At 39.8% G+C, this 144,179-nt stretch overlaps 3 protein-coding genes across 3 annotated transcripts; 2 read left to right on the top strand and 1 right to left on the bottom strand.

Annotated features, from left to right (window-relative positions):
- The first annotated feature begins 19,528 nt into the window (after positions 1 to 19,528).
- On the top strand, positions 19,529 to 20,694 carry NEUROD1 (neuronal differentiation 1). The gene has a single exon (XM_082001201.1). The coding sequence runs from the start codon at positions 19,535 to 19,537 to the stop codon at positions 20,618 to 20,620; it is 1,086 nt and encodes a 361-aa protein (XP_081857327.1). The 5' UTR covers positions 19,529 to 19,534; the 3' UTR covers positions 20,621 to 20,694.
- A 9,207-nt stretch (positions 20,695 to 29,901) lies between these two features.
- Positions 29,902 to 87,981, top strand: CERKL (CERK like autophagy regulator; the record flags this gene model as incomplete). Its single annotated transcript, XM_082001278.1, has 13 exons — positions 29,902 to 30,211; positions 55,243 to 55,485; positions 63,209 to 63,340; positions 69,354 to 69,417; positions 73,938 to 74,080; positions 80,260 to 80,334; positions 81,752 to 81,929; positions 82,241 to 82,309; positions 82,650 to 82,678; positions 82,763 to 82,871; positions 85,639 to 85,735; positions 86,949 to 87,124; positions 87,900 to 87,981. 13 exons carry the CDS (start codon positions 29,902 to 29,904, stop codon positions 87,979 to 87,981), a joined length of 1,707 nt encoding a protein of 568 aa, XP_081857404.1.
- A 3,894-nt stretch (positions 87,982 to 91,875) lies between these two features.
- On the bottom strand, positions 91,876 to 128,275 carry ITGA4 (integrin subunit alpha 4; the record flags this gene model as incomplete). The annotated part of the gene is made up of 28 exons (XM_082001816.1): positions 91,876 to 91,968; positions 92,805 to 92,924; positions 93,138 to 93,236; positions 93,746 to 93,865; positions 94,875 to 94,994; positions 95,271 to 95,378; positions 95,973 to 96,063; positions 96,633 to 96,719; positions 97,052 to 97,131; positions 97,574 to 97,672; positions 98,410 to 98,560; positions 101,300 to 101,376; positions 102,687 to 102,836; positions 106,003 to 106,157; positions 107,765 to 107,919; positions 108,283 to 108,328; positions 109,671 to 109,761; positions 110,125 to 110,219; positions 113,044 to 113,155; positions 114,173 to 114,310; positions 114,403 to 114,462; positions 114,795 to 114,880; positions 118,337 to 118,466; positions 119,131 to 119,198; positions 120,516 to 120,645; positions 120,742 to 120,848; positions 127,864 to 127,985; positions 128,091 to 128,275. 28 exons carry the CDS (start codon positions 128,273 to 128,275, stop codon positions 91,876 to 91,878), a joined length of 3,075 nt encoding a protein of 1,024 aa, XP_081857942.1.
- Between the last annotated feature and the right edge of the window lie 15,904 nt (positions 128,276 to 144,179).

Below are 144,179 nucleotides of genomic sequence, written 5' to 3'. Positions count from 1 at the left end.
AAGCAATAAGAGTGAAGCCTTGAGGACCAGGACATTTTAAAAAGGCATTTATATGTATTTATATGCAGTAATTTATGAAAACTAATTCTGTCACTGGTATGCATCAAGGTGGTTGAGCACCGTTTATATGAACCATAGGGCTAAGCCAGAAATTACATGAAAAAAATCTTATAACTTTAAAAAAAATAAGAATAACAGCACCAACAACAAGGAAAAAAGACTTGTGGGATATAAAGTCTCCTATATACAGTCTGTATATTAGATCATCTGTCCTGGAAGAAGGTTTAGTTCTTCACTGTTGGTTTCTGCTTTATGAATTAGCTGGGTACTAACACCAGTTTCCTTGTAATCCTGCAGAAAGGCTTGCACCATAATAATACTAAAATTATTTCTCTACATATATAATCTTACAGCAAGGTTCGATCTGAAGGCCCTTCTCAGACTCCCTCTTGTTGTTCATCTTTCTTTAAACCTCAGCGCATACGCTTTATACTCAGTAATTACTAAGTGGCAGTTTAAGGCAAGTCTTTCTTCATTTGTGATGAAACATACCTTTTGTCATGAAGATCTCATTCAAAAGGGAAGGAATCACTTTGCTTTTGCTATCTAAAACATTTCTTCTAATAAAATTCCATTTTTAATACAGTTTTCACCTTCTCAAATCTAAAACCATGCAATCTTTTTTCACAAATATTTTTAATTACGAATTCGGTGATATGAGTAGTAATGTGTACAAAAGAAGATAAACACACAATCTGCCTGCATCCAAACCCAGGTGGAGGTGCAAGCTCTCTCCAGAGCATCCCTGACCAAGACAGGCACCCTGTCAGAGTGTACCAGTACCAGGAAGATGCAGAAGCACCTCGGCCATCTCAGGGCTCCAGCTGAGCAAGATCCTGGCAACATCTGCTTTTATTGTCTGCTGAATTTTGGGATAAGATAGGCATGCAGGGGGTACGTAGCGTACAAAGAACTATCGCTCATTTTTCTTCATGAGATTTGTGGCGTCAGCTTCCTTGGCAAGGTCCAGCTTGCATTCAGCCCAGGGAGACGAAAACCACCCTGAAAACAGGGAATGTCTGAATCAAATCTTCTCACAAGACTAAATGGCACACTCGTGAAAAGAACAGAGAAACGCTTATACACCTGCCCTTAGCAGGTATATATCTCTCTGTGAATAAAAGTAGAAAGTACATTTCTAAAAAAACACCTTTTCCTGACAAAAGGACTGGAAATAGTTCTGGAAACAGGTTCTTGGAGAACGGTGGCAATATCCTCCTGGAGTTTCCCATGCCATGGTAGGTGAGTTTCAGCAGGAGGAACAGGATACACAAGTGCATCTGTGAATATGCATCTGTAAATTAATGACTTACAAGTTACTAGGCATATTGTAGACTGAAATAAGAGAGTTCAAGCGATGTCTGGCATTGACTTTAAAGCTGATTTAAAATAAACTGGAGCACAACTCTGAAGAAGAGCTCAGCAAAACCTTTTCAATACGTCAGACAGGATAGGTTTTACTCTCTCACTTCCCAGAAGAGGCAGGGTTGCTCTCTAATTTCCAGGGAAAATCACATGTAATACAATCCTCTGGTAAAAAGGACAGACCTCAGGGTGCAAAGGAAAACAAACTTTATTCCACAGGCAAAGGTTAAACAAAAGTTCTTCTATGAGAAAACGTATCCAATCTTCAGATATTAACAGAAAGAGGGAATTACAGCTACAATAAAAATAAACCAAGAAAAAACAAACAAACAAACAAATAAACATGTTTTTCTTCTGGAAAAGAGTAATATTCTGTTCAAATAATGAAGGGAACTTCCAGCCTTTTTTTCCCCCCCCTTTTTTTTTTTTTTTTTAAAAAGAGCTTAAGTAAGTGGTATATGCTCTAATTTCTCCCATTCACAATCTGATGATGGGCATCTCTGTTTTTTCCTGCCGGCGCATAATTCCCTCCATCTGTCCCAACTCCAAAGTCCACACATATAAAATCAGCCTCTGCAAAGCAGCAGGATGTGACAAGCAGCTCACTTTTATCTACCAAGACCAATGGAATATGAAGCTTCCATGTTAAAAAGCATTAAAACATGTGTCCAAAACCAAAATTGATCCTACCATATGTTTTGAGGCTTTCACCACACAATACCACCAAGTAAGAACACATTTTCCTGCCTAGGAAGGCAGTTTTTCCACATCAGCTTAGTGCCTCTGTTGTTTTGGCAGAAGCACATTCATTGTGCTGCTTCACCTTAGTGTGTGTTCACTGCATTTTGTCAGCTGGAGCGCTGGTTTTCGGAGCCTGTAACCTGACCACTTCCCAGGAAGCCCGTAATAGCAGACATGCTCTAGCTCATGCTTATCATGTGTGAACCGCAACTTCTCTGGGTCTTTAATACTAATTAACCAACCAAATGATAAACCAGATTTAAAGGGAAACCTTTGGGGAGGAAAGAACAGATTTGATTTAATTACAATGACACATCTTGATTATTTTTTGTATTAATACTAAGAATCCGCACTTAAACAAGTAATCTTTGTCCTAATTATTAAGATCATTTGTCCCTACAGGTTATTTCCTGCCTGAAACTGAGGCTGCTGCTGTGCGAAGGTGGAGGGCTGAGCCAGCGGCAGTGGGAACAGCGAGACAGTTCTCAGCCCCGCATCGCCCGCCGCCCGCGCAGGAATGCGCCTCCTTCGCAGCGGGGGAACCTCGCTGCTGATCACCCCAGCATCACCTCCAATGCCTGCTTTAGTGCCATGAGCACCTGTAAGGGCTCTTGGGGGGAAAGCCAGCAGGCATGCCAAGTCTCTGGGGTGTCGGGAGGAAAACCTGGAGGCTCTCAGAGCGCAGCTCCTCTTGTCTCCTATGGTTCCTCCAGCACCTGTGAACTTACAGATGAGCCCCACGGAAAGGCTGGGACAAGCAAGGATCTCTCTTCCACTACCCACTGGCAGACACGACAATTTCTTGCCTGTCAGACTGGAACACCAAAACCCTGTGTGCCTCATCTCTCATCTTTGCTTAGGCAAAGATCCCATGTGGGAGATGCGTATCAAAAAACATACTGAAAAAACAGTAGTACTTGCAGCAGCGGTAGTAGTTGTAATATCCTAGTTATTATTATTAACTTAAGTGCTGCTGAAAGATGGCTCATGGTTCCTCAGGAATGTGAATAATGTTCTCGGGGGCTTCGACGGCCCGAGCAGTATCTGCAAATGAAGGAGAGGAACAAACCAGCCACAGCAGAGAAACAGCCCAGAAAAATATGAACCTATTAACTGCAGCACCACCAAGTGTCAGCATTGAAAATACCACATGCAGGGAAAATGGCGAATTTCTACGGGAACTATAAGAACATTTTTGGCATCTAAATGAAAACATTTTGATTTTAAAAGATTTTCAAAAGCTGTGTCAATGCCTGGAACCTGTAAGCCTTCTTCCAAGTGTCAAGATACATTGTGTTGTGTCAGGGTAATATTAGCACTTTCAGTAAAGAAAATATATATCCAATTAATAAGGAAATACTTTAATTAGGAATTTAGATTTAAAACTTCTCAACATTTTGAATGGGTTCGTATTTGTTAACTACGTATGTATGCACAAGCACGCATACAACCACCCAGCAGCTGTCGTACGCCCCGACGTTTGCAAGAGTCACAGCTTTCAGCACAGGTGGGAACTTGCTTCACATGGCAGGGACTGGTGCAGCACTTGGCAACCACCGACAGGTGCTATTTAAGAGCAAATCTTTCTCCTTTCTAAGTGTGTTATATTATTGTAGGTGCGTCAGGGCCTTGTAGACATAGCTCCTTTCTGTATCAGAGGAGGCCATTGCACTTGGGTCTTGACAGTCACATCCTCTGGCCATGTGCCGACGTCTGGGTGTCCTCAGGGACTGACACGATGGGGTATTGTCCTCGGGTCCTGACAGTGGCTCCAATGGAGCTGGGTACATGCTTTTGCCTTGTCAACAACTGTCAGGGACTACATACCTATGACAACACCACCTTTTTTTTCAGGTAAGAACAGTGATTGATGGCTTTTTTGATTTCCAAGCAATGTGAGATTCTCAGTCCTGTACTGTCAACATTTATCTACAGGTGCCTTTACATGCTACACAAGACAAGCCGAAGAAGTGTCCTTCTGCTCCTCAGCACTGGCTTTGCTGGTTGATCTGAGATCAAAATCTTCAGCAGGAATGGAGAGACATGGCACTTCCAGGTAAAACAAAGAAACCCTCATAACCCGTGGTTTTCCATGGTACATTTTGACAGTAAAACACTAGCTATTTTTTCATGATTTTCACATCCTAATTTGTCTTGTCTGGCTGCAGCCGCACTCCGCTGTTCATGCCAGTGCCAATAGCTGTGCTCACCCCTGCTGAGCATCGAGCATCTCTTCCCTGGCAGAGCTGGGAGAAGGGGGAGCACCACATTACCATGGCTTCCTGGCCTGTTCGGCTTGGGGCTGCTGCTGGCTGCCTCACCCCTGCAGCAGGCTGCCAGAGGCACAGCCTTGGCCTTCTGGTTAATCGTGTCACCTTCGGAAATGGGACGTAGACTCCCAAGTCACTTGTGCAAGTCTACCATAGCTCATGTGTGAAAGCAGAGCTCACAGCTGTGGAAGGGAGAGCACTGAGGACAAAGCTCCATCTCAGAGTACTATGGCTGGGTGAGATGAGCTGGAGATGACCGTACTCCACACTTTTCTTGGGGCCTGCACCCCGTGGACGTCCACAGGAGCGTGGATATCACCAGCACCTGCTGATCTGTGTGTGTTTTCTGGATGTGGATTCCACTTCCTGCTCTTCAGACAGGTTCAGGCATGGATGTGTCAGCTGGCTTCATGAGTGCCTAAGGCGGGAGGAGGAGTTCTTTCTCTCTCTTTACTTCTGATATGCCTGATCATAATCATCCTGATCACGATTTGCTTAAAATGCAACCACATACACACTCCCTCCTCTGAGTAATCCCAGTTCTCCTGGTGATTTGCACAAACAACAATCCCGTGGCAAACCTCTATAATCACATCACTTGTCCTGCTGAAAGCCCTCGGTGAGGAATGGGCAGCATGTAGCACCCGCGACCGAATGCTACGTCATAGCAAGCCGTTCAATGGCCAATGGCTACTGAAATGTTCGTGTAGACCAAGCACCACCTGCTGCCCAAAAAATTAAGCTCTTTAAATCCATAACTAACAACTTGAAGCTAACTATATCAGACTTCATCTAATAACCTGCTGAAACTCTGAAGTAACCTGCAAATAACCTACTTCTGCAAATTTCCAAACCCTAACACTAGCCCTGACTAAACCCCAGAAATTATTGGCTGCTATGAAGTGTAAGTCAGTCACATCCATCAGTACGAGCCCCGTGCAGGCTTTGAAATGTGAAGCACTGCTTTCTACTCTGTAAGCAAACACGAGCTCTTGAACAGGTAAATTAAAGCATTGCTTAAGCTACCCCAGGATTAAGAATATCACATTACATTCACCTCACTTCAGCTTGGTATTTACTTGTATGGCTACCAGAAAAGAAACCTTGGCCCTAACTTTCAGGAAATCTACCCAAAACTTCAGGGTGAAACCTTCACTTTGTACCAGCTCTTACTCATCTCTGAGGAGACCTTGCAAGAACACAATGTGAACCTGATCCTGCAATCCTTGTTCTTCATGCTCTCCTATAGCCTTCACAAAAACATAGCAACACTATTCCTACCCCAAAATTAAGAATAAGTCATTCAGATTCATAAAACTAGTCCTCAGATAATCTCACGGGTCTTTGCTGAACACAGGAGGAACGATACCTCTGTAAGCCTTACTTTCGCCACAGGAAACTCCTTCTGGCATCTGATTTTCCTAAACTTGACCTGAACTGCCCTGTTGCCTAGGTAGTTTGAAGAAGACCATTACATTTCTTCAGACCTACCTTCTCTTTACCTCAGGCACCCTTACCACATATAACAGGAAAGATGCTTACAAATTATCTTTTCCAAACCCTAAATTGAACTGTAACTGTTAGCGTACAAGAGCTTAAACGCTTATGGCTCCTTCAAGTGTAACAAGGTGTTCATATATGACTGTACCAATCTTGTGGCTTTGCAAAATCCAGCAGAAAACCTGCTTCTGCATCACTTATTTTCCCAGACCCTAAACTTAACCTTAACCTCAACTCCTCCTCCAGATTTATGAAACCTCACATTTTACAAATAAAGCATTTCTCAGGGTGAGTTTGCTGCTTATCTCTGAGAAACTCACTAAACACAGGAGGAGAACATGCCCCTGCCCCCAAACTTTACCTTCCAAACTTGCTTTGTGCTCAGCTTTCCGGGTTTACAACCGTCCCAACCCCAGATATTCGAATTGTCTATATCATCTTCTTCAGGCGCGACACGGGGTGCTGCGCTGCGAGATCCCCCCAAGCAGAGGGAAACCATCTTTGGCATTTCTAAACCGCCAGCGCTGCCTCGGGGGTCTCGGGGTTCGGGGTTTCCCCGCTGCCCAGGAGATGGAGCTGCGCCCCCGGCCGTGCCGCCAGCTCCGGCTCCCAGAGGCGCGGTACCGACGGCCGTGAGCCCAAATGTAACTACGTCGTGCTTCCCTAAATCCTCATGCGACTCCTTTGTGTTGGCTTATTACTTTTAAGTCATGGCGGTGCAGGAAGCGCTACGGGCTGAGAGTCGTACATCTACAACGTGCCCGTGTCGCTACCGTTTCAGCCAGCAGCAGAGCTGAGCTCCGACCAGAAGTAGAGCAGCAGCAGGTGAATAATACTGAAAATACCATTTTCAGTTGACAGTGATCTGAACAAGAAAAAGCAATTTAGCAAGGGAAACGGAAATACAGTTCTCGCGTGATGATAGCAAAGCAGCAAAATACGATACTCAAATGTGAGGAAAACAGCCCAAATTCATCCAAAAAGATATTGAGATTGATTTTTTTGAGAGGCACACTGTATGAAATACAAGATGTTAAAGTTGTTTACTAAGCTAAACATTCAGATGCAACACTATAACTAAACATTAAAATCACACCCCCAAAAAATCTTTAAAAATCACTTGAAAGATTAAAGCTAAATTTTAAAAAGTATAAAAGTATTTCACTGAGGCATATGTGAATTAATGTCATTTAAATAAAACCAGAAGAAAACTGGAAGATGATTTCCTGGAGCACAGAGAAAACCCCAAACAAGAATAGGTAACGTGTAACAAATGAATAACAGATGGACCAACTGGAGGACTGTGCTTTGTGTAATTAACGTTAGCACTCACTGGTAACGGTTAATGGTCCTGTACCATCACACATCCCAAAACAAAGCCTGAGCAGAGATGCATCAAAAGACGTGAAGTGACCCCTGAGGCTTAAGTGCCATTTGGATCATGCTGAAGACATTTTCATCAGTCTTCATGAGAAGTCACAGCTACTGGAGGGAAAGAGGTATATGAACAAGTTTCCATCTCGTAATCTCTACATTTTCTGTAATAGTTACCCTTTTTCACCAAAATATCATATATTGTTAATGTCTTCTTGTCTGCCTGTAACTGCTACTGACTCTGAAGGATTTACAGCCCTTCAGCTGTCATTCAGTAGTAAGAACCTATCTGAAATCGCTGCTTTATGTTTTAAGAGGGGAATCTGCTTCTACTAAAATGCAGCATGAGGCCAAAAAAATCTTTACTATTTACCAGGTATGACTTTAAAAGGTGAAAAAGTTCATGTAACTAGAAAATAATTTCTATTTTCCACTAAAATTTTTAGAATGTGTTTCCATGTGATGTTGCAGATTTGCCTTTTATCAGTCAGAAGTACAGCTGTATTCAAAGTTACTCGATTGTCCAGTCAGAAAACAGCAATTATAAGTAATAATTCTCAGAAAAACCCTTTTTTGCTCATAAGTTCTTGTATTTGAAAGCTCAACAGTGTTGTATTTTGATAAGAGGACTTATTGAGAAAATGGCAACAGGTTTGTAAGTAATAGGCAAACTAAAAAAAGGATGGTATTCACTAGGTATGATGGTTGGTTGACTTTTAGCCTCTTCACTGTCATGCTTGAGAATAAAATGGGGAGAAAAAAAAAAGACAAGTCTTTCCTAAAAACAAATGTTATCCAGGAGAGGTACCTTTTGAATTCTTTTATATTCACAAACTCAAAGCCAGTTCGTGAATCTGAGTTTTCCTCTTTCCAGGGCCTTATCTGCAGGACAGGTTCTCCTGATGCCATCTTCTGGTAGGCTCGATCGCCAGGAAGACTGTGGCACTGAAGCTGATGTGGGGGTGAGAAGATGAAATGTCAACATAGATATTTATTTATGGCAAATTATAAAACAAAATGACACAATCTAATGGCAGATATTTTTTATGCCTATGATTTGTATAATCTGTACCACTCGTTGTCTTTCAATACATACACATATACATATACAAATTTCCTTATAAACAAATAAATGGAACACATGGAGCATTGCTATTTCACATCGAGAATATGTGAGAAAGATTTTCATTCAAACAAATGTTAATGTGAAAACAGATTTTTAAGGGGAGTTAACTTGCTTATTTTCACCGCCTAATAAATATTTGCTCTATTTAGTGCACGATAAAAGGACATACCCATCTTCTCTGCCAGAGAAAACAGGCAATTTTTGCAAAGGAGAAGAGAAGAGAGCCTTTATCATCACTTCATTTGCTGCCATCTTCAAGGACAGGCGTGCTGAGATGAACTGAGGATGGAGGTGGAGAGAAAGAGAAACTTGTGCTCTTTTTTTTTGCAGAATTACTGCAACTCCAGAGCAGAGCCGAGCATCCGCAAGCAGAATCCTGCTCCCCTGTATGGCTAGCATAGTCCCGGATGACAAACACAGGAGACCGTTCAGGAGACGCCGACGCTACTGCCGTGAGTCTCGACAGCCCCTGCAGACGGCAGAGCACAGTGGTACCTCTCTGCACATTTCAACTGTGCCAGGCAACTGGCAGCTGGTATAAATCGGAGACATTCTTCATCTTCCCTAATTTATTTGGAAAGCTGACTGGGGTTGCAGTAGTTAAATGAGCACAGAAACGGCTTTAAGTTACCTTGTTTCATGGCCTCCCCCACTCCTCCCACTCATCTGCACGGCACTGCTCTCCTCGCCGGTCATCGCTCCATCCCAGCAGTAATATGCCTAAGTGAACTTCTGTACAGGTGCTCCGTTGCTTTTGATTGCCTGTATGAAGCAAAACATTTGATCAAGTCTATTTTTTCACTTCACTTCATATTCTAATAGCTGTATTTCATTGAAGGCTGCTTTTCAATCTGCTGTAAACAATCTCACATCATGGTCAAGAATATTATCTCCAGTTTGCATCTTAATGCAAACAAATGAAGATGTGTTCTCTTGTAGTTAACTAGAAACAAAACAAAAAAAAAGCCTTGCTGAAGTTGATTGTGTTTAACATAAGGTTTACTTAACAATTCCAGGCACTTAAAGAAAAGACGTTTTCTTCCGTTTATAGAAAATACTAAATTTTGTACTCAAATAAATTTTAGCATTCAGGTTGTTAGAAACAAGACTTTGATGGCTTGATCACTGTATATTGATCAAGTTGGCTGCACCTTGGAAGGAGGCGTGAGCTGCAGAGATGCAAGAAGTCCTGTGTCCCTAGTGATGGATCCTGAACACCACCTTCTCCTAACTCTTGCACGTTTCTTCCCAAATACCGCTTAGTGACTCCTTTTACAGAACCCTCTCCAACCTGGTGTGAACGACCATCAATATCTTGCAGGATATTTTCTTCCCCATGGAGCTTGTTACTTGGGTTTCTGACTAAAACAATGCTATTGCCCAGACGAATGAAAGCTATCACCTCTTCAGACTGAAAACGTAGATCTAAGCAGCCTCCTGCTGTCTGTTCTTCAGACTGAACTAGCACAGGTGACACATGAGGGTGGACATGGAGCGAGAAGGGTACACATTGCAGATGGACAGTGCAGCGGGTAGGATGACACGGGCTTAAGCCATCTAGGGAGACTTAAGCCTCGCTGAAGACATTTCAGGGATCAGTTGTTCAAAGATCTAAACTAGGATTGGCAGAAATTCCCTTCTGCCACTGGCCAATTCCTACAAAGCTAAAAATGAGAAGGACAGAATAGCGTGAACAGAGTAACGCAATGCTCCCATACTGGACCAGATCAAAGCCTGCTAAGCATGTTTTCAGCAGGTCCATCCTGGATGCTTTAGCAAGGAGGAGAAAATGGTGCAGTTCCACCAGACACGACCGCTCAGTGCAGTGCCTCATTGCAGCAGAAAGAGCAAGGGTCTCCTCCCACTGCCTTTTCCCCTCTCCCCCCGTCTTTATTCCGCTCCTGTCTGCGCATTCCTGCCCCTTACCCTGCACTTGTGAAGGTGCTTGTCAGGTCTTCCGTGAGCCAACGTAACCTGTTCAGTGACGAGGAGTTTTCTACACTGAGTCTCACAGGCACCAGATCTGGTTCAGGAGACGGAGCAGACTACACTGAGCAGAGCAAAGGGAAGCGGGCGACAGAAAAGGAGGCAGAGGGAAGGAGCCCTCCTGCCTTGGGCAGCAGCAAGCTCTTAGGTTTATCTGACTGCACGTGGAAAAGCAGCAAAACCAAAGTGTTTATCTATTTCAAAAACTCGGTGAGATAATGCCCTGCTGCTAGCTCCGCAGACCTGTGAGCCTGGAGATGTGTAAGTAACCCCGCTACTTCTGCTGAGATCCCTGACATGCGTGACGTTAAGCGTGCACCTACGTTGTCGCATTCGCGCCCATTTTCTCAGAACAAAGCCCTTACTCAAAGGGGGGGAACACAACAGTGCTGCCCACCAACAGCAGCTGCCGCTGCTTCCAGCTCACAGCTCTGACGCGCCCTTGCTCACGTCAGCTATTGAATGAGCTGCCCCAAACTTTCAACAGACAATTTGAAATCAAGGCGATCTGAGAAACTTACAGCTACTTGTGGATATGTAGCAGAAGAAATGGGCTATAAATTACTTATGAACTGCATTATATGCCTGACACTGACTGAAACTGCCAAAGGTCTCTAATTATATCTGTGTTTTATCCTTTTCAAACATAATTTATTATTGTGAACCTTGAGCCTATAGCTTAAAAAAAGAGCTGACAGTTGCTTTTGAATTCTGTAGGGATTTTTTTTTTTTAATGAGGTTTCTCCCTCTAAATCAAAATCAACATGGACAACTTTAAGCTTTAAATTTATTTCAGAAGGAATATGTAGTCCTATTTACTGATAGCTTCACAGAGCGCCGTCTATCTAGAGGTGACATGGATAGAGAAGAACTACGGATGATAGTTTGAAATAGATTTTTAAAAATACATCTTAACAGTATGCTCTGTATTTCTGCTTCCACCAACACTTCCAGTCAAATTTAAAAGATTCTAGGTCTCGTTTTCCATTGCCCTGCTGTTGGTTTTGAGGCTTTCTGTGTTGTCAAAAAGATTCTGCCAAATACCACAGGATGAAGTGCCAGGATAAATGTACAGAAATGCAAAAATCATAAATTTATTCTCCACTGCTTCAAACTTCACATTGCCAAACACAGCTCTGCAAGCCTCCTGAAGAGCGATCAGGTGAGGATCCTCCACCCCCATCGGGAGGGTGGGTTTAACACCTACTTTCAACAGTGACTCTGCTCTGCAAAACAGTGGAGAGGAGGGTTATTTACGTGTTCTTGTACAAGTGACCATAAACAAGTGGATGCTCTATCAGACTGACAATAGGCTACTGACAAAGGGCCAGATGCTCTTATCCTCTTACAAGGGTGAAGAGGGACAAAATGAGTAAATATTTATATTATCATAGTGGCATGTAACTGGAGCTCAGTTGTGGAGGAAATAGTGATTTACCAGCATGTTCCTCCTCTCTTGGGAATCCACATAATGCAAGCAAAGATTCAGCAGTGAGAAAAATAAATTAACAGAAGGACTAAGCCAGACAAGAGAGCTACAGGTTTTCAGGACGTACTTTTCTCTGGGCTCGGAAGATGACTAGCAGAGAGCAATGCTTTCCTGAGCAAGAGTCACCACAGATGAATACGAAAGGTCTGTCTGGGCACATGAAAGAGGTGTATGTGGTCATGGCACATATGCTTCAGCCCCAGCACCTCAGAAATCTTCTCTCCTAGAGCCTTGGGCTAAAGCTCTGTGTTCAGGACCTCTCCCTGCAAGATGACTCCAGCCAGAACATCCTTAGCCATTGTGACACTGCTTGTGCCATAACTCCAGTAGGCCAGCCTTCCTCCCAAGAGTACCTGACAGGCTACAGTGTGTACGTCATTCCTCCGCTACTGTTTTTTTCCCGCTTGTCCACCCTCCTCCCACAATTACTTAAAGTCAATGTCCATCAGTTCTCCTACACTGAGCACCTGAATAAGGCTTGCAAGCCTCGGGTGCTTGGACCCCTGCGTCTTCCCTGCTGAAAGATCACAGTTAATTTTGCACAAGAACTTACAATAAAATGTTTTGAATTTTAGTCATCAGTTTTATCCTAATGGACACTTGCCTTTGAGAGTCCTTGGAATGTCATTACAGGCTATTTATTTCTACCTTGGTCTCAGTCCTAGTGTGTTAACATGTCCATAACCCATTTAAGTGAATGTTAAGATTGCCCTCAGTCAACCGGGGCAATCAAACCACACTCTCTGCAGCAAAAAGAGTAGAACAAAGATGCATCTTGGATGGCAGGATGCCATCTCTTCAGTGCATCTCTGGAGCGAAAGAAGGCAAAGTGTGTTACCTGGTGCTCGTCCTGTCCTTTGTGGATAAGAGGTTGAGACATCACCTTGAGACACAAAGAAAGAGTACATCATGTGTCAGCGGAGTGTTGGGGAAAGCACACTCACAGCTGGGATGGCTAAGATCCCAGCAGCATCTCTGAAAAGCAGTCACATGTGAGGACACAGGCTCTTGGGCATTTCCTACACTATTGTGAAATACCAGTGGCAGTCATGGGGGTAAACTAGGACTAGGTAAACAGGAACGGCAAGGGAAGGCAAACACTCGAAATGTGGTTCTGTATATAATGAAGAATATCCCTAGATACACTTCAAATGCTTAGCAAGAGTTTCAGCTGACTAGTTTTGTTCTACAGCTGCAGAGGTTACACAGTACCGTGATGGGAAAAGGATTCTCCATTGTGCCCAGCTCACTGTGGAGCACCTAAAGCACAAACCCAGGTGTGAACTCACTCCGAGAGGTAAAAACAAAGCCGCATTATGTAATAAGATTTAATGATTATTTGAATCTCTTTTTCCATCCCTATGGATCATTGATTTAACCTTCCTTGTTTAGTTCTTGGGATATTGATAAATCAACTAACCATCTTCTGAAATTAATCAGGATCATTTTTTGTATAACCCCATGAGACTGTTTTGACTTTTGCTTTCTCTTTTCAAGAAAGGAACACTAACAGAACCAGTATCTTTGCTAGGAACTGCAAAATGTTTCCAAAATGTTCAGATCAGATGGCCACAGGGAACGAACACGTAAACTATTATGTGCATAGCCTGGGATTCAACCATTATTTTCTCTCAGAGGAAAACAGAAGCAGACCTTTTAAAGCCACCACTAAGGAGATTTCTATTTAGAGAATATGCAATAACTCATATTGAGACAAGATTTTAATCTCAGCAAAGCTTTGGATAATCTGCTGGCACCTGTGTTTGCTGCTCTTCCACCCCATCGCACTGCTTAGACTAAGGGCCAAAGGGCAGCTCCTGCAAGTTTGTTTGTGGCAGCAGCCCTGCTTCTGTGAGCGCGCGTCTTGGCAGGAGCGAGGCAAGGGGTTTTTGGGATCTGCTCCCAAAACTGTCACCTATGAGGAAATGACACCAGTGTCGTCATTTTTTGTATTCCTTTGGAGCCTCTTACTCTTTTTTCCAAGTACTGCACTAGTCGACATTATTTGTTGTGGCATATATTGTACCAATATATTGTGCTGGCTTGCTTGAAGAAAAGGTGTAAGTATAGACAACACTGCCCGAGGGAAACAGAAAGCAGGGTATTATCTGGGGTGATTTTTGGAAGAATTGAGAGAGGTTTTTCAGGTGTAGATCTAAGCTACTGGACACATCAGCCTGTGTGCTGGGATGTTTTCAGTACTAAGTAGGTAGCGTTACGGATCCTGTGGAGTCTCGTAGGTGCTGAGGCCTCCGGACCTGAGATACGGTTTCCAGTTAACAAGTGTCATGCCTGTAAGAATTCAGTCTCTGCAGCTCAAGGGAGGAGAAAGAAATGTTAAAAAAAAAAAAAGAGTTTATGCATGATAACTTGGGCATGCAGTGAATGGTGCTGTAAAAGGAGATCACGTGGCTGGGCATAGGAAAGAGGAGGAAAAAAAGTTTACATCTGATGTATCTTACACAGGTTTCATCCCCTTAAAAATAAGCATTATTAATCTGAAAGGGTTAAAAATAACATCAGATTTCTCTCCTCCTTTGATTCTGTGATTCATGCTTCCCATTTTAAAGTCTACACCCTGTGAAGAGGAGTGCATTATCAAGGAAAGGAAAGAGGCTTGCCAGGGACAGAAGGTAATTTCCCGTAGCAGGTGCGTACAGCAGGTGGTACGCAGTGTACCTGCAACGAAGAGGTAGATTTAGGCTAAGATTTTATTTAATATGGAAAACTTATTGCATCCTGAGCCACTACTGGGGATGTGCCAAAAATTGTGTCTGCAGCATGATTTATTACGTGAAAATACCACCGAACTAATCAGTGGAGTTACTAATTAATACAAATCTGCATTTTTGCATAAGCAATTAGTGCAAAGAGAGTGCAATGAAAGAGGAAGTTTGACTCATTTAATCTCAGTGTCTATTCAAGCGGAAAGACCCACTAGGGCAAGGCGCTAGGATCTACATTTGGATTTTTTTTTCCCTTTTGATTAGTTAAAGGAACTAAAAGGTCAAATTATCAATATTTAATTCAAATGGAAATGCATTTGTTCAAGAGGAAAGAAAACACTTTATTTAAACAAGGTGGGACTCTGGGGGTAAATGCCTGGATCAAAAATAATTAGATTTTGCAGTTATAACAGCATCTAAATCCCGTCTGATAAGAATCCTTTTTCCTAATAACAGAGGTGGTTTGACACCGATAGCAAAGACTGCTGATGTTATTTAAACTCTAGCTCAGGCAGTAGCTGGCCTACCAATACAATTTAGGCATTTGCTTTAATGGTACATACTTCTCTGGTTTGTTTGTTTGTGTTTTTTTTAATCAATTTGAATTATATTTTAAATCTATTGTGATTTCATAATTGTGTGCGCTTGACTAAAAAAGAGTCATTTAAAAAACTGGTAATTAAACCTTGGTGGTGATGTGTTTTCCATTAACTAAATAGAAGTTTACATTTATAGAATTAAAACAACAACAGCATGTATCTAACAGGGAAAGGCTCAATAAAATTAATACACCGAGTCCTAGGGGAAAAAAAGAGCGGGAAAGGCACCTTAATCATTCGTACCGATCTGGAGCCCAGCTGTGCGAGGACGCTGGAGAGGGCTTGTGCGGTACAGACGCTCCCCGGCACCGGCCCGGGACCGGAGCGGTGCTTCCCGGCACTGCCGTCCCCGCTGGCGGCTGCCGGGCCGCCCCCTCCCCAGCCCGGCCCCGGCCCCGGCCCCGGCCCCGCGGTGCGGTGGAGGGGACGCTGCCCCTTCCCTCTTATTTTGTTGTTGTCGTTGCTATTTGGGCTGACCCTCGGGCTTTGTGCGGGGCCTCGCCGGAGAGGGTGGGAGCGGGGAGCGCGGCGGCGAAGGGAGAGCGCCCGGGCAGTAAATCACTCCCTAAATCGTAAGTGCGGCTCCCTCTCTCCAATAGCTTTGAGCCATTTGGGGAGGCATCCTTTCCCCCCGCTCTCGCAGGTGCAATATGAATCAATTATCTTAATTAAGATAATGCCGCAAACCCAAGAGATTTCCTCGGGAGCGGATTTCGCGCTCCGGACAACTGTCAGGCGCTTCCACAGCGCTGCCCTCCCCCGCCCCACCACACCACCACCACCCACCCCCGCTCCTGGAGGGGCCGGGAGCCGCAGGCGCGGCGGGGGCGGCCGGGCCGGGCCCGGCTTTGTGAGGACGCGTGCCGTTCGCGTGCCGCGCCGCGGGGGGGAAACGGGGGGGAGGCTAGAGAGAAGGGGGACTGGGCGGAGAGGAGAGAAAAAGCAAGGAAAAAGCAAGAGAAAAAGAAAAAGAAAGGATTCGGGCGGAAAAATAAGCAGAAGCCGAATTAGAAGCCAGATGGAGAAGGAGGAGTCTGTAGGTCAGGGAGGAAAAAAGACATGCTTGGAGAGAGAAAGTCAAGCGGCGGGGGAAGAGGAGAGGCGGGGAAGGTGGGAAACCGGAGCCGCGGAGCCAGGGGACAGCCCGAGCCGGGAGGGCAGAGTCGGCTGCCTGGGGGGCGGCCGGGGCAGCGGTGCCGGGGCAGCGGTGCCGGGGCAGCGAGAGGAGCGGGAAGGAAGAAGCCGGCGCGGCAGAGCCCCCGCCGCGCTTCGCCCGCCCGTGGCCCCGACGGGCTGCACCGGGGAGTGCCTCGAAGCTGCCGGCCTGGCTCCTCCACGGCCACGCGTGTCCCTGCGCCCAGCGCCGCCTGGGGCGGAACCAGCCCCACTCGGCGGGCTTTAAGCCCCGCTGTCCGACTGCCTGCCTGCCTGCCTACCGACCGGTTGCTGACTTTGCCCCCCGGGGAAGCTGACTGTGATGAACGCAGCGCTCCCCGGGGCCCGGCTCGCTGCCGGTGCCCTCCTCCTCGTGCTGATTTTGCCCGGTGTTTCCCCCAGCGCCCCGCTCTCCCGGGTGTATTCCCAGCCAAGCTCCGTCCAAACGCGGGTGACATTTTCCAGCAGCCAAGACAGGGCTGGCCCGGCCCCGTCCCTCCCCCGCGCCCTCAAAACCTGTGCAAACCTCACCGCGTCCGAACCGCCACCGCTCCAGCCGCGCGACAGCCCCGGCAGCGCCCCGTGAACGGGGTCGCGCTCCCGAGGGGGCGGCCGGCCCGGCGGGACGCCCGGCTCAGCCGCCCGGGACACGGGCATCCTCCGGTGCCCTGCCTCGGGGGCACCCATCGCCACGGGCAGGGGCTGCCGTTATGTGGGTAGGCACCGGCGCTGCCCTCCCGGCCCTGCCCCAGGGAACGGGCCGCAGCCGCCGGTGACCCGAGCGCGTCCCGCTCCCAGCCGGGCTCGTCCGAACCGGCGGCACACGGAGAACCGGCCAGCTTGGAAGTAACAAAACGCAGCCGGTTGCTCTTCGTATTCGATTACCGAGAAGGTAAACATCCCCGGGAGCCCGCTCCCGTCGCCCCCAGGGCTCTGTAGCTCACGAACGGGAGAGAAACATTTTAAAAATAACCTGACCTGGAAAAGTATCTTTCGAATCGGTCTCCGCAGGGCGGAATTACTGGTCTCGCATTTAAAGCCGCATGAGGCGAAAATAAATTATTCTTTTTTTTTTTTCTCCTTTTATTGATTAAATCTGCGGATAACGCGTGGCGGTAGCAAAGCTCCCCGTGTTGCCGCGCAAGGGGGATATCTCCCTCCTTAAAGCGCATCTCTAAAATTCGGCGGTGTTCGCAAACTCCGCCGAGGTGTTTAAAGGCGTTAAAGCCACCGCTCAGCACCTTTCCTTCAAACTCCCCGGTAACCGGCGGCATTTCCATCAAAAAACCCGGAGAAAGCGAAACAGCCTTTGCTCCAGACGGCAGGACAGACCGAGGGGCAAAACAACCCCGGGACGCCGTTTCCCCCAGCACCGGAGAAAGCCACGGCGCGGGAGCGGGAAGGACGGGGAGGCTCCGGGGGTCAGAGGCGCCCGTTAAGGAGCTGCTGGGGGGGGGGGTGGCGGGGACCCACGGAGGCCGCACCCCGCAACAATGGGAACAATGCGACCCCCCACCCGGCGGCGGCCGGGCGGGCGCGGTGCGGAGCTACCTCTCTGCTCCGCACCGCGCCCGCCCCGCCGCCGCCGGAGAGGGGGGAGTGGGGGCCGCCCGGTGACAGATGGCAGCGCCCGGCGGGCCACAAAGGGCGTGGCGGCTCAACGGGCGGGCGCGCGGCCGCATACAAATAAGGTGTTGTCACGTGGGAGGGGGGGGGACGTGGGCGGCCATATGGCGCGTGCCGCCGGGCGGGGCGGGGCGCGGCGCTGGGCGCAGGCGCGTTGGGCGGTGGCGATCGTCGCCGTTACCCGGGTCCCGGTGCCGGCCCCCCTCCCCCCCCGCCGCTCATCCTCGGTCCCGCTATATAACGGGAGAGCCCGGCGCTGCGCAACCTCGGGAAAAAAAAAAGCCAACGCACCCGGCGCCCTCGCAAGGAGCGCTGCGCCGGGGTTATGAGACCGTCACTGCGCAGGAGAGGCTGAGCAACGGAGGTAACGGGAAACCGGGTTTCTCCCCCACGGGAAAGGGGTTGGCGGCGGCTACCGGGGTGGGAGAGGAGCCTGAGAAGTTGGGGCGGGCGGGACCTGCCTCTGCCGGAGCAGCTTCGGTTTATGTTGTCGCTCGCGGTCGTGGGAACCGGCGGTCGTTGCTGCCGGTGCGTGCAGGCAGCTGTGTGTGCGCACACCTGTATCCATCCCTACACGCACACACGTATATGCTTCTGTATACGTAAACATATGTAAATGTATATGTGCTTCCGTGAGCACACACGTATGTATGTAAATGTATATGTGCGTCCATAGGAACACATAAATCTGTGTATGTGCGCCCATCTCTACACACACATACTGTATATGTGTATGTGCTTCCACCTATACACCTCCTAACTTCCAGCTCCCTCTCCGGCGCGGCAGGCGGCCGCCGCCGTCCCCCCGCCGGCCGCGCCCCGGCGGGCGGGCGGTATTGTTCGTCCCCGATGCGACCGGGGGACGGTCGTGGCCCCCCACAAAAGGCCCCGGCCGGCGGCGGAAGGGCTGACGAAGACGGAAAGCCGGGTCCGGTCCCGCACCTGTTACCGCAGCCCCGCCGCTCGCCATCCCACCGTGGGTACCCAGTGGCACCCCCGGGGGCGGAGGCGGGACCGAGGAGCCTCACTGGGAGAGGCTGAGCAGCGTCGGTCCTGCGGGAGCCGGTGCCCGGCGCCCGTCGGGGCGGTGCGGGAGCGCCGCGCAAAGCGGCGGCGGGGACAGGTGTCACAGGCGGCCATCCGTCCCTGTGGGTGTCCTGTGTGTGTCCCCGCCTTTCCCCCTCCCCGATTCGGCAAATGTGGTGTTTGTTGGTTTGAGGTTTTTTTTTATTTAAAAAAACCGCTTGGTCGGCTGGCGTCGTGCCGCCTGGGCTGCCTCCCGCACACGTAATCTGCTTATCTTCCCCGGTACTCTCGGTGAGTTACATAACGGCATCTGAACATATGTCAACTTAATTATAAGGCAGGGCCGCGAGACAATTAAAAGTTTGCGCTGACACCCTGGTGGAGCCGGGGCCCCCCGCCCCTCTCCCCCCCTGGAGAGGGGCGGGGGGCGCGGGGCCGCGGCCGCCACGCTGGGCACTGACACGGCTCTCTTCTGTCTCCAGAGGCTCACCATGACCAAGTCGTACAGCGAGAGCGGGCTGGTGGGCGAGCCCCAGCCCCAGGGCCCCCCGAGCTGGGTGGACGAGTGCCTCAGCTCCCAGGACGAGGAGCACGAGGTGGACAAGAAGGAGGAGGACCTGGAGGGTCTGCACGCCGAGGCCGAGGAGGACTCGCTGCGGAACGGCGAGGAGGAGGACGAGGAGGACGACTTGGACGAAGAGGAGGAAGAAGAAGAGGAGGAGGAGGACGATGACCAGAAGCCCAAGAGGCGGGGTCCCAAGAAGAAGAAGATGACCAAGGCGCGCATGGAGCGGTTCAAGCTGCGGCGCATGAAGGCCAACGCCCGGGAGCGCAACCGCATGCACGGGCTGAACGCGGCCCTGGACAACCTGCGGAAGGTGGTGCCCTGCTACTCCAAGACGCAGAAGCTCTCCAAGATCGAGACCCTGCGCCTGGCCAAGAACTACATCTGGGCGCTCTCCGAGATCCTACGCTCGGGCAAGAGCCCCGACCTGGTCTCCTTCGTGCAGACCCTCTGCAAGGGCCTCTCGCAGCCCACCACCAACCTGGTGGCCGGCTGCCTGCAGCTCAACCCGCGGACTTTCCTCCCCGAGCAGAGCCAGGAGGTGCCGCCCCACGTGGCGGCGGCGGCGGGCGCCCCCTTCCCGGCCCACCCCTACCCCTACCAGTCGCCCGGCCTGCCCAGCCCGCCCTACGGCACCATGGACAGCTCCCACCTCTTCCACCTCAAGCCGCCGCACGCCTACGGCGCCGCGCTCGAGCCCTTCTTCGAGAGCGGCCTGGCGGAGGGCGCCAGCCCCGCCTTCGACGGGCCGCTCAGCCCGCCCCTCAGCGTCAACGGCAACTTCTCCTTCAAGCACGAGCCGTCCGCCGACTTCGACAAGAGCTACGCCTTCACCATGCACTACCCCGCCGCCGCCGCCGCCGCGCTGGCCGCCGCGCCCGCCCACGCCGCCATCTTCCCGGCCGCCGCCTCCCGCTGCGAGATCCCGGTGGACGGCCTGGCGCCCTACGAGGGCCACCCCCACCACGAGCGGGTCCTCAGCGCCCAGCTCAACGCCATCTTCCACGACTGAGCCTCCCCCGCCCCGCGGGAGGGAGAGCCGAGCCCGGCCCAGCCGCCCGCCGGCGCCCACCACCTTGTGTACGCGGGGGCAGGCCGGCGGGTCCCGTCGCCGCCTTCGGGGCCGCCGCGTCCCCGCTCACCCTGCTCACGTCTTGCTTCCGCTCCGCGGAGCGACGCTGTAAATTTGGGGTAGGGGCACTGGGATCGCGTCAATTCACCTGATCGGGATAACAAAATCACAAGCAATAATTAGGATCTATGCAATTTTTAAACTAGCGATGGGCCAATTACAAAATATATATGAAATCTCTATTTTTCAACCAACGTTTTACTACTTGTTACCTTTCCCATGCTGAATTATTTTGTTGTGATTTTGTACAGAATTTTTAATGACTTTTTATAACGTGAATTTCCTATTTTAAACCATGCAGCTTCATCAATTTTTATACATATTGGAAAGGTAGAATTATATCTAATTTATACAAAATAATTTAACTAATTTAAACCAGCAGAAAAGTGCTTAGAGAAGTTATGTTGCCTTAGCACTCCTTTCCTTTCAAATAGTTGAAGAAGAAAAAAAAGAAATGCACGATCCGGGCAATTTCTTTCCCATGAAAGTCTGCTTTGTTTTGTTGTGGTTTTTTTTCTTTTCTCTTCTTTTTCCTTTCCCCCTTACAACAAGAACCAGATCCCTTAGGTCTTGAGAAGATAGAAGAACGAGAGACTTATTTTCTATTAAAACATATCAATTCAACACATTACTTGCACAAACTTGTATATAAAGATTATAAGCAAATGCCAACACCCTTTTTAAATCGAAAGCTGCTTGACTATCACATACAATTTGCACTGTTTCTTTCTAGTCTTTGAACCCCTCGGCATTCCGCGGTTGGTTTTTTTTTAAGAGAACTTGAAGATGTTAATGTTTCCAGGCGCTATAAATGCATGATTTTATACATATTTACACAATCCGTGGTTGTCATATGCTCATCTTATAAATCGGAATCTAAAACCAATCAGGTTGTTAAAGTCGGGCTATATACCTATTGTAGTCGATTAGTACGGTAGCTTGAAACAAATTCAAACCATTTAATCCGTAATTAGAACAATAGCTATTGCATGTACAATGCAGTCCAGAATAAGTGCTGTTTGAAATGTAACGCTGGTTCAACTGGAATCAATCTGTACTGTAATTTTGTTTGTAATCCTGTATATTATGGTGTAATGCACACTGGGATTTTAGAAAAACATCCATCCTTTGGCAACGACATAGTGTTGAACATTTGGTCGAATGTTGCATTTCTCCTTAAATGTGATTATTATTTTTTTTTTCTTAGTGTAAGTAATTCCTATGGGATTATTGTTTTATTCGGATAGCTCATGAAAGGTGCGACACTTACTATTTGTAGAATAAAATTGGACTAAAAAAAGGACACGGATTCTTTATTTACCTTGAGGGGTTCCGGGAAAAGGGGGTGTACGTGCGTTTGGTTACAGGGAAACTGGCCATTTGCAATGCTGATTTGCTGAATTGGGGAGAGGGGGCCAGGAACGCGGTTCGCCCGGGGCTGCGGCTGCCGGTGCGGGCTGCGCCCGCCCACGGGCAGGAGGCTCAGCCCAGCGCAGCGGCTGCCGCCCACCCGCGGCTCTCCCCTCTCGGGACACGGAGGGAGCGCCGGGGGATGCCCCAGCCCGCCGGGACCGGTGCACCGGCAAAACGCCGCTCCTTCCCCCCGCCGCCAGCCAGCCCCGGACCCAGCGCTGTGGATTCGCCATCCCCCGCTCCTCCCGGGCGCGAAACCTGCGTTTCACCCCTCGTTCGGGGGCTTAAAGCCAGCCGCGGCCGCGACCCGCGGGAGAGCCCTGCCCCTAATGACCGGCAACGACCGGCAACAGGTCTTTGCCTCCGAGCCTCAGGCGCAGGGTCAAGGCGCGCTCCGAACGACCTTACACGAAGCCTGCCAGACAGCAGAGGCATTTCATAAATACGTCACGTAAGTCCGGCAGAACGCGGGCAGGCTCCCCTATGGAGGGGAGCTTTTTTTTTTTTTTTGAGGAGACATCAGGCTAGTGACGTCTCTTTTGCAAGGGGTTTATAGCTACAGCCACCCAACGCGCGAGCGTTGCCAGCCCACGCGGGTACCGCAGCAGCCTTACGGCCGGTCCTTCGTGCTAAAAACACGCCGGGAATTAACTGCGACGCCGGCGGATGCGTCTGGCAGCATCCCCCCGCGTTTTGCCCGAGGTCCGCGCCCCCAAATTGTTGCTGAAAAGGAAAGAAAACAAAACGCAACTTTTCAAGCACCCGATTAACCTTCCCCGGGCAGTGGCAACGCAGCTAACTACACCCTCGGTAACCCGGGGGGGGGGGAAACGAATGACAATTTTTCAGATAAAATTGAAAAAAGCTGACCCAGGCTCGCTCGCCTTTCGGTGATGCGCTTTCTTCTTAAACATAAGGATTCTTCTAGTCAGTCAAGGGGCAACTCACATGCCACCATCTTTTATTCAAAGGCAGGCACAGATGTTCCTTCTGCAGGGGAGGTTTTAATTTATGAAAATGATATTGTTTATGCATGAATGCACTCTGCATAACACACAGTACTTCCATCTGATGAGAGAAATACCACAGAACCAGTGCCAGTGTCAGGAACATATTCTGCAAATTTAGTCGCTTAAATGTTTAATGAATATTTGGAAGGCATTTCCAAACCACAAGGAACCTTTTCAATTACCTTCTCTTTTTCCACAGTTAATAACAAAATTCAACTCCTCTAGCCAATGCAATGTACTTGAAAGATCTACCTAGGCTATCTGTTTGCGACTGCAATACTTTACAGAAAATGTTATGAGCAACCTAATAAGGAAAATTAGGCATTTTGGTTACTAGAGGCTCCATTTTATAAATCACTTGAGTTTTGTTATTTCAATTAGGTTTATTCCCCCCCCCCTTATAAAAGGTTAGACTTTTTTCTCCCCCTTTGCTGCTGAAGCCTCCATATTTATTTTTTCTTACTGTTAATATCAAGCCCAATCTTGAAATCTCTGCTCATGACTCCCCCAGGAAGGTCTATCAAGGTCTCTTTCAAAGGAAAGAATTACTCACACTGTTCCTCTCCTATGAACATATCGCTAATTAACTAAGGCTGTAGCAGGATTATCTCACTTCCACATGCAGAGGAAACTCTAGGGTTGAGTCATACCCACACACAGACTGGGTCATCCAGCAGAAGACTAGGACTCTATTTTTATGGCTTGTGGGGACCAGTGGTCTTTGCCTTCTTTATGCCATGCTTCGGACAGCAGAAATTGTTCTGCCGCCAGTGCATGCTCGAGAAGACCCTGGTGAAATCTCTGCAGGAACAGTGCAGAAGTAACAGTCACGACTTGCAGCTTTTCCCTTCTTGGTTTTCTGAAGCACCAGAAGAGGGTCGGGAGGTTGCACACTCATCACTGCCTGTGATACAGCTGAGAACCCAGCTATGACAGAGGGGTCTGAAATGGTGGAATTCCAGGTCGCACCCACAAGATGTCCAAGAGGCTGAAAACTCAGGTTTTACCCAGCCCAGGTGGAAAAAAAAAGAACCTGAACATCAGACTTTGGCCCAGTGCCTTTCAGGAGGACTCCCCAAGTGCAGGGAAGTAGATTCAAGGAGAACCAAGATTCCTGAATTCACCAGAAGACAGCAGAATGTTGCTTTCTCCAGAAGCTACTGTTACAGAATTTTAATAACCTAATATTAAAAAGCAACATACAATTCCAGAGAATTAATTTCAGGGAATTAATAGAAATAATTCTAAACTAGGTCTTGAGAGCAAGTAAAACAAACTTTTTCTATCATCTCTTAACAGTAAAAATTCTTGCAGTAATTTCCATATTGTAACTGATCAACACTGGATCCACCATGACCTTAACAACTACTTTTGATGTATTAAAAACGCAATGAAACTCCCTTTTTTTAAAAAAACACAGTAATTCTGTACAAAGAACCATTTTGTCAGATACTTTTAGAAGTTAATTCCACTCTTGTTTACATATGTAGTATCTAAAGATAAAAAACCAAACAAAACCCACTCAGTTCTCTCTCACTCCTGTTGAGGAAGGGCTCAGAGAAATGAAAGCTTGGAGTTCTGCCTGGTGCTGTATCAGGGAAAATACGCAGAAATTGGTCTTTGTTTTTATTGACCAAGGTGGGTTGTATGTAGCTTGTACAAACCCCATGTAACAAAAAGCCTTGAAAACCATAGTACATGAATAAGTGTTGAAACAAGGAGCTGAAGATCTACAAATAGACTGTTCTTTAAATATGTACATAAGTGTTTTTTAAATAATTCATATATGTATTTAACAAACTGTCAGAAGCTATGCAATACAGAATTAAAACTGACAATGCTCTCAAAGCATTCTCTTAAGTATTTAAGTTGCCTACAGGGTGTATAAAACATAAAATGAGAGGCCTGGCTTTCAGTTTCCTATCTTGTAGTAGTTTGCAGCATAGAGTTAACTGCATTTTGTATGAAATAAAATAGAAGCAACTAAGACTTACACTATTTCCCAATATTTTGGTGAACAAATAATTGAAAACAAGATCCAGAGAAAAAACTTTACTACCTTGAAAAGATAGCATATCAACCTTAATGCAAAGAAAAAATAAAGTGTCTTCTGGTCAACACATTCTCATTTTATATTCCTTCCCATTATCACATTTTCCTCTATTTTGAATAGGATCAGTTTCGGCTCCTAGTGCTCATAGGAATGATTTCAACTTCAGACTCCATTCTTGCTGCTTCCTATTCCTGCATAATAATTTCACTCGTTCTTGTTCTCTTCTTTGCAGAAATTTGTCCATCTCCACAACTTCAGATTTTTGCCTTAACTGCTCTTCTCTTTCTTAATGCTTTCCACCTTTTCAGACATATAGAAAGGTGTCTAACGATAGTAATGCTCACTTCTGTAGACTACCGGTGCCATTTTTCTTCAGAATAATTTATGACTTCACTTATTGTGTAAAAAGCTTGGTGTTCTGCTTAGTGTCTCTTCTTCAAAGTCAGGGAAAAACAGCACAACAGAGCAGAACTTATGTTGAGAGCTATAAAAGATGTTTTTCTAGAGTAGCAATGTAAGAAGGGAACATACTTAGGAGAGCTAATATTTGGGAATGAGCAGCTGAAGTATAACTGACTACACACTAAACCTTCATTGTATAAACAGACACTGTAGCCAGAAAAACATACAAGCCAAGGGTATGCTGCCAATTTCAAAACTCAGAGTTCTCCAGAAGCAAATCTCTATTAGCCACTGAAGCAAGCCAGCTACCAGAAGCGTCCAGTTGAATCCTCCAGGCTGGACATAAGGTAATTTTCCCCACAGCATCTCCTCATCTCTTCTTAATTCCTGTTCCTTACCTTCAGCATCACACTATTCATGAATTAAAAACTGGCCTTCCTATTTCTTGCATATTTACCTCATTGCATTTTTCTCCCCATTTTTCTTGAGGGGATAGGATTTATTTTCCAATAGCATGCTTTCCCTGCTTGCTCTCCTTCAGTAAGCACTAGCTGTACTTCCCTCACTTGCCATTTCTGCCAGAGGTTGCACTACCTCTTCTCTTTCTTCACTTTGCAGGGTTCTTCCGGAAGAAACTTCTGAGATTCCCACTACTTCTTAGCATCTAGACAGCAAGAGATCATTTCCTTCAACCAGAGAGAAACAGTTATTTAAGGAGATGCTAGCTCATCTCCTTATTTCCTACTACCACCTGTCCAGGCCCAGAGGATGCTCCCATCTCCTAGTTCAGCCACATGTGCTCAAGGCCAGCACGCTGGCATGGAGCAACATCTCCTCCAGGTTCAGACTGCTGAGAACAAGCTCTAAGAAGCCACGAGGGGGATCAGGGGCTCTCCCCTCCCTGATTCAGTAGCTGTGTTTAAGAAGAGGTTCTCCCCTGTGGTAGCTGCCTTCATGATATTGCAGCCATGCTTGTGCCCAGCCATTTCCAGACCCTGACCCACAGGCTTAACATCCTTGATTGACCTTGGACCTGCCTTAACAGTATAGACTTCCCTTGTAGCTGCTGGGCTAGCACTGACACTAGTCACCAAACCTGACCCAACACTGCTGCCTCTGCTTTTCAATTGATGCTGGACCTCATTGCAATGGGTTTATCTAGACTCAACTAAACTTGGCTACAAGCATCTCTACTCTCCTTGGTCAGACATATGGAACAGCCCTCCCACCCCCAACTTGTAGCCACTCTCAGCTGCACTTCCTTTATAGAGAAGCCTACCTTACTGCTCCTTGGTACTCTTCCTCTTGTGCTTCTGGCTGCTAGAGCCTTGAGGCCTCTACCGAGCCTTAAAAACCCTCACCAGCCCCACCTGCAACCCGCCTCCAACCTTGCCCAACGGCCTGGAGCTCTATTTAAGCTCAGCCTGGGACTATCTGGCTATCCTTTAGAGGGACTGTAGGGTGTTGGTATCTAGTTTAGTTACAGCCCTAATCTGGCTATGGGTCATGCTGATTCAGATCTGCAAATTTACGGCCTAGCCTGAGCCTTGCCTCATCACTGTGAACTTGCCTCATGATTTGGATTCTTGGGAGGTCCTAACACCCTCCCCTGGGCTTCCTTGCTCAGGTACCACCAGGTAGGTCCTGGCCAGAAAGGCCCCTGCCTTAGTAGCCCTGGGGTCCCCCTCTTGTCTCCCTGGTGCTTAGAGAACAGCTGCCTCTTGCTGTGCCCTGACAATGGCTTTGCTTTCCTTCTGGTGTGCCTCCCTGTCCCCTTTTTGCCACTTCTAATTTACTTATTAAAAAAAAACCCCACAAAAAATGTTAAGACTATTTCTAATGCAGCTCTACTGGCTCTTTAAGTAAAATGGAGTAATAGAGTAACCTGGGATTCAGACTATAAAATAGAGCACAAAACTGTTCTCTAGACTCAGTTCTAGCAATTTTCTTTATTCCTAGTATGCTGTAAGAATGCACACTTCCCATACTTATTGTTAGAAAAAGAGAATAGCTATGTCTTGCAGAGAACTGCTGATGAACTATAACAGTCTCCCACTGATGGTACTCAAAATAATATTTTATGGTTCTAAGACAGTTATCAGCTTGTCCTTTCTTGTACCTTCTGAGAAATTATCTGGTGACAATATATACATGGATGGGATAAGCTAATAAATGGTCCTAGAAACAAATACAAATGACTGCAGGGGATTATAAAGGGCATACAGCCTCAAAATTGACTCAACTATATCCAGTTTCATGTTGTGCTTTATTTTCTGGTTAATGATTTATCTTTCCTTTTGAATGACATCAATGCAAACACATTAAAGATCACTGATGCCAAATAACAGACACAAGTTTAATTGGTTCATCTACTGTTGTACCAGAATGATAAATTGGTAAGGCAGGCTTGTTTGTTTGGCTCACAGTTTTTCCTGCCTTGTCACTCAGCTATCTTTAGGCAAAAAAAGGTATTTTGCACAAAACTTCCTTAGTTTACATAATTTCAATTGTTTACACTTTATCTGATTACTCTGCAGTCAAGACACTTGTATCCCAACAAAGATCATCTAAGGGACAAAAAATATTGACACAATTAAAGTCACAATAAGACTACTGACACTAACAGCTTTAAGCAAGCAGAAACTTTACATGGTCATGCTATGATTCAGGAAGGTAAATTGGTGAGGGCTACATTTTGGTGAAAGCTGTATCAATGGCTCGATGGAAACTGAAAAGCACTTACAGGCTGCATATTTTACAAATACCCAGAGCATGCTTTAAACTTGGCAAAGTTGGAAATAAGTATCAAAAAGCTGTACCATAGCAACTTTTAAAATGTCTTAAAACTGTCTTCTCATGTATGTAATTAGCAGCTTGGTACAAGTCTTTATGGAAATATTAAGGAAGGCAGCTTAATAGTAATGAAGTCATGTATCATCTCAGGGACTCTTGGATGGTTTCATTGCAGATAATCAGACTTCCTTACCTGTAACAGCATTTCTCCTCTAGAGAGACAAACATCACAGGAAGAGCATTGAGTATTTTCATGTGCCATTTGAACTGTAATTTGTATCAAACTGCAAAAGGGAATGATTTTAACTTACTGCTTTATTTCTTAGAGTGGTGTTGTATGTTTGTCTCATCACAAGTACTAAAGATAAAATTACTAAACTGCTCACCTAAAAAGGTCCTTTTCATGCGCTGGTAAGCCACCATGACATTATACAACTCAGAACTAAAAAAAAAAAACCAAACCTTGCTGTTTTCCTTCGAGTTAAGCGCTTGCAGGCTCAGGTGCACCTTATAAAGTGGAGTTGCTACTGGAGCTCTAATGTGATTGCCATCAGTGACCCTTACAGCACCTGTGAGCAAAGCTGCCATACCTCCGAAGGGTAAAATCAATCTCTTACAGCGTGGGAGCAAAGAAGTGTGCTTCCCTCCTCTGCGTTTAAGCGTCGAGGGTGAGGGATGACCGTGCAACCTTCTGCATGTATTTTCTGCCTTGGCCCTCTTGAGACGGAGCCTAATGTGGTACGCACCCATGTCGGATCCTGAGCCGCTGCGTCCCTCGGTTGCGTTGTGTGGGGTACGTGTAATTGTGATGCCTCCACCGAGGTTTAGGATCATACTCTGTTCTGCAGCATGAACATCAACGTGGTATTTATCTTAGGGCTCGCCCGTAGGAACAACCGGTGAAAGACTTGAGCAGTTTCATACAAAAGGGCTACTACAACTTTGTGTCATAATTTTCTAAAGGTAAATAACTGTAGTATTACTAATGGTAACAGAACAGCAGAAGACAGAGTGGACTCTGACAAAGCAAATGAATTTCTGTAGCTAGAGAATCCCTTCGTTGTTCTCCTGGGGGAAGTAAGAGTAACGTGGGGGGACGAACCCGCCAGAAGCCGGAGTGCCTTTTCGGGCGTTCTCGCTGTCACCCGAAGCCGCGCGGTACCTAATTCGGGGCGGCGGGTCTGTTCCGCTACCCAAGGCAGGCCGGGCAGCAGGGGACGCCTCAGCGGGCGGCCCTGCTTCAGGTGGCCCAGCGGAGTCCCCCTCAGCGGTGGGACAACCGTCTCTCGCAGGAGGGGCTCAGCGCGGCCCGGACCCGCTCCTCTCCCACGCCTCCCGGCGAAGGGACGTGGCTCCCGGCCCGGGACAGGCACCCGCCTTGCCAGCCCCGGAGCCGCCGCGGCCCCGCCCGCGGGGCGGGGCGAGCGCTGCCTTGGCAGCAGCCGGGACGCCGCGAGCGGCCGGTCGCGCGGGGCGGCGGTGCCGCCGCCATGCTGGGCTCCGCGGCCGCCTTCCTCCGCCCGCAGCGGCGGGCCTGGCCCGAGCGCGCGGCCGGCGGCCGCTCCCCGCGGGAGCGGCGCGCGCAGGCGGTGGCCGTTGGCGCCGCGCGCGCTCGCTCCTCAGCGGCGGCGCCTGAGGAGCGGCGGTGGCGGGTGGCCCCGCTGGCGGCGGCCCCGCCGGCCGACGAGGGAGAGGAGCCGCTCCTCAGGGGCATCTTCGAGATCAGCAAGAGGAGTTGCGACGTGGTGCTGAGCGCCCGGCGGCTCCGCTGGAGCCCCATCCTGCCCGAGAGCCCCACAGGTGGGACGGGGTGGGGGGTGACCGCCGGGCGCGAGGGCCGGGGCCGGGCCTAGGCCGCCTCCGGGAGCGGGCGGTGGCACCGCGGAGCCATCGGGGGCGAGGCGGCCCTACCGCGGCGCTGCGAGAGAAAGGCGAGCTGCGGCTGGGGCCTGTCCGGGCAGGGCGGTGGAGAGTCGCCTTAAAACGGGATTACAGTAAACTAGTTAAAGCTAGCGGTGCCAGGCATGTCTGTTCCCTTCGAGGTTATGCTTAAAAAAACCCCACAAAGTAGCTCATAATGCAATGAGCGTCATATATCTGAACCAACTCTTCTTGGCAAAAGCCTTTACTTCTTGGTGGGTGATACGAAAAGGACGAAATGTAAGAGGTGGTGCTTTTATGGCTTCCTAGCCCCAGGCAGAACAGTAAGAGGATTTAATTTTGTTTCTGCTGCGTCAGCTTACTTTCTTTGGCAGGTACATAAACTAGAGTGCATATAGACGGGTATGGTTTTGTGATGGGGCTCCTGTGGCAGGTTGTCCTTGCTCCATGCTTTTCCGATAAAGCAACACGCTGTGAGAAAGTGCTGTTATAACGATTTGATTAAGTGAAACAAATGATACACAAAAGTTTTGGAAGAAATGGAATGCTCCTTAAGCTTATACAAATGGTCTTTTTTTCCTCCTAGAAACTGTGAAGATGTAAACTGACTTTCAAAACTACATACGCGCTCTTAAAATGTGCTCCTTTACTGTAGTGACCTCCCAGTGCTTATGTGAAGGAGAAATCAAAATTGTGTTCAGCAATGCAGAGTTTTCAGACAGCACAGTTGCCTTCTGGTATGGCACAGTTAGCTCATCCAGGCCTAAAATACCAGGTTTATTTTAGTATTATTTTGGACAGAACTTAAGACTTCATATGGGTAGGATCCAACAACCATAAACTCAGCATACAGAGGAACAAAGTTTTTTTCACATACCAGTTTTTCTATGTTATCATAATCTGTTCCTCTTCAACGTAGTCTGTATGCTGCAGAGGTTTGAGAGTGGTGTGGAAGCCTGCAATTCCACTGCTGCAGAGAAACACTCAGATGCTCACAGCTAAAGTTGTTGTGCTTCATTTTATGTAACCATGTTGGGATACTAGAGCTACTCAAATCAAACTAATAGGGTGCCCATGCACAGCTGTTGACTCTTATGCTCCAAATGGTGTAACCATGTTAATGCTCAGATTTCTGCTTTTCAGCAGGACCGTTGAGTTCTGATGGTGGCTGCACTAATGTGTATGTGGTTCATCCTCTTGTGGAGCCAGTCTGGGTGCCTTAGTAATTCTGTTATGCAAGCCTGTAGCCTCTCTTACTTCCTTTTGGTATTAACTACAGGTCTCTGTGTATGTGATCTGAAATGTGATTTATTAATTATTTAGTTCTGTGTGCAGTGCTCTAATTTGATTACGACTTTATGTTCTGGCTACTTTAATGTAGCTTGAATTGTCATATATCAGGAACTAGGGTCCATGATTATCTTTTAATTGTCACCAGTGAAGAATTTTAAGGTACAGAGAGGAAGAATGAATTTTGGTATGTATTGCTCCGTGCTTCCAGGGATGGGAATATATTCTGGTTTTTTTTTGTTTTTGTTTTGTTTTTTTTTCTTTAGGAAAAATGCACTCCCCCAAGTTGCTACTGTGCATAAGATCTTTTCATCCCTAGATTATTCATACATATATTGGGAGCCTTTCTGTGTTCATTCCTGCAAAGTAATAAAGTACGCAGCGCTTAAAGTCAGGCATATTGCAGATGGCAGAACTTCAGGCATCTTATGGAAAGCAGCACTGACAAGTTGGGCTTTTACTGCACATGTATTAAATATATGCTGATACTTCTTTGTCTCTGACAATCTGGTTTTGTACTATGTAGTATTGAGCTGCTGAATATTTAGGTTTCTGAGAAGCTCTTCTTTACTAGCTTCAGTGGAAAAGGCAGTGGTGTCTTCCAGCTGCTGAGTTTTTCCTGAAGTCTGTGGTAGGCTCTGAGTTTTTACTATGGGATTTCCAAATTCTTAAATGTCAAGTACTGACATTGAAGATAAGGGGATTTTCAGTTCCTCTGTTGGTATAGGTGCCACCACTATGTCATCTGTGTCTGTTCCCAGGCTCTCTTTGAGAATTAAATAATTTTAAAAGGAAAACTGTTTGCTTGTTTCTGAGACCCTTCTATCCTTCTGGCCACGTTGTGATGGAAAAACAACGGTCTACCTGAGCAGCCTTCAGAAGAGTATTTGTGACTCCTTCCTTTGGGCCAGCGTGGCTCTACGGCTGCCTGCCTATGTCTGCAGATGAGCTGAGTAGGGGCTGACAATTTCACTGTGTAGGGCTTGTTGCCCTCACCAGGATGAATCCAATGAAAGTCTTGTCTGTTTCTCCTTCCACCTTGGATACAGTAGCTCTGGGCAGTTTTACCTCTGCAGTTGCAGAGGTCAAATATGGATCTGGGAGCTTGAATGTGTTTTCTCTCCTGTATTCTTGGATCCCAGTAGCAATTACGTGGGTTGTTGCAAGTGTGGGACTTGTACTGGTGCTGTACAGGTTAGAAAGGAAGGAGCTGTCTGTGTTACAGTCTCATTCAGTGTAACAGAAGTACAGCAGTGCAGTGCTCGGGCCGAGCTGTCCGTAGGCACAGGAGGTGGTCAATGGCTGTCTGGACAAGTCTATTCCACTGGGATTTGGCTTAAGCATACTTTCTCCAACCAAAAGCTTCATAACGTAGTTTGCTGTAGGCTTTAAAAGGTCAGGTCTGATCTTTGCACGTTGCCAGCGATGCTAAATGAAATGTGTCCTACTCAGATTTGTATGTAGTAATTCTTCCTCTTCTCCTAAAAGACTTTTCTTCTATGGCAGTGACTGCAGTCTGTCAAGTCAGAGAACTGCCAGGTGGTTGCTTTCTCCTCTTGCCTCCCATTCCTCAGTAGTTCCCCAAAAGTATTCCTATCTTGCTGAAGTTTGTCATATGTCATCCACAGTTTTGCAATTCCCATCATATGTTCTTACATGTGGTAGCTCGTGCAGCCTTGGCTTCTTCAGCTTCTAAATAGAACTCAAAGTTCCCAAGCAGGTGACATCTGCTGTGCCTGGGCCTGATGATGTCATGTACACGTATGCGTAGTTCTGCCCCACTGCACTGTTTCTGCAGAGCTTTTGGCAGCATGATTATCAGGCAGGCTTCCTTCTTTACTCTCACTTTGATTTCTGCAGCTTCTGTCTGCTAGACGTTTTTGGCTACCAGTGCTCACTGAGGATTTTTGATGGCTTCCTTTGTTGTTCCTTTGCTAGACCTCGTAGTAAGCTCCCCAGCAGCCTCTTCTCCCCTCTCAAATAAGTGTGACCTATCATGAATTTTGTTTGTTCTCCAGTATGACAAAGCTTTGGGCAGAAGTGAGGCCTGGGCAGGTGACTGGATGTGGAGCCCGAGGGAGCAAAGGTGTCAAGCGGGAATGTCAGCAGTGCGAGGCATGGCTCAGCTGCCCCCTCTGAAATGCTGCAGTTACAGCCTATGTGTGCAGCTCGGCTGAGCCTCTTCTCACCGGAGCCAGATACCCTCTGGCCCATAGCTGGTTGCTTGCTTTTAACAATGCAGTGGGCGTTGTAATGAGAAGTAGAGCTCACAGTCAGTAGTTACTAGATTTTTTTTCTCTAGCTTCTTCCTATGTGGCTTTCCTATGCCATAAATACAATCACTGAAATTAAGAAAAAACAAAAAACCCCTTCTCTCTCTGTATTAGTAATGCATCCCCAAACTGTAGAGCCTCTCATTTTGAATGCTGCTTCAAAACCATAGCAGAGAACGCTATCTTAAATACAGATTTGAATATTACATGTGATTTTTAGACTTCCCAGAAGATAGTAAGAATGACTGAATGATGGAAAAAAATAATTAATTACATTTAAGAACAAATGCTCAGAGTGAAAAATCTTTTGGTGTGGCTAAAGTTTAAGAGTGAAATGTAGGGGATTAGCAGCAGTGGATGTGGGAATCATTTGTATTTTAGAACAGTTTCAGTACAAATAGTGTCAATTCAGTCGTCTTTATGCTGTTCTTCCAATATGGCTTGTTTTTTGGTGTTGCATGGGAGCTTTAATCCTGCTATTTCTTTAAAGCCTTCAGCATCTTTTAAAAAATTGCCACAGAATTTCCCGATTTACAACAAGTGCAGTTTTTCAGCAGATTTCTGTCAGATCGGAAATGGAACAAGACTGGCGCTCACTCAGTGTTTTACTGGTGTGTGAAATCCATAAGCTTTTGATCATTATGAAGAACTTTGTAAGTGCAGTTTCTTGTGTGGTAGTGTACTTGACTGGAGGGTACATGAAGTTGTTCTCTCAGACCGACAGCGTGTAGGCTGGACTGAATATTTGGGTAATAATAATAATTTGGATAAAACTTGTTTTTTTAAGTATAAGTAATTGAACATAATATTCTAAATTAATTGACCAATAAGAAAGTAAGATCTCTGGAGTAACCCAGAGATTAATGTATTATTGAATATATATTTTCATAATGAAGTACAAAAGGTCAATATGTTGTTTAAGTATATTATTCTTAAATATAGTATACCATAGTTCTTGTTGACATTCTTCTAAAATGTAGATTTATAAATTTTCTATACAAGTGCAGCAATAAGGAAAAAAATCACTGATGTATTGCAACAGTGAAAGAGTTAGCAATAAAGGACTTAAAATTAATTCCGAGTGCATAGTGGCCTGCTGCCAAGGCTATTTAGGAACAGATGTGGCTGAAATAGATACCAATAGTCTGTTTGGGATCTCTAAAGTAAGACATCTGTCAGTCTATCGGTCAGTCAGGAATAATGGAAATGGGAACTGGCTGTTACAAAATAGGAATTACTGAAGTTCCACATTAGTGAAATTCAAAGCTTTTGATTCTACTTCTGACGTGTAGAGAGCATAATTTCTCTTAAGTGGCTTATCTATTGTCCAAATAGGAAAACTACTTTTTAAGGAAGAAACATAAAAATAAATAATATGAAGTATAACTAAGAGTGAGATGTATGTGTATCACATTAATATATGGCTTTAAGATGTAAATTGGTGGAAGAAAGCATGCAGTTTTAAACAATCACATGACATCTGAACTTGTAAGACACTCTTAAATCTTTTTCAAGGAAGTCAATAAAATCAGTGACTTTTAAATAAATGCTGCATGAAATGGAGGAATTTTTTAATTTACAACTTTGTGAAAAATCAGAAATATTTAAGGAAATATGGCATACTAATTAAAGGTCTCTTAAAATTTGTTCTTTATTTCAGGTGACTTCTAGGCATAATGTCTTGATTCGCTGTCTGTCTTTTATCCTTTATTAGCAGATCAGTTCATGGCTATGTGTTTGTGAAACAATTTACGTTGTTTCATGCGTTCTGGTGTTTTTCTTGTATTTCACATGTTTATGCACCTCTCTGCTTATGTTGAAAGGGATTAACATACCCCAAGCGTCTAATAGTGGCTTTTGGATGTACTTTTCCACCTCCAAAGAGAGAGACCAGTTATTTAAAGCTTTGTTCCAGAAAATAAATTTCTGTGTTAGGTCTTGCAAATTGTATTTGTGTGTGTTTGGGTTCACAATCAGGTTAAGCTGCGCATGTATTAGTGAGCTGGATTGTAATGCTACGTGAGTTTGAAGTAACAGGATTTATTTAGCTTTCACACAAAGTAGTAACTCTTCTTCATGGCCTTTTTAATGCAGAACTATTTCTATTAGTGATATTGTGGTTCGTATTATCTTCAAGCTCTTGTGAGCCATAAAATGGCAAGTTTTAGACTTGCCTAAAAGTGATGGGGTTTGTTTTTGTGTTTGTTTTTTTTGTTTTTTCTTAATTTCTCCTGTTGCACTATGTAATAAGTATGCCTTGCCATATTCTATTACAGATTAGGTGATGCTCTGCTTTATTCAACTCCTCTGCCTGCCCAGCGAGCAAGGGACAGTAGCTGGCTGGGTGCTTGGCATATTATGCATCATCAGGCAGTTGGCACACCAGTAGCAAGACAGATGTAGCTGGTACCTAAAACGGGGTCATCTCCTATGGTAAATCCATATAGGCTTGCCTCCATGTTGTAACTGTTCATGGTACTAAATGGATTAGAATTAAGAATATAATGTTCTTTCGCATTTTCTTATTTTGTATCTTGACAAAATACATGCTCAGATTAAAACATTTCTATCTTTAGCTATGTAAAAACAGTTACAATATATAAACAAAAATAAAGAAGGAAAGTCTGTCCTCTGCTCTTTTTGGAGTCAAAATAAGCAAAACTTAGATAAACACTTTTCCTATCTTATTTGTTAACTATGTATATTACAAGAGCAGCAGGTAAATAATAGGTGGTGTTGCAACTGTGGAAAAACCAAACAAGTAGGTATTGGATAGGAGGAGCCCTTTTTTGTTTGCTGTTTCATTTAAGTATATCTTGCTATATTATGCACTGCCTTTATAAGGGAGTTTTTACTTCAATACATGTAATACTCTAAAAATACGCTTATCCTTCTTAAACAATTTATGAAAAAGCCTAAATGGCTGCAAATCTGAAAACATAACTCTGAAGAATTGAATAGCCTTTGTGTACCTTAACATTTGTGGGTTGTGGAACTAGTGTTTTCATTTCAAGGAAATCAGTCGTCCTGGTTTTTCTGACTTATGTTGTAAGCGTATGTGCAGATAAAAAAACATAATGTGCTGAGTATCTGATACATGTATTACCATATTGCCATAAGGAACTGCTATTATGTTAGACACCAACTGATTTTGTGATAGTGTTGGATTTCTCTCACATATGCTTATGTTTTTGTACAGATGATCCTTTAGGAACATCTGCTAGTTTTGTGGTGGTATCTGCTGTTTCCTTTCAAAATTTGACCTTTTGTCATTTACTGCTGGGACTCCTATAGAATTGCATTATACTAAGATCCTTTTCTAAATTGATTCTTGTCTTATAGACATTAACTGTCAATTTTTTGAGTTAATTGTGTTTCACCATTCTCTGAGGTACTACAAAGTTGGGTGCAACTGTAAAGTTAATAAATTAACCTTTTAAAATACCATTTAATGACAATTTTTTTCTTAACTGCTAACTTGAAATAAGTGACTAGAACTTCCTCCTTGCAACTGTTTAGGTGGTCTCAAAAATACTTGTGTCTGCAGACTAAGTGTAAGGATGGTATTTCTCGAACTATTTCACTGGGGAAGAAGTTTTGGAACTCTCTTCTTGCAGTTTAGGAACCCTTCCCTCTTTAGTTGAAGTGCCGCTAATGTCCTTTGGACAGTGATACCAGTTTATGATCACATCTTCAAGTGTAGCTAAGTGAAAATGCAAGCACAACTGAAATTCAGTGCATGTGGCACTGCAGCTGGCAGGGAAGTCGTGACCCTGTAAATGCAACCAAAAATGGGTTCTTAGTGTTTTGGAAACTCCTCATGGATTAATTACGAAGACGTATCATAACATCTACATGTGAAAGAGAGATTATCTGGGTAACTGGATTTTATCTAGTTACCATGAAGACTTGATGATACTGGTATTTCCTGTTTCTATGCTTTGTCTGAGCATAGAAATCCCTTTTGTAGGACTTCAGATTTTACTGTCAAACTGTTTTGCTGTGATCCTCTGCAGGAAAAAACGGTGTTGATTTTTTTGTAATTTGGAAAAGTGGCTAATTATTTGTTTCCAACATATGATATATGTTTGTATAGAGATAGTAGTTACTTTCACATAATGCTGTTCATGGTTTTAAAGGTTAAATGTGTATTTAAGCATGCATTCCAGTATTTCTTTAGCTTCATTTATTGATATGTGTTGTCATCTAGTTACACCTTTTTAACTCTAAACTGTATTCATTCCAAAGGTGATTTTGACGTTGAAAGTAATTGACTTTTCATATTTTTCAGTGAAAGTGCTGCTAAAGGAAAAAAAAAATCATTAACTCTGTTAAAATGCATTTGTGGCTTTCTTGGTTGACCTTAAGTTTCCTTATGAACATGTATTTTGTTATTATCAAAGTATGCAGATTAAAAATGCACTATTGAATGAGAACATCTTGCTCCCTGTAAGGTCTCAAGGTAACTGTTTTCCTGTTGTGTTTCCTCATGGAGTCATATCCCCCCCGTAAGTTCAGTGGAGCGACAAGAAATGTCCTACAAACCTGGAAGTTTTGTGATACTAGAATTACCGATATTATCAGCTCTCATCTGGAGAAGAACCAACAAGCTGTGCTTCACACAGCGTCCAAATCCCCATTATTTGGGTACAGTTATCAGGAGTGGCTTGTTTATGGTGTAGAATAGTATTAGCTTAGCTTATCTTTTGGGAATGAGTTTGGTGCTTGGGGATGAGCACATTTGTTTGAAGCCTTGAGCTGTATTTGTATCTCTATCATGCTCATAAATGAGGGTTTAAAAATGCTTATGTGGAGATTGAGAGGGTGCTTCTGATTTTATTCCTTCTCTAAATTTTCCTAATTTGTTTCTTTTCAAGACTGAAGAATATCCTCAGTTTATTTTTTGATGGGTGGGTATTTGATTAAAAGAATTTTTTTTATGTTTTGCATTTGTCATCCTAGCTCAATATTGTAAAATACTTCAGAATAGTGTCTATTGTAAATGCCAAATATTGAATATTATTTTACGAATGTTAGAGATTAAAGAAAACAAAGACAAAGCACAGAACTCATGTCGCGCTCTTTATGTATATCTATGAATGACAACATAGCTCTTGGCAACTTTGAGATTGATGCTATAAATATATAAGCCCTTAAGCTGCAAAACCAAGAAAATATGTCAAGCCACACTTAATTTGGAGGTTTTGTAGTACGATTGTAAGCCAGGGCATGTAGAATGATTGTAAGCCACAATGCATGATTTTTGTAAAATTAGAGCTCAAAAACCAGAGCAGATCACAAATTATTCAGATGATCCCAGGATAACTTGTATAATAATTAAAAATTATTTTCCAGGTCCACCATTTGCTTTATGTTACAAGGAACAATTAGTTTTCCTTAATAGTAGTATGGAAGCTGCTGTTTTCTCGCATGGTCTGTCAGTGGTAACAAATACATATGTTTGTTTTTAAAAAAAAAAAAAAAAAGCTAAAAGGTGTTTAAAAAAAAAAATTGTAGGCCTGAAGTTTCATGTGAGCTTTGATGTATGATAGCCTTTCTGTAAGGGATTTGATGAAAGAAAATTTTACTTCTTATGCTTAAGATCTGGTGCAACTTCCTTTCTCCCTGGCTGCTTATTGAGTTGTAGACTTAGGAATATATTAAACCTCTGACAAAAAAATGTACAGTAGCTTGGTTTACCTTACAGTTCTCTAATATAGCATGTGGTGGTTTCTTGCCTCTGTGTTGCAATTTTAAACAAATGGTCAGTTCATGAACAAAATTCAGTGCTGAACTCTGAATTTCCTGGCTTTTGTCTGTTTGGGCTGTGTAAGATGGTAGTTACTTAGATGCTTTTCAGTATGGAGTAGTTGCTGTAGTTGTTGGTTTATTTGAACTGGGGCAATCTATCTCTTCTGTCAGTCCATACACGCAAGTGCATATAGGAAAGTATGCTTTGCGAAGCTCAGAAAATGCAAAGCAACAGATGTTATGTACTGCACAATGATATGTATCCTGGAAACAGATCTTTACACAGTGCAGACAGTCTTGGAAAAATAAAATTTGACATACAAATGATCAAGTTATGGGTAACAGCAATAAATACTTACAATCGAATATAATGCTGTTTTGTAGATACTGTTTTGAGTTTGAGTAGTTAAATGCTCATCGTTCTATTAAAACCCCCTGTTTGACAGATGTTTAAAAATCATCTATGTATTTATATTTTCTGTATTATTTTAGTACAGTATAGTAGAAATAGAATAAGTATTCTTACTTAAAAATAATGTTGTAGGAAAATGGCTTTTTAAAAAAAGCCTATGTTATTCTAACTTCGGTCAAGATTCTTGTAAATAAATTGCTAAATGTAAATAGGAAAAATTTCAAGATAACTTGCTGGCTTTCTGTGTGAAAACAGCACATCTTTGCATGGCTGATCTGTTGACTGTTCTGAAGATGGTTCAAAATGAGATTGCTCCCGTTCAGGTCTTCTCCCTGGTGCGCTGTTTGTCACTGTTGGATGGGTTTGGACTTCCCAAAGGCCTGCTTTGTCACATCTACATAGTGTAACTAGGGGTGAGGCAATTAGTTAGGGATCAAAATTATCATAACACCAGTGAATAATACACTAACAGTTAGATGGCTATAGATGGTGGTAACTCATGTTGACGTCAAACTTTGAAGAGATTTGTAGTTTCATTTAGTCAATTCTGCAATTGACACATTCCAGGGTAAACCTAAATATATTGATGTTACAATAATTGGGAGAAGATTGTATATAGATGTCTGTTTTAAACTTGGTATTATTTTTATTAAAGGAAGAAGAATGCTTCTGAATATTTCATGTGAAATGTAATGATTGTTGGTCACCTGACTGCAACACACTCATTAAACAAGGCGGTGATTAAACTAAGAATACCCTCCAGATCCTTTTCTGTTCCATAGAACTTTTGTGGTGGAGGAGTAGTAATAACTAAGGTTACTTTGGAAAACAATGCTTAGGAGAAAAGAGTACCTGATAAGTGTTTGTAGTTTTGATTGGTTTTGTTTTTTACTGTGGTACAAACAAAAATGAACTAAAAAGGCCTTTTTTATTCTTTTTTTTTTTTTCAGTTACATTTGTTTAGTTATTTAAAATATGATGGAAATGAGCAGGTGGTGTTTTTGAAATTTTGTCCCTAGGTCTCACTTGTTTTATGGAAACAATTTGTGGAATGTACACACAGAAATGTAGTACTGAACTTACAGTGTAATTTATACATATATGCTTGTTTTTCTTGCTTAAAGCAGCTACTGCGTTTTACATTTGCAAGTTTAGCAATATTAGTTTGTATGCAGGAGCAGACTATAAAATGAACTTAGAGTAAAAAGAAAGCTGTTCTTAAATATGTTTCTCTCTGTTTTATGTTTCTAGTGTTTGTTTTCTTTGTTTAATTCATGGAGTGAAGGCTGCCTGAAAAGTTCATAGTGCCTTTGGTGTATTAACAATGACGTCTGGAAGAAATATGCAAGAGAAAAAATGGCATGATACTGGTTTTGTGTGGCAAGGTTTTGGTAGCGGGGAGGCTACAGGGGTGCTACAGGGGTGGCTTCTGTGAGAAGCTGCTAGAAGCTTCCCTAATGTCTGGTAGAGCCAATGCCAGGTGGTAGTGCCTCTGTGGTAACATATTTAAGAAGGGTGTGTGTGGAAACTGCGTAACTGCAGCTGGAGAGAGGAGTGAGAATGTGAGGAACAGCTCTGCAGACACCAAGGTCAGTGAAGAAGGAGGGGGAGGAGGTGCTCCAGGCACCAGAGCAGAGATTCCCCTGGAGCCCGTGGTAGAGACCATGGTGAGGCAGCCTGTGTCCCTGTAGCCCATGAAGCTCCACAGTGGAGCAGATATCCACTTGCAGCCTGGGGAGGACTCGACGACGGAGCAAGGGGATGCCCAAAGGAAGCTGTGACCCCATGGGAAGCCCACACTGGAGCAGGCTCCTGGCAGGACCTGTTGCCCCATGGAGAGAGGGGCCCACGCTGGAGCAAGTTTGCTGGCAGGACTTGTGACCCTGCGGGGGACCCACACTGGAGCAGTCTGTTCCTGAAGGATCGCACCCTGTGCAAGGGACCGAGGCTGGAGCAGTTTGTGAAGAACTTTAGCCTGTGCGAAGGACTCACATTGGAAAGGTTCATGGAGGACTGTCTCCTGTGGGAGGGACCCCACACTGGAGCAGGGGAAGAGTGTGAGAAGTCCTCCCCTTGAGGTGGAAGGAGTGGCAGAGACGTGTGATGAACTGACCACAACCCCCATTCCCTGTCACCCTAAGAACTTGGGAGTGAAGTTGAGCCCAGGAAGAAGGGAGGGGTGAGAGGGAAGGTGTTTTAAGATTTACTTTTAGTTCTCATTATCCTACTTTGATTTGATTGGCAATAAATTAAATTAATTTTCCCCAAATTGAGTCTGTTTTGCCCGTGATGGTAATAGCTGAATGATCTCTCAGTGTCCTTACCTCGACCCATGAGCCTTTTGTTATATTTTCTCTCCCCTGTCCAACTGAGGAGGCCAGTGATAGAGGGGCTTTGGTGGACACCTGGTATCCAGCCAGGGTCAACCCATAAATACAGAAGAACAGAAATGCTGAATTTGTTTGGGGACTGTTAAAATAGAAGCAGAAAAGCATTTAGAGATTTTCAGTTATGTTCTACAGCACAACTTCAGAGATGTGTCTGTTTTACAGATTTCATTAGGCAATGGGACAGTGAGTCCAGGAGTTGATATAATTAAGTACAGTGTAATGTATTGATCTCTTATTTGAATGCCATCAGTGTGGGATCAAGACCAGGAGCTGTAGGTAGACCATTCCTAATGTATATGATCTTAGGTTTATTATGTGGAAAATGTCATCTGTCACTTAAACAGTTGTTAGAATTATTATGTGAAGGATCATTAGGGCAGAAATAGAGACTAAAACAGATGTTTGTATGCTCTATAAACCGATGGTTATTTAACCGCATCTTGAATACTGTGTGCAGTTCTGGTGTTCTCAGCAAAGAATTTGTAGGACTGGAGAAGGTTCAGGGGGTGACAATAATTAAAGGTAAGGAATGGCTGCTGGATGATAGTGACAGACTTGGCCAGCACTTTTGGGTCTGAAAGGAAGGCAGTTGAGATGGGGCCTGGAGAGAGTAGATGGCGGTGGCTTTGTGTCTTCGAACATAAGAAATACGGTGCATCTAATAAGGCTAAGAGCAACCAGGCTCCAAACAGAAGGAATAATCACGCAGCAAGTAAGAGAACTGTGAAACTTACTGCCAAAGGATATTGTTAATGCTAAAAGATTCAGCTGGGGATGGAAGGGCTCATTTGGTTGCTGTTAAATGTGCAGAAACCACAGTCAGTTCAGGGTGTCCCAAATGAAAACAGGTGGGGAGTGGAAAAGTATTAGTGGAAAATAGAGTAAATGCTTGCTTTATTCCTTCTCTTCTCTTAGCATCTGCTTATGGCTATGGTTTGACACAGGATACTGGGACAGATGGACTTTTGCTCTGACCTGGTATTGCTGATCTTATGTACCAGAAACCAGTTAAATTATATTTAAATGGTATTTTATGTAAAAGGACACCCATCACTAGTCTGTAACTCCATCTGTATTTGCACTACTAAGCAAGTTTTCTTGGTAAAATTTGCACCTCAGTTTGCCTAGCCTTCCATTTGCAAGGTACTTATTGGTGGATCAATACAGTTTAAAGAATGTGTGTTCTCTGACAAAATATCAAGAGGTTAATTTTATGAAATGTTGTTAAGAATTACAATACAGTAGCAGACTGTACAGGAAACCTGTATTTCTTAACTGTAAGTGCCTTGAAAATATTGATCATACATATGTTTATAATTACTATAGTCTTGGTTTTTTTAAATTTTTATTGTGGAAAAGGGGAGTTAATTCCAAACACAATAGCTAAACTTGTATAGGAGATGAGTCTGAAACCATTACAAACCATTCCAGAAGAGTAATTAGTTTCATCAGCCTTAAGATTAGGAAAAAGTGCAACTTTGATATGCTTAGCTGGTATTTTTCCATAAATCTCTTTCAGATGATTTCTGATGCTCACAGGGTAGAAGACAACCCCCAGTGTAAAACATCCATTAATTCTGTCAACAGCTTAAAGATGTGTGCCAAGGTATCTATAGTAATTAATTCTTGAACACAGGTGATGATAATTTTCTTGCACTGGTTCACTTTAAGGCTAAATCAAGGAATATTGACTGATTTGTAAGGTGTGGCTGCATATATGTAGAAACTCAGATTTGTTCAATCTACTTCTAAATGAGCAAGGTAAGCTTAATATTGTGATAGAGGAAAATTTAGGTAGAATAGTAAAAATAATGCACGTACTGTGCAAGTGCTTGTTGGAGACAGTCTGAAGATGCATCTCTGTTAGTTGCTGTATGGGTGCTTTGAATATGAATCTCTCTCTGATCATGCAACCATATGCAGGATCTTTATGCTGTGCGTAAAATTCTTAGAATCTGTAACTAAGCTATTTACTTCAACCTCATAGTGGTAATCCCTGTACATATGTGTCCATTTGGTGTAATGCTCGCATTTAAAAGTTTGGGGGAGTAGAAATTCGTATGTATTATGAGAGGTTTGGATTGTATCTTTGTCATCTGACATGCGTTTCTCCAACAGTGAAAGCTAATCTGAAGTTGGGTTTTTTGATATGTTGATCAGTAATCTTTCTGTTTAATTTTAGTATTTCTTAGTACTAGGATTAGGAATAGATCTGTAAATGTGGTATGTAGCTACAGTGACTATACTGGAATTAAGAGGAATAGATGGGAGATGTCAAGGAATTTGCTTAAAATAAATAGGAGACTGCTTGTTTGAGGGTATTCGTGCATGAAGGATGAAAAGCATACATCATGAAAAATTTTGGGGTGGGCTTTTTGTTGGTTTTTTTTTTTTTTGACTAGTGGTTCAGTTTTGAAGCAGTTGATATGCCTGTCAGAACATAAGTACGTTTCTGTGTGTAGCTTAGTATACTAATGTAGTTTGATGTAAAAGTGAAAGTTATTTCTATGCTGATATTTAATTTTGAACTTCATGGTACTTAATGCTAAGATTTTGTTCACAAAGAATTTTATGAATTCTGCATGTTCTTTAAAATGCATTAACATATTCTACTTTATGCACTGGCTGTTACACAAACCAAAACTGAGATGGAGATCTTCTGATTTTTGAGAATCTCATTCAAAATTCAAATAATGTGTTTGAAATGACTCATTACCACTTATTCTTATAATACCTGAACTGTACAACAACATAAAATATTAAACCAACTCAAACTAATGGCTTTACCTGATAATTTTTGAGTGTATCTTGATTTCCAAAATAGCATTATATATAATTTTCTTACAGTCTAATCAGATATTCCCTGGAATTAGTTTTTTCTGGAAAACATTTTGTAGAGCTGCTGATACACTTTATCAGTGTCTTACATACATGATTTGAAACTTATATTAGCTTAAAGACATTTATTATTTACAATTTTAGTTTTATTTCAATGTAAGCGTATTGCAGTGTGTATTCAACAGTTCTGCTGCTAAATGAAGTAAGCATGTAGTTAGCTTGCTGTGCAGATACATGGGCACAGGTGGACATCTTGGTAGTATGCACCATGCAGTGAAACACATGGCACTACACAACATGGGGCAAAGAGCATGCAGTTTGAATTAGAAGTCGTTTTATGGATACCTTGTAAATTTGTGCATGTTCATATACAGGCTGTAATTTCTAAAAAGAGTGTACATGTTTTTATATTGAACATTTGCGATGTGCACATCACTCTAATGTAGTTGCCCTTATGTTGTGGAGAGTGGCAGTGTTGTATGAGCCTGTTTATGTCAATATTTTCATAATTTATCTTTATAACTGCTTTTGTCTATATTTATAGTAACATTGGCACCCTGTGTACAGCAGATACAATCAGTGCTGAAAGGAAACTTGCATCCATCTGGAAGCAATAAACTTTTCTAAAAGACTGCACAGTGTTACTTAATCCTGTGATTTCTTACTGTGAGTGAAATGAAGGTTTGGTTCAGTTGTGTCACATCATATTGGTATCAAATCTTCTGTAAGAGCTTTGTCATAGCGTTAAGCTACAAACAAAATTTTACAATTGATGAAAGTCTGAGAATGTAATTTCCTTAGTCAGGGGATTATGCATCACTGCAAATGTAGTCAATTCTATATAATAGCAATGACTGTAATACCGGAAAGCTTCTGGAGTACTACATTTTGTAAGCTTTCTCTTTATATGAAGGGCTATTTGGGTGCAATTGACTAAGCATAGCTTAAATTTTGCATTGTGTTATAAGTAATTTTTCTACTATATGTATCATGTAGTATAAAGTATATTTTTAATATGCTGAAATATTTTACAGTGTTAGGGAAACATGAACAGTTCCCCTAAGAGGAAAGGGAAAAAAACATGTATGTTATAAAGATAATCTAACAAAACTCTGTTGGGTTTTTTTTGCTTTTCTTTTAAGTCTGTTGGAAGTGTGGTGTACATGAACAAAATGGGATTTATTCATACCTGCAGGCAAAGTGGTGTAGCTTACATTCTTCCTATTCCTGTGCAGCAACCGAGCTGAAGAGCATTGGGGCAAGGGAAGGGTTTTATGCTTGTCAGAGGACCCTGGTGATGCTGTTGGCATCTCTTACCCTTGGGCTAGTGTAGAAGGTGCAGATAGAATGATAAAAAGGATGGCTGAGTTTATGAAGAAAGCTCCTAAAAAAAAAAAATAAAAAAGATCAAAGATCAACGAGGATAAAACCAAATATGTAGCTGTCGATCAAGGAGAAGTTCATGGATGAGCTTATCTAGTGGCTGATAGCTATGCTTCAACACCTAAAAGCATGAATTGCTAATAGACATGAATTACCAATAGCTTATGGAAGGAAATTGTCCTGTGTTTAAAATGGCATGTGTCTGTTCTTCTTTCTTGAAGAAAATGTTTGCTTGAAAACCTTTTCCAGAAAAGACCAAAATTCCGATATTTGAGGCATGTTGAGTTCCCTGAAAGTGGGACACTGGTATTTAGCAGTATGGATGGTTTGTAAATCTGTATTTGAGGCTGAAGCAAATCTTGTGCCAGTAAGAACCCAAGTAGAACTAATTATTAACTTGTAGTTAAACAAACTCAGTGATGTCATGGGGCCATAAGAGGCTATTTTGATTCTCCACTTCTCCTTATTTTCTGAAATGACAGAAGTAATTGCCATGATTATGACATAAATTAGTAGTAGGTACAAAACAGTGTGTATGTGTGAGATTTTTTCGAAGGAATGTAAAATGAAGCTCATGTTTCCTCTTTTGGGATTCTTTAGTATCTTTCAGCTCTGCTTGCCCATTGTATTAAATCATGTAAGCCTTTAGATCCCAGTCTTCTTATTTCAGAAATATATCTCGAAATTAATGCCATTATATGATGGTTGTACTGTTGGTCTTTGTAAGACTAGTCATTTAATCTGATGTTTGTGTTTGCAGAGGTTTTACAAAATGCTGGAAATCATTGATGTTTGTTACCCTGCTGTTACTCTGAAGTTGTTACATAACTCCTTTTGCTTATTACATGAAAAGCCCTGAAGTTTCAGGCACTTAATAAAAGGTTTGCTGCTATTTTTCCAATCATATTACAAAATTAGGCACTAAGTGGGCCCTACTCAACATAAAATGTAGAGCTTTCTATAGTAAATTTATTTTCAGTGACCTCTTTCTTGGTGTGGTGTTAATGAGAAAATGTAACTACTAAAAAGCAAAGTCTTTGCTGTATGCATCCTCTCAAATGCTTCAGGTTCAGAATTACTCGCTGTCTGCCTTGCTTCCTTTCAGCTAGCATTGTTGTTCTGTATAGAATTATTCCCAGAGATCTTCTTGTCAAGGGAGATATTTTTAATTTTTTTATCTCCCTCAAATTCTTTGTTGGAGAATGAAGCGGAGACTCTTCTTTAAGGTGAAGCGTCTTGTCTGGAACAGTGTTAGGCCTTGTGCAAAGCTTTAATCACACTTTTCCATGGAGATACTTATTCAAGCAGCTATTTGTCATCTTTTCAAATTACCAGTTTCAGTATGTTTTTCTGACGAAGTTCTGCCATTAGCCTGCAATTAATAAGCAAGGTGCTTCACTGCTCTAAAACAGAGATGGAACAAGACACTAATGAAAGCTAGATGAATAGATGTCTAATGAGCCTCATTACAAGAAGGGCCTTGTCCATGGCCTGCTGGGCATCATGGAGACCCAGGATGCTGGGTGCAAGTGTCACTCCTGAGATCTGGTCATGTTCAGAGGCAAAGTCCCCAGATCTGGCTTTTCTCCAGGGGGGTCAGCTCCAGCAAAGACAACCTCTGAACTGTACTAAATTCTGCGCTTATGGTATGAGATTAATTGAACTGTTCCCATGTTTGCTCTGCTAGTTGCCAGCATCATCTTTCATTTTGGTTCAGCCAGAACTGGGCAGTTTGGCAGTGTTGTTTGTTGTCAGAAGTTTGCCTATTGCCATCTTTTAAAGGTGTAGTGAAACTTAAGCACATTTTAAGTCCCTGAGTATAGTCCAACTCAGGACTTCAAGGACTACACCAAATGTCCCCTGAAGCTGCTCTTCCTGCAGTTGCTGTGATGATATGATGCTGAGCACAGGAGGATGTAGCTGCAACAGCCATCTTTGGTAAGGATGTTCAGAAGAATGAGAGTTAGTTTTTAAAAGATACGGTGGAGGACAGGGATTGGTATCAACTGGTCAAGGGGTCTTAGAGGAAAAAGCAGTTTGAAACATGGAAGGAGACAATAGAGGAGGATGCAAGGTAGGAGGTTGCAGTTTTAGATGTGTTTACCCATGCTATGGATGTAGCAAAATTGTCAAGGAATACCCCGAGCAAAGAATGAAAAAACTTTTCACTTTTTGTAAAATGTATTGAGATGTGCATGACACTGTTAAAGCCAGTTTTATAGTGTTGTATTGATCACATTTAGTCTTCTTTGTTAAAGGTATTATTTTTAAGAATTACTAAACAGAGAAATAAAATAATGTAATTTCTGTTATCTAATGTAAACCTTTATCCCATGGTCTGGGATTTGCATTGGAAACTACTGCATTTTTGTTTTTGTTGTGGGGTTTTTTTGGCTGGGCTTGAGTTGAAAAATTGGAGCCTGAAGTACAGATTTGTTCACGAATATAATTTTTTTAGTCTATCAATTATTCTTCATAATCTTATATTTAGAGATAGCTATTTATGATAGTAGTTTAAAATAAGATGACTTCTCTAAACCGGAATAGTGAATAATGCCTTTTACTTCTATATTAAAATAGTGTGTAACTTCTTATCTAGCAAAACTAACTTAATGTGCCTTTAGACATTTATAAAGTGGAGTTTTTTTCTGATACTTATGATTTTTTTGAATTAACAAGTTGGAAATAGAGTTCTAAAAAATTAAGAGAAACCTCGGTTTTAAGCATCTTCCTCGGTTCTTGCTGAGTCTTGTTGATCTGTGTGTGTGTGTGATCTTTGGGGAGTTAGAAATTTGAAGTGAAAATGCATAGCAGATTGTCTCAAGCCATGTTGACTTCCAGCTCATGAAAGGAGACAGTCCCAGTCCTTCCTTCTTTCCTGCTGTGTATTTTCTTACCATTTTGAAGCATCTCTAGTTTTGTATGTTTTGTGTTGAACTGATTATATTAAACAACTTGTCAGAAGACTCAGCTGGCAAGAAAATAATAATAATAAAAGCGGACAAGCTATGTTACTTTAGGGAGTTGAATTGACTCTGCTTGGTTTTGCCAAGTGCCAGGCATAAGGAAGAGGGCTGGACTGCACAGTTGTGGCAGGTGAGTGAGGGTAGGTGCCTGTACCGAAAGGGGCATTAGCAGCAAGGCATTGTGTTGGCTTGGCGAAACACATCACTTCACCCTTAGATTCTCTAGAGAAGGAGGATGAAAACTGGTTGTATGATGTATCAGATGTTTTCAAGACAAATTTTCTGCCCTGAAGGAATACAGCTGTTGCTGCAAGTGAATAGCTGCCATTAAAAGATGAAGTTAGTAGTTACAGCCTGCTTTTACTCTCCAGCTCTGGAGGAACTGAGATGCATCTCTTCAGTACTTTGTAGTACTTCCGGAACAACTTGCTGTTCTGAGGAGGTCATTACACGCAGTCTGAGAAATGGTTTTCTATGCTAGGGCCTTGGTGGTTTTATGATTCTCTTACAATACAATTTGAAAGGACTAGAGTAATGTAAAGGTAATCTTTAAAGAAAAAACAGCCCCTCCTCAACCTGGCCCTTGCTGTACCTTCTTCTTCTCAGCTTAGTTTGATACTCTTGGCAAGTAGAAGGTGCAATTTTGCTTTATCTTCTTGTGGAAGAGAGTAAGAGGCATAGCATTAAATTTGGCAAAGGTGTTGCATGACCCGTATTTTTGAAATTAAAAAAAACTTGAAAATTCAGGTGTTCTGAAAATAGCTTATCTGACTCATGTTTAGAACCTTTAAATTAATATTAAATAGCATGGTGAGCTATACAGTGATTCTCAGCTGTTCTGGCAAGAATGATCATACTCGCTTCTTTATGTTTCTCATTGCCAGTCCTTCTTAATCAAAGCTGTAGCTGAAAACTCTACAGAGGTTTTATGAATTAGTTGCAAGTTACTTATTGTGCTTTGCAGACCAAAGTAAAGGAAAAATGGACTTAATAGTTAATGAGTTAATAGTTGCTGTTTTATATGTATTAGACATTTATCATATGATAAAATACGATAAAATACGGTATTTTAAATAATCGTAAGCCTAATTTGTAGACATACTGTCAAAACTAATTTAATTTTTAATTCTGTTTATTTTCTTTTTGATTTTATATTAATACAGTTATATTTTATTGTATATCCAGAATGTTTATTTGAAAATAGTGTTCATACAGTTAAGATGATCTGTAATGAGTTCTATAATAACTACTGTTGATCACTGCATTTTCTTTGGTATAGTCTTGATGATTTTTATTTCTAATTATTTCTATTATGTTACAGTGCACTCAGCTATAGCAGTCAGCTATTAATGAAGTAAACTTGAGAGGGTAATGGGACAGAAGGACTAAAATGTGTAAGAGATTTATCTATTAAATGTAGTTAAGTGGGGCTAGGTGTCTTGCCAATGGTCATAAGAAGAATTTATGACCAAGGGAGTATAATACATTTTCCTTCATGTCCAATTCGCATACTTGAAGTATACATCCATGTCTCATGTATTTTTTTCTAGCATTTCCCATGTACTCCAGAAATTTATTATAGAAATTAAGTTCTCAAATACCACTTCTAGACATTGGTCCTTTATTATAGGAAAACAGTCCAATAAATGCTTTGTTGTTGAAGTGTTGGTGTTTATATTTTAACAACACACTTCTCTTTACAAACTGTTCTGTTTTTCAGTAGTACTGCTTTTTTCTTTGTGTATGTTTTCATAATTTTGCTGTAAACATGAGATAATCTATTTGTTTAAAGCCTAGTTTAACACTCTTAACTAATTAAAATTTGGTTCGCTATTTACAGCTATACAGTATTTGAGTGACTTAGTCCCTCACCCTTTGATTTAGCTCAGTCTGGTGTATTTAGACTTAATTTTTTATTAAATAAGAGATTGGACTATCATAAATAGAAAAATGTAGGATAGTCTCATTTATGTAGGATAGTCTCATTGCTTTAAATCAGTGAGAGGATAAATAGGGGCATAAAACTTCCTAGAAATTCATATATCCAGGCAGGCTTTTTTTTCACGCTGTATTTGGAAAAAAAAAAAGTGGACATGTGCAGAAACTGTGAGTACAATTAGCGTCAAGCAGATAAATCCAACTCTAATCCTGTTTACGCTCTACATCAGACAGATGTGCTGAGATTGATTTAGACAAGCCCTTGGCTTATAGTATTTTTTTTTTTTTAGGTGCCATATATTCTTTTTTTGTTAGATCTTTGTTAAATGTTAAGTGCTGTTAGTTTTACTCTTCCTATATGCCTGTAACCTACTTTATACAGGTTCCCTCTCTGCTCTCATGATGACAGGGCAGCCTGGTAGAAGAGATTATCTTTATTCCTTGTAATTAAATTGACTTTTTTTTCAGAAGATACAACAATGGGAAGTGGGTACTGAATTAAATAAATAGCATGATATCTAATAGATGTACACTTAAATCTCTTGCAAGAACAGATGGTACCCAATATCTTTCTAAGTAATGTGAGAGGACAGTTAATGTCCTGAAACAGCTAGCAATATCCAATATGATACTAACAAACCAGTTGGTTTTTGAAGTTTAAAAAAGTGTCTAATCCAATATATACTTTATTTTTAAAGTAAACTTGGTTGTACCACTACTAGAAATATTTTATAAATGTAGCTCATGACTTAAATTTTCTTTATCTGAATTGTTTTATAAAATTTTATGGCATTTGTGATGATCTTATCTTATGTAAAAATAGAAGATGAAAATTACAGAATATGCCTAGGGGCACTTATGCCTTTTCAAGTTCAGTTGAAATCCCTTTTCAACTTTAGTAAAAATTGGCTGTCCTAATCCTACTAGCTAGTACAATATTTCCTCTACAATTTAAAACTTGAGGATGATGCTTTTGTATTATTTAGTATTCCTACGGTTTATATGATTCTCCAAGCTGTATCTGAAAACGTATTCCAGTAGAACAGCTAGAATCAAATACTGTTTCTGAAAAGTGTAGTGCGGCCTAGTAAGAATGTATTATTTTAATTTTCAAAAATTTTGATGTGTATCTGAGCAAGAATTTGACAAATACAGCGTAAGAGAAAGACGTAAAAGCAAATAAAAATCTGGCTGAAATAATAGTGTGAAAAGAAAAGACAAGCCAAGCCTTACCTGGCTTATGACTAAAGGTCATTCTATGAAAGCTAGTAAGGGGAATAAAAAGTATTTTAACAGGCCTTTGTTTTACTTTATTTGTGCAGGACAAGTTGGCTATTGTTTGTAATTTATTTGTGATGCATATGCATAACATTAGCATAGCAGGATTTGTGATATTCTTAGCAAAACTAATGGTTTAATCCAAAATGTTATTTGTTTAAAAATACTTGGAAAGCAAACATTTAGCACATTTGTATTGGTCTGGGGGAATAAATGGTGCAGCTCAGTTGTTGCTGCAGGACAGTTATATTTCATGTGTCTTTATGTTTACCAATTTTCCTAAAATGTTGAGTTTGCATGCTGGAATTTTCAGTGTTCCATATGTCTGACAGTGAGACTTTCTGGAAAAAGATAAGTAGACCCCCTCGAAAATGCTGTTTTTAAAATTAAAACAAGTCTTAAACAAAGGTAATAAACTATGTTGTTCTAGGTAAGTGATTCAGGATATCAGAAGTGTGTGTTTCATGTAAGGCCTACAAAGACTATTTACTCCCAAATATTTTAGAAGAGCAATACAAAGTTTGAAAAAAATCAAGATCTCAGATTTGGTAATGTTAGTATTAAGGTTGCTTGTACAAAGCCCACTCGCTGTTTGACTCTATGCAAAGTCAGAGTTCAAATGGAGGTTTTTTTCCCCTCAGTCCCCTGGTTTCATTCAATGTATCTTATGGAAAATACTTTTACAGCAGTCATTATAGCACTTTAATCTTTATTTTGTTTTCTATTGTTTGGTGAGTTGCCTTCTGTTTACTTGCTGCATCCTTCTGAAAATCTGCACTACAGACAATTTCCCGTGTACTATCTCAGTGCACACAAACGTTTACTTGTCACAATATTCCTGCTAAGTATGGAATTGTTTTAGTTCAGTTTTACACCTTAGTAGCTGACATACGGAGAAATTAAGATGGTAAAATGTAACAAGTTGGAAAAGTGCGTTGGAAACACAGCAAGGTCATGCTTTTATCTCTGCAGTAGGTTATTTGTTATGGAATAGGAAAAATACCAAAATGGGTTGGTTGAGAGTTGCTGGGAGAAGTAATACTGACCTGAGTTTTAGCTGCATTAGCATGGCTGAGTTGCAATCCTCCAGGATTTCTGGATAGAAGGACGATCACTGCATAGTCTGGTTCAAGGAATGATGTCGAAAAAGCCAGCATCAAACTGTTTCAAGAATTGACACAGACCTCTTTTTCCTGCTCAGAAAAACAATGACTTTCTGAAGCCCTCAGCTTCATGTGGTGTAATGAAATAGGTGATACTTGATTTTGCAGTCTCACACCTGCAGTAGTGTCCATCTTCTTCATGAAGACAGGTAAAATAGACTTTTGCAGCTTCTCCCTGGCACTTCAGTACAGCATGCAGCAAACATTCATCAAACAGAGTCTGGAATGGCTTTTGCTATTGAGAAACCACTGTTGCAAGATTTGGAAAAGGTTTCTGGTTTCAAGCTTTTCTTCCCTTGGGCTGCAAAGGGACCTGTATTGGTCTAGTGTATTGGATCTGCTGTAATTACAAAGCAAGCAGGGAAACTTTTATGTTCATGTCCAGAGTATCTGACACCTATAGCGTCATTTAGCGGTGACATTTTTCCTTCAGACTGTCTATTTGACTTTGGTTTTGAGGAATCGGGTGTTTTACAGCTCAAGAGAGCAGAAAAAGGAGAAGCCTGTACCACAGTGGTTAAGTTGATATATCTCCAAAAGGCTGTTGGAACTAGAGTCACTGAAGTGATAGTGTCTGCAGCCACAGGGTCCTTGCATATAATAGCCCCGAGGTAAGAAAACCTTCACTTGGTGTTCCAGCCTAACACAAATCTCCCCTGGGGTGAGGGTCTTGAACTGTCACAAGAACTTTTGAAACTGTTTCTTTTTTACTTGTCTTTTAAGTAAATCCATAACTTGAAAATGAAAGATAAGATGGGCGACATACTTTTGGTTTATTTTTCTATTTTTGCTTAACTATTTCTGGATATGTCGCTAGTCTAAACCCCAAAGGCAGCAGTTATATCAAATGAAAAAGTAACTTTGGCCTTTAGTCAGTTTGGGTCATAGCACACTTTCTGGTTTGTGAGAGCTATGATTTAGGAGAATACAGTGAAGAATTTGTTTTTTGAGTGCAAACACACAGAGAAATTGTCACTGTTCTTGGAGCCTGCAATTTTTTTTTTTTTTTTTTTAAATATCAGAAAAGGGATTAAATAGCCTCTTTGAAATCCTGCTATTTGTATAGCTGGATACCTAACCTAAATAACAGGAAGTTGGTAAAATAGAAGACCAGTGATTGAGGCAAATGATATGCAATAAATTTCAGTATATGCATGGGCAGATGCAACAAGTGGCGCTAGAGATAAAGCCATTACAATATTTCTTTAGATATTGCTCCTAATCATGTTGATAACACTTCTTTTTTTTTTTTTCTTCCCCCCCTACAGGTGATTCCAGTATGGTTTTACAGGCTCAAGAAGAGATTATTGACATGAAAGATGTCTTTTCAGTAAAACTGAAACGTCGTCGTTTTGTAGGACAGAAAAATGGTGGTACTTTGTTGGGTATCACAATTTTTAAATGCTTGAATAAAGAAGAAAATAAACTAACAGACTGTGCTATCCATTTAAATAACTTAAGCGAAGATCATTGTCGTTCATGGTTTAGACATCTGAAGGAAATTTTGAATGGTAAGCACTTAATTTGGGCTGATGTCATTATTATTTCAGACTTGTTTCGACTGGCAGTACATAAGTGAGTGAAACATAGAAAAACATTTTGCCTGTGGAAATTAAGGCACAAAGATATGAATATTATTGTTGGAAAATTTTGTTTACTACTAAAGTTTTACGTGGTGAAGTGTAAAATTTAGGAAAGTGACAGTATTGACTAATGCATCTGTAAAAATTAAATTGATGCTACTTTTTGCAAGTGTTTTAGACGCTACTGAAAATAAGTAGCTTACTGTATTCTGACTGAAGATTTTTCTGGGAAATCTGTTTCTTAAAGAAATAAAATATATTACTGATATTTTTATTTAGAATTGCAGCAGATCTGATGGTACTACAGTTGTTGCAATCCTGGGAACTCTTCAGGGATTTCCCAGTGACTGTTTAGGAGCTCCCACTTGAGACCTGCAGATTCCTTAAGAGACTGATGGGAGAGGCTTTCCTCTCTTCACAAATTCACAGGTGGAAGTGCTTTTAAGGTTCTTTAGGACTCTTAGTGTATAATTTGATACAAAATGTATTGACACTAGCTAGTGATGAGAGGCAATTCTTTATTTTAAAAATATCTTTCTGTGTTTGCCTGGGCTAATGCCAGTTTCAGGGCGCTTTGTTTAACCCATGATAGGTGAATTTTTTTTAATGGAATCTATCAAATTTAAGAAAAAAATATTCACCATTTAGGGAAAAAAATTTCAACAAACCAAAGCCTTTCACTGTCGTTAAATACCATCAGTATTGGAAAGACACAGAATATAGCACACTTGTGATTTAGAAAAACAACAAAAAAAAAAGCCCACAAACCAAACTCTCTGAATTAGCTCCAAAATGTGTGTCTGTTTACAGACTGTAGGAAGTGAGTTTGTTTATTACAGAAGAGAGACAATCCATCCTGTAATAGACTATTAAAACTCCAGCTGAATTGTTAATACTGAGCCAGATTACAGAATTCAAATCTTACATGTCTGTAGTGTTTTTAACAACACTTTCCATAGTGATTTATAGTGTACTTCTAGTAAAGTGATTCTGTCAAAAACAGATATTAGAGAAAGTAAAATAACATGAGTTATTCATGGTGCATTCTTATATTGTTTGCTTACAACATGCTTTGGATTTTCCAAATAAAAATGTGTATTAAAAAGTGCCTTCCCTTGCCCTTTTCTGAAAGACTTTATCACAAAATATCTAAATCTGCAGAAGTGCCAAGATTCTTGCAGATCTCCAGCTACCCATAAAGGCAAGGACATTTGCATAAGGAGCAAATGTCTTGTTTTGTTCCCAGATTACCCTCCATCCATCAGGAGCAGTGATACCATATGTTCACAGAAAAAAAGCTGCAGTGTCACTTGCTCAGGTTGCCTTGACTTTGAGGTGCAGTCTCTGTTTTATGGCTTTGTAATTGGAAGCCACCTACCTGAAAAAAGCATTCTGTGCAATGTTGCTGTTTCTAGTTCTTCCTTCATCTTCAGTCTTTCTCCAGAAGCTCAAACCTAGTGTGGATCTCTAATCAGTACATTTTTCTCCTTTCCTTTTACTTCAGGAATAATCAGGACTTGGAGGGGAAAAAATAACCAAACACAACCCCCAAAATATAATTTACTAATGTGTATACTGTTTTAAGTCTGTAATTACAATAAAAGTAGTTTTCACACTGTTACATTTTGAAGTCTGAGTAGATATTCAAACTGCCTTTCTATCCAGAAAATCAGAAAAAAAGCAGCAGCATTTCTGCACTCAGTGTGGCAGGGACACATTATCAGTAATTCAAACAGTAATGGTATAATTCAGAAAACAGTCTTCTGATTTAAAATGTACCAGACTTTGGTAGAAAGTCCCCAGTGGGATTCAAGGCTGGACTAAACGTATAAAATGCGGGTAAGTTCTGTTGATTCCTCTCAAAGAGCACATTGATAAACGTCTGCTTGAAACAGTGATGAATTTTCATAGTTTTTGCCACAGGTTGTTTTCGTAATAGTGCCGGTGACATCTTTGTTAATGAACTCAAATTGGCTCCTTTTTGGTTTCCTTATGAACTGCAGGATAACATTAAAATTTCATCCTTCTAAAATAGTAAAAATTTAAGTGCATGTCTTTTTTCTAATCTATCTTGATCACAAAGTAGATTTTCATTAACTGCTGCATTATTTACTTGAAGATTATTTTTTTTATTCCTTCTAGGCTGGAGCAAATTAAAAGCAGGTGATTTACCAAAGCAGAGTGTATAAATGTTTGGGTATGGCTGTCAGTAAACAGCCAAATATTCACTTGTCAAAATGGCTAAATATTACTAAAAGGTGTGTCTCCTCTGAAAATAAATGCAGTTTTTATTTCTTTACCATACTCTTTGACGGGTTTTTGGATTTTTATGCATTTACATTAATTAAGGAACAACAATAGCAGGTTTACCAGTGTTGATACAAGCTAGAGTTTTATTTGGAGATTTGTTCTAGTGAATATTTAATTTTTTTTTCTAAAATACCATGTACACAGTTTCCCTTTTACTGTGCATTTTATGTCTGACACAAATGTTTCTTGCATGGCTTTTTCCTGTTCATTTTTACTGTCTTCATAGCGAGTATCCTCTCTTGCTTTGAATTTGTGTTCAGGCTACTTCAATTTAAAGTCTAAGCAAGCTATAATTTTTTATGAAGCCTGTCATCATATAAGTGAGCACACAGATATAATATAGTTGTTTAGAATTTAATTACAGTGGCTCCTATTTTTGTCTGTGTGAGACGGGTAACAAAACACATGTACTACCATCTTCCCACTTTTAAATAAGTTCTTATTTTCTGCATAATGTTGCTGCTCTTCAGATGCATGCCAGCTAGGTATGAAGAGTTTGCTCAATGGTATGATCTTCAGGAAAACTGTGATCTTCTGTATATTGCGTATTTGTTAAACTGATGTAAAATAACCACTGCCACCTTAAGGCATGCACCTATGGAGCCTTGGTTCTGGGCTGGCTCTTGGGAAGCCCCAAATGGCAGCTTAGACAAATTCTAGTATGCTGTTGGTTTCACATCAGACCTGTTGTACACCTGACTCTCGGCGATTTCCATTTATACATTGCATCTTTTTATATTGGACTTACGGGCATGTACAGTGGACATACTGTGTCAGTGGAATTCACTGTTTAATTTAAAATTGTCTGTCCATGCAAATGCCCAATGTTTCTTAAAGGGTTAAGACAGGCCAAGAAATGACAGAAAATGCATGATTATCAATGTTTATCTATTTTTTTGGGGTTTTTTTTAGCGGGATAAGACTTACTAACAGTTGTTTTGAAAAAGTTTTACTTAAAAACTCTGTAAACTAACAGAAGGCAGCAAATATGGTTAAGAATAAATTATGAAGTAGCAAAAAAATGCATGAAATGCATTTTATTTTTATCTGCTGTTCTGTAGTATCTCTCACACTGGGATTTGATATGAATGTCTGAAACTTCATGCATGAAGTTTTAATTAAACCATTAATGTTAAACATTAACTTTGGTTAGTTAATATTAACAGTGGTGTCTCCATAGCTACATTAAGAAATCTGTCTCATGTTATTAGTTTTCCTCATGTATAATATTCTTACTGTTGTATAAAGTATTTATAAATGTATGCAATAATGACATGATTCCAGGCTCTTAACTTCTGTAACATAAACCTATTTTCATAAAGCTAAGAACTGAAAGCAGCACAGATGTATGTCTGAGCATAGCGTCTCTGCTGCCCTATGAGCCTTTGTTTTCTGAACACCCTGATTGACCCACCACCCTTCATGGTTCACTGATTCACTTGATAGATCAAGTTTAAACTAGTGCATATTAGCACATTTGTTAGTACGAGAGGAACAGTTGGCCTTCCTGCTTTAGGCTGCTGGTTCATTTCAAATGGAGCAGCCACAGAAAACAATAACAGAATACCAGTTAGGAGAGCACCAAAAGGTTGACAGACTGAAATCAGTTGCAGACTGCAGTAAATGAGATTGATTGATTCATATAGATGTTTTTTAAAGAAAATTAAAAGACTATTATTATTTTAAAAATTTTCTAAAGAAGTTGCACTATATAATTGTGTGATAGTTTCATCTTTGACTGTTATTGGATATCCAATAGATATTCTTTCATTAAACTCAGTTTTTTGATGGATTATAACATGTCAAGTGCATGCTGGGAATGAGAAATAATAATTTTTGTCATGATCATCCATTCATGTCAGTTGGCAATTATTTGGCACAAACGAAACCACAGCAGTAGTGTACAGTATCTCTGCTCACATGCCTTGTTTGTGATACCTATTTCTATAAATAAAACAGTTTACCTTTCTAAAAAAGTAAATTGATATTCAAGTAGTCATAAAGAGAATAACACTTTTATCCCGTGAATTCGTTTGGTTCTTGAAAAATCTCACTAGGATTTATGTATTAACTCTGATCTACTTTTCAATGATAGCCTAATATATATAATCATAAATAGAGTTCCTGTTTGAGAATAATTTAATTAATGGATTTTTTGTTAAAAAAAAAGGTACAAAAATTCAATTAACTTTCCTTATATATCTAAGAACTTTTTTCCCCACCAATTGAAAAGTCTGTATTCCTTTGCTTGCTTATGTTTTGTTTTAAAACTTTTTATTGCCACCTGGGACTAAACTGGTTTTGAGTTTTATGTATAAAAATTTAAGTGAGATATTGATGTTTGCTTCTTTCCCTACAGCTTTCTCCTAATGGTGGTTTAACAGTAACAGAAAAAATGCATTGTAACTTACACTGTCTGGGTAACAGAATTTATGACACTTCATCACCTTTTTCTACTTCTACAAACTCTGTACTCTCCTTCTTTTTCCTCCTGCTTTGTGTATTATAAGTGTGTGTGTACATGTATGTTATGTTTAAAGATATACTTTACTTACAAATTAAAGACACTGTAGTCAGTTTTTACAGTTTTCTGGCTCTGGGTATTGGTGGGGGCTGAGTATTTAGGGCTAGCTGATCACAGGTAGGAGTTCCTGTAGAGAAGATAAGCATGACAGCACATTAATGAATGTGGCTAAATCTATATTAAATCAGGAGTCCTTATTCTTATAGTTTTGCATTTAATTTTTATTGGTACTTCCGGCAAAATAACAAGCCACAGAAACTATTTTTTTGGTCTTAATATTTTTATAACTTCTAGAAGACTGCAGTAATTCCCTAGCAGATTTCCAGTAATTGTCTTGAATATGATTAGATACTATGCTACACTACATACCTGCAGTGCTTGTTTCTGTTGCCAGAGAACCAAGAATAATTTAGGTTGGAATGGACCTCTGGAGATTATCTATTCCATCATCCTACTTGGAGCAGGTGAACTTCTAAACAAGATCAAGCTGCTAAGAGCCATGTCCAGATAAGTTTTTAAAATCTCTAAGAAAGGACATTCCACAGCCTCTCTGAGCAATGTGATCCATAGCTTAATCACCCTCATTGTGAAGAGTGTTTTCCTTATTTCAGATTGGAATATAACCTGCTGCAACTTGTGTCCATTTTCTTTTTGTCCTTGCACCTGCAAGAAGTCTGTCTTGGTAGTCTTTGTTAGTCCCACTGTAGATAGTAAGGACAGCATTTAGGTAGATAGTCTGGTCTCAAGGCTATGCAAAGCCTGCTACCTCTGCCTCTTCTATGTGGCTTATTCCAGGCCCCTTGCTGAAGTCACAGTTCTCTGTCGGGCTCACTCGATCAGTCTTGTGCTGGGGACCTAAAAGTGGGTGAATCTCAAGTTTTTGAGATTCAGGCTCAAACCACTTTGAATACAAGGGCATAACCACATCCTTTGAACTGCTGGATGTCGTCTTGTTAATGCCACCCAGTAAGCAGTTGGCCTTCATGGCATCAATGGCACACCGTTTACTCACGTTCAACTCCTTGTCCATCAGGCGCTTCAGCGTGCTCTCTAAAGAGGTGCTGTGTAGTTGGTAATCCCCAGCCTGCACTGTTAGGGTTTTGCCGGGCCAGGTGCTGGCCTTCCTGTTTGTCTTCATTGAACATCTTGCGGCTTTTGTTAAGACTTTTCTTGTAGCTATCAAGGTCCTTGTGAATGGCAGCCCTGCCCTCCAGCACATCCGCTGTCCTCACCAAGTTCCCTATTTTCTTTTTATCTCCTTCAAAAAGGAGATAATTTTTAATATAGGTACTAAGGCTTATTACTGAAGGCATTCAGGATTCATCAGGCATTAAGGATTCATCAAGATTAATTTGCCGTGCAATGACATGGCACTGTGTGGAACATTTTGTCATAAATATAATTAGAAATCTTGTTTTTTTTATTTATGCTTTCAGGTTATAGTAGCAAACTGATCCACTAATTTCTTTCAGTATCTTTAAGAAATCTTCTAAGATTTACTAACACAAGCTGGATGAAGTGCTATTTTCATTTCCAGATTCTTTGATGTGTTAAAGTGAAAAAATAATCTGTGAGACTTTTATAATTGTTGTGTTTTGATCTTAAGGAATAGTTTCCCCTTTGATGCTGAAATAGTGGTTAGCTATAATTTCTCTGAGGAATTGTTTCTGTTCAGTTTTTGAGGTAGACTAAGTGGGGAACAGCTTCAGGACTCCGAAGGTACACATGGCTGTAAAAATTGAAGTAATATTCTACATAGGGCAGGAAATGTGTTTTCACTCTTAGTTCCTTTTGGATTTGTGGCCTACTACTAATTTTTTTCTTGAATGCTGAAAGCAGCATACTTGCCAGATCTCCTTTCATTTGATTAAGAAAGTGATAGCCTAACCTGATACTAAAAGAAAATTTAGAATTTATAAATGAGTTGATTGAATGCAAAATTTTTCAAATCCTATAGTTTAAATAACTATCAAAGATACAGCAGTATTGCATGCCACCACTTGCTTTTGGTAGCAAACTAACCTCACTGAATCATGGCAATTGTAGGAATTCTAGAAAAGAGAACTTGAAAAGTTATCTTATTGTTTTTGTAGGAATTATTTACTATTCAACAAAAAAGCATATTCCAAATAATAGAATTACTTCACAGGGTCAATGTGCAAGACATGGCAGTGTTTGCATAGCAGTATTTCTCAGTATTGTTTGCTCAGAGTTCATTACTTCGAAGACCTAAATGTAACTTTAAAAAAAAATAAAATGGACAATAATTCTTAGATTTCTGAGTGGTATTACCAGGTGTTCTATTTCTTTGTATTTCTTCTGACCTCCTTTGAGATGAGGGAATTTCCTTTGCACTGTTTGATTTGCAATCTCAGAAAACAGAAGTATTGGACTGTGTATCAGTTTTGTTGGGTATTATTGTCGTATGCCTACTGGGAGTGTTTCATATTAAATTCCAAAAAGGACATGTTTTGGTAGTTTTTTTTGTTGCCCTACCTTGTAAATTCTCCCCATTCACCCTGCTCCTGTATCAGGGTTTAACTAGGGTATGAAATACACTTTTTTTTTTCCTTGCTCCTACATAGTTTTGGTTAGTATATGGTTAATTTCTACTGTTTATTAGCTGTACACACAAAAGTAATTAGTACTGTGGTTTTAAGATAAGTAGCACATATCAAAGAAGAAACTGACCTTTGTAGACTCTTAATTTACTTATCCTGTTAAAGTACTGTAATGGTTCTAATATTAAAAATTCATTTAAGCTGCAGAAGTAGCTGGGCTATGTGTAATCTAACATGCTTTGTGCTTTCTTTATAGGTTTTCAGGGTAGACCAAAATCCTTAAAAGTGTTTGTTAATCCAAGCAGCCACAAAAGAGAAGCCACTCATGTTTATTATGAAAAAGTTGCACCTCTTTTTAAACTTGCTGACATCAAAACTGATGTCACAGGTAAGTTGCTTCAAAAGCATTGTTTAATCCTTTGTGAAACTAGTACTTAAGCATGCAAGACAATTTGAATTTACTGCTAATCCTTGCTGGTATTGCCTGCAAGTAGTGCATTTGGATCTGTAGGTAATACAATCGAATATATCTTTATTTCATCAAAAAATATTTTGGTAATTCTGTTATGATTTGATAGTTTCCCCCCATAGCTATCAATAGTAGTAATGTATTTTTCATGATTTTAAAGCAAGCATTGTATAAAAAGAAACAAGCATTTAATATCTGACAGTCTTGTATATGTGTACTAAGAGTTGTTCCTGCATTATGACAAACTCATGTCCTTAAATGTTACTTCTCTTCTGAGAACACCTATTGCCCTGACATCATGAGAGGCGTATCCGAAGGACACATTATTTCTGGATTCTGACTCAGTTTCAGGGATGACATGGAAGCCTAAGTGATTAAGTTCTGTGATGGCAATGGCAGTTCTCACAAGGCACAACTCTGTGTCTAGAGAACGTGAAGGTACAATTTTAATGTTATAGTGATGCTGCCTTCTGCTCAACAGTGGGTTCCCAATAGCAGATTTGGATTTAAGGCTCTAAATTCTGCCGGAGTTCTGCTTTATGTCATAAATTTGCCCTTTGGCTGTTTCATTTGATTGACTTTTTATAAGAAAGTGAACAGGGGAAAGATAATTTTTCTTAAAGCAGTAAAACATTAATGATCTGATCATTACTTCTGCCCCCTTCTGTGAAGAGACTGAAACTTATGCTGCATCAAATTTGGTCCCCAAAACCACCCAGGTTTACAGAGAAATGATACTAGTATTTCCTGTTCCAAATAGTTTTATATCCATAGTATTAAAATTCCCTTTAATATACTGCTGGTTTTTGGTTACACATTTCATATCCATGTGAAGCGTAAACTCTGGTGCAAGACATGTTAACACCAAAAAGTTTTTTTCCTATGTCTGTTGAAATTGCTTTGCAAAATAATCAGCTCCATCTTAAACAAATTATAAGACAGAGGGCTCCTCCTACAGTTGTCCCTTAAACTTCTTGTGAAGTCATGACCAGTTCAGGTTGCAGGCCACAAGTCGTTCTGAGCAAATCTGAATTAGGCATGAGGATATAATAGTATATGAGATTTATCTTGCTAATTTTATTACCTACATATTTTTAAATTATTTAGCCCCAAATTTAAGTAAAATCCATTTAAAACTGAAGATGCATGAGAATTTGTGAAAAAATTAATTTTGTGTTACAATTATGTAGTGGTAATTTCTTAACTTCCTTTTATTGACAAGGAAATGCCAGCAGCTTTATGTAAGTTCTGATTCTCACAGACATATTTTTTGCCCGCAAGGCATGGATGATAGTGTAAACAGATTAATAATGCTGTCTCCTTAGATATTGAACATAGCCTTGTTTGGTGACAATTTTTTAAAAATAGGATTTTTTGTCATGCAAACTAGAGATGACTGACTGTCATATTGTTAAATTACTTTTTACTTTATTTTAAGCAACTATTTAAGGAAAATTACTTTTTCTCCTTGTTACTGGTTAGTCCTTCTTTCATCTTTACTGTGAACTTAACCTTGTTTGTTAAACTCTGTTAAAGGCATCATTATCATTAACCTCTATATGATTAAATTTTTAGATATGCAATGTCATCTGGAATCCTAACATTGAACTAATAAGCCAATAGTTTTATAGATTAATTCATAGAATTTAATATAATTTATGATTATAAGCGCTAGTAGTTTAAAAAAGATTTTTCCTAATTGAATAAAACCTAAATTTTTTTTATTTTAAATTTTGAAAAGAAAATTCTGTTTTTAATCAGATAAATGTTTAATGGCTTATCCTTAAAATAAGGTTATTTTGTCAATGCCCAAATACAGTTGTGCTTATTAGCTGCCTAACACTCCTCCTACAGGCAAAATGAGAAAACTACATCACAGTTTTAAATGCTCGTACAGAAATAAATAATTAAGAACGCTGCATTAAAAAAAAGGTGGGGGGAGCATGCTGAGTGAAAGTCCTGTCCACTGGTACCGTCTTCTAGTAAAACTAAGTGTACAAGTTCAAGTACATTGAACAGAATTTTTCCTCCCATAATTGTTTTGGATTTTGTGAAGTTGGAGTGTGCATCTTGCTGTTACTGCTTTTATGAAATATGACCAGTGTTTCTTTACATAGTGGTGTACAAAGGTCTATTAGGTACTAAATGTTGAAGGCTTTTGTACAGTTTTTACACTGAAGATAGTTTACTTTTAGTCTTTTCACATACACGTATTTAAAGCTTAAAATTCATTGTACACTAAAATCTTAAAGCAAATTTGAATCGCTGAAGTGACTGCCAGTGCATACACAATACAGGTGTATGCAGGTTACTAAAAAAAAAATCAAACCACCCAGCACTTTGACAGCAGAGTGCTGAAAGACAGAGCTGTTCTCATCCAATTTTATGTTCTGGTAGTTGGCTGTTGCTGTTGTTTTGTGGGTTTGGTTCCTACACGATCAAGCTTGCCAGAGCTTATTTTTCTTTGTAACTTCTGTTGGAATAAACGTTTTTTTAAAAAGAGGTTTGTAGTAGAGGTATTCTCTTCTTCTTAAGCATATACAGCAGTCAAAAGGCATGTATGTACGCATGTGAGTTCTGAAGTAGCATTTACTTTCATCAATTATCTTTAAATTTAGTAGGGTTTTCTTTTATAGCCAAATTACTTTGCACACTACAGATGTATTAATTTTAGCTAAAGTAACCACAGGTCTTAAAGGGTGGATTATGTTTTCTTGGGTTTTTTGGGTTATTTTTGTTGCATGGAAGTAAACAGATCTCTGAAGTGCTCAGTGTGGTAGAAAGTGGGAATTAACAAATTTAAACTGAAACAGTACCTTAACTGGTCTTTATACAGTCTTTTAACAGTTTGTCAATCTTGAGTGCTGCAACTGGGATATGGCTGTTAGGAGAACAGTGACTCTTCTAAAAATCCAGTTCAACAAAAGCTCGCTCCATATTTAGGATACCTAGAAGCACTTGCAAATAGTGATAACTGGAGGTAGTACTTCAGAAATATATTAGAATCTTGCAAAATCTTACACATACTGAGGAAAAATAGAGTTAATCCCACTAGACTCCTAGCTTGTCTCTCTTCTTTTCCTAGTTTTGACCCTTCTGTTTGTGCACAATTACAAGCTGGATGTTAGGCAAAAAGAATAGGTGTGTCCTGTCCCCCCATTTTTAGGGAGAATCACAAAGGAAAAGAGACTGAGAATTGGACAAATAGCATTGGTTTAAACTTACGGTACAGCAAATAACACTGGAGGGAAAATAATATTAATGTTAACACCAGTTAATCTGTTGTTATTGTTAGCAGTTTTAATCCTATTGACATGTCTGTGACATGAGTGCCAGTATTTGTGTGTGTCATATGGAAGTGTCCCATGTTTTGAAGGGTTGAACTAATTATATGTTGCTTTTTCTGATTGTAGGGACTGAATCCTTAGTTTCTTGTTGGCTAAGTGAGATAGGCTGTTACAATGTTTTGGAGTATGTGTGACTGTTCACATTAGCTACGCTGTCAGAGCCCTTCCTTCAGAATGCTGTTACTTGGAACTTAATGCTTACTGAAATTTAGAACTTGGGAATAAAATATCTTTGAAAAAGGATAACTTCCTCAATTATGAATTACAAATGGTTGAAAAAAGCATTAAGTAATATTTTTGTGATAATATTTTTGTGAAATACGTAATCGGAATCCTTCTCAAACTGTGAAAGAAGCTCTTTCTTCCTCTTAGTGAAATTTGTGTTGTGGGTTTTTTTTGTTTTGTTGTTTGGTATTTTTTGGTTTGGTTCCCCCCACCCCCTCTTGGAACAGGACCAAATTTTCAAACATCTATCTCTCTTCCAGGTATCAGAATGACTTTAATGTGTCCATCTGGATGTTGTCAAGCCTGCAGGAAACCTTTTTAGACGTGGTCTTTTTATGTCTGTGTTGAATTTTTTCAAGGTTTTTCTAGTTGGGTGGTTTTCTATATGTTGCTATCAAGTTTCTACTGGAAACTTCATTTTTTTCTTTACCTTTTTGTAAAAATGGTTCAAATTAGATGCTGTGTACTTCTGTCATTCTCTTAGCCAATTTTAAATCTCTTGGAATCATGCCAAATGTTAAGCTTTACAGTAGTCCTTGTATGTAATTTCCAAACTTAAGCTATTAAATGCGAAGAGAATGGAGTCCCAATCAATCTGCCTAACACCAGTTGTTTTTGCTCCCTTTATTGATTTCTCTGTAGACATGATTCCTCTTTTATTTTCATGTCCTTGTTCTTTGAGTTAATTAATTTTGTAATAATAATACACATAAGTTACATATGTAATATTAAGAAACCACTGAGTTTTCTTTTACAAAATAAATTCTTATTTACCATACCATTTTACTTAGACTGTACTCATAACTTTCTAAATATCATCATGTTCATTTGAAAAGGCATGTAAGCTGGTAACAACCAGTATGTTTTCATGGGAAGAGCTTCCTTCACAGTAAGGTAATGGTAAGATATTTGAACCTTTCTGCATTTTTGGATGATGCAGTTTTATTGGTCAATCTTTTCACAATCTACAGACAATGATAAAAGAATAGTTCTCATCGGTAAAAGCAAAACTGGGTACAGTAGCTTAAATATTGTGCTTTGATCTTCCAGAAGAGGTCCTGCATGAAAGTAAATTCTGTAAATAATTCCTGAAAGCTGTTTTAGTGATAGGTATTTCTACAGCAAAATGATAATTCTCTGCCTTTGATATCATCAAAATAAGTCTAGTTTTTAAGTAAGAATTTCCCAAGCACCAAGCACTAGATCTTTGCTAATACTGGTTGGGAGATTTTGAAGTTATATACTGATATGCAGTTGTTTAGTGTGAAGTGTAGAAATTTTATCACTTTTATTTTGATCTTGTTTTCTTTAAAAAAACCCCAAAAACCCACCACTTATACACTCACTATATATGCACACATTCTTGTGTGTATGTGTATAATACAGGGAGAGAGAGAGGTGTTTTCAATTCTTGTAATCAGTATTTGAATAGTTATTTAGAATTTAGAAATACTGTTATAACAGGTACAGATACGGAATGATTGTTTTAGACACCAAGACTAATAATTTTAACAGTGTTTAGAAACACTGGAGAAAAGCCTTGAACTATGCTAGCACCAGGGACAGACAAGCATGAAAGATTAATGTAATTTTGCATATAATGATGCACATTCTTACACAAAAAATCCATCTGCAAGTGTCATGTCAGTCAGCAAAAATCTTTGATGGGTGGCTGCAGCTGGGCTGTCTCTTCTGGCAAAGCGGCCTAGAAAATGCTAAATGTAGTTATGATGCTTTGTGCCATCTGTAGTATGCCAGTTTATCCTGTCTACAGTGGCATTTACAGTACTATATAGGGTATCCGCAAACACAGAGACATCAATGTAGAGTGACAGATTCATTTCCTCCAGAGGCTATGAACTCTGGTGTGTACTTGTGCCACCTTCCTCTGTGTGTTATAGTCTGTTGTCACTGGTATTTGGCTTGATTTCATACTTCTGTGTTTAACTCCTCATATTTTTGATTTAGCAATTTGCATATCCTAACACAAAGGCAATTAAATTTGATTGATACTGAAATTATTCTGTCTTAACTGAGGATATGCTTACATTTTCCTGAAGTTTACCAACTGTGTCAATGCTAAAACTTGTGTTTTAATGCAACAAACATAATCTCTAATTCTCTGAATTTAAATGCACTAAATAGCCATGTGTCTGATGGCAGCTGAGTTTTAATGTATCTTTCCTTTTACCTAGTGTAACCGTAAAACATATCTTCTCATACTTTTAATGCATTTAATGATTTAAAAAAAAAACACCCTGAACTGAATTACTGTGTGTTCCTTATGTTAGAAGGGCAAAAATTAAAGAAACCCTTTTAAATGATCTAATCTGATAATTTAATAATGTTGTTTTCTGCAGTAACTGAATATGAAGGTCATGCTCTCTCAGTACTCAAGGAGTGTGAACTCCAGGCATTTGATGGGTAAGTTGGTTAGTGATAATGAATGTTAGTAAACCTCACCACATTAGTTTTTATTTGTATTCCATCCAAAAGTTTGCTAGTAGGTATTTCATCACTCTGTTTCACATATATATGAAGTCTGAGAAAATCAGTTTTCATTACATCCATTGTTTTTAATTTCTTACCATAAATTATGGTAAATAAACATAAACCTTTCTTAAATATGCTTCAGCAAAGCTTCAGTCTCTGTATTTGCAAGAATGGTGCAAGTGCCTTGTATTTCACTCCATCCATTCAAATGGTTCTGAAGGAGAACATTTTAACTAAAAGTTACTTGAATGTTTTTTCCATTAAAAAAAAATAATCCATAAGTCAAGAATGAAAATGCTCGTTCAATCGTTTTTAAAGACCGTGCTATATGGATTAATCCTGCAGTCTTTGGTATTCTTACATTAATCGTTCAATAATAAGGTTGAATAATGTATCGGCCTTTCAGTACTTAAAGGGGGCTTACAAGAAAAATGGGGACAAAGTTTTTAGCAGGGCCTGTTGCGATAGGGCAAGGGAGGTAATGGTTTTAAACTAAAAGAGGCTAGATCTAGACTAGATACAAGGAAGAAATTTTTGACAGTGAAGGTGGTGGAACACTGGCACAGGTTGCCCAGAGAGGTGGTAGATGCCCCATCCCTGGAAACATTCAAGGTCAGGTTGGACGGGGCTCTAAGCAACCTGATCTACTTGAAGCTGTCCCTGCTCACTGCAGTTGGATTGGACTAGCTGGCCTTTGAAGGCCCCTTCCAACCCAAACTATTTTATGATTCTGTTCCATGATAGGAGTAGTTTTGTGTGCTGTGGAAGTCTTACAGCATTCTTGCAACTCTTATTGGAATACACAGTGAGCCATACAAGGAGGCTTAAATAGTGTTTTATAGTCTAATCAATTTCTATTACTTCTAGAAACTCACAGAATTAGGTAAGAAAATGTATCTGAAAATGTATGTATGTACTCCAGATCCTGAGGATAATTTCTTTCCAATTAGGACATGTCTTTCGGGATGCTAGCTGGGGAACCAGTTTGTCCGGGCAAGCATATATGAAGACAGAGAAGAAAAAGCCTGGGTTGTATCTTCTTGCACAAATCCCTTCTACTCTGAGTTGTAGTTGAGTTGATTTATCTTTGATCTTCAGGTAGAGTCACTGGAGTACTTCTCCTGTAAGATTTCTCTCCAGTAGCCAGAACTAAGGGGAAATAGGAACAGAAGAAGCTGGAAGAAAACAACCCTTCAGTCAATGTGATGCTAGGATTTCTGAGGTGAAAAGATGCCTGTCCTTGCTAAGTTAGCTGTTTAAGTGTTGGGTATTTTTCTCATGTGGAAATTAAGTAGCTTTTATTATCAGAGTTTATGAGCAAAAATGAGATTTCTGTAGTGTTTGAAAAATGAGTTTTATAACTGCTCAAATAGCCTGGCTTCCATCTATGTACTCAGACAATAAAGCAAAATACAGAAAAATATCCTATATTCAATAGCTAACTTGGGATGTTTTCTACAGGGGACTGATAGGCTGAGGTCAGAATTTGTATTATGATATTTTGAAAAAGAAAGCTACAAAATATCACTAACCTCTCTCCTCTCCGTTATCTTTAGAGTTCTTCTTAAGAGCAGGAAGAGAATATTTGAAATTGGGATTTTCTTTTTCAAGTTGTTCAAAGGCTTATGGTGTATTTTGATTATGTTCCTGTGGAGTCCTTTGTGACTTCCCCACTGCTGTCTAGGCTAAGAAGTTTTGCCACAGATGTAGAAATCTTATAGGCCTCCAAAACCACCTCAGTCTTTCCCAAATAAAATTTTAATGACAGTTTTGGTTTATTGAAAATAAAACCAGAAAATATATGGTATCTGGTTTGAATTGAAAATTAAATCTGCAACAATAACAGTTGTCTTAGTGATGAAAAATTACGCTTTTAGCAATTCTAGCAGCTACCTGATGTAATGTCTTTTCACAATTTCCATCAAGTTTTGAGAAGTTTTACTTGTCTCTTGAGCAGCATTGCCTGTGACTTGGCAGGCTTCAGTTCTTTCCTGTTTTGCCCTGGCTTCCTGTCCAGTTTTGTTCAAGTCAGATACTATATCTGCCACTTAGTTACTTGTTTAGAAAATGAAATGGCACTTCTGTACCTCCTTTTAGATGTGGAAGGCACTGTATGTGCTGGTAAGAGGTAAGATAGTTTTTGTGCTGTTTCTACATGGCAGAGTTCAGGTAGTCCTGGTCTGCCTTGCTCAAGCTCAGAAGTGACTGGCGGTGAGTTTGGCGTGGACTGAAGGCTCTGCCTGCATGCATTGGTCTGCTGCTCTCACTCAGCTCGTGCTTTTCAAGTGTTGACTATTTCAGGTGGCCTGAAAGCTAATTCAAATAAAAATGTATGAAGGGCGAGACACAACAGTCTTTTATTCATTACAGTAGGTAAGCAGTATAGCAACATAAAATTTCTGATCTTGAATTTCTCTCTAAGAGATTTATGGTTCCTTACATGTTAAACAGCATGTGAAGCATATTGAAGCTTATGATTTGCAGTAGTAAATTGGAGTTCGTATCTCAGCACTTTCTGTAAGCAATATTGCTATGTTTTAATTCTTTGTCAAAGCTGTTTGTTTCTATGTATAATTTCTTTTCTCTGATTTCTCCAGTTCCCACTCTGTTTTGCAAGATCATAGGCATATGTCATGTATCTCATATACTCCACCTTTTTTTTTTTGCTTACCGGCACTGGAAACTTAGGTACTTTGCCAACTTGGCAGTGTGTTGGTTTTTTTCCCTGCCTTGCAGCCAAGCCTTGGTGACAAATAGAGAAAGCGCATTTGTGATGCTGCTACCTCAGCTGCATTTTCTTGTTTGTACACTGGCAGAAATACACAATATACATGCATGTATTTCTTCTCTAATTAGGAGCCTAAGGTATCATGGATATTGTTTAGAGTAGCCCAGGTTAGTCAGACTTTAGTGAATATTTGATAAGAAACTTGTCTCTGATGGTTAGGCAGATGTTTCTTCCTCTAGGAAGCCTCCTTCAAGGTCTTAGTCAGATCTGTTTGCTCAAGACTTTCTACTCCTTAGGCATAGCAGGTTCTCGCTGATTAGCTTTGGAATCCCTGGTCCCTGGCGGTATCTCTATTTCCAGCCAAAACAGCAACTCTTGATGATTAATGCAAAATTAATAAAAAATAAAGTTAGCAACATTTTTATTTTATTCCTTGGACTCTTCATCTGTTTCCAGTAACAACAAACACAGCCCTTCAAATCATAAGAAAATATATCTGTTTTCAAATGTTTTAATAGCCAGAAGACAATCCACATAAGTCTTTCCAGGTCTACAGTTTATCACACTGTGAAGATTAACTGGTTTTGCTGCTGTGGCAGAAACTTTTAAGACTAGGAATAAACCAATCTAAACCAAAACTGAGACAAAAGACAGGAGATGACTTCTGACTCCAAGCAGGAAGAAAATGTGCTCCAAATTTTTGCTATATACTTCTTTTTTCTTTAGATGTGGGCAGTGTTTAGCTAGATAAAGGAAACATTCCTAAAAATTTTGCAATTAAAAAATAGCTAGAAAATGATAACAGGAGCTGAGGAAAAGTGTTAAAGGAGCTGAAATAATTTAATTTAAACAATAACATAATGAGTATTTTCTTATAAAGAGCTTACCATTTTTATCTGGTTGAATTATTGGACATAGTTTCACAACTGGGTTCATATAGATATGGGAAAAAAAGGTATTTTAAGTCAGTGCCTCCTAAAGTAAGTCTAGCATTTATATTGTAAATGCTTGGAGTGTACTATTACTATTTTTATTGTTAAAATGTGTTTGCCTTAAAAACATTTACCTTTCAAACGTTACTAATTTGGAGAATCATTTTAATAGTTACTTAAATAAACAAAAACAGAAAAAGAAAAAAAAAAAGACATTTGCTGTAACAGAGCTTGTACAGACAAATGCATTCCTCTGTTTAGCCACAGCAGGTGGGAGTTTAATTACATGCTCCAGAAGCAGTGATTAAGTACCTTCATGCAAAGGATTCCTGGCACTAGGGTTTCATACCTTGCTAAATCTCTAAACTGCCTGCACAATGTGTGGAATTAGCCGTTTTCAAGTATTTTTAATTTTATTGCAATATTTGGTGAGTTGTTATTACAAGGGCAATTAAAAGACATTGGAGTGCTTGTGTGGACCAGCATTGAAAGATTTAAAGAACTTTTCCACTGAGGCACTTGAGTGTGTGCTTAACTCTTCCATCTGATCGGTTCACATGCATAATGTGTGATAAGGCAATACTCTGTAACTTGTTAAATACATTTACTCCTACTCAGGTAGAAGAAAGCAGAAGTAAGGATGTTTTTATCTTTTAGTTAACATTCACTGAAAGAATTTTTTTTATTATTTGAAATATTATGCAGATGGCGTGTGATAGCTGCCTTCCACTTGTTGGCTCAGCTATGCAAGAGTTTAATTTTAACCGTTCAGCATTTTTGTTTTGTAATAGGGTAGTTTGTGTTGGTGGAGACGGATCTGTCAGTGAAGTTGCTCATGGTCTACTACTTAAAGCCCAGATAGATGCTGGAAAAGACACAGATTATATACCAACACCTGTCAGAGCACCGGTTCCTCTTGGAGTAATACCAGCAGGTGAGGTACTGTTACATTTTGTCAATCATCTGTTTTAAGTCCCTCTGGCATGTTTTACAGTTTTGGCTACTAAAGGCAGTTCTTCGTGCTAAAGCTTCAGTTACTTAGGGGAGCTATTGAATAAATGTCCTAAATTAGTGATTTAGATTGATTACAAATGACTAGATTTTAAATCATTATGGTAATTTATAGTAATGGCACAGATGAGCTCTTTGCCTAAAGGAAGAAGCTCAGGAAGAAGAAAGCTAAAATTATTTCCAGTTGATCCATGCAAAGATCAAGTTTTACTCTTATTTGCTGCCAGAAATGATGCCAATGTAAAACTTTGTTTTCTAGAATTTCCATAAGCCATGCTGTTTTGCTTCTCTCTCCAGTTTTCTTGGCAGGATTCTCAGTTTGATTCATGTTTAGAGTCTATTTTTAAATGATGTCCCAGGAGTACATGTTGTGGATTTTATATATATATATATATATATATATATATATATATATATATATATATAAAAAAAAAACTGTGCACACAAACTGCTTTCTCTCTCCTTTACAGAACTGGAAATGTATGCATCTCTCTTGAAAAATCCTCTCGCTTCTTTATTAACTTGTACTTGCATCTTGTGGTGTGGGGTGTGTTGGTAGGTTGGGTTTTTTTTGGGGGGTGGTGGTGTCCTTTCTCCTCCCAGTTTTTGTATTTGCCCTTCTTGGAGTATAGCTTGGGCCAGGCCAGGAGGCTTAGCTAGAATTAGTACAGGCAGGGTTGATTCTGGACTGGTACACGAATCACTTATCTTTAAAAGAGGAGGGGGTATTTCTGCATGGACACTACCCTCTGGTGTGGATGTTGATGTGACTACTTGATGTAATTTCCTGGAGGTTTTTAATTAGTAAGGAAAAAATTCCTGTTGATAGGTGAACAGCAAATTGTTTTCAGTTTTTTACAAAAAAAGGAGCAAGTTGCTTCTGAACTGAGCAAGCAGGTTTTAAGTGCTCTGGCTTGCTTTGCACTTCTAAAAGCAGCATTAAGACAGGGACTAGTTGCTTGTAAAAACGCAAGATTACACTAGCTTTTTACAAGTTAAAAAAAACTTGGAAAAGTATTGGTAAAAGATACAGTAATCTCGAAGACATGAAGCCAATGAATTCTAGTACAGCAGCTGGAATATCGCTTATCAGTTCAGTTGCTGTGAATATCTTGATGGTGTTGAGACGGAATCTCTCCAGCACTTGACTCCATGCTGCTTGACTGTGCTTAGGTCACTGTGCCTCATCATTATTAGTGCTTATTCTCTTCAGTTTAAGACAAATACGTCATGATCAAAAAGGATTTGTAAACCCGAAGGAATACTGTACATCTTGTTACACAGAATGCCGTAGACTTTGTTTAAAAGAGAGTGAGAACAATTTGTAGAATGGTAGTGTGAGAAACTCCTTAATAGGTTCTTAAAAATTGTCTATAGCTTATTTTTTCTCCATATTACTGATAGTCCAAGAAGTAGTCAGTTTAGGAAACAAAAGTATGACACTTGTGTATATGAAGATGATGGAACTCAGTGGTCAATTAATTCTCTTTTTTCACCCTCAGAAATCCATTGTACCAAATTATTAGGATTCTCCAGCTGAGTAAAACCAGAAACTGTGTTACGGGATAGCATTATTTGAGTGGCTTAAAATCTGGTTTTAACCTCTATGATAAGTAGCTAAGAGAGCATTTTGAAGTCTCAGCCAACTTGATGAGAGGGAGCTGCTCTTGAAACAGTTTACCTCCTGAAGAGAAAAGTCCAGAGGGGAGTGTGTTTTTACTCAAATACTCTACTGCGCTGCCTCATTCTGGTCCAAATGAAATGGATGAGATGTGGGGAAGCCTGCAGTTGTACTGCTGGCCATTAGCAAGAGAGTTTGTTGCTATGGGAACTACTGCCGAGGAACTGTACGGAGGGGGAATGGGAGAAAGGGGAGGGGGAATGGGAGAAAGGGGAGGGAGAACTGGAAGGACATTAAAAAAGCTCTCCAGTTGTTACAGAGTAAGAGACAATCTATATCTGATGACTGGGAACCTTTTGGTCCTAAATGGTTCATTTAAATAAATCAATGATTTCCAATTAATTCAGAAAATAAAATATTACTGAGGAACTGTTAATTTCTGTGATATTTCAGGCAAAGAACCAAAATGTTGGTGCAGTTTTCATCAGAATTTTAGCTATGCTTGACTAGGAAGTCATTACATCACATTTATCTGTTTGGATGGGGGAGACATTAACAGCCTTATGAATATTCATGTTGTCTGGTTAATTAAGTTAATTGTACTGCAGAAGTGCTTGCACTTCCAAGGACAATTTTTTTCTCTACAGTTTCTATTTGGTACCTTCATCAGTCATGCTTTACATGACCTGCAGATACTTTGTCCTTACTGTGATGCTTTTGCACGTTTTGTAAGGAGGAGGTTGTAGGAAGTTGGTTGTAATGTCAGGAAAATGGATTAATATTTTGAACAGAATTATATTTTTTGAATAATAAAATCCTCTTTGTTTCTGTTTAAAAAAAATGTTGGTGACAGAGATGCTGTCATGGAGTTGTATGGATAAAACCTTTTTACAGTAAATTGAGTAGTTGGAATGAGATCTGAAAATGTGACTTATTAATCTGTGAGGGGTGCAAGCCCACACATGAGCATCAAAGAAGGCTACTAGTCTCTGAAGTAATACGATAGTGTTCGGGGAAACCATCTTGTTATTGGTAAATAATATTCCGAGCTTACAAAGGGGAGGAGAAGGTTTAGATGACTTGGGAATATGAATAATGGCATTAAAACCACTATTACTGAATCACCACTCACATCAGCAAAGCTTATATTCTAATATTTTTTTGTATGATAACTATTGTTTTGGTTCTGTTTATAAGCTTTTTCTTTTGTGTGGCATCCTGCTTGTATAGGACCTAGGTAATGAGACGCATTATCCAGTCATTACTGGGATCAAAATGCTGTTACGCATGTATTAAAAGTTGGTTTAGAGAAGGAGATGGTACTTGCTACTGCAAAACTGTGCACGTTCTAGATCTTCAACTTGTGGAAGGGTGGATGCGTTACTTATGTTTTTGAACACAGGCAGAACTTGTTTTAGTTTCCCAGGAGTCATGAAAGGGTGGGGTTTTGCCTTGTTGACTTCTGCAAATGTTAATGACCTCCACAGATTTAAGAGAAGGATGGAATTACTTGTGCCTATCCTGTTTAGTAAGAATGAGATTTAACTGTCCTTAAAGTCAGCATGAAGATTGGTATTGACTTCAGCTGTGGTCATTTGTGATCTTGCTGCCATCTGTATTGATAAATTACTTAAATGAGGAATCCCAGTTTTAAGACGTACCAAGCCTGATCTTAAAAGTGTATTCTGCGTTGTGCTGTTTTATTCGCTTGATCTTTAGTGACAAAGAAAAATATTTTTTTCAGAATACCAACTTCCCTGTTGTCAATTTACAGGAAACAAACATCATTTGCATGACTTGTAATGATCTGCTCTTTGTGTGTAGGATTTCCTTTGTTTTGGAGAGGTTCCCATATAAGTTGATAAGAGTTGGTAAAATTTGATTGAAGGAAATATTTGTGTATTTTTGAGCTACTTCTTTAGCTAGCTTCACTGACTAAGCAGAATTAGCTGAATCTAGAGGGTAAATGTCATAAGTAATTCAAACTTGAAATGGTGTGGGGCATATACTTGTATTATTCTGTGAAGAATTGCTTTGTAGGACAAACCTAATTTTTTTGTCTCTGATTTTTTCTTATAGAACTGTATTTTATGTTCACTGAATTGAAAACCAGTATTTTGCGTCGTAAATGATACACAGAGCTACATTTTTGCCCTTTTTTATGTGTATTGTACATAGGAAAGTTCAAATTACTTTCAGTTGAGTTGTTGGATATAGTTATTGGATATAAATGATTGAAATTTGTAATATTCTTAATAAACTGGACTTCCTGTTAGTGTATGTAGAGAGACTTTCTTTTGCGAGAAAAAAGCGGACTTGCATTGAGCTTTTGAAGTTGTCAGTTTATTCTTCTTTCAAAGTACTTCATAATCCCAATTTGCTGGTTTTATTTAAACATTACTTTTTTTACAAAAAGGAGCAAGAAATTAATAGTATAGTCACCTATAAAATTCTGAGAAATATGTGAATGAAATGACTTTTTTTTTTTTAAATTGTTCAAAGAATAAAACTACATAACCAGATTTCTTCCATGTAATGCTGGAGATATAAACTTCAAAGAATGTTTTGTATCTGTTATCTTAATAGATGTACCTCACTTACTTTCTTCACATACTAGGAACCCTAAGAGCTTTACTCAGAGCTTCTCTCTGATGTTATGAAGGCTTCCCATGAGGTTTTGAGTATTCTGAATTAATTTCAGAGACTAAGGTGCTCTAAGAATGTAACAGGTGCTCTGTGAGACACTGAGATACAATTCCCAGTTATTTTACAAGTTCTTCTTTGGAGAAATTCTTGAAAAAAATCGAAGCATATACTCCTGAGTAAGGACAACAAGATGCCTTTAGAGTTTTGTAACTATGTAAATCAGTCTTTCCAAATGTAGTTGTTGTTTTATTTTTTCTACCACTAACGTGACATCAAAGCTTGCAGAATTTTGGGATGAACATAATTTTTCCGTCGGGTACACGATGCTTTTAAGTGCTTATTTAAATATTGAGTACCACTTGTTTGAAATGTGATAGTCTTTTCCTTTCCTCTCTTCTCTCCCTCACTTTTGAAAGACAAGTTTAAATGCTTCCAAAAAACTTAAGGCAGATTTAGCATCCAGAATTGTCTATTGTTGCTGTAACATATTAAATAATTCAAGCAACAAGAAAATGATTTGAAAACCTAACTGAACTCACTCCTTTATGGAATGTTAGGTTCTCAACTGTTCTTTTGTAATTTTTGTTATTTTAATCTGTTATTGAATTATTTGTCCCTTAATCGGTGATATAAAGAAGCTTAATATTCTGCCTGCTTGGTGGCAGGCCCTGGTTCTTTGTTTTTGCAGAAGTGAATCCTATGGCCCTGCTGCTTGGCTAAGAAATGCCAGAGGTGTGATCAATGAGAAGAATCAACTTGGAATTCTGTTAAAAGTATACCCATTTAGAAGAGATGCAACCATTCCTTGTTCAGGATTTTTAAAATAAACTGCTGTTTAAAAGTCAGCTGGTACACAGATACACAATGTCCTATACATTAAAGCAGAAGGGCAAAATTTATGTGTATATCCATGTTTCTTACACAGGTAAAGTGACTTGACATATCAGTCACCACCAAACATGGGTCTCTAGAACCATGCTGTTTTCTTTTACAAACTGATAGCTAGTTTTCCACTCTCTCTTCCAACTCCATGCTCACATTGCTAGTTCTTGACTTTTTTTCTATTTACCAGCTGATTTACTACTCATTCCCTTGTTTCAAAAGAATTAATCTCTTCTATCCAGTGGCTAGTAGTACAACTGGTCTGACAATGTCCAGGCAATGACAAAGAGAAGTTAGATGGGTCAATTTTAATGCACTGAATGCAAGTCAACAATTTGTCAGACGCGTCACATTTTATGTTCTTTGTGGTTTTCAGCCACTAATGCGTTTTCATATATAAAGCTGATGTGCAGTAATTAATTTTATTCACTACTGCTTCTAAGAATCTAAAATGTAGCCTGCAAGAGGCACAGCAGCTTAGACTATATCTAGTAGGATTTTGTCTGGGAAACACACAGTTTTACACTGGCTGGGTATTATATTATTTTTCCAACTTAAAAATATTCCCCAAATATATCTTATTAGATAATCTGCCTTCTAGTACAGTTCCTCAGTACAGCACTTTTAGGGTGATTGTTTAAAAAAAAAAAAGGGGGGGAAAGGGGGGCAATTGTTGTAGAGCTTCCTGCCCTACCACAACCGTTGGTTTTTATGGCACTTTATGAATGAATTTGCAGAGGGGATTTTATAGACCTCTGGAAGTTTTAATGGTTTTAACTTGTAGTATTCAGCATTTCTGCTGTTACCAAGACACAGTAATTTGTGGGGAGGCTTTCTTTTTTTGAAAATGCAGTAAATGTCTCAGTTTCTTAATTCAAAAAATGCTCTATATATTTTTTCTTGCCATTCTGTATCGCTTTTATTTTTACAATAGTTTGTGTTTGCTTTTACAGGTACTACTAATATTTTGGCCCACACTCTCTATGGTATTAAGCATGCAGTGACTGCAGCATTGCACATTGTAATGGGTAAATATTTTTACATATGTTATCAGATTTTAAATAATGAAGCAGCATTTAGAATTTTGCCATAACCAGTGTTTTAGTAAAGGCGTACCATTATGCTATATCACTGTTAACCCAATTGATTTTATCCTGATTTATAGTGTACTGGAAAGGTTATGATTCTTCAAGTATAGTTTAGTAGCAAAGGTTGTGGACCTTATCTTCTGGTAACTAAAATCTGCCACGGAATAATGTCTGGTTTTGGCATTCATGCCCTGCTACTGATGGTCTTTTAATTCAAAAAGTAACCTTTTCCAGACTTGATTGTGTGAATAGCATTAATCTGTGTGTGATGTTATGCAATGATTGGTTGCATAATCACTTGATTATTTTAATTTAATGTACCTGGTGAAGACAATAGGAAAATATACAATATTTCAGCTTGAAGTGGTTAAGATTGGACTTTTTAGGAAAGTGTTGTCATATTTCTCAGAAAGTATCATTCATCTTTTTAGCTCCATGTGCATTTCTGTTAAATACTAGCAATTTCCATAAGAAAGCTTTATTAGTAGAAAAAAGTGTATCAGTTGCCATATGGTCTGCACAATAAATAGGTTTTTGAATGTGATAATGTAGTTATGCTAAAAGGAAAATCCAGGTTGCTAGTGCAAACCTTATTTTCAGGTCTTATGAGATAAGAGTATCAGCATTGCTCAACTAAGTATTTGCTCTCAAAGCAATTTTTCTTTAGGATATTTTCTTTTTTTAATTAAAAAAAAGAGTAATGGGGAAGGTCAATCCTGAATATCTATTTCCTAGGCCTTGCAGTCAGCAGTGGAAGAGCCTTTGCTCTATTTCTTACATAGTAATACAGTAATACACAAGCCTTTACAGGCAAAATCTGTCTCTTTAAAATCGGAGACACGCAATCTAATGGAAAGCACCCAGGTTCTATTACAGAAAAAAATTATATACCCTATCTTGAAGAGAATTAGACATCTAAATTCTATAACTGTAAACATAAATACATTTATAACATATCTTTAAGAGCTCCCATCTCTCTTCCACTACCATGTTCAGTCATTACAAATATTTCATGAAATGGTTGCAAATATTTATGTAGCAATATTACATTTTCTTTGATATTAATTGTTGAAAATTTGAAGAGAATTAGGAGTCAGAGCCTTTGCAGCCTAATGAAGTAGCTGAATTTTTGCCATAATGTCTGAACGTTGTTCTCTGAAATGACTACTTTATATTATAGAGTCTTAATTATATCTAGATTGATTCTGGTTTCCATTAGTAATACTTGACTTCCTAAAGAGAGGAGACTGGAGGTTTTTTCTACAGCTAAATTAGGTGAAAAAGAAATGGTAAGCTATATTCTGTTTGAAATACAGATATTATTTGTAATTTCTGATCTTTATCTTTGAAATTTCAGGACATATTCAACCAGTAGATGTCTGTACTTTCAGTACTCCAAGCAAGCTTTTGCGGTTTGGGTTCTCAGCTATGTTTGGTTTTGGTGCAAGGACTCTAGCTTTGGCTGAAAAGTACCGTTGGATGCCCTCCAACCAGCGGAAGGATTTTGCTTTTATCAAAACACTGGCAGATCTCAAGTATGCCATGAGCTGTTATATTTTTTTCTAGTATTCTGTTATGTATTTCCTAGTTATATTTTTCTAGTATTCTAGTATTATGAGGAAAATGCACTAATTAATGTGGTAAACATATAGACAACAGTAGGTATCTTGACTTCTTAATTGCAGACAGATTTAACTCAGATGTGATGTATATCCCTCTTACAAGTTAAAGAGGAGATAAATTCTGTATATCCAGCATTTCCTTAAAATCATCTTAACTTGGATAAAAGTCTGTCTAGCAGTCAGAATATTGGTTTACATGATAGTAAGTATCACTACTTTTCTAGGCCAGAGGAATGTGAATTATCATTTCTACCTCTACAAATTCCACAGGAAGACTCTCATGAGAATGATGGGTAAGTAAAATTGAGTTAAACAATTCCAAAGCTACAAAAATATGTGTCTTTGAAGATAGATTTGTACAGAGTCTTAATTTTGTTCAAATTTGATCATCAGGTAAAACAATCTTTAAAAAAAGATATTTATTTTGACAACTGCAAACTGAACACTTTGTAAAATGTTCCCTATAGACCATAGAGGATTTGTTACAAAGCAGTCTTCCACTCAGTATTACTGGTTTGTTCAGTTCCATTAATCCATTTTTCCATTGAGACTTACTTTTTTCCTAAAGTAGATGTTATTTCACTGTGCTAAATGACTTTAAATTATTTTACCTACATGTTTCCACTGTTTTAGAAAGAAGAAAGAGAACATTAAAAAAAAGGGTGAGTTTTTGCTTTTGTGATTATTTAAAAGTGAACTGTGGCTGGTTAAACCAGAGTAATATAGATTTGCTCTGTTATATTTAGGTAGCAAGGATCAATGGCACAAAATTCAGGGTCACTTCCTGAATGTGAGCATTATGGCAATCCCTTGTCTGTGTTCAATGGCACCAAGAGGCTTGGCACCTAATACGAGGTCAGTAGGGGTTTAGAGAATTAGTCATGTCTATAAATTCTGACATCTTACCTTAAGACCTTGGCTTTTCCGAGAATATGAGCCTGTGTTTAGGTAGTCTAGACCCTCTGGAATGGGGGAGGGAGCATGTACTGCAGCAGACTTGGTAATCCCAGGAATTGTAATCAGTTTTTGGATCAGGCAAATAAGGTCAAGTAGTCTAACTAGAGTAATGAGTGGATAATTGCTGTGATTAAATTAGTTGGCAAGTCTGACTTAAGTAGTAGTCATCGAGCAGTCATCTGTCATAGGATTTGGCTCTATGTAGAAACTTCATTCTTGGATTTTATTTTATTTTTTTCAAATATAAAGGTGCCCCTCCTCTTCTGTTTTATAGCCAGCAAAAATGAAGTATGAATCTTTCTCCTGTTAAGAACTGAAATTCACACTTTTCTTCTGTCTTTTTTTTTTTTTTATTACACCCCCCCCCCCCAATTTGGGAAAATGTAGCTTCTACATGCTCTCTCAAAAAAGAATGCAGAAAATCGTGTGTCTGTCTGTGTGTATATCTGTAAAAACCCCCACCACTCGGGAACGTTTATGGAATGAGTCTGTTTTGTTTCATTTCATTGTCATTAGGTGAAAACAGATGTGCCTAAGAATCGATCGGATATTTTTCTTCAAAATTACTGTCTGATGTGGTAGAATGTGACTTCTTGGAAACAATGTAGAAACAAATGTTTTTGATGAAACTCTTACTGAGAAGTTTTCTTTGCTACAGGGGTCCTGCTATGTATCATATACCTCAGGACAGTGCCCTGATGCTGTCCCCTCTTACAGCTTACTCTGTTCGGCATTTAGTGTGTTATATACCAGTCTGTAGAAAAATTCTGACAAGAACTGAAGAAATTAGTCTTGCTTTCTCTTTCCATCTGTCCTGGCACCTGTTTCTCAGTGGCAGAGCATTTTGTGACAACTCCATGCAATTATTGCAGGTTTGAATGAGCCTGTTTCTCCCACAGTGTAGTTGCTCAGTGGATCCCCCTACCCTTTCATGTAAGAACACCCTTTTTTTTCCCCCCTCTCTTTTTTAAAAATAATCTTAGGAGGGCAGTCAGGAAGAGTAGACCCTTCAGACAGGTGCTTTGTTTCTCATTGTGAATAGCATCTTGACTTTAAGGCTTTTTAACACAGGAAACCAAACGTTGCACTAATTTTTAGAGACTCAAGACTCATTATGGAAGCATCAGATAAACTGAGCTAGGTTTCTGCACTCTGTCTTACTTTGCGCATGATGTTTTTGCCACGTGAAGCCATTTGAAGTGGAATGATAGCTTTGACTGCTGCCTGTAGCTCTAGTTATACTAGTCTAAATTTGCAGAAACATGTCAAGATACCTTCAGCTGTCTGTGCTGTGTGAGCCATGTGGGACATTTGTTTCTCACAGCATAGGTGGTGTGCTTTGCTGCAGATTGGACTTCCAAGAGAATTAATGAGAATTATTAGCCATCTCTGAAGATAAAAGTCCACAGTGCCAAATGCATTGCCCAGTAGCCTGCTGTGCCCTTTTATTGCAGCAAATATGATGAGACAACTGTTTCAATTTCACCCTTACTGTTTTCCAAATCAGCAAAGTAATGCTATGCCAGCTGGCTTCTTTAATGGTTATGTAAAAATTATCTTCCTAGATTGTGCTGTATCATAGTCTGAGAACATTCCTGATGTAGTTGTTCAGTAGCCAGAGAACTATGAGTGGGGAGAAATCTGTGGTGGTAGGCCTCAAGTAATTTTTTTTTAAACATTCTTAACCTATTTTCAAAGTATACATGCTGAATAAATAAGTATATATATGAATGCATATATATTCAGAAGATATGAAATACATCAGCTCTATATAGAATACAATCTCAGCAGCGATTGTCACGTTCATTGGATACTCTTGTTGAACATTGATTTGTCTCTATAACTTAAATGGGACTTAGGCATGATTGCATTGAGATTCAGGATGTTAGCTTCTGCAACGAGGTACAGTTGCATTAAGGAATCTGCGAATTGATACTAGCTCATTGTCTGACACAAATTCTCAAAGATGCTAAAATATCAGTGGTGGCTGGATACTTAGGACAATTCAGTATCTGCACTGTAGGGTCTCGTCTTCATTAATATGACTGTTTCATCTTGTACGAAATTCCCTCAGTTTTTAACTTTTATGTGCTTTGTGAAATGTGTAAGGAGAACTGTACTGAGAACTGCTAAGAGAGTTTGAACAGTGGCATAGTTGAAGATCAGGACCTTTGCTAGGGCAGCATGAGTGCTAAGGGAGGAGGTGAATGAACCCATCTGCACTGGGTTGTATGACGGGGATGTGCTTGCATGCATCATGGGAATGGCTTCTTGGCAAAGCTCTGCCTCACAACATTTATGGTAATCATTATACTTTGCTGGAGAGAAAAGCAAAAAGATAAATTTGTGATCCCCAATGTTTAAAAACCATCTGTTAAGCAGAAAAGCATTTAAAAAAAATTATATGTTCAATAAATTATGGGTATCGATAAGGGAGCACAATTTTATTATTACAGTGTATGTTATATCGATGCTAAATAACCTCAATTGCATAGTTTATATTGATCTACGGAGTTGGGGGTGGATGGCAAAAGATTTAAAAAAACGTTGGACTATTCTATTAATGTACTTTTTTTTTTTTTTAATCTAGATTATTGAAAAGCATGTTAAACTTCCAAATTAATGAATTGGGGGGGGGGACACACTAAATTGGTTTGCTTTTCAGGTTGAATAATGGAAGCATGGCTCTTATTGTTGTACAAGATACTTCTCGAACAGAGTTTGTAAAACATCTGAAAAGATATGCCAGCATAAAAAATCAGGTACTGTTAATTTCTTTCTGGTGATTATAAAAAGAACAGTTAATCATGAAGGTAGACGTGCTGAAAGAGTTAATGTTAGCATCCTCATAAGGAGACTTAGCTTCTTGTCAGAATACATTAGCCCCCTTTTTATCTGATTTTTTTTTTTTTTTTTAAATCACTAGACTAATACCGATTAGCCTATTTCAGCCCATCTGTTGTGGTTTAAATTGTATTTGTGTTGTACCATAGGTTTATGGGTGTAAAGCCCTTTCACCACAATAAAGGAAATGCATGCTGTGTTTAAATTTTGTGTAGTACACAGATCAAGAATGCAGACTGGGAGGGGGGCATCATGCAACTGTCAGAAATAGTCCATAATTTCAGCAGATCACTGCATATTATGCTGGTAGCATTGGATTATGACCATTGAGTTTTAGCAGGTATGCGTTCCATCTAGTTGTGAATGTTTGCAGAATTGCATTTCAGAATTGTGGCCATTATTCTGTCTTTGAAGCGAAAAATGAAGCATACACACACAGTGCCTTATTGCCATCCTGAATACCCGATGCACGGCCTAAGCACACTGGTTCTCATTCAGATGTTTCGGGATTATGTGAAATCACTTTTACAAGTAGGTTTAGGTTTGAATTTGTCCACAGTCAGAGAGTTTGGGGGCGAGGTGGATGACAATTCCGTGTGACAGCACTAATAGTTGCATTTAGGAAATACTTTATGTTTTCCAGTTATGCTTTTGGAGGAAGGCTTTTCTCTCTCCTTTTGTAGTTAGAAATTAGAAAAGATATGGACCCTCCTTTGAACTTAAGATGACCGTTTACTAGAAGTCTAACCAGCCTCCTTTAGGACAGGATTACTGGTAAGGATGAACAGAGCACAGGAAAAAAAGGCACTTGGCCTTTCACATATCCTGAAAGCATGTGCCATTTTGGCGTGTGCAAAATATACCACCTTACCTGTAGATTGAGCAAGTCCGATATGGGAATGCAAATGGAACACTACCATTTTTTCTGAGGCACTATTTAAGATAAAAATAGCATGTTAATCTATAAATGCTAGCTGGAATATATAATACCTCACGTGGTCAAAGCTTGAGTTAAGTGTTCCCATTTACTTAAGAATAAAAAAAGCAAGCTTTTTAATTTCAAGTAATCCAGTTTGTTGCTAAGCCACCACCTATATCTTTCATCTTAATATATATCTGTGTTTGGTTTAGTTCAATTTTCCCTTTGTTGAGACCTACACAGTTCAAGAAGTAAAAGTACAACCAACACTTAAAAGTGGGCTTGATGCCAAAGAAAATACGTATTTGAATGCTGCTGCTGCAGAAGGAAATTACCCTTGGAATATAGACGGAGACTTAATGGAAGAAGCATCAGAAGTTCATGTTAGGTAAGGCTAAGTATTATGTTCATGGACTGTATACCTGTAACAGATCAGTACTGCGATCTTAAAATGTATTACATCTCTATATAATACAGATGACACCAGAACTGGGTGTTGTAAATGCTCTAAAAATAGTACTGTTGTGCACTGCACGGCCTGGCCCTTTTGCTGTGGTTTGGGCCTCTGCCCTGTTGCCTTGTGCCCATCTTTGGAAAGGTTTGTTATGACCCATATTGTCTTTCCTTTCTGGAAAAGGAGCTTCCAGCTCCACTTACCTTCTTTCTGCCTGTTACTTTACCCTTCTGGATAGATGTGTATAAAGGTCTTTGACTCCTGGGAGGAGCTTCTTTTGGGATAAGGATTCCTGCTTGGAAAGCAGTGTGTGTAAGGTTAATAAAAACACATAGTTCTTCAGTTGTGGGAATCTCAGTGCTGCTTGAGAATAGTCTCCATATCTAGGATCCAAGAAAGAGACTATGAATACATAGGGAAATAGGAGGATTATCAGTGGAATTAAATGGGTGGTGCCTCTTTCTCTGCAATGCACACAGGATTAGTTGAAGGCACACAGCTCACACTAGTCTAAAATAAAAGGCAGATCATGTTATAGGATATATACTTCTAAAGATGACGTTCTAGGAATTGTCAAAATGTAATTCACCCAATTTTATTCCATATAGCAGTTCATACGTATTTGTTCTCGCCGCCACATCCCCAGAAAGTGGCACAGCTATTGTAAGAGTTAATGAAATTGATAAAGTTTGACTTCCTCACTTCACAGGGTGCATCCTCAACTTATTAATCTCTATGGAGTGAACACTGAGGACCTGGAGGCTTCCCAAGCAACCTGCAATTGCATATAGAAGGGACACACTGCAAGTTCTGCAGCAAAGAACCCTTTTCTCACCTCTACACACAGCTTTCCAAGGTCCCTGTCTGTCAGTCGCTGAATTCAGTTTTTGTAACAGAAGCTTAACTGGGGTGTTTGTAGTATTTCTGGGTTTCAGTTCTCATCGTCATACAGTTTTATCAGGTTGTATTGAACTGTAAAGAAAACTGTTAGGCTTAACAAGAAAAAATGAAAACCAATTACATTGGTCTCTTTATAAATTTGGGATTTGAGAAGTATCCATCAAATAGAAGTATCTCATACTGTGTTTATTGCAAAAGCTAGAGTGAGTAAGTTTTAAAGAAAAAAAAAATTCTTCTAAGTCTGCTGCCGCTATCCATGTTGTCAGGTAACTCAGTTCAAATAGAGCTGGTGAGTGGAGGTATGGTACTGCCTCATGCTGGAGGATGGTAGCAAAGTATGATTTATTTTTTTATCAAATACTTCCATTTCTAGTTATCATTTTTAATGTTGCCTTAATGTGTTTGCTTTCAAATTGTTTCTAGTCAAACAGTAATACAAAATAATCTGCTGCTGTCTTATATGGCTTTTCTTTGTTGAAATGTATTTTAAAGACTACTCTTTGTACAAAGTAAGTATTTTAAAATATCTTCCTGAGCCTAGAACAATATTCAGCAGTTTTTGTTGTTGCTGCTGAGAATAAAGTTATGGTAAATAACTTAGAGTTGACTTCAAATTATGTTTGTGCCCTATAAGGAAGTTATAAAAATGTATTAATTTGCTCTTTTTGTAACTTATTAAATATTTAATACAATTATTTGAGATGATAATAAAGTAAGACTATATTCTTTATGGAAATTAGCTTTCTCTGAGCTGGTGAAAAGTAGCAGACCAACAAGTTTGTCTGCTGGCAGGATGATGAATAATGGTATGAAAGCTGCATGGTCTGGTGACTAGAATGACTTGCTTCACGTTCTTTCTTCAGGAAGCAGTTGAGTATAATGTGAAATCCAGTCCTTCAAGATTTTGTTAAATCAAAGGCCTAAGCCTTTACGTGGGATCTACAGCCACTATATTTTATTTGATTTCAAATACTACTTTTGAAAAATTCTTACCTGTGATAAATACGTAAGACAAAGTAGTACAGCAGATGATTGTCTCCTAAGAACAAGCTGTTAACTTGTTGGAAATCTCATGCTATTTCTGCAGAGAAACCTGGCCAGTAGTAAAGGCCGAATTCATAGACCATGAAATGCCTGCTTTGTAGGCAATTCATTATTATAGGAATTGTAGACCTGGTTCCGCCCTTTGCATGGGAGTTAGCAGCTGCAGAGCGTGGTCATGGTCACAGCATCCTTTGGGCTGGATGGGGCCCCAGCCCAACCTCCTGCTCAGAGCTTCATCCAGTCAGGCCTTGAGACCTCCAAGGATGGAGACATCACCACCTCTCTGCACCCCTCGTTCAATGCCTGGCTGTCCTCATGAGGAGAATGTTTTCCCCAGCTCCAGTTGGAACTTCTCATTTCAGTTTATACCCATTGTCTCAGTCACGGTGAGTAGTCTCCAGTTAAACTACTATCATTGATACTATATCACATCAAATATTTTTAACCTCTTAGACAACTTTAGGAAGTTTAGTTTGAATTGTCTTAAGAGGGAGATTCCAGCTACATGTAGATTTGTTTTTATTACATAACTGGAAATGTAACAAAATAATTGAACTTGCAGGAGAAACAGCATTCATGTGCTTAACTTATTTGGGTTCTTTTTAATAAAATGAAATAGAGCAATACTTTATAACCCTGCCACCATCAGGACATTGTATATTCATTTTTTGTCACTCTGGTTTATAAAAGCTAACTGAACTTTGCTTCATACCCTAAGAATGGGCAGCCAACTTTTAAGTGTTGATAATAAAATCTAAATAGGAAGTATACAATTTCCAAGGCAATGTTATCACATGTACTGACTTATGTAAACAATTTCAAAGATAAATAAAATGCTCTAGTTTCACCTTAGTAAAAAGAAGCATGTCAATGCTTCTTCCCGTATTCAAGGTATATTTTTCACAATATGCTGTAGTATCAAACTGATTTCTGTTCAAAGATATTTTAGTTCAAGTGCAAAAATTCACTAAAGCCCTTTGGAAGATAAGCATTTTGTGTATGTTTTCATAGACTTGCAGGAAAATATTTGATTTTTCACATACTTTATTTTGATTTTTTTTAAAAATAGATACACATTCATTTGTCCTTACACTGCAGAAGATTTGAGAGAGAAAATTTAGTTTAGTGATCTACATCTTTGGCATCAAATGAAGTGAAAGAAAATTACAAAATGGTCCCAAATACCTTTAGGATCTGTGGACAATGTGGCTTTTACAGCACCAAACACTCCATTAGCAAAAGTGCTTGCTGAAGGCACTGGGTATTGCTTTTGAGTCTCAGGCATCATGAGTCCTGGATGATGGTGCAGCTTCCAAGTGTGTGTACGTGTTACGTTCATTTCTCCTTGCAGCTCAGAAAGACATCAAAGGCATAGCAAGAAAGGCCATATTGCATAACTAATAATTAAGTTATTGAAGAAGTTGTACATTCTCCAGTTGTACTGGGGAGCAAAGTTGTTTTTTTTTCCCCTGGATTGTACTATTTCATCAAAGCTAGGTGGCAGTGCAAACTTATCTAGCTGAAGAAACTTCCTGTAGTAGCAGAGCAGTGGTTTGAACCATGTTTCTATTCAGTCATTTGCCTTTCTGCTGAGTGGCTTCTGAGGATGGTATTTCCCTGACACCTTCACAAGAACCCAGGCTAGCTCTCCAAATGACCTCCTTAAGTACTTTCAGGTGGCACATCTAAAGATAAAATTTGGCCCAGTAAGGTTGGCATTTGGAGTCTTTTGGGTATGTGTTTCTCTGTTTTGTCATCATGTGAAACCTTTTTTTCTTTCAGGTCCTGGAAGAATGCCAGTACTAAATACTACTATGCTAAGTACTATAGAAAAATCTTCAAATAAATAAAAATAAATACTTGCTTTAAAAATACTTGCTTTAAAAAACCCCACATAGAAATATTTAATTGGAGAAGTCCAAAACATCATGGCAGCAATATCTGAGAAAGGATGAAACAACTAATCCTGTCTTGCTTGCAAGTACCATGTTAAAGATGGCTACAAATGATGGTCTCCAGCACCTTACTCTTTCTACAGCTGAGAGAGGATTCTGTGCTGCATCTCCAGCCTGCCCCACAGAATTCCCTGCTCTCAATCCACCTTTGACCTTCCTGGTTCTGGCTTGCCTGGGTGTCTAAGTCTCTGCAGTGTTGGGGCTGTGCCTGTGAAGTCAAAGCTTACGAGGCTGCATTCAGAAGCCCAAGAGAGCTTCCTACAGCTGTTTTCTACATCCGTGCACTCTACTTACAGTCCTTCTATTGGTTTAAGCTAACTTACCCTTGTAAAACTGCCAAAGCAAGATGAGGGAGGAGTTCTTCTTAAATGTCTAATCAAAAGATTATTGAAACTTGAAAATGAATAGAATAACTCAACTCATGCTAATGTGTTTGACATCTTATTTTCCAGGACTGGCCAAACATTATTACTTCCTAGAAGTTCTTCTTTCTGGTAAGTAATTCCTCTGTTTATCTTTAGTGTTCTTCTGTCTGTTTGAAACCGGAGATATATATATGGCATTTCAAATACTACTGTGAGACTTCAAAACAAACGGTTTTACCTTTTTCATATTGGAAAAAGAACAGTACTCTAAGGTGTAGTCCTCCATACAGTTCAAGGAAATAAAGTGTATTTTGTAAAAGCAAGTGAGCTCAAGACCAGTTTTCTTGTCACTGATGTTTCTCCTGGGAATTAACCTGAATCTTAAATTCTTCCTTTTAAAATCAAGTGTTTATTTGCCATCTTAGTCATCTTTGTTCCCGCTTGTAAAACTCCAGCTGTCTCTTCTGTTCTTGTCTTGAGGGACTGGTTTGTATTGCCTTTTGAAAAAGCCAATCTGAAATACATAATTTTGGAATCTGTTGTTAGCAAATCTAAACCATAAAAGATGAACTAAAATAAAAAGCATATATATGGTGTTTATGAACGATGGTATTTGCCATTGCTTTGTCATACCAAGTAATCAAGTGTTACTCATCAATCAAAAAAGCACGTTTGCTTTTTCTTTACTTTTTGGGAGGCTAATACTCTCCTGCAAGGAGTAAGGACGTGGGGGCTTGTGAACTGTAACAGTCCACAGAATCCAGTACTTTTTAAAATGTGAAATGGTAATAACACTTTCTTGTTAAATGTCTGTCTTTTCTACACTTCCCTGGGAAAAACAATGGATGGAGAAAGTCTGCACGTAGGTAAAGAAGTTAACAATCTCCTAATTGCTTGTCAGAGAAGCTGAATCTTTCATAGTTTTCTTTTTTCACTTCTGCACAATTTTTTTTAGCGTTTATGTTGCAGTTTAAAATCTTAAACATTTCATTCTGGCAGGAAGCTATGTTGTAGACTATTAGTCATCGTGTGTCAAAGCGACATTAAATGTGGAGCACCATCTGATATCATTAAATTGTATAAATCATTTGCAAACATGAGATGGCATATAAAACATGGGAAGGGGTTTTTGGTGTTGAATAAAAGAAAATGTAAAATACACAGAAGATAAAATGAAGGAAAATGGAGATGTATTTTGAAAGAACACAAGTTACAGAAGAAATTATGTTTCTTTAGAAAGGACAGATTGTAAAATATTATTTATCCTTTAGCCTGCATTAACAGATCCAGAGACACACCAACACTGTGAGTTCCTGACTTGAGAACAACCGAGAAATACTGAAAACTTACCTTCCATAATATAAATGAAAGAAGCAAAAATAAGGTAACACCAACTATTAAGCCTATTCCAATAATTAGCACAGTAACATGGTATTTTGGCTTTTGGTGGTGCACTCCTTCCAAATAGACCTGGAAAGCAGAAAATAAGTTTAGTGCTAACCGATTCCCCCCCCCCCTGCTAAGAGGCACTAAAACAAACTAGGAAAATTTATTACATTCTTAAGTAATTAACCCTATAGTCATTGCCCACGTATAGATATGTATAGAATTCCACAATTTCAGTTGCTGTTGGTTTTTCTACTTTTAACAAGTTAATGAATTTGTGATAAAGAGAATTCTTACATATGCAACTTGCTTATCCTTGTGTAGCTCAATAACTTTTGCATTTTTTTCTGGTGAGGCCATTGCTCTTACTTCAAACTTCAATGCTGATGCATCATCCTGATTTAAAAAAAAAAAATTAAATCCTATCTTTTAAAAAATAACTTCAGCACATTAATTCCTACCCAACAAAAATGGTAATGCAGCTGCTCACAGAAACAGAATCTCACACAAACACACAATGGTGCCTTTTCTGATCACAAAACAAATTAGTACCAGAAGCTGGAATGAAGCCCAGTTGGATTTTACTTAAGACCACATCTATGCTGCTTTTCTTCGAAAAGTACAATTATGAGTTGAAATTAAATCCCAATCCTCCATAACCCAGCTAAAATAGGCAAAGCAATACATAGTATAAAATAAAGTGATAATCTAAAATACATATTTTTCAGTGGTTTTCATTTTTCATGTGTCACCTTGAGTCTTAGCACTGAAAACACAACATAAAATAGGTTAACACCTAAAAGATTTGGATTTAATCATACTGTTTGCAAAAATATATCAATACCGAGAATATTGCAAATATGTCTTGATGTATTCCCCTCAAGTACGAAAAATTCATGTGTTACCATTTCTAAAAGTGAAGGAGTAGCCTCCAGATGCAACTGAACAGTTACTTCTTTTCCACTTTCCATGTTTCCAAGCTTGCAATATATTTGTAAGCAAAGGCTGTCATTTTTCATGCAGTACTGTTAGAAGAGAGGGAAAGGTTAAAACTTAAGTTTATCAATTTATCATCTTAGTATTAAAGACATTCAGGAACAGAATAAAACAAAAAGATCCATGTTTGTTCTTGAAAAGTCAAGGTGTAACTCTACGTTGTCATCCATCACTGTACAAGGGATCAGCCTAGTTATTATTGAAGACAACAGGTAGTTGTTTTTAAAAATTCAATTTTTTTTAGACTGAAAAATAACAGTTGTCATAATTTGTTTGTTTTTCTTTTTAAGGGTTATTTCAAATTAGCTTTTATCAAGAGTGATAAATGACAATGACTAGATAATATACATTATAACTGATTGATCCTTACGCTTGTACACTGACAGCTAGCACCATTTCACTCAGCTTTGGAGAAGAGAAAAAAACCTGTACATGATTATATTCTTTGTCCAAGACTGCAATGCCCAAGTTCTCATTTGATACTCTAGTGCAGGCTGCCTCTCAATCATTGATGTTCCTTGTAACATGCTTTAAACTTAAAGTCCCAAATTAACGTATTTTAAAATGTCCAGCTTCTTTTAAGATGGAAGTATTAAACAAAATTGTACTTTAGCAAACACAAGTTGCAGGGGACAGATTTCTATGAGAACAAGCCCTCAGAAATGTGACACTACATTTACATTTGATGGCACTTTTTTGATGTGGAAAAGGCAATGAATATTTGATCTGCATACTTCATGTAATTAAAATCATTTTTTATTTGTCACTGAATTTCATCTGCTGTTCAGTTTGCCCACTCATTCAGTTACGTAACCCTTTAGCAGTTCTTCGTAGGTGACTGCTGACTGCAGTGACATGTCATTAATCAGCTTTCTCATCTCAGTTCTCACCTCTGTCAGTAAAGTCACTTATGACTACACTGAACTTATCACTGGTCCCACCACAAATCCTTGGAAGACCTCATTACATAAGATATACCGTTGTCTTAAGGCTCATTCATACAGTCATTTATTTCCCACAGATGCCGACAGACCTTACCATTTGTCTCTTAGCAGGCTTTGAAAAGAAAGTGACAATATCCTTTAATATGTTTTCATTTTTTTCTGCTGCACTACAGTTTCTGGGATATCTATTATAAGAGCACTGTCCAGCTGTTGTCTGGAAATAAAAATAACATCATCACTGTTAGAATTTAACATTGGCTAATAACCAGAGTACAGATTTCTGAAAGGCAAGAAGCTCAAAAGGAATGTAAATTTTACTTCCAGAATTCTAAAACACATGGGGCTGAAGACCATCCCATTCTTGTTCATTCTGCTTCACCACAGCTAGCAAATTGAACACATACTTAGTATCTCATTTTGCTATGCTCTGCTTCGCTTTTTCATAGAGTTCATATAGCTAGTAAAACTATAGTAAGTAACCTGTGCTTACCTTGATATCCAATGTGTTGAATAATTTGAAGTCATTGGGTGGAAAAGCATTAGGTATCATTATCTCTAAGTTTGTATTTGGAGACATGCTTGGTCCTGCACTGATAACCTTGTGGGAAAGAATGTTACACTTTTAAAGCTTTCAGTCATGGTAGTGGATTCTGCTAGAGGTTGTAACATTTTGCTTAATTCATTCTACAGGCTTACTGAACCCTTCACTTCTCTGAACCCAGTGAGTAAGTAGTGCTAATCTGCAATGACTACCCTGAGGTCATACAGACTGCCTTCCGGGAGAATGTGCAAAAGGAACTAGGGGAGATTATGTCTAACTCCTGCTTTTAATCCATTGGAGACAAATCTGATACCTATACATGCTCTTCTAAGAAGCTCCTGGTTCCTTTTGCTTACTATACGATAATTCCTTTTAAAGTGTTTCTTGATGGGAGAAGTGGCAAGTAAGAACTGCTCTACCACTTTCAATCCTGCTGTGCTAAGTATTTTTTCTCTGACCATTCAGTGGAAGTGTTCAAAGAGAGATTAACAGCCACTTCCCATCACTAATGTACAAAAGTCACTCAACCATGCCCCTGTACTCTTTAAAAAGTTCCCTCAGTGACTCTGCAGACTGTCACTAGATACACCGGAAATCTAAGCATTAACCTTCAAAACAAGGATAACATGTTTACAAGGAAAAAAGTCTTACGTGGAAAGTGAAGTTGATACTCTCCTTCATACACGTAACTGGTGAATCTTTCTCATCTGTTCCATAAACAAACGAAGCTGGTGATACAAATCTACAATGGTTTAGAAGTTGTTCATTAATAGAATTGCTATGTATCGTTAGGAAAACTTTTTGCTCCATGCTATCTCCAGTAAGATTGGTTCTAATATCCGAGGTTGTGTTTAAGTAAATCTAGGAACACTGTGTAGAAGTCCTCTACCTTGGTACTCTTTGCTTTTAAAAAGGCAGATGAATCAGAAAACATCATAAATCCTCATCCAAAACTTACGCTCCATGAATGCCCCACAACAAACCCAGAATATGGCGAATGTTAAGCAAGGAATGTGCAGATCTGCTGTGCTCTTATTAAATACCCGTTTCTATAAAAAATATTACAGTTCTTAAAAAATATTTGCCTGTTAAGAGGCAAGTTTGAGGCACTATATAAATATCATTGGTCTCATCTCACAGTAGTGGGAACAAAATCTTAGAAGTGTGTGGGTCAGACCCCAGGATAGCTGTGCCATCTCATTCCCAGGATTCTTCAGCTACATCACACTTCTGCTTAAAACCTTTGCAAATTTAAAATAGAAACAAGACAACAGTTCTATGGATGTGCAGGCATAGCAACAGCTGACTTACCCATGAGCATTTAACTCAATCTCATATTTTAGAGGTACAGCTAAAGTTAGCATGTTATCCAGCAACATGTTTCCATCTTCATTTTTACTATAAAAACACAATGAGAGAAAAATGAGTACCGATGCTATGCATTATTTCTACAAACAAATACTAAACAGACCCTTCTGCTTATTAAAAAAAAAATATTTAATTTATAACATGTCAGGCAGTAAAAAAAAAAGACCATTTTATACAGGCAGAAACCTGCTCAGTATTTAAATATCTATTATATGGGGTTTTTTTGTAATTTCCCTTTCTCTACAGATTTGCAACCAATGTGCTTTCTTGCAGTTGTGCTTTGCTAAGTCTTTCCACTGTTTCCTGTTCTGTTTTCCAAAGCTAATAATATTTTTCATCGAGCAATTTTTATTAGACTTTACCAGGTAGCGTTAATGATGATGTTGAGGTCATCTTCTGCTCTGGTAAATGAGCTTGCATCCAAGAGGAAACTAAAATCCAGCTGTAGAACATATAAAATTTTCTTTATATCAGATGATAGTATGTCTTAACATAGTTTAAATAAGTTTAATAAAATATTTTTATTTAGAATTTCCTGCTTCAAAGAAATTCAGAACTAAGAAAATACTTGCTTTTTGTGTCTCTTACTCCCTTTCTATAGACCTAACACATTTGTTCATAGCCTTAGTCAGCTCACTTGTCTCGGAAGCCAAGCACAAGCAGTTGACGCATAACACAAACAATGTTGTACCTTAATGAATTATTCCAGAGAGTGTGTAAGCAACTAGTTTTAAAAGTAGCAGAAGGATTCAGATACCAACATGATAAAAGATGTTAGCTGGGAATGAAGGGAAGATTCTGAAAAACAAAGGATTTTTCCCCCTGAAAATCCTCATAACATATTTAGGGTGTTTTTAAAGTTAGGAGCTTCATACATAGCTTACCTTTGATTTTTGATCTACGTATAAATAACCAACACTGCACTCAAGTTTCACGGCATTAATTTCTTTGTCTAGTACTTCACAATGTATCTGTTTTTCTTCCTAAAATAAAGGACAAATTATTAATGATTAAAATAAAACTGCTTTTTTCAGACATTTCAAATTACATGCACACACTGAAATTGGGTTGTTTATATTTCCCTGAACTAGGTGTTCATTATTTCACTGATGCAAATATACAGAACAATGATATTATTTGTGACTACTTTAATGTATCCTTATATTGATTACTGTATCCTGTTACTTCATCCTGTTTGCTAATAGTGAAGCTAAGGTGTATGCACCAGACCCAAGCCCACCCAAGTTTAAAGCCAGCCTCTGAAAGGTGTCAGCGGGATTCTACACGGAGAGCAGTTATTTTAAAAAGGCAGAAAGAGAAAACAGTTAGATTTGTGACTTCTTCCTAAGACTATGTATCTGTGAAAAAGAGCAGATTCAATGAGGTCTTCATGATCACTGAAAATGTCATCATCAGACAAAAAGTAGCAGTAACATCCTGAAATACATTTAGAAACCTCTTTTTTTAATTTTTGTTTTTACCATCACATCCTGTTATTGAAATGATTTAAGTGACCTGTACTGATTAAATTGCACACGGTTTAGGTAGCTAGAAGTCTGAGAACTTAAAAACTGGAGTTGTGTCAGCTTGTTTGGTGTGTGCGTGTAGGTTTTCAGTATCTAAAGAAACTCAACAATCCATTAACACAATTTGAAAAATGTCTGGCTGAGAAAGAAAAATATCAAACGATTACAGTTCAACACATTTTTTTTGTTCTTACCAGTTCTAAAACTCGGATGAAATAAAGACCTTTAGGGATTTGAATGTGGAGGACAGTTTCATATGCATCATCTCCAACATTGAGCAGAGAAATGTTCAACAATAAAGTCTTCATACTTCCAACAGCGAGATATGTTTTCTTATCATGAGGCCTATAAAAATAATTATCATAATACAGGTGAAAAGTAATTCTATATATAGCTCATATGCAAAAATTTTCCACCAGTGCTCTTTTAGTTAACTTCACGTAGTTCTGGCAAAGCTCAGCTCAAGATCATTGGGAAAGCTTTTACTCAGTCCTGTAACTGAAGGTACTACACCAGTTACATGACAGTCAACCCCAGAATTGTACTTTTTAAGGCCTGAGGTTATTAATGTGAGAGCAAGAAAACTGTTATCAGACCAGTCATGCTTCTGGCTTTTACACGATAGGTCCTTTCCTTTACAGACAAGAATAGCAATGTGCGACTGGTACAGTATTTTCAGACATTATTTCAAAATTCTCTCTTTGTACCCTAAGTACAGGATTGAGTTAATACGAAACAGGTCACAAAGAGGGCAAGCGAACATGCCTATCTCATGATCTATGCAATGTTCTATAATCATGTTACAAGTACGGACACCCTATGGGGGGCTAAAAGTAAACTTCAGCTTGACATTAAAGTTTAATTAAGACTTGTAGAAAGGCTGCCTAGAAATAGACATTTATCAGATATTCTGGCTTGAAACCAAAGCATTAGTCACAGAACACCTTTGGGAAAGAAGCTGGCACTTAGAAAAGCAACAGAAGGTAAAAGCACTGCATAAGCAGATAGGCTCCAAGACAAAAGCGAATTAAAGAAAAACACAACGTTAACATTTCAGTAGCTTGATTAAATTTAGGTTAAATTTTAAAGTTGCTTTACTAGTTATGTAAACTTTACTGTTCAGTCCTCTTACATGCATTAAAGCCAAGCTCATTAACAAGATGCTGTCACAAAGATGCCTCCCAGCTTAACACACAAGTACACAAAAGCACCAGGTGCACATCTGGGACTACAACAAAGCTGAACTAGAGTTTTTCCCTGGTAATCGTATTTCATTCTTCATTAAAAAATGCATGATGCAGACTAGACATTTACAGAGCAGGCCAAAATCTAAGCAATTCAAACAAAACATGATAGCGTATACGCGAAGACTCGTAACTCAGTAAGTAAAGCATTACACTGACACCCCTATTTGATTTCATTCTTTTAAGGCTAAAAGTGTTTGCTTTGTTTTTCAAGGATAACAAATGCATTCTGTCTAGACAAAATAAATTGACTCTTCACAGCTAACTAGTTTTTAATAGAGATTCTAGGGGCACAATGTAATTTAAGGTGATGCTTCACACTTTATCAAGATATTTAGCCTATTTATTTACAGTGAAAATCTACTACTGGTACCTAATGCCAAGCAGGTATGTTGTAATCTGTTTTCTGTTCTCAGAGCATTGAAGTACTTGCTAAACTGCACTGCTAATGTCACAAATGGAAATGCTGCACAATCTTTCTTTCCTTCTGAAAAGTTTATGATTGTTCAAATAAAATAACCTTCAAGCCTGAGACTCATGCTACAGGCCATGCATTAAAGTAGGCAGAAAGATCTTTTTTTGTCTTATTCTGAAATCTGTGAAGATGAAAAAGCTTGCGCTCAGGATCACACACACATGTGAATAATCAGCGTTATGTGACTGTCATCATCTTTTGGTGTCGTTTTAGGTGGTTCAACCTGGCATCTCGATTAAAGTAGAATCAATTTTAAAAGTGGTAAATTACACAATAAAATCCAGGTCACACACAAAATACCTAACCAGCTGAGATTCACAACAGGTACAGTTTCTCTTTTTGCACAGCAGCAATCCGTATTTCTTGCTTTGAAGTATAATATAGAATAAAAAAAAAGGTTGTGATGATAAAATGTAACTTAAAAATCATATAATTAAAATCCATTCTGAAGAGAAACAATGGTACATGGCTTAAAACTTTGCAAAGGTGATGCTAAATAGAAGTATATCTCAAAGTATTGCTTGGTGTGATGCAGATTCTGCAAGACAATAATAATTGTATTCAAATACTTTGAAAGTGCATTAATCACCCTGCATAATAATAGGGTTTAAACATGATACCTAATTGGAAGGAGTGGGAAAAACTGAAACTTGCTAAATGGTATATAAAAAAAAAATTTAGGGATATAAATAAAAAAAAAAAATCACAAAACAAAATTAATTTTGGAAAACGCAAGTTAATTCATGTAGGGAAAAGAAGTCTAAACCTCACATAACACTCAACCATCTGGTGTCTCAATCAGCAGTGTAAAACTGAAGATGTAATATTCTTCAGTAAATGAGGAAAAACAGCCACTTAATTATTTTAAAATTGAAATAATAAATATAACAGTGTCGTAGCACAAAACTGAAGTATCTTCTTTGTACCAGCGCAAGTACAGTATAAGAGCGGCAGAAATGATTGATAGCTTGTGAGTTTAACTAGTTACGATGCCTAAGGGTTGAGTATGCATTGTGCACTGTATCTTAGCCCAGTTACATATGAAGTATAGAATACAAGTTTACCTTTTTTGTCAAGAAGTTATCTTTTATGAGCTGTAAAGTCTTCTAATTATGCAAGAACAGTTCTTCAATTATGTACATTTCTGTTACATTTCTGTTACATTTCCTAGAAGATTTACAATTTAAAAATATTCTTCAACTAAACACAGGTTTAGTCCTTTTATTTTCTCAGGGAGTCCAGAGTCTACTTTTGCAAACTAATGTTCTTAACACACAAAAGATTAAGGAGTAATTTAGATAAAATCTTACTGGACCTCCTTCAAAAAAAAAAAAAAAAAAAAAATCAAAGCCATGTTATACTTACTTTGGAAAAACAACTTTTCCAGAAACTCTCAAGTCAGCAGAACAATTTTCTTGGGAGCAAAATCTTGCAAAAACAAACTATAAAAGACAAATTTAAAAAAGCACTTTAGTGTGGTATGCATATTATAGCAAGTAAAAGTATTTCCCAGGAAAGAAACCTGTCACCTTGTTACCAAGTATCTGGAATTGGCTAATAGCTCTCGCTCCTAAAAACAACTCCATCATGCTATGGATTTGCTGTTTTCCAAACACGCTCTGCGCACTCAGAATAACAACACAGAGGCGTTCCGGACTCAGTCTCTCACAGTTAAACCAGCGGGGGGTAGCTTCAGCTATGTTTTAAAAAGTAGTTTTAAACGTAAAAGCAGTTTTAAAAAAAGTAGTTTTAAAACGTAAGAAGGGCAGAGTGTTTTAGAGGTCCAAAACTGAGGTCTCTGCAGTCTCTCCTATGATGCAGCACATTAACTTTTGCAAGAGAGTTTCATTACACAAACATTACTTGTCATACTGCTAGTAAGGTTTGATGAGAATAGAGACACCATGAGTTGCATATGTCCATGCCTTGGTCATCAGTATGCTATAGAGTGCATTTATGTCACTATAGTAACACCACCCTCTTTCTCTCTAACTCTGCGGTTTCTAAAACAAAATTTTGAATGAAGATGAAGAGAAAAAGCATACTATTTAAAAGAAACTTTTATGTATCTCTGAGTTCTGATAGCCAACTGTATCTGAGTTACATGAAGCTTACTGCTTGTGAAAAGTCATAATATGTTTATGACCATTTCATAGTTAAAAATTCAGAGCATCCTGACTGTTGCTTAACTCAGAATAAAAGTCTATTAACTCTTAAGTTTTTTTGGTGAAGAAAGTTAATTTCATATTCATTTAAGAATACAGACTTTGTTTTTGAAAACCTGCAATACCTTCACAGAACTGGTATTTCAGCAACATCGTTGAAACACTTCAAGATTAATACCAACATGATTATTGTGTACTTAACACAGAATTAATTTTAAAGAACAGTTTTATACTAGTGACTCATCCTGTGTAGGTGAAAAAGAATGAGTATTTCAAAGAGTGAATTTCATACCTGTGTGTTCTGAGGTATATTTATATGTTCTTGCAAGTTCTCTACATATACCTCTTTTTCTTTTTTTTTAAATGATAATACAAATTTTATACCCGTTCTGCAAAGGTATTTTAAGGGAAAAATCAGGCATTTTTTAGCACGCTTATTAATATATTTATTAATGAAGATCAAGCACTAGGTGCTGGTCTGGAAAATGCATTCCTTCACATGCTATGGATGTGTGAAGCTTTTTTTTCATTGAAGATTAAAACGTATTTACTTAGTGCATTTGAAGAAAGAGGACTCATACACTGACCTTGCTTTTTATAACATCTTTTTCTTTCCTCCGTTGAAGAACAGGTTGAAGTGGTGAAAATTCTTGAGCATTTCTTTTCCGTAGAATATGATGGCCCAGATGATAACTTGCTTCAACATGTACAGGAGTCAAGATATCCCTTACATCTTTCTATGAAAATTTGAAACCTAATGAGTTAATCATATAAGACAAGACATGTATGCTTATGTTTTAAAGATTATATGGTGCCCTAGAACTAACTTAAACAGGAACACTTATTTTTTACATGTAAAATAATTTCATATGCCATATGGCTCCTACACTTTTCCAGACTGCTTTGTCTCTGAAAGAGGTAATCAGAAACGCAGAAAGGCATAATACGTGCAGTGACAGCATCAGGCATTTCCGAATGGAAGATTCTTTATTAAAAGAAGTCTTACTGAATAGTAAACCTATTTCTGTCAATAATACTGCCTTACACACATATGAAATGCTGTACTGTCCAAATAGGAAAAAAAAGTAAAAGTTGGCTGAAATGGGGAAAGTTAACCAGTGGGATAACGCCAGACAAAACCCATGGATATTTCTGTATGAAATCAAATGGAGTTCTCCCACAGTACCACTAAATCGGGTCACGACTGCATTTTATTTTTCTGCCTCTTTATTTCCTATTCTGTATTAAAAAGATTGAACTCCTCAATAAATGACCATTTTGTACATGAAGCCTTGACTGTGTAGGAATGTTGCAGATCAGAGCCCAAACTACCTACTTGTGAAAATCAAACAGCTTGAAGCACCGAGTACTAACAATAGCAAACCTGCCTGAATTATTCCCTAAGTGCAGGAGATAGACAGACGCTGATTGTCCCTCCACATGGCCACTACTTTAATTCTTACCTGCAAGCTTGCCAAATCACGTATTATCTAATTCATAATAATTTTGCACAAGGTCTTCTCTGCCTCTGCTTTATATTACTGCCATTATACTAATAAGCTATTAATTAGTCTTTACTCAAAATACATAAAATGTACATTGTCTCTTGCAAAGACTGTACCTGACAGACATTCACACTTAACTTCCGGAGCTTCATACAAGTACAGAAACCTTAGTGGGTGGAAGGAGATGCTTATAATGGTATTAATTAAGAATTAGAAAGAAAATTGAATTATATGGAGAAAAAAATACTAATGATAGACTATAGGAAGTGATGAGCCAAATAATATCCTTCCTCATACACAAGTACCTGCAGATGCTGGTACAGCAATCTGTACAAGGTCGGCTGTCAGTCAGATCTCTCTTAGCTTACAAAACACTTACTTCTAAGGGTAATTTGCCATTGCTCCTGTAAGTAACATTCACTTAGGTGCAACTATCAATTGAGATGCAGTAGATAACATAAGCTTTCCTTTCTACCCCAAAGCTTTATCATGAAGAATTGGCTTTTAACAGTGTCATAAACAAAAAAACAAGTAAAAGGAAAGAAGAAGAAAAATACATGGAAGACTTTTCCCCTGCATTTTTTTTTGTAGCTGTAGAAAGTTAAGTCTTATTTCCGAGCCTCTGTGTAGGATCAACTGCACCAGTCATCCTAATAGATGTTTGTTTCAAAAGGTCACAGAATTGCTACCTTGAGAATTTTAAAGAAAAGGCTAGGCAAACTAGTCCACTACTTTATTACCCTTGTTTCCTCTTACATCCGAATATTCCCTGTCCTTAGTATTTCTTTAAAGAATTCTTTTCTCCCTTGGATAAGGTCTTACAGGAACTAAGTCTGTTTTTTTCTGAGTTTAATAAAGCATGGTTCCTCTGTGTCTGCTAAGTTTTATTGTTGATTGTGGTTTAGGACTTCAAGTTCTTCCCATTTATTCTCCAAAATTTTCGTTGGAATAGGCAAGCTTCTAAGATGTTTGATAGACGGAATCACTTTTATACTTTCTTGTCTAGTGAACGGCCTTAAAAATATTATATCCTTGTCCTGATTGCAGTTGTGTTTACTTTCAAGACAGGTCCCTTATTCATCCTTCAGAGGGATACCTCACGCATGAATACGACAGTTCATCTCCTCCTGGGCAACAGTGACTTTAAGGCTACTATTGGAGTTCGGGTCTTACTGACTAGATTCTTACTAACTTCTTTCCAAGTCAGTACCATCCTCAGTTTCAAAGCATAGTTGCTGTTGGATCAAACTCTGCTTCTGGAGAAACTAACAGCCAATTTCCTCCTGCTGAGTAGCTGGTTCCATCTCTATTATTGGCGTTGGTACAGGCCTCCCTGGCAAGCTGGCACCTTGCAGGTCTCCAGAAGCCTCCTGCTGAACACCCACTTGCACTTCTACCTCTGTGGCTTCTCTGAAGCACTTCTACCAGCAGATCCCTTCAGAGAGAGAGAACTGTAACCACGTTCACTACTGATCTGGTCCCAGATTCATGTTGATAGGTCCAGGAAAAAGACGTATCTATGCAGGCTTCACTTTTGCGAGCAGAGGAGTAGAGAGATGACTTTGTCAGCACACTGCACATTCTTCATATTGTTCAGCTCTAAATTCATTCATGAAACTCTGGTGAGTGCTCTTCCTACCGCTTTTCTACCTCTTGATTCTCTGAGTATTTCCCTTGGTGAGCGCTGCATCCCTTGCAGGAAAAAAAAATCAAACAATTGCAACCAAGTTCTTCTTCACGCCCTGCTAGCCTTTGGCTCCTTGCAACAAATCCACAAAACAGACCACACGATAAACCTCAAGCTACAGACTCTTCTAGAAATCGCCTTCATTTCACTTCCTATGGATCAGGAATGGGTTCTTATCAGGTGAATCTACCTCATCTACTTACAGTAAAAAGGGGCCCAAGACCATATATGTGTTCTTTGAAATAGTGACAAACGACAAAACATAATAAACATTTCCTCTGTGTAATTACAAGTTTAAAGATTTTGCATTAAGGAGTGCATAGGAAAATTCCATCAGAAATGTTCAGCAGAAAATATATGTTATACCATATCTTCTTGGTTGCTCCAAGCCAGCCTCAATCTATGATCTGTCATCCATAAAAAAGGGTGAAAAACATGTCAAGAATGTTCATGTCCTACTTCCTCATGGTAATGACTATTATTATGTACATTCTCACTGACATAAGAGATGGCAGACCCACTGACTTCCCACAGAAAGCTGAGAAAGCATCAGAATTAAAATGTATTAACTGTGGAAGGTATGAACACAAATATTTTACTTCCAAAATGATGTGATGCAATTGTAAACAAAATAGGTTCTTTTGCAGCAGGTGTGCTTTTCGAAGGATAACGAAGGATTTACAGGGCAATACATACTGATAATTACATTACCCTCATAAATGCTGGATGTTCTTTGCAGGCAATATTCTTGCTGTAAATCTTTACATTTCCGGAGATTGTATCAGATGTTCCATTGGAGGAAAAATAAAATCTTGCTTGTGTGTCCACTTTTCTGTTCATGTCAACACTCAGATTATAAAGTAGTACTGCAAAATACAACCCAGGGAAAAGAAAAGTTATAAAAACTTTAAGTGTTATAATTTACATTAATTTATGATAGAAATTACATCTTCTCACTCACCTCCTTAAGTATGTTCTATAATACCCATTTTGAAATGCTCCACTTAAAAATTCTCCAACATAAATCCATACCTAACAAAAGCTTCTAGCCCTCTGAAAACTGACTGCATCATGACTGATGCCTGGATATATGCTTTCACATCAGGGACAGTTTTGCCAAGCTATATTTATAGTTTTCTACCAGAATCTATTTAGAGAAAACTCACTTCAGTTACGTACAGGGCTGACATTAAATTTCAACAAAGAGTTAAGTCAACAGACACTGACAAATATTAACTTCACAGTTTTTTCTGTTTAAGGTAACATGAATTGCTATGATAACAAATTGCAATAAGTTTCAGAGCGTTACTGATCTATTACTTCTTAATCTCTGCCAAAAGTTAGGATATCCAGGATTTCCTCTAGTAGTTTTTTCTATTTAAGTTGAAGAGTGGTATGTCCAAATCCAGCAAGGGTAATCCAGTTTGCTCATCTTTCACAAAAAATACGAATTTCAAAAGAGCTGAACTTGAAACTTTACAGTTCATCATTAGATTTGTTCTCTGTAATATGTTCCTAAAGGGTGTCATACATTCTCATATGGAAGATTTAAGCAACAGCAGGGCTGTTTGCAGTTCACAAATAGCACGTGACAAGTAGGTTAAAAGCACCCAGGCAATACAGTCAAATTTAGGCAGTAAATTATTTTAAGTAAGTTCACCATGAATATTCCCTCCAACAGATATTGCTTCAAGCAATGGCAGTTTTTGCCAAAAGCAAAATATGCATTCTATAAAATACAAGATATATTTTTCAGTATTTTTGATGGGACTCCCTCTCTTTCATACAATGTTCCATAACGGTACGATCAGGTGCTTGGGCTGCTTTGTGAAGGGAATGTCTTTTCTCTATGGCTAAGTGGAAGACTGCATCCTCCAGCAGTCCCATACGGCTTGGTCCATGTCTGGGAGGACTGCGACATCCGAATATCATGCTGAACAATCCATTTGATTCTACGTCAAGAAAAGACATTCACCCACCATTAATTCCCTACCTAATTGCAAAGCAACAGCCCAGACATTTGCATGTGGACGGTTCAGACGAACTTGACAGACACTCATGTTGGGCCCTGTGCAAAACAGAATGTGGTCCCTGGGCAACTACGTAAAAGAAAGTGTTCACAGAGCAAGTGCAGTCTGTTTCTTTGTGAACCCTAACGGCATGCTCTCTCATTCAAAACCCTGTCAAAATGACGGATCTAGTTGTCACGATGCTATGAAAGGGACCACCTGAAATGGCATCATTACAATGTAGTTCGAAAGTGCGAATCTAATCACACCGCTGTTCGGTAAGTTAATTCAGGTACCAGAATTAGCCTACGATGGTACTGGTTTAGTACTGCTGCAAAACCCAGGTGAAAATATTACTAAATGGTTGTGCACAGCCCTCCTGAACTCTGAGGAATAGCACTATTCTGTAAATAAGTGCATTTAAAATGAATACAGATACTGGAATTTTTTTCCAAGTAGCTTACCAATATAACCAGGTACTTCTCGTCCTGTATAGGTAAAGCATATCTTCAGATTCATACAGATGGAAGGCTGGTCATTTTCCATGCAGTTTAAATTAGTTCGATTTATTGAATTAGGATGTTGTAAAGAAGCTTCAACAATTATCACTGGTTTTGTTCTGAGAACAGAAATCAGTTAACATTCACAAAACACTTCAGAATTAGCTTACAGAATCTCTGACAGAATCAATTTTTATGCTTTATAATTATCATTTTTTAAACTATCTAGATTTTTCAGAATCCAAATAGTTGTATGCACATTATTTGTTGCCTCGAGAAGTTTCAGAATGGTATTTTCTTTTTCTTCAAGGTGTTTACTTAAATGTTTCAGTTGTAGAGCATTCTAGAGCCTAATGAGTAAAGTTCAAGACACCAAGAATCATATCATGAGGTTAAAATATACTACTAAGCTTTATTAAATTACATTAGAAATACAGTTACATTTTATGGTCTTTAAAAGCACTGAAATGTAGCAATCTCACCTCAACACCACAGCAGAATCAGAGAGAAATGCACCAACTGCTACATCTGTACAATAAAAAAAAAAAAAAAAAAAAAAAGAGATCGATAAGCATAGTTTGTCACAGGAATGACTTCTCAGGTACAAGCATTTTATAGCATATTCACTTTTTGGTCAGCATTGGAACACTATATGCCCTTTATTTATTAGAAGGCTTATGCTAATATTCAAAGGTGTTCTTCTCCGTCTAGAAAATGATTCCTCAAATACTCGTCCACTGTCCTGTGTGCTAATTTGCTGGACTTGCGGATACTGGTAATGTGATGATCTGATTTCTATTCCACGTTTAAGTGGCTGATACTGATGGACAAGTCAGCTAAATAGGAGGTACCTGCCTTCTTTTTAATCCAAAAATGCAATATTGCTATAAGCACACACACATAAACGATTCAGTTATATATATTACTATGTATATTATATGAATGAAAGTATACATAGATAGAAAAAAAAATCTTTTATTTATTCCAAACTAACTGAAAACTATTCATGCAAGAAGGAAAGAAATACACACAGTATATACACCTCTCAAATGAGGTAGCAAAAGCGAATCGTCAGATGAGTCTAAATGATACAAGGGTCCGAGGATGCAACTCCCAAATCAGTAAGCAACAGGTAACCTGACAGCAGACTACTTGTACACTGCCTCTTAGCCCAGCATTACAAATTAACCTGGATTAACTTTTCTGTTGGCAGAGCCAGAACATACAACGTGCAGTTCACCATAACTTTAAGCTTTTACACCCACAGGGGCAGGACAGGCAACACCTGACCTGATACAACGCTTAACTGCATAATGTCAAAATATTTGAAAATACATATAGAACAAGTATATACTTGGAACCAGCTACATTGTTTTACACCAGATTAGCACTTCTGTGTCATGCCCTCAAGAACTCCACAACAGCCTTAATCCAATGCCGTGAGCCCTGGCTCAGGTTAGTGTATTGTTCACACAGACCGAGAGTCACGGAGCTCAGTGAAGACCCGTACGATTTTTAGGTTAGCACACCAGTCTGGACAGCAAACGTGCTTCCAGTGCCCAAACTAGTTCGTGGTGACATTAGCAGATGAGATGGCTGCCATAGAAATAAAAATTACGTTTTTCTTCCTCTTGTGCACTATGATCTTACATCATTCTCAGTTCCTTAAATAATAGATGACCATAAAAACTGATTGCTTGGCCTCAGCTTTACCTCCACCCCCCGCCCCCTTCCCAAAGTGCAAGATGTGACATGTCATCTTAATAACAGATTTTTCTTCTCTTAAAAGTAACAAGTAGCATGGTAGGGTTCTTCCCTATGAACCTCTACTCTTTTAAAAATGAAAAATAAACAGAATTGTTTAATTCACCTTGATAACCATTGTTATCTGCATCAATGCCACTTGCTATGGATTGTCCAAACATGCTTAAAGAATTACTGACTTGATGTCCTTGTATTCTCTGAGGAGGAAAAAAACAGAAGAGAAAATTATTCTTGTAAAGCTAATCTTTGAATTAACAATATCCAATGAAAAATGTTAGCACAGCCGTCCTGCTGCTGAAGGCAGTTACATGCTTAGCTGTGAAAGTATACCTCTGAAAGTAATATTAATTACTACAAACGTTATGTCCCATAAATCCTGTTTGAGGCCTCCGGTTTATTTTTCTGTTACAGGTTATATTATGAGTGAAAATCATAGACTATGGAAAAAATTTCTGAAGTCTTTTACAGTACCTCAGATGGTCTGAGTATTAAATGAACGGAAAACCCTCTCGAAATTAAACTTAATTTTTTTCTGGATTATTTTTCACTGAAAAGCATACCTGTGAAAATGATGGCGTTATTCCATCTTCCCTGCCATTGTATATATAAATAACCCCTTTTAAATTATCTTCTTGTGGAGCCCCAATTGCTACATCTGTGGAAAAACAATTTAACCCTAATCAGTTGACTAGGAAACATGAACAAGGAAGAGTTAAAGAAAACCAAATCGTGACGCATGCAATGCCGGACCAAATTTATTTGACTGAATTGAAAAGAAGTGCTGAAGACAGATATAAAGCAAACAGAAGCAATACAGACCAGCTCAGTAATCCAACTCTGCCTTAAGCACTCTGTTTCTGGGCCAAATACAGCCATTTTGTTCAAGACAAAGTCTCTTCCTACCAATACTGAATTTGACCCTTAAGAGGTTAAGAGGTTATCAAGGAGAATAGACAAAATGACTATGATCTTTTTAAAAAAAGCAAAAAAAAAGAAAAAAAAAAAAAAAGCCTTGTATTCATGGAATTTCCCATACCCTGTTATTACAACATGGATTAAATCATTGGGACGCAAGAAGTACTCTTATTACGCTGCCTGCAATGAACCATTTATTCTTCTATGCAATGTCCTTACCAGTTGATAACAGGCTTGAGCGGGATTTAACACGGAAATGAAGGTAGCTGGTTTGTACGAAGGGATAGATTTTATGCCTAGATCATTTAATCCCAGAGGGCTGTGGTGACAAAAATCAACCAACTCACCCACCCTCAACAGTCCTTATCAAAAAGCCCCGTGGTTCCAAGAGCCAGAGGTTGTTAACCAAAAAGTGGAGGTGGGGAGGGGGAGATGAATTACATCATCTTGAAAGTCACTACTATAAATTAATAACTGTGAACTTCATCACAAATAAGCAAAACTGAACTATCTGCAGATCAGAAATACTGGGTGCTGCACCAAACCAAAAGCACAAGAAAATCAAAGCTCTGACAAGTTGGTTTAACTGAACAATTCTCTGATTGAATCCATACTTTGGTGACTAGAACACATAAAATATGTTATGTCTCTCTACTGGTGAGGTGAAAATAGCACAGCCAAGTTGTGCTAATTAAAATTACACATATGTGCTTGAGGAGGTCAGGTTCTACACCAACACGCACGCCATTATCTTCACTGCGCTGATGCTGACAGTTTAGATCATTGAAGAAGTTGGTTCTGCTGGGCTTTTTTATTACTTACTACAGACAAATGGTCTCAAACATCCAGTTTCTCTTATACTTTGCTTCCAGCTGTTTTTCTGACAAAATTTCTTTTCCTGCTGCCACTCTCAATATTGCCTCCAATATTTTTCTTTCCAGTGTTTTTGCTCCTTTCAGAAGCTAATCCCCTTGTTTGCGACGCCTCCCTCTGCAGCTTCAGGATGCCCGTTTTACATTATATTCCATGTCACACATCTGCTTTGCTATGCTGCTATTAATTTGATTTTACTTCTCTGTTCCCCAGCCCTACATTTGGATATGGTTTTCCTTTGCAGTTTGCAAATGTTTTGGGGCAAAACCTGAAACTTGTGTATAAAATTGGGAAGGTAATGTGAAACAGGAGAAATGAAATTTAACAAGAGTTTGAGGAACAGGTACCAAAGGAGAAAAGAAAAGAAAGACTACTTTATACAAAAGGAGACCAGGTAAAAAGAATGACTGTTCCAAGCTTTGCAGGTTATGGAACAGGACTAGGAACACGCACCAAAGGGAAGAGTGAAAGAAGAACCCTGGATGGTAACTGCAAATAAAAAGGGTAATGCAGAAGTGTGAAGAAAGATTTGGACTTGGTAAAGATACAGCCCAGAAAAAGCTGCCATTTTTTGCACAAAGGACATTAGTTCCCTGCATACAGTCCAAGTTTTGGATGATGGAAAAACTAAAACCGTTTATGAGTTGTTGAACAGTAGAAAATGCCTGTTGTATTTTTATCCTGCCCCTACGGAGCCTGTTGTGCCTGCCCTTCTGCTGCAGGGGAACACATGCCAGTTTTTCAGACAGGAATACTGGCCATTCCTATTTGTTTGAAACCATGACAAGATGAATGAAGCCACTGGGCCAGGTACCCTCTGCTTGTCTTCAGTCTAGCTGGAGGCCTCTCCCAGTTGGCTGTCTTTTTGCAAGCTACCTAGACAGCCAGTGAATGGTCTTCAAAAGGAAAGAAGCTGAGAAGCCTTTCAATGTCTGTTACTCTTATGCTTATTACAGAAGTTACACACAAGCCTGTCGACTGAATCTCTCTGCCCTCTGAGCAGGTTCCACCTGAAAAACATCAGGCCACGTATTTGGAGAGTGTTTCAGCCTGGGCAGTGAGGAAGGAAGGGAGGATAATCTCAGTTTCTGTTTAGGCATCTAACTTTATGTGCCTCAAATAGCGGCAAGAAAAATCTCCCTCAGAGCCCCATTAACATTTTGAATTCACTATCGGGGCATGGTCACCTAAGTCCTTTCCCGTGTTCTCCATCCTAGCCCCACTGGGAGCCTGTGCTATGCAATTCATGAGTCACCTGAGAGCTTGAGTGGGAAGTAGTCCCACAATAGTCTCCCAACTTGCAGGTTGTTTTCGATATCCCCGTGTGTTTAATACTTCCTATTGGTGACACACAAGCAGATCTTGACTCAACGTGTAATTTTTACGATGTTACAAAATCGCCACATTGATCCCCAACTGCTGTCTCAGATGTCTAAAATGGCATTAGGGATTCCACTTGAGGTCCAGCACCCAAAGATACAGACTATGTTATCACCTTATGTGCATGCTCTTTTTTGAAGTGACAGAACCTAATCTCTTGTGAAACAGCTACATTTCAAATCAGCAGCCTGGAAAAGAAAGGTTAGGTCACCAGCTGAAAGTCTTCTCAGACTTCCATATTCCTGCTGCTTATCGTGACAGTCCGCTGCTCAGAGAGAATTAAACCCAAGGGGTTTTCTTTATATACTTACCTTCAAAACCATCATTATCAATGTCTCCTAGATTGGCTATGGACTCTCCAAACCTGGCTGCATATGAGTCACTCCCACTGAGCTCTATGTTCAGTTCTACCATCTTTGCATCCTGAAGGAAAACAGAGTCAATGGCACATTAACAGAGCATCTTCCAGGTGAGCTGGAATATTACTCAAAATGGTAAAACTGCCTTGGACACCAACATATAATCCTGCTGAACTCCTTGGTGCAGAAGCGAGCCTTATCAAAGATATTTAACAGTATTTAGTATAAGAATAATAAAGAGTAAGAAAGTCGTTCTTTAAGAAAGAGAACAGCAATGTGTTCCCATAGCAAACACCTGTGAACAGCAGCAGGCTTGTAACAGAACGCAGGGGCTTACTGGTCTGAGAAAACTGTGTTTGCTAAAAAGGCAGTAAACAGTAGCTGCTTCAAAGCTTGTGTGTGCCTTGGTTGTAGACATCCTGGAGTGACTTAGTTCTCTGTGAGGAACACGTTAAGCAAACGTTAATTGCAAGCATAGGAGAATAAGTATATATTAGTGTGGAGAGGAAAGAAGGGAAATAACATATGAAGATAAAATTTACAAAGCCAGACAAATCCAAAAGCTCACAAAAAATAGTGACTATCACTTCTGCTCCTTAAAAAGAATAAATGGAAGCTATTTCTGAGGCACAATCTGTCCAGTTACTTGATTTGCCAAACTGAGGATTATCAGTCTCTTTCCCGACTTGTACCACTAACCGTGTGAAAATGTTTCATTCCTTGTTCGTTTCTGAAGGGCTAAGTAAGTCGCTCTTCACATGCCAGTTCAGCGGTAAGCCTGGCGATGGAGGAGAGCTTGCAAAGAGGCTGTGGTGGCAGACTGTCACCACCTGAAGTTACTGTGAAAGAAAACCAGTCTGTCCTCAGCTCTCACACTAGCGTGAGTAACGACACATGACAGCTTATACAGCGAGCCTTCGCAGGTGTGCTACACAGTCCTGCTGGGATTGTCGTCACTGTTCTAGCCTCGTTCTTCCTACGTTCTGAAATATTGTACAATAGAAGAGAGGAATTCTCTTCTTCTTAACTTGTTATACTAGAATGACTGTGTTATCACGTGTTCCTAAGAGAAAATACTTACGGAACCTGAGTTGATATAGACATAAACTCTTCCTTCTTCTCTGATGGTACTGTACATCGGAGCACCAACTAGCAAGTCTGAGAGGCCATCCGAATTCAGGTCCACGGCGCAAACTGCAGCTCCAAAGTAAGAACCAAGCTGTGAGCAAACAAGAAATCACATTATTTCTGAATTTTGATGAAGACATAATGGAAGTTCTAAGGTGCAGAAAAGTAGCATGAAAGATTTACCTTTTTACCCCTTAGTTCAAACAGAATATTTAGTTGCTTCTCAATGCTAAAAATGTATGCCTGAAACAAGAAGAAAATGTAAGTGGAGTTCAGCAAACAGTAATTTGAAATAATTTCCTGTGGTTTCTCTACAGCATGTGCTAGAGAATCAGCAAAGCAACACACAATATCACAAGGTACAGCTATTTACTATTTCCTATCTGTACCTTTCTTTAACGCCATAGTTCAGAGCAATGTTACCTAGACTACCTTCCCTCATTCCTTCTTTGACTTTTCTCCCTGTGAGAAATCATATCTATGTGATACTTGTCTTTTACTTTAATCTAACTTGGAGAATCACGGGTGGGTATGTGGGGATATTCGTCAAACCAATAGTATAGCCAATCTCTTACTTTACCAGTCTGCTCCTGTTGGGGAGCCCCTCCAATTACTTCTGTGCTGGCTGATGTCAGAAAGTGTCCAGCTCCAACAGAGTATCCTGTAAGTTAGAAATGCACTATTCAATACTGGAAATGCTGTATAAAGAAAAAAAAAATGTGAGAGTGACTCGTAAAAGCTGTCAACACCATAAATTATCGCGAGCCTGACACTCAGACCTCATGCAGGTTAGCAATGAAAATGGAAAACAAAGTTTTTGAAATAAAAGCGAAAGGTCATTACAAACAGTAAGTTCCAGCAAGCAGAAGCAAGTGTCAGAAATATTCATTTCTTCCCGGGATCTCAATTATCCGCCATGCTTTAAAAGCTAATGAAATAAATTGCAAACACCTTCTATTAATGCACATTCTGCAATCGTTCAGGGAGTCCATTTTGTAATACAAACAAAAACGATCAGAACTCCACACAGTGCGATGTGGAAACGCTTGAGGCAATTGTTACTCTCTGACTATTGGTATAACTGGAAAAATGAAATATAGTGCTACATATCCATGCACACACACACAGAGCGTTGCGGGTACATCCACACGAAAGCGTCGGGAACAAACGGGAGCAAAAGCTTGGTTATGCCACAAGAATTGCATCAGCTTTTGTAGATGAACCCACGTAACAAAGCACTGCTGTATGTGCAGACAGCTCTTAACAAGCAGGACCACATTTTGGTGCAGTCGTCCAGCCACAGAACCGCAAACTGAAGGCGAACGCCTTGATCTGTCACCCTTACTCTTCCCAAAATACATGATGGCCAAGTTGAAACAGGGAAGACAGTTAACATATTCTGCTACTCTTGCATTTACTGAATGACTGTTGATTTTCACAGCATGCAGAGAAAACTGAAAAATCATCTTGGATCAGATGAGAACAAGCCTTAAATCCTTCATCTGTGAAGACAACTGTCTAGAATTCAAGTTCTCATTAAGCCAGCTTTTTCTTTTCCTATTTTAAGCTAAAAGAGGTGAACAAGGCAATTTATCATTTAAAGGTCAACACCTAGTTTTTGCTTATTCAACAAAAAACTAAGCTTAAGTCGATGAACCTTACTTTACCTCCTCTGACCTTTATTTCCTAGTTATTTTGCTTTTGCTGAAGTGTAAACGATGGTAATTCTAATAAACTTTAAAAAAAAAACAACAAACCCACCACAAACAAAAGACCAAAAAGCCAAACACACCCAAGAAAAGTACAGTCATCAGAGAGTCCTTCTTTTTATCGTGGTATAAAATCTTTGGCAGGGGGGAAACCACATAATTGACCCTTTAAATTTAAAGGCATAGTCAAATGAAATTTTATTTGCCACCCCAGAATTCTCTCCTCTTTACCATTAGTACGGTTTTTCAGTTTTCTGAAATGTCATTTGCCATTCTCAGATTCCTAAAAGAAACTGTGTATTACTTTGTGATTTCTTTAAGGCAGTTTGTTAAGTGCCTAAGGTTACTCTTTCATCAGGCCCAGCCGATTTGAAACACTTCTCTAATTCCTTTTAAAGAAGTCAGTTATTAATCTCCAAGTTACTCTGAAGTTGTCAAAGACATACTACCAAAAGTCATGTATTACCAGCTTCTCTTTCTAACTTCCTTCTTTATTTTAGTTGTCTGGTACTTGAACAGTTTGCTTTTTCCCGACTTCTGGAAAATGTTACAATACTTTTGCACACTCTTCCCACAATCTCAAATTTGTAAGTTATTCCTCTTTGACAATTTAATGAAAAATGTAAATAAAGAAGCCAAATTCTCAGTCCCCACCAGAAGAAGGATAGTGTAAATAGATAATTATGTGTGGTCATGTGCTTGAATTACACTCTGGTCCACCACTTGGTAAGGATATTTTTGTTCATTATTTAAGGGAGAAGCAAAGGTGGACTTAAAAAACCCCCACTTTGTTAACAGCATTAACCCTAAATAGATTTTGGCCTTAAAAAATGCCAAAGGTGGGACAGAACAGAAGCTGAGAAATGGAAGGCACCTTCACATTCTTTCAACCACATTATGTATTATTATGAGGGAACAAAGTGGAGGTGTAAGTAGCACGGAACAATGCAAGATTTAAGGTTTATCACAGCTACTGCTGTAGAGACACACAGGTGAGCCGATGGTCTCTTTCTTCACTTTCCTGTGGAAAAGGCAGGTTTAGAGGGCACATGGCTCTGCCGAGCCAGCATGCTGGCTGCCACAGTTGCACCAGGTCACTGGAGAAGTATTTGTGAAGCAAACTCCAGCTGATCTCAGGTCCTGGATGGTCAAGGGAACCAGAAGAGACCACACGTGTGCAGGAAGGCCGCCCCTGCACAGTCCTTAATGCAAGCTTTTACCCATTTGCCTGTATCTGGTTGTTGGCTACCTATCACTTGACTCATTCATTACAGAAATTCTCACTCTTATTCTTGGAGCAGAAATCTGGAATGAGCTTTTTTCCCCAGACAGGTACAATCTGTTTTCTGCTGATTGTTACTGGAAAGCTGGAGTAAGCATTCTCTGAAGTTTTTCATTTGTCCTAGAAAGGTTAGAAACGTTACTGGTTAACCACAGCGATCTGGGTGTCTGATCACCTTTTACCATCCAGCATCTCTTCTGCTTGACTTCCCTGCAGAGCCCAACTGCAGCCTTTGCAAGGCTCAGTACTGAATTCTGAAGTGTTAGCCACTTCGTATTTCATAATGTATGCCTGCTTCTTATTGCCAAAAGAGTGAAATCAGAAACAGGAAATGTTTATCCGCGTGAACCAGATGTATGAATGGGAAAATGCAAAAACCAGTGGTCACGGGCAAAAATATTCTTGCTCAGGAGTTCAGGAAGGACAGACGAGCTTTTCTTAGTGCCTAGTGAGAAAACTAAAGTTGCTGATAGTTCTTCGCATAAAACCGTACAAATTCTAGCACTAAATTCAGCTAATTACTTGGATATACATATATGAGTAGGAGTTTCATGGCTTTCTTCGCAGACATTCATAGATTAGGTTTGCCTTCTCATGTATCCAGACCAAGATATGGTTGGAATTAAAAAAAAAAAATTTAAAAAATCACAATTGGAGGCAAGCCTGTCTCTTAAGATCACAGCATATTTCCCCTTATTGACTTAATTGCAACTAAGACTTCTTTCCTTGCATCTTTCACTGTAACAAACTTTTCATATTTCTGTTATATGTCACATCACTACGTCTTTTGCTATGAAGGCCCTTGGCAGCATTTCAGACTTAACAGTGAAGTGTAAACCATTGCTAATCAGAATCATATCTCTACCTTCTAAATCAAGAAATAATAGAAACTCAATGGAGAGATGATAAAAACAGAAATGCAATGTTTGAGAAGCTTCCATGTAAAAAGAATGGAGAGGAAGCCTTATAATTAAATATTTAAGGAAATCAGAACACATCTTTAGAACCATCGCTTCTGGGATTAATAAAGAAATCATTGATAAACACTGTGCACTCACTTCAAGATCAGCTATTTAGCTAATTCTTTGATTTACATTTTTGTAAAGTATTAAATATTTTTAAGTACCTAGATAACTGCCAAATTTCACTTGGTTATTTGAATCTGTATAAGCATGGATTGTATTTGCAGTTGTATTGTACACAAAAACAGAACCAGTCCAATAAAATGATCCAGGGGCTCCCATTATAATTAAGTCCTAAAAGAAAAATAAAAAAAAGCCTTGTTATTCATATTTAAATATTCATGAAGATAAGCAAAGCAAGTCAAGTGCTTTTCTTTACATCTCCTGTGAACTCAATGAAATGCTACTGGAGATGCATCTGGCTCAGTAGTAGTGGATTACCACTAGATCACAGACATTTTTCAGACTTTCTAAAAACATGGTTATTAAAAACTTTGAGCTGTGAACAACTTGAGAGCAACAAACAGGATATTCTTTTCTCAAAAGAGTTTTTTAGAAATCATAATCTTAGGGTGAAACGGAGATTAAATAATACAGAATATTAATCTGTAAAGCAAGAAGGTAAGAGTTATTAGTGTTAACATCACATCAGAACAGATTACTTTAAAGAGAATAATAAAACTTCATACTTTGTCATATTCGTGCTCTTTTTTCCAGATGAAAAGTAACTTTGGATTTAGTAAGGTGTAAAAGTATTCTTGGGAATAAAAAGTGAAGTATTAGTTGCGTATTATCATGCAAGCCTTATCAAGATTCAATTAAAAAGAAATGTGAAAAGTCTGACTTTTCCCTCCCACAAAAAAAGTCAGTGTTAATGTTTACATTTACATAAACACTTATACACATATATGTAAGTATATATTTTTCTATGGAGAAGTTTGGTATCTTTAATACACACCTCAATGTAAAAACTAGACATTCCAGCCTGGCAAGATGCATGGTTTTCTCCAAACTTTCGCACATGATCTGGGAATGGGCAAGAAACATTAAAAAGGATGAGAAGCATGTAGTTTCAGAATTTGTTACCAGGTCTCCAACAGAAGCTGAGACAACTTAAAAACAGAACAAAACAATGTTGGTTTTCAGTTCTGTAACAAAACTAAAAACACTGGTTTTCACTGTATAGCCTTTAGCTTCAATATAGCGCTGTAACAAACTTGATCACAGCTGCCTTTGAAATCTTGTGACTTTAAAGGCTATACTTCTCCTTTTAACTTGTTCCATGAAAGCAATATGCCAAATGAAATAGCACGAATAGTTTGAGCAGCACAGATGGATAAGCTTAATTCTCCTCTTCCACTCTGTGTATAATTCAGGCATAATCTGATTGACAGGCTTATGTATCTTGATACGAGTTGCCCTGATGCTCCACTACGGCTTTGTAGGAAGGGCTTGTGTTATGGATACCTGAGACATACCGGTATCTATCGTCTTTAGCAGCTGTCTCTACATCCAACTCTGCCAGCTGTTTTTCCTGCTTTTCTTTGCTAACTGCCTCCCATCAGGGCTCCCCCTTCACCTCATCCATAGATGTATTCACCCAAATGCCATCGAAGATAAAAGCATGATTTCACCGATGCTTGTAAGGCTCCAAAGCCAGCAGCGGGACATTTGACAGCATTACTCTATCGGTCTGCGTGCAAAGGCCAGATTGGCAACTCTTCCTTGTATTGGCAAGGGGTAGGGTCACGAGATCATTCTCCTGGATGGGAGGGAGGTATGAAAGGGAAGGCAGGGATGGACTCCTTTGATAGCTTCAGGTCTTGACTCTTATTCTGCTCTTGCAGACCTCTGAGGAAGGACCACTAAAGTCTCACACCACAGCAGTGGCCTTGTCAGGAGGCAAGTTAGGAACAAGGACACACACTGTGTCAAGGAACTACAGCAGCTTTGTATCAAAGGCTAAGGAGTGGACGGCAAGAACCACTTGCAGGTATTACTGCTGCTCTGCTGTGAAGCACTCTCCTGCGCAGAGCAAACAAATGATAGAGTAAAGGAAGGAAGGACATCTGACATTTTTGAGAAGCACACATCCTTCGGTGATCCAGCCCAAGGAGCAAGTATTCTGATGCCTTGTTTAAACTACTTCTTTTGCCTCTTGAAAGCAGCTTTTCTTTAAAGTGATAAATGTCTTGCTAACAAATTTACATCATAAGTTGGGCTTGTGTGATCAGCACTCAATCTTCAAATCTTTGGCTGAAGAAAGCCTGCTCAGAGCAAACTCCACACCATATAATTATGTATCTTACCCTTCCCTGTAAAGGATCCAAGCATTCTGCTTACCTATATAGCATGGGCATATTCTTCTGCTCAGTTCAGTTCGAAAATCAGAAGAGACAGCAAAACAAATACCATATGGGAGCTTGTGTTCATTTTTTATGTAAAAGATATTTTTCCATCTATGCCCACAAGCCTATGGATAAAAAAAAAATATGGTGTTTGACACAGAAGCAAGAACGGTGAAGGCAGTCTGACAAACAGATGTGCAGTTCCAGCGGTTAATACATACAACGATAGATCCATTTTCTTTTGGCTGTCTCGACAAGCTGACACCCAGCCACTGATTGTCACGCTCTTCCAAACAAGTCTTCCCACAGTGCTCTCCATTGGGGTTGCCTAGGACACAAAGACCAATGCTCTGAACAGCGGGACAAGCTGAAGGGCCACGTGCTGAGTAACAGAAGCAGCCAAGAACCCTATGGGGAGACTGGAGTAACTCAGATTTGGTGGACCTGACCTCGGTCTCTGTCTTACACAGGCCATGTAGACTTTTCACTTTCTTCTTGAACAAAAGTACAATTGCACGTAGCCAAAGGGAGCACACTGGTTCTGAACATGATAGGTTGGCAGTAAGGATTTGCTTCTCCATCGTTATTGAAATGAAGACAGAAAGTGACATTACATTCAATCTGATGAAGGGCTGGCTTTGCAAGTGTTCTTCAGCCTAGAAGTTCGTAAGAAACACAAGTAATACCCCCGAGTACTGCCTAAAGCGAGCATCTCTCCAACCACATATTTATTGGTAGCAGACCTTAAAATGATCTCTACTGCAAATGGCTATCAAATGAAGGATGTATAACTGCAATCTCTACTGGGGATGTCAAACCACTCCGTATGCATGTCCTGTGTACTCCTTGCACTGTTGCAATTATTTAGCAGTAGCCCTCTTTTTTTTTTTCTTTAGGTGAGTTAATTTTAAAGCCTTAGAGAATATAGTGAGACTTCTTCTAACTCCCTGAAAAGGCTACCGTATTGCCAAGTTAGCAAATATTTGCATCCTTCTACAAAGCAGTAATGGTACACATGGTAAGGAAAAGCTACACATTTAGAAGTATTCTAAGTTATATAAAGCAAGATTTTCATTCATAAGATGGTCGTATGAATAAGCATTAATCAAATTGTTGAACCAGTACTTTCTATGCATCAGCATGACACAGTTTATGAAAAAACTTCTCATAAAATAAGGAAACACGTGATGTCATTTGAACAAGCTCTTTTGCATAATTTTTAAGACTTTCCCAGAGTCAATGCAGCTACTGGTGAGCCCGAAACTTTTGAGGTTTAAGGGGTTTCGTTACCCAGAAGAGGGCGCCAGGGCGGACGGCAGAGTACCGACGCTGCCCGCGACCGTGTCCGGGAGGAAAACGCATCCATCATCCCCCCAAAACCGTGCTCGCCCCAGAGCTGAAATGTATTACTGCCCAATGCATTAGAAAGTTCAAATAAATACACTCCTAATTTAGTGGACTTGTTGAATTCCTTTTACGGGGCATACAACTGCACAATATTCATTAAGTATGGAAACGGAATAAAGGGATAATACCCAGTCTACTTAGTAGCCAGGAGAAAGGATTGTGGGCTTTGCTACATATGTTCTCACAACCAGCGCTGACTTAAATGACTTTATACCTAGGATGTCATGGACTTTTTGAGATAAAATTCCAGATTAATGCAATCAAGATAATTCTTTATCACGTGTTAAGAAAATGTCAGAAGCAGCATTTGTAGGAATAAAACCCAACAACCATCCTTATTTCAGAGCTTGTTCCCTACTCTTTTGTGACAGGCCTATCAACTGACACTTGTCTGAAGAAGCTGCTGGAGCCTTGATTTCTTCTGCCTCCATACTGCCTCTCCACTTCTTTTTCCAAACATCACGCTTTCTCCCTGCTCCAATGGAAAGACCAGAGTAGTGCAGTCAGGAACCCCTCAACATACTGCAGAGAGGATGACACACCCTGCGCACTGCAACTGTATTCTACTTTCTTTCAAAAATAACATCCTTCACAGGGCCAAGAGGCATCTGACCCTCCTTCATCTCTTCTTTACCACTTCCTCCCCCATGTGCCTTTCCCTAAGACATCAAGGAAATAGTATGCAAAATCCAAGTAAACAGGAACCAGCCTTAGCACTCACAGTAACATCACATTCAATTGTCTTTGGGCCAAGAGATTTTATGTTACTGTAATTTAATAATTCCTGTAGGTCACCCGAGGAACAGTAATTAACAACATGTGGGCTCTTACTTCAAGACAAGCATGAAGTAAAATACCTTACTTTAAAAATCTACTAAAAAGAAGTTGATTTTTCTGCGGGCTGTCAGTTACTGAGGTTTAAGCAATAAGCTTCTGAATTCTCTTACTTGGCTAATGTCAGTGACATGAACTTCCGTGTACTGAATATATACCATTTTCAGACACAAGTCTGGAATTTAGTTTTGGAATTTAATTCTGGAGTTATGTCACGTAGAAGTCCTCACTTCCTAAGGGAGACATTTCCATGGTTTGCATGAATTAGAGAATGTTAATCTGATTGAAATCTCCTCAGAAAACAAAATTCCATTACACTCCCATGTGTAAGAATTAATCCTCCTTTAAATCACAAAAGGCACTTCTGGTAACTCCCTTCTAGCAATGTTCTCCATTCTTTTATGGCAATGATTTACCTGGGACTTGCTTTATAGTGTTTCTGTGTATGCATGCAGTGGGGATTATAGCGTAAGTGTATCCTCTGGATAGGATTTGCAGGAAATGGAGGAAGTGGAGAAGACCAGTGTCATAAATTTAGATCTCAAGAGGCTTTCTATCAGTAAGTCAAACAAGACCAGATAATGATGATGTGAAAGATAAGAGGAAGTTTTGCTCATCTTAACGCTTCATTCCTGTGCCTATTTCAGGGGTCCATAACAAGAAAAAACACCACTATTCCTTCATGCTCGTTGGATCGTATTGCCCTTTTCCTTGGCTACAGCATACCTTCTTGATTCAGGTTCACTTTGGCCCTCTGCTGACCTGCTGTCTTATGTCTCCTCTCTTTCTCTGACTGACAGGTATTAAACTACCTTGAAAATGATAGGCCTTTGTGGGTGAGAGAAGCACGAGCCTGACATCCCAGACACCATGATGAGCCCCTGCTCAGGGTATGACACTGTAAAAGATTTCTCAAAGGAGAAGAGAAAATGCTGTATTCTGCACAAGCAACGCCGCAGTACTGCATAAGCTCAAGAGGACATGGCAGCTTGGTTGCCTCGGGGAAAAGGAGCATGCGCTGTCATAAAGTCACCGAGAGATAAGTAATTGCCCAGCCTGTGTACATTACACAGCTGGAAGATACACTTCTGCTATAATCCCCACTGCATGCATCCACAGAAACAGCACAATCGCATATAAATAAGGTCACAACTTATAAAGCCACTTCTAGCTTTGGCCTCAAGGACTCTGATACAGATGTTTGCAATGTCATCTGAGAAACCAGTTTTATATAACTTGCTCCAGTGCTTTCCATGCTCAACAGCCTCCCATGATGCTTTTTATCCTCCCAGAACACCTCTGATCCTGTTGCTACTTGATTAAAACTATGTAAAACTATGAATTCTACTGATATTCTGCTCCTAGGTGTCAGGGCCTCATCAGACTCTTTTCATTTGTCCAGGGCAATCTTTTCTCTTTTCAGGGTTTTGATAGGTCTTATCCCTCTTACGTTCCTCAAACCATTTCTACCCAAAACATTCTACTGAAGTGCCAGCTGTTTCCACAGCTCCGTAACAGACCTGGGTCCAGAAGGTCCTGACTTCCTTGGAATAGTGTGGCTGTTTCAAAGGAGATCACTGGCAGGGTAGGATCAATGCGAGTGAGATCAAAAAGCCAAGCTACCAAAGGCAAAACTTAACTGAAATCAAATTTGAACAAACACAGGTCAGCTTTTCAGGGAAAGCCATTAAGTGTTCACTTTTCCATTGTAATGATTCAGCTGGGGGAGCTAGAGGGCAATTTGTTCATAGGTTAATTGTAGCAGGGACTTAAAGGATGGATGGAAGCCTTAAACTGCGAGCAGAGCTTTCTGGCCATATGTTAAACTACATGCACTGAATTTATGGTGTACATTCATAGTTAAAACTTTTTTTTTTCCCCCCAATGGATGGTGAATTTTATAAATTGTTTTCTGTATTTTTAGCCAATAAATCACTCAGCTTCAAATCTGAGAGCACTTTTGTTGAAGAACTTCTGTAATGTTTTGCAAGTCCAAAATGTAATAGGTTAAAACATCTAAAGAACTTTGTTCAAGTCCCTCTGCAATAATCTATGACTACCCCAAACTGATGTTGGCAAGGTCTTGAAATTCAAAAGACTAAAAGACTGGTAGGAGACGGACACTTAGTGCTCCAAGTAATAAACCTAAAGCATTGTATTTGTATCTGGAGGTTGATCACAAGCCTCTGCATCCAACATAAGTCATCATTTAAAAATACACCAAATACAAATAAATCAGCAGTCGAGAATACTTGACACTACTGACAGAAGTACTAGAACTAGAAAAGAAACTCTCAAAACATTTGTCCTCTATTCAACAATTGGAGAGAGATTTAAAAATGCCAGTGAGGGGCTGGGAAGACAAAGATTTCCTAGGGTATCTCATGGCTCCTCTTGGCTCTTAAACCAGCCCAGGCCCCTGCAACACTTTGAGCAACATCAAAATTCCCTAAAGTATGCCTGGATGAGTTATTTCCAGATGCTGGGATGACTGCAGCACAAGACTGTTCCCAGCAACCCTTTCTTTACTAAAATGGCAGATAGGAACGTGTGACATAAAAAAATACAACAGCAGTTTTGTGTGATCAGAGACTTCCTAATTGTGCATGAATCCTTCATTAATTAGTTATGCCAGTTTCAAGGCTACTTCAGTGAAAAACAGCAACAAAGTGTTTTAACTTATTTATGTCTATTAGTAATTCACATCCATTTATTACAGAGGTCCAACATTTGGAAAAACCCAATTCTATTGCCTGTTGTCACCTCTATATTTCTATGACGCATAATTAGAAACTTATTACCGCAAAGATTCTTTTACTGAAAGAATTGTGAATTCAAGTATTTAAGAGAAAGATAGAAATAGCTATTTCTCAGTTTGTCTGTCCCAGCAACATAATATATCCCTGCACATTTTTTCAAAGGAAATTCAAATAGGGATTCTACAAGACCAGAACCTAAACTTGTCACTGGCAAGAATCCAAGCAGAAGAACGAGGAGGTCACTGAAAGACACAGTCTTGATAAAACCATTACATCCAAAAGTTGCTGACAGCCTGAATGAGTTAGACAAGAGATAATTAAGTTCAGCTTTGCAACTGCAAGTTCCCTTGTGTATTTCTGTGACCGCTCAGCAGGATGGCAGAGGCTTAACAAACCTCAGATACTATCCTACTTCATTTACAACCCATGTACCACAGCTGCCTTTGGCTTCTTCATTGACCTCATTGACCTGTTTTACAATAGAGCACTTCTTTTCAGTATCTATTTAACTTCAGAAATACTGTAGACATACCTTAATGATGTAAAGATGTCATCTAACACTAAGGGAAACAAATATTGCGAAAAAATTTAAAAGTGCAGGACAAGACAGCAAACATCATTGTGTAGCCTGCAGCCTCTAACCCTGGGAATAGAAGCTGTGTTAAAGCTTTTGGAACCACATAAATATTTTCATTCACTTGCATCATTTCATTTGGAATCCCCTAAGCCACTGAGAAAAAGCCCATCAAGTTTTGTTAGAGCTTTTGTTTCTCCACTGGCTAAATGAGTAAATCGAGAAGTACTGCAGATGTATGTAGTTTTCAAAGGACCTGAAACCTTCTACCCTTCCCCTCCTTTCCTTCCCCCACACAGTGAAGGACTATTTTTACCTCAAATCCAGGTGTAGGGGTTTATTGCCTCTTAGCATATGCTATTTCACCACTTTAGTTGACACCTTTGACTTTTGCAAGCCTCCTTTTATAAACAAGCAGTTGGAGAAGAAAAGCTTTTTGTTAAATATCAAAAAATATCTGTTTTTCAATAGATCTAATATTGGAATGAAATTACTCAAAAAAACCTAAAAAACCTACTTGGGCTGGAATAAGTTTAATTGCAGTTCTTTCTACAAGTAACTGCTTGTCTTTTCTTTATATGGCTACAAGTAAAGCACTACTGAAATATCTTAGGTTTTTGCAGCTTAGTTATGAAAAATAACTCTGGTTTCTATCTGCAGGAAAAAAAATAGATAGAACCCATCAATTCTAAGTGTTATGTACAGATGTGTAGAGAAATAATTGTTTTAACATTTTTGTCACAGAATGCTGTGTTCTGCCCGGAATGCCCATCAGTTCGTGGTGTGCTATCGCTTTCATTGGTTTCAAATATTTTGAAAACCCTTTCCCGCGCTTCTTATCCTTACTGAGCAGCAAGTTCATCGTTTTAACGGATCGGATGGTCTCAGTCACAGCAGGATAGAAAGTTCAGGAAGCTTTCTATGCAATAGCACAGGGACAGAACGAACGGTACTGTACGCAAGGGGGACAAGAACACAGCCCAAAGCAATTCACGCATATTCATGGCAACCCGTTGCAAAGTGTTCTCCTTTTCAGTAAGTATCAAACACTTGCAAGTTGGATAAGTGCACCCAGTTACATCTCCCAAGCATGGGGACAGGGAAAGTAGAGAGAAGTTAGGTTAAATGCAGGAGCTGGAAAAATTCAGTCAAAAATAGCTTTGTTCCCCTGAAACTCAATTCTTCAACAAATCTGCAAGCAGGGAGAACCCATCTGCAAAGCGACTGTGGTTCAGAGTTACTTTAGGGGGGCTTCTACGAGGGGAAGGCTTTGCAGAAGACGATGTAGGCACATACTTCCACCCCCCATCTCTGAGCTCATTACAGTCGCCCTCTGCTCCGAGAGCTGAACGAGCTTTCGGCTGAGAAGAACGAGCGCCAGACCGAAACTCTCACGAGGCGCTGGAGCTGGGTGCCGAAAGGTGCAAAAGAAAACTGTGGGAACGGGAGCTGTCACACGCGACTTCTCTAAACCAAGTTTTGTGCATTTCTTTCCGTCTACAGAAGAAAAGGGCCACCGCTGCTGCTCTTCAACAATAGTGCGGATCTCGCCCTTTAGCGAGCGGTAACCGCCAGTTTAGTCTGGAAGGGACCCAGGAGAAACGGCCCGCAGCCCGTTGCCTTGAAGGCAGCGGCAGAGGAGCGCCGGTGCCCGCAGGGCGGGCGGCCACGCACCGTCCCGTCGCGGCGGAGACAGCCCCGCCGCCCGCCCGGGCCCCGTCGCGGCCCAGTGCCGGGGTCTCCCCGCCCGCGGCCCAGCGCCCACTCACCGAGCTGGAGCTGCTCGCAACGCCCGCGGGGGTTCCTCCCGATTCGGCACCGGAAAATGGCCCCGGGGTTGGCCACCGAGATGTTGGCGGGCCAGCTGGCCCGGGGGGCGCCCGCCACGAGCCTGCGGGGCAGAAACGGCAGCGTGAGGGGCCGCGGCCGGCAGCGCCGGGAGAAGGCGCGACGGGCGGAACGGGCCCCCGCGGGGGCGGCCCGGCCGGGGACTCACCACTTCTCCTCGCCGTGGCGGTGCAGGAGAACCGAGTACCCGAAGAGGGTCCCGTTGCCCCCTCGGAAAAACAGTGGGTGCTGGGTGTCCAGGTTGTAGGGCCGCGCCGTCGGCAGGCACTGGCACAGCAGGAGCAGCGGGGCGGCCCAGCCCGCAGACCCGCTCACCCTCCCGCAGCTCCGCATGGCTCCGGCCGGCCGGAGACAGACGGGCGCCCGGCGCCGGCTTCCCGCCTCGCTCCGCTTCCCCGCTCGGCGAGAGGGCAAGCGCCGCGCCCCCGCCCCTGCCCTGCCCCGGGACGGCGGCAGCCCGCGCCCTGCGCCGCCTGCTGCCACCGGCGGGCCAAGCCGGGCCGGGCCGGGCGGGCTCCCCGCAGCCCGGGCTGGGGGTGTCCCCTCCGGATGGGGGAGTCGCTTGGCCGCGCCGCCTCCTCCAGCCCTGCGGCAGCCCCCTCTCTCTTCCCGGGCGGCGGGGGTCGGGTTTCTCCCCGCCCCGTCCGCGCCCACGGGGGTGCTGCGGAAGGGGACACGGCCCCCGGGACCCCGTCTCCGCGGGGAAGGCACGGCCCTGTGGGACGCGGCCGCCCCGACCCCCGCCCTTGGCGGGACAGCGAGGGGCGGGGCTGGGCTCACCTCAGGCCCTCGCACCTGACCCGAGGGCGGCGCGGAGGAGGTGGCGAGCGTTTCGGCGGCTGAGGGGGAAGGGAGCGGGCAGGCTTTTCCTAAAAACTCCCCGCCGACTTCCCCGCCCCAGCTGTGCCTGAAGTGCCCGGGCCCAGCCAGTGCGGTTTCCTGCTGCCGAAGCCCTCCTGCCCTGGGCACCGGCCGGGGAGCCGAGCGCAGGCCCCTCTGCTGGGCGGGAAACTGTGTGGCGAGGCTTGCGCCCTCCTTTCAGATGGAGCGAAAAACCCCCGTACCCCTGTGCTGCAAGCTCAGCCGTTGTGCTGAGGGGGCCTTCCCTGCCACCCCCTCCTGGCGGGGGGTATTTGAGTCCCAAAACTGGTGCCCGAGCAGCAGGGCCCAGTCCTGAGCTGCCTTGAATACTCGGGCTTCCCTGCTGCTGTAGCAATCCACGTGTAGGGGCGACCTCTGCGCAACGGTGTTTTGAGCCAGAGGAACACGACCATAAGCACTCCTTCCAAATGACAGGTTTAGTTACAAAGGTTACTTATTGTATCTGGAAGACAAATCCAGTATCATTTCAACTATCGAATATTACACACGTTAGAAATACCTGTGGGACAGTAGAGTACCATCCCCTAATGGAAATTCGGAACATGGCATTTTAAGCTTCTTGGAATAAAAACCCCTTTAATTTCCAGTCGGTTGGTGGAAATGTGAAAAGTTTAACACTTCTGCAAAATGCTGAGCAACTACCAGAGCAGGACACTGAGGCAACACAGGAGTGATGCATCTTGTCATCCTAAGCGCGTGCAGATGCGTAGCTCCTGGAATGAGATCAGCACATTGCAAGATCTGAAAGTTTGTCAGTCAGCCAGCAGTGTATCTTTTTTTAAGTCCTCATCTCTAGAACCATCAGAGGGCTTCCCTGGATCACACTGATGTGGAGCAGTGGCTGTTTCGTGTAAAGGAGTTAAACAGCTCCTCAGCTGCTATTCATCTTCCTTCCAACTACTGACATCAAAGGACTTACAACAATCAACAGCAGCTGTGAATCTGCATTTCTACCAGTCAAGAAGTTTTCACCGTCATTCTGAAAGGGGCAAAACAAGCATGATTCAAAACTGAAATGCTAAGTTGTGGTTTACTTGGTGGGAAGTCATAACACTGTTTCACCACCACCCTGACCACTTAGCCAGTTTTGGGGGACTTTTAGGCTTTTCTCCAAGAGATCATTACAATTCCTGGGTTTATTTCTTATACACAAAAATGGCCACAAAGCTCTATCCCTTCAATGATGGAGAAAGGAACGGTTTCCAAGACTCCTTTTTCCTTGCAAGTTTATGTCCTAAACATCTCTGTTCTTTCTGTTGTCTCTCAAGACCAATCTTAATACTATCATTTTGCAAATAGCTGGTGCAGGAACCATGTGACTGCGTCTGAGCAATCTCTTTGCAGCTGCATTTCTAACCATTTGGGAGAACCCCACTCTAACCCTTGATTAGTTGACTTGTTCCTCACACTTGGTGTTGTAGCTTATCAATGATTGTCATATAGGCAAGGGGTAAACGTATGCAAGCTGCTTATGGTACTCAGAGACAAATTACAGTCTCTTGAGACCAGAATTGCTGGGAGAGTTTGAGGCAAGAGGGACACTGCTGAAAGTTACAGGGACTTATAGGGAGAGTTATATGGCGGCCGGTCACAAGTGGCGTTCCCCAGGCCTCAGTATTGGCATCAGTTCTGTTTAATAGCTTTATTAGTGGTCTGGACAAGGGGATGGAGTGTACCCTCAGTAAGTTTGGAGATGACACCAAATTGGGAGGGAGTGTTGGTTTGCTCTCTACAACTACTTGAAAGGAGGTTGTAGTGAGGTGGCTGTCAGTCTCTTCTCACAAATAACAAGCGATAGGACGAGAGGAAACGGCCTCAAGTTGCGCCAGGGGAGGTTTAGGTTGGATATTAGGAAAAATTTCTTCTCTGAAAGGGTTGTCAAGCATTGGAACAGGCTGCCCAGGGAAGTGGTTGAGTCACCATCCCTGGAGGTATTTAAAAGATGTGTAGATGTGGTGCTTAGGGACATGGTCTAGTGGTGTGCTTGGCAGTGTTAGGTTAATGGTTGGACTCGATGATCTTAAAGGTCTTTTCCAACCTAAACGATTCTACGATTCTATGACTTTGTAGAACCTCCAGTCTAGTGGCCCCTGGACTGCTAAAGAGGGTAGTGAGGTGGTGTCAGGGATCCTAGCTGACAGGAAAAGGTAGGTCGTAAAGCTGTGGGATTTAGTTATTGGCACATAAATAGCTGCTTATGTAATGCAGATGAGAACTGTATTGTACCTCACCTGCCAGGAGGAAACGTGTCTGTTGTCTCCTAGACTATGCTAGAGCAGATGTGATCATGATCCACCAGACATCAATGAAATCAGCAGAACATAAATCTACTGGAGTGCGAGAAATCCATATTTTGAGAAATATTTGAGGTTTTAGTACCGATCAGGTGCAGGACCAGGCAGAGAGCAAAATCAATGCAAAACTGACAAAATGACGTCATAGAGAGAGAACTTGAGTTTTATCAGGGATTAGGAGAACTTGCAGAAAAGGTGGAACCAAACACTGGAAGCCAAGTACCTGTATTTACAAAGAAAATGTATATTTATATATATAAAGTTATCCTGAAATAATAAAAAGAAATTCTTCCCGAAACATCTTGCCTCTATGCAATCCGGACAGCACATCTCCCATAGTCCTCTGTGGGTTAATAACACTAGAAGCAAAACATCACAGTGACTTGCTCTTCTGCTTGACATTGGTTCACCATCTAAGGCAATTTCAGAGAAGCTATTGGGATGGTTTGTTAAGTGAGAAAGTATATTAGTCCATAGTTTGGCAAGCATTTTTCATAGCAGATGCGTGCACTTATATCTGACTGTCCTCATCGCTTGCTGCTCATTCTTGAATCTTACTGTTGCCTCTGTTACACTGATACTGTTCTGTGTCTGAGCAGTGAACCAGATCAGAGAAGTGATCTGGGTTAAAAATAACCCAGCAAAACGCCCAAACCTAGGTCAGATTTGCAGTGCATAGGCTGCGTGGCTGGCCAGTTGTATTGGTTGTATTAGTAGGGTGGTTTAAGCCGGTGCTGCAGCTTTAGGAGCTTTCTCAGGCACCAGCCTTAACTTTCTAGGTGAAGTGGCAAAAGTCTGCAAAGTTAAAGCCTACACATCTCCCTTAAAAATGGAAGCAGAAATCCATTTCCCCAGCATTGATCTCCTGCTGGCATTCAGGGATCTTGGCCCAAATACTCTTCTGCCTATGTCCTGAGGAGTCCAGCTTAAAAAGAGCTATATTAAAGCAAACCTGCTTTACTGGTGCCAGAAATGTCAACATATAACATCCTGCGAAGAAGGTGACCATATAGTTCTATATAGGATCATATATGGTCCTTCAAGATTTAATATTTCAAAAATTACGAGGTAATAACTACTGCTGAGATTTTCATGTGTTAGGTTTTGCATTTGGAAGGGGTGTGAAAGGAAGTTGCCGGGGAAAAAAACAACTTACCTTCCCCATAGCTGTTCAGTTTGGGAAAAGCAATGGTTTGGGTCTTTAATCACTCTGTCAACATTGCTTACGTGCGATACCCCCCACTGCTGGTGAGAAGAAAGGAATCACTGTAGGAAGAACATATTCATTCTGAATGCTTGTCATTAGCTTTCTTCTGCGTAACCTGTACTATTCCCTTTTTGATTCCCTAACTTGGAAGGCATTTGTGTAAATTAAGCCCTGTGTATGGGCTGACATTGGGTAACTGATCACGAGTGCTTTCACGGTGTTGCAAATAAAAGGGAAAGCACACGTCCCCAGAAATCTTCATGCATATGCCTACTTCCAGCTGTGTCTTCCTTGTTCTCCTTGGCGTCATGTAAGCCTAGTGCTGCTTATGGAAGAGTCTCCAAATCGACTCTCAATTAGCAATAAAAACAACCAGCCGTTGATTTCCTGTTCCTAATTAGAAAGAGTTGAAAGTTTCATTTTGAAATTGTCTAAGTACTTAAATATTGGTATTTCAAATTGAAATTTTCTAAACCTTTGTAATTCACTGAAACATGGAAAATCCAGGGCTTTGGTCAGGCCAGAACTATGCCTTGTTTTTCTGTAAGCTTCTCCCCCTGCCCCTAACAATAGCAGTGGGCCAAAACATCTATTATTCATATGCTGTCATCTGAGAAATTATAGAAGGCAAATATACTGTTACACTTACCTGTAAGATTCTCTTCAAGAAACTTCATCTTCCCTTTGCCGCAAGATATATGTGAGCTTGCATGAAGAGGATACCTTGTCCACTGACAAGTAGAATTAAGCACAGAAGTCTGAGGCACGAAAAAGCAGCTAATATTAGCAAGTGTCTTATTTTTTATTGTTTTTTGTTTATGTTCTGGTTAGAGATCTGAATTTCATTTAGAATCAGTTAAAGAAGAAGCAGTTTTTTATTTAATTGATAAACAATGTCTTTATGCTCAAATGATGTCTTTTTAAGAAATACTTTTCAAAAGTTTTTCTTCCCTTGAACACTTGTGTGGGTGAAGTAAAGACAGGCTTTCCAATATTTAAGCTTATAATGGTGTCATACATTGGTGTCACACATACAATGCTGTCAGACAATAACTATGGCAACATGACTACGAGAAGCAAACAATAGATCATTATAGTTAAAAACAGCTTAACTAATGACTGCATTCTGATTTATGGATAGGTAAGATTGGAAATAATCATTATATGTGGATGTGTGATAAATGCATTGCCTATCCTTTTCTTTCTGTAGAATTTTGTCTAATATTTTTGAGTTGCAAGATCAGATCCAACCATAAATAATTAGTTTTGAGTGGAGCTGGGCAGTAACCTCTTTTCCCATCCCAAAGGAATTGCTGAGCTTTTGAAACTTTCCCATCTCAAATTCAAACAAAGAGTGTTTTCATGTGCCATCTCTGTGTCTTCCATTGCAAAAGTCTGGAATGGAGTCTTTGCAGTCTTCCATCTGCAAAAGCACACTTGTAGCTTTTTTCATTATTCTTACCTTTTAAAACAAATATTTTAGGTTTGATACAGTTATTTTGACATGAAAAGCAAATATGTATGTTCAGAGAATTTCAACATAAAAAATTATTTAGTTTTCATTTTTTCCAAAATGAATAATTTCTTTAAATCAACCTTTTCCTGCAATTAATTTCCATTTCAACATATTAACCTCCCCACAGAAAAATTCCTGACCATCTCTTGATATTGCAAGTTTCTATTTTTTTCATATTTCTATTTTTCCACAGGTTCCCCATGTCCACAGAAGAGATTGGGTGCAATGGAAATTGAACAGAATCCGTAAGAATTTTGCCTAGGTTTATTTCTTAGCTGCAAAGCAACTTTAAGTTAAACATTGGCTTGGTGTTTTTCCTAGGTAAGATAAACCAGAGAACAAGCTAAAAGCACAAGCTTTGGTTATTTAACCAAAGTGGACCAACATAGATATCAGTCTTGCTGAGAAGAAGCATCAGTTCTGTACTTAGGTATGAATTTTTACAGCACTTATCATCACTAGACCAAAATCACTTGGACACACAATAGTTTCAATTTGTATCAGCCTTTGCGTGTGTGCATATGTCAATACAATGAGACTGTTACGTTACACAGGACTGCCTTAATAGTTATTTCCCAAAGGTGTCCATTCAAGAATACTTGAATGACTGAATATCTTGAGAGGAGTGGAGGTGTTCTTTGCTCTCTTTTTTCTTTTTCTTTTTTTTCTTTTAATAATTTGTAACAAAAAATAGGCATGGTAAATGATTGATGAAAGTTGGACAATTAATAGTTTAGAATCTGTGGGACGAATGATGCTAAGGCTGAAAGCCTTTGGCTCCACAGGAAAAACACTATGAAAACAGCCCTCAAATTATGAAGGTTTTGGTTGTGTGCAGAGCATGTTCTTTCAGCAGCGACAACAGCTATATTTCAGATTTGAAACAACTCATAAGACCCCCTTATTTCTTGAAAAAAAAACCCAAAAACCAAACCAAAACAGTTCTTGGAAGAGAACTGTTGAAAGGAAACATCTGGAGGAAATGCCAGTCCAATTTCAATCTTGTCTTCAGGATACCATAACTTACATTTTCCAGGATGTGATACTGTGCTTCATCAGACAACATCACAATGAGATCATACCTCTGAATATGGACTCCAGGCCACCTTTATGAAACATGGTAATCATTATGTCTGATTCTGCTTCCTGAGAGAGTATATTAGAAATAGTTCTCATCCAGTGGCCATTTCTTTGATGCTAGCATGGAATCCTAGATATGCACAAAAATAATTACTATGTGAGGACGGAAACAGACATCTCGAACCAGGAGCCAGCCCTGAGATGTCAACAGAGTTGCAGAGAAAAGCCTAAGACAAGCCACAGCTAAATCCAGGACAGGACAAAATTATGATAAGAAGGAATTATGGTAGAAGGCAGTGAAAATTTTGCATAGCCATATGCAATGTGAGACTTCTGGAATTTTTCAGAGGAGATGGAAAAAAAGAGGTTGTTCTAGCTTGTTATGTAGCACTCCTTCCACTGATGCTCTTGGTATGATTACAAAAAACATCCATTCCCCATAATGCATCTTCATGGACTTATTACCCTCTTTAAAAATTAGGGAAAACAAAAACTTTCTGGCAAGCTATCAAAGCTCTAGTTGTTAAAATGTTGACTTAAAATGTCCTTGGTACTGGCATTACCTTCATAAGTAGTTATTTGCTAGCTCTGTATCTATGATTTCATAGTAATCAGGTCCAATAAAAGTTTAGACCCTCACATATTAAATGTAAAGAATTTTTGTTGGCTTGCAGGAACACCACCAATCTGAGTATCATTGTTGTGTAGTCTGTAAGAGAGGGTTTTTTAAAGTTACAAGCTCATATGCAAGAAAAAAGTAGGGATATTGAGACTAGGCAGAAAACAAAGTATATAGAGAATATATTATTAAAAGTTCATCCACTTACAGGTAAACTTAGTTGTCCTGGTTCCTGTTTTTTGCTTAAGTAGGCTGTGTCTATTTACCTGGGTTTTTTCTCTATAGTGATCTACATAATAGGCACCATAAACAATTAGTTACAAGTTGTTGCTATAAAACCTGTAATTCAATGAAACAAACAGCTGCTGTCCTACCTAGAGAAATTTCACTGAGTTGTCTTGGCTCTGTTTTAGAGTAGTACCTGTAATAGGTTTAATATTTTCTTTTTTAGGCTTTGATTTTGACATGTCCTAATTCTCAATTTCTTTCTGAATTGTAATTGTGGCTCTGTGTGTTTGAAATGTATGTAGCCTTTTGTGCACTTGAAAACTCTACAGACTCAACACCCAAAAATACACGTATGAGTAATTTCATATTCCCATGGGTATGTCTTCTCTTCTGTTGCAAAATGGACCTTGGAGCATTCATAGCATACTTTTATAATCTTTCATTAACTTATTCTAAAAATTTACACACCCTATATACATAGGAATCAGGTCTGAAGAAAGTTATTCTCCTTTTTCAGTGAGTGCTTATCATACCTGAGCAGGTATGTATTGAGAAGGGAATACCCTGACTGTATTGCTCCTCCTGTTACCAAATAATATTATTTGTCTCTCTGTTGCTAAAATATATCGCTCCCAAAACAATTGCGTGTTACAGCAACGTGATAAGCAAGATGCTTTAACAAAGAAAAGCTTTGGCAAAAGACCCTTCTTATGAAAACAATATTATATTATATTATAATTCTAAGACATCAGAGATTTCTGAAGGAAGGAGTAAGATCTACCATGTTTTTTCCTTTTAATGCGACAGTACTTCCAAAAGTCAAGGAAAGGCCATATGTCTGTCTTCCACATAGTTGTGGTTTGCCTCCGCCTAAGCATGATAACCTTCTTTGTGGGAGAGGACCATAAAGGCACTTGTACCAGTTATTTTATGCCAAATACATAAATGTTTATATAGGAGCAGAATGAACAATGAAAGTGATTATTTAATAACTCCAATAACACAAATGATTCAGAAAGTCACTCATGTCCTGAACGACCATGCAAGTAAGTGTTCACTGAACTTAACGTTCCGCTCATACGTGAATGTCCTGATTAGAGACTCATTGACTGTATTTATATAGTTTAGAGAATTTAACAGGAAATACTAGAATATTGCCTAATTTATGAAATGAAATGTATTCCTTTTTAATTTCTAAAAAATCCTTCAGAGATTTTTACGTTCTAGAGAGTTGCAATAAAATGTGTTAGCTAGTTCTTTCAAATCAGCTTTGCACGCGTGGAAACTAGATGACTGGTTTCTATAGTTTTCCTGCCTTCCATTAAATGGAGAAAACCAGTTAAGTTAATAAATTATTGAAACGTGAACTGGCTTGTGCAGATTTGTGGAGAATTCGAGCTTCACTGGCTTTTGGTACACCTGGGAGCCAAAAGTTGGTTATTTTTCATAGATGGTGAAATCTGCTAGTCATTTAAAGAATTGCTTAATGCTTAAGAATGGTTGTTCTGGTTCGGACCAAGGGTCTGCCCAAGCCAGTGCTCCTGTCTGCAGGGGCTGCTGGGGCAGACCGTCCAAGGACAGGAAGAACTGATATGGTACTCCCCCACAGACGCTTTCCTGATCTCAGTACCCAAAACAATTTTCCGCTTAAGGTTTTCCTGATTACGCATGAAGAACGAGCTCCTAAGGTTTGTTTTGAAGCTGGTTATCACGGCTCCCTGAGCTCTTGTACCAGAAGACTTCAAGGGGTGCCCAGGGCCTGCGCCTGTTCCTCACGCTCTGCTCCCCTGTCTCCTCCCCAGGCTGAAGAGGCTTGGCCGAATCGATCGCTCCTGGCAGGGGAGCTGTACGCCTTCGATGAGCGCTTGCGGAAAGGTGGTTTTGGGCGTCTGTGGCGAGGCGTGGCGGCTGCGGGGAGGCCTCTGTGGGAGGAGGCGAGGGGCTGCCCCGTGCTGGACACAGCCGGTTCCAGCCGGTTCCAGCCAGCTCCTCAACAGACTCCCTGCAGGCTGGGCCAATCAGCGAAGCTGGTGGCGCCCCTGAAAGTCCCTCACAAAGGGCAGAGCGCTGCCCAGGCAGTGAGGAGCGAAGGGGGAAAGAGGAGAAACAGCCCTGCGAACACCTGGGCTGGGGAAGGAGGAGGTGCCACAGGAGATGGAGCAGAGACTCCCCTGCAGCCTGTGGAGAGGAACATGCCATAATAGATACCCAGATGTCATGGAGGACCCCACCCTGGAGCTGGTGGATATGCCAGATAACTACAGACTATGGAGAGCCAGTTCTGGGGCATGTTTTCCTGACAGGAACTGTGGCCTTAGAGAGCCCACACGGGAGCAGATTTTTCTGACAGGAACTGTGGCCCTGGAGATCCCATGCTGGAGCATGCTCTCCTTACCGGAACTGCAGCCATGCTGGAGCTGGTTCTCCTGACAGGAATGGTGGCCCCTAGCGAGCCCACACTGGAGCAGCTTTTTCCTGACAGGAACTGTGGCCTTAAAGAGCCCACACAGGAGCAGATTTTTCTGACAGGAACTGTGGCCTTAGAGAGCCCACACAGGAGCAGATTTTTCTGACAGGAACTGTGGCCCATGGAGATCCCATGCTGGAGCTGGTTCTCCTGACAGGAATTGTGGCCTTAGAGAGCCCCACTGGAGCAGACCTTTCTGACAGGAACTATGGCCATGGAGAGCCCACACTGTAGCAGCTTTTTCCTGACAGGAACTGTGGCCCATGGAGTGTCCATGCTGGAGCTGGTTCTCCTGACAGGAACTGTGGCCCTGCAGAGGCCACCCTGGAGCAGGTTCTCCTGAAAAAAACTGGAGCTCATGGGGAGGAACCACACTGGAGCCGGGCAAAAATGTGAGAAGGAAGGAGAGGCAGAGAGGGACTCTCATATACTCACAGTAACCCTGCATTTGCCATCCTCCTTGCACCTCTTGGGTGTGGGTGGGGGATGTAGAGGACCTGGCAATTAAGGAGTGAAGTTGAGCTGGGGAAAAAGTTGTGGTGGTGGTGAAGGTGGTGTTTTAATTTGTCTTTGTTTCTCACTCTTCAAATTTATTTTAACTGGTATGAAATTCTTTTTCTCCAAGTCAATTCTTCCTTTCCTGATGACAGTAACTTGTAAGTGATCTCCCTACGTTTATCTTGACCACAAACTTTTTCATCATACTTTCTCCCCTTGTCCTGTGTGAGTAGGGGGAGTGAGAGAGCGGCTGGGTGGGTGTCTGGCAGCCTGACAAGGCCAACCCACCACAAAGTTCCAGACCTTTTCCAATTCCACATTACTGCTTTCAGTTTAAAGGGACTAGGGCTGTAAAATTTGAGGTATAATCAATATTCAGGGCAATATTCAAGGTAGAAGTGAATGGATTTATATAACATCATGTAAATGTTCTCTGTTTAACTTTCTTTCCTAAAACTTGATTTGGCTTTTTTTTTTTTTACTTTTTTGGTGCAGCTTACCATGAGAATCATGATGAAAGAAGGCTTAATCAAGGTGTATTACCTGCAGAAGAGTCAAGCTAGTCCATCATAACTAAGTGGTAAGAAACCACACATTATTTGATTTTTCTAGACTTTGGAATTTTATATAAGCAAAGGATCCAACTCTTGGTTACACAAATATCTCCCTGCAGTTTACAGCTATTATTACAAGCTCAGTTTTATACCTTGTCATCTCGCCTCTGATAACCCTTCCCTACCATGTCTTCCCCATGAGAATCCTTCCTGGGCTATACAGAGGGTTGAAGAGTTCAAAAAGGGCTGAGGATCTTGTCCTAAATATGTGAATTTGTATCAGTTTTAGATAAGGTGAGTGAAGAATCTACAGAATAGTATTTATTGTATAATGATTATAGATATGAAAATGCACCATAACTTCAAGAACAAAGGATTTTCTTATTTTAGGCAGAGTATCATTATCATTTTATGGTCTGGCATACTTTTAGAGCAAGTGAAAAGATGTACTAATAAAAAAACCACACCTGTATTTAAGCATCATTATAAGCCACATGTGATAACACTTAAAATTTTATTTAAAAAGTGAAACGGGTATTAACCTGCCACATAAGAAGAGAACAAAAATAACTCAGCCATCTTCTTTCTTGTGACATATCTGAACCACAGTTTTCTCTTTACTCTCATAGTTAAGATTATTTCATGTACACAAACTGACCATAAATGAGCATGCAGTTTGCATCATAGACATGCCTGTGGGATAATAAGACATAATATCTGTTTTGAGAAATGAGTGTTGCTTATCTAAAAAATATTTTTTCTGCTGACTGAGATCACAGGAGACAGTTCAGAGAAAAATAAAACAATTTAAGAGTCATCACAGACGGGTAAATATAAGATGTTGGATATGTATTTTGTGTAGCTAAGACAAAATTGTATGTTTCTCAGAAAAACAAATTCAGATCTAGAGCTAACAAATGCTGAACATCTTCTGCAATGGGCCATGTGTCTGTAACTCTTAGTAGCCATAAAAGCTGTTTGGCATTTCACTTAATAAAGCAGAGATTTGCCCATACTATTCATTATTTAAGGTTAGACTCAGATTGAAATTCTAGCTCTTTTAATAGCTAACAGAGTTTTTCCATTGTTTTCAACTAGGCCACAATTTTGCCTTTGTGTATTTGTCTGGGACTGTGTGAAGACCGAAGCATAATCATTAGATAGATAGGATCAGATTAATGTGCTTTGCAGTGTGATTATTTTTTTTTAGGTTTTCTGGCTAATGAAAATTGATCTTCTAATTAAAACCCCCACCAAAATTCTGGCATATTTACTTAAAATATGATTACACAAATACTTGGCGCAATGTATGAAAAATAGATTATCCCTTTAAAAGAGTTTTCCCAAGATCTTTCCATTTTGAAATAATATAGTGTGTTATAATGTCTTTACTATATCGTATTAGTATCATTAACCTTCTGTTTTGTAAAAAGAAGTTACATTTTTTCTTCTTGTTAACTAGAATTAAGTGTAATATTGTACATCTCTTTCTGAGCAAACTTTGTTCCTGCTATAAATGTGTAGCAATTACCATGAGGAACAAGTCACTAAACATGCCCTCCCTGCATCCCAGTGATTCATGTGTTGACAGCAAAACTTTCAAGTCAAGAGTAAAGGTCTTTACAAATGTAAAATGTATTAAAATATAGAGTTAAAAATGCAGTCATCAGTTTTAAAAAAAATAAGTTAAAGGATGAATTTGCTTGTGGTAATTTTATCCATTCCAGATAATTCTGACATTTTGCCACTTAGTCATTTTCAAAGTTATAGCTTATCTGAAACGTTAAGTAGGGCTTACATAAGCAAACCTGACAATCAACTGAATTTTTAGATATTGGATTTTTATATATATTTTTATATATATTTATGAGTGGGGTATATCTCTGCATGAATACAGTTACAGCCTTCTGAACCCAACTGAATTGCATGCAGAGATGTCTGCATTGCTTTTCCATCTTTCTTCTTGTCTAGATTCAGTCTTTTATTTACTTCTAGTTTTCAAGACCAGTAATGTCTTAAAAATCCAAAACTTAAGACTTGTGTCATCTCCTTTTTTAGAAGCTTTTTGAATATTCGCATTGTGTTGGCTGCCTGTTCGTCTTTCATGATTTAGATCTTGAAAATGTCATTAGATGCAGTTTATGAAGACTGTGAAATCAAATAGCTCTAGTTTTATGTATTTCCAGGGGGGCTAGTGTTTTGAAATTAAGGAAGCCACATGTGTCAGTCCAGTAATACAATTCTGCTCCAAAAAAGATACTTGGGTCCAGTGTTCATGGTCACTCAGTTTGATATACCCATAAAACGCTAAATATTTTTAGAAAAATCTCTGTGAGACTTTTCCATAGAAAGAGTGATCCAGTGCTCCTGAAATCATTAGGAGACTGCAATGTCCTTTGGACTTCAGGCTTGTAGATGAATAGAGAATAGAACAAACCCAAAAGTTAATGGTAGTAGAGGGCTGCTTTCCACAAGGGAAAAGAATTACAGCTTTTCAAAAGTCTCTGTGTTTAGAGGAACAAGTTGGCTAGCAGAAACCTCAGTGCAAATGTTAGTGTTCCCTGAAGCTTCTTTTATTGGTTTGCTCTTCTAGAAACTGCTTTCTGAAATGAACTTTTCTTTTTTTTCTATTAATCATTGTTTATGCCTGCTAACTGTTAAGTATAAGCAATAGGTAATTATTCACAAGGGCTGTTGCTTTTCCTTCATTTTCATATTTGCACAAAAGATAAAGCAAAAAGAAGTATTGGCATTAAAATTTCAGAGAAAAAAGAAGTCATCTGGAAACAAAAACATTTCACTTACAATCATTAATTGTTTGGGGTCTGTTACTGTAATGACTCCTTTAAGTACAGGAACATAGATGTAGAATGTACATCTAGATAAAAATGTATACACACACAGTCACATACACCCATGAAAGTGAAAATACTATCCTTTAAAAGGATTTAAACTGATGTCTATGCGTCTTTTAAAATCTACAACATGGCAAACTGTATTTCAGCAAGAGCTATAGTCACAGAAAAGAGAATGCTGTGCCACTTACAAGTGGGGAAAGGCCTGTTTGAATCTGGGGTGATATCTGAAGGAGAGATTCATAAGCACAAAGGAAGTGTCGTGCATAGTTCCGGTATTTGGATCAAAATTGCAGCTCTGGATCTAATCAGTTGACCACAGGGTCTGACTTCAATAGACACATGTGTAGGAGTGAGTAACTGTTTGCCATCTTAGGCTGTAACAGTCAGCAGAGCTTATAATGAGCTGTAACTTGTAGAGGAATATACCATAGTAAGTCATGCAGATCATATACTAAAAACTTTAAGATGCAGCAATACAGTTTGTTCCATTTTATTCCATGTCTCAAAGCTAAATAGTATATGCCTGAGGGATGGAGGGGGATGAGAAGTCAGTGGAGTTAGACTGATTTACACTAGCTGACAATCTGGTACGGTGAATTATTTCCAATCACTCCTTGAGCAGTAGATACATATTTTTCTCTTTCTAAAATATTTTCCCCTCCACTTGCCTCTGTTCAGCAGTGGTTGCTGACATTAAATATTTGAGTGCAATTTTGCCGCAAATAAGGCCAATTTCAGTGACAGCTGAAGTTTTCCCATAAACTTGTGTGGATTATGCAGTTTAAATGGACAGCCTTCGATCTTAGCTGCCTGTCATGTTGATCATAATCACAGTTACTTTTTAGACAGTATTTTTGTAGTCTTTGCACATATGATCTCTACAACTCAGAGTGTTTGCATACCACGCAGCATCTGGCTCAGTTTTTACAGGATCTTAACAGATGCAGTCAGGAACAATGTACAACTCCCTGAAGTCTAAAAATAATTGTATTTCAGTAATCTCTTATGCTATAATCACTATCCCATACAAATATAATAATCATATAGCAGTGAAAATGACTCTGAAAAATCAGAAGAAATGCCCACAGCATGTAGCCACTGAATCTTCTATTTAACAAAGAAGTATTAGAGATAGAGAATACTTAAAGAAATACATCGAAATTTTTGTGTCAGTGTAGCTTTAACTTAAATCATGTTGGAAAGATTTGGAATATCAAATCAACCCTCCATATAAAAGATGTAAATGACATATTCACTTAAATAAGAACTAGGATTTGGCTTGCATTATTTTATGTTGAGGAACTTAGAAAATTGCTTCTGTTTTCTTCACATCAGGAAGAAAGAAAACTGTGTTTCTTTTACGTCTGCAGTATAGATACACCATTGTAACATACTGGAAGGAAGTTGAGCTTCATCAAGCCACATGCTGGGCTCATATTTTTAGTTCTTCCACAAAAGTATCATTGACTGAAGTGAATATTTTGCCTGAATAGATGAAAGTCAGAGAGAGCAGGACGAAAGGTCTGATGAAACAGCCTGCTTACAGTAACTTTAAAATAAGAATAATGTCCCACAACTGTAAGAAACTCCAAGTATAAATCATGTGTAACCCTGTCAGATCCATGCAGTAGATCCAAAGTTAAATCCCATCCTCAAGGTGATTGCTGAAAAAAAGAAATAATTAGGTGCTGAAAAGAAGAAATAAATAGGCACTGAAAAGACTTCAGCCATTCATCAGTAAAAAAAACATGTTTTGGGCTATTATTTTGTTGTAGAGAGAATCTTAAATCTAGGTTTTCCCTTTCTTCTGTCCTGAAATTTTGACTGGCAGGACGAGAGGAGTATGGCTGTTGTCCAGGATTCCCAGGACTTCAGCAGGACTCCGGGCTACAGCCATTGGAACTAGCAAACTATGTAGGTTTTTTTTTATGCAGGGCATGTGTAGTGAGATGGAAAACAAGCAAAATTAAGAAGAGCATTAGGTATGACTCTTCAAGCTAACACAAAGACCAGTGGCTTCAGGCCAAGCATGAA

The sequence above is a fragment of the Phaethon aethereus genome (genome assembly GCF_964289735.1).
Source record: "Phaethon aethereus genome assembly, chromosome: 6".
In the NCBI taxonomy this organism is placed as follows: domain Eukaryota; kingdom Metazoa; phylum Chordata; class Aves; order Phaethontiformes; family Phaethontidae; genus Phaethon; species Phaethon aethereus.
The sequence above is the reverse complement of the archived record's forward strand: the minus strand, read 5'-3'. Positions and strand labels throughout refer to the sequence as shown.

Coding starts and splice junctions, on each gene's coding strand:
- NEUROD1 (XM_082001201.1), top strand. CDS start 19,535: ATGACCAAGTCGTACAGCGAGAGCGGGCTGGTGGGCGAGCCCCAGCCC.